The 142,413-nt window shown below is 40.4% G+C and overlaps 3 protein-coding genes across 4 annotated transcripts; 2 read left to right on the top strand and 1 right to left on the bottom strand.

Moving 5' to 3' along the window:
• Positions 1 to 21,946: 21,946 nt before the first annotated feature.
• On the bottom strand, positions 21,947 to 97,460 carry ctnna1 (catenin (cadherin-associated protein), alpha 1). Of its 2 annotated transcripts, none has more exons than XM_053428178.1 (18): positions 97,342 to 97,460; positions 95,129 to 95,238; positions 94,644 to 94,839; positions 89,382 to 89,548; positions 88,972 to 89,091; positions 87,433 to 87,702; positions 83,785 to 83,988; positions 62,129 to 62,209; positions 61,707 to 61,859; positions 54,548 to 54,640; positions 53,207 to 53,363; positions 52,273 to 52,473; positions 49,947 to 50,098; positions 45,105 to 45,215; positions 43,364 to 43,545; positions 35,673 to 35,778; positions 24,937 to 25,071; positions 21,947 to 23,875 (listed from the first exon to the last, which is right to left on the bottom strand). In XM_053428178.1, the coding sequence occupies exons 2-18, from the start codon at positions 95,231 to 95,233 to the stop codon at positions 23,588 to 23,590; spliced, it is 2,721 nt and encodes a 906-aa protein (XP_053284153.1). In that variant the 5' UTR covers positions 95,234 to 95,238; positions 97,342 to 97,460; the 3' UTR covers positions 21,947 to 23,587. The 2 variants fall into 2 exon arrangements, with proteins under 2 accessions (XP_053284153.1, XP_053284154.1); XM_053428179.1 differs by lacking the exon at positions 97,342 to 97,460 and adding an exon at positions 97,131 to 97,313.
• On the top strand, positions 66,683 to 69,066 carry lrrtm2 (leucine rich repeat transmembrane neuronal 2). The gene is made up of 2 exons (XM_053428632.1): positions 66,683 to 66,686; positions 67,328 to 69,066. The coding sequence occupies exons 1-2, from the start codon at positions 66,683 to 66,685 to the stop codon at positions 68,968 to 68,970; spliced, it is 1,647 nt and encodes a 548-aa protein (XP_053284607.1). The 3' UTR covers positions 68,971 to 69,066.
• Positions 97,461 to 129,047: 31,587 nt separating the features above from the next.
• On the top strand, positions 129,048 to 131,877 carry LOC128446410 (melanin-concentrating hormone receptor 2). The gene is made up of 2 exons (XM_053429442.1): positions 129,048 to 129,511; positions 131,238 to 131,877. Exons 1-2 carry the CDS (start codon positions 129,108 to 129,110, stop codon positions 131,875 to 131,877), a joined length of 1,044 nt encoding a protein of 347 aa, XP_053285417.1. The 5' UTR covers positions 129,048 to 129,107.
• Positions 131,878 to 142,413: the final 10,536 nt, after the last annotated feature.

The following is a 142,413-nucleotide window of genomic DNA, read 5'->3' on the forward strand; positions in this document are numbered from 1 at the left end:
AATTTCACACCTGAGTGGATAAAAACATGACCATTCATTTTTGCCGGTGACAGGGAAAAACCTCACGGCTTGAATTCCACCATCGTGTAGGAGACATATGTTCCTCATCATTCATGAGACCATTTTCGGCAGCTGGAGAAGACATCACATTTTTTCCACTAATTACCTGTTCTCATATTTTGTCAAATTACTCGTCTTCGTACCTTCATCTTCCGTGTTTAGATTTCACGGTTCAGTGTTATCATATGACATCATTTTAAGGTTGACTGACTCTTATTGGCCACGTCTGATGTGTGGGATGGTGAAAAACAAAACAACAGCTTTTCAGGGAGATTATTCTTTCATGATTGATGGTAAACACAACAGCGATTGATAAGAAAATGTACATTGCGTGTGGTGTTCTTAAATATGTTGACAGAATGGAGAAAAACAGTTCACGTGAATGGTTTTAATGTTGAACTACACAGTCCACTATACCATGCAACGATTGCTTTAAGTAGTCCAAGCGTCCAAGGTTAAAGGGCACGTCAATTCCAATTGAGTAATTATATGTGATCCACTTGACATGTTTAAACCTTCATTTCTTCTTTTATAGAAATATGTACAATTATTGTTTTCATCCAACTAGTTCCATGCAGTACATTTCATTTTGTCAATGTGATTATTTACAGTGTAAACCTGTCCAGGATATTTATCTACTCAGGAAGAAGAGAGATCTCTTTCCCAGGTTTCTCAAATTTGTCCCAGTTTTTCCTCACGTGATCGAAGAATGTAAGGAACTGTAAGGTGCTGTACAATATCCACATGGAAAAGCCCCTTGAGGCAAATTTTTGATATAAGGTAACATATATTGAATATGGTGTCTCATGTTACAAGTATGAGAGATAACCTTAAAAATGAATTCTAGAAATACTGCTGTAAATGTCAGCTGTAGATATAATGCTGGTTTCAATTTGTTTTATCTTTTCCCAGTTCACAAAATGTTTTGATGCACAGCCCCTATCAAGACCTCAGTGGTGTGAACTTTGAGTCGACACTGCAGGAGAGGAGTTTTTAGATCATTTGATGTGTGATTTCTAGTGAACAAGGGCGAATGGGATGTACATGCGAGAAAAGACGCCAATTAAGGAGGCGCCATGCTCCCAAAGAAATCACACCATTATTTCTTTGGGATCCACTCAAACTCTGACAAAGGGCATGAATCAAACCAAACCCTGAGGCGAGGGCAGGAAAGGAAAAGAGAGAGTGAGTGTGTGTGAGTGTGTGTACAGTACTTGCTCTTCTGGCTTTGTGAGGACCAGTTTTAGCTATAGACCTTAATAGAGAGGGGTCAATTTGGTAAAGTAAGGACATTTGGTCTGTCCTCACAACTTCATAGGGGTTGTGAGAGGTGAGACTACGGCTTGGCAATATGAGCAAAACATTTATCAAAAAAAAAATTATAATTCAAATCAAAAATCATCACGATAATTGTCACGTTATTATTTATATATACATTTATAAATGTTTTGCTCACGAGTGAAGGTTGTGTTTTTTTTAACTTGTCTTTATGAGCAGAGAATGAACAGCAAAACAGATCAGTGAAAACTGATCTGAGGTTGATCAATTATGTGTTTAACCTTGTGTTTGCACAATGCATTAGCATCATATTGATATGTATTGGACTTTGTATATTATTATTGATAAATATTATATTGCAATATATATTCTTTTCGTTTTCGCCACCCAGCCTTAGTTAAGACTTGATTTTAAGGTTAATTTTAGAATTAGGTTTAGGTTAATGTTGGGGTTAGGCATTGAGTTGAGGTGGTTAGGGTTAGGGTACAGGGCTGGGGAATACATACTGTCAATTGGAGTCCTCACAAGGATAGAAGTAGGTGTGTTTATGTGAGTGTGTGGAATAATTGTGGCACTATCCAGCTTTGAGACTCCAGTAAGAAACAAGATAAGACAGCCAGTGAACGAAAAGACTGGATATTTTCAGGGGGGTCTTCATGAAGTGGAAGCTCTTGAGAGGAACAAGGTGGTGCTCTCAGCCCTGAGGCACATGCTCTCAGCAAACTGGGCACTTGGTGGTTGTTTCTTGAATTCTGGAGAGTTGATTACTTTTAATTGGCTGTTTGGGCAGGTGTCACCAAGGCCATTATTTGGTGTGCACCAAGTAGCTGCACTTGGTTAGCCTGAAAATGGGTCTTCTGTGTTGTCAGTCGGAATATAGTCTGAATTAAACCACCTGCACTCAAAGCAACCACAAAATACTTATCTTGACATCAACATAAAAAGATGGGAAATGAAAACTAATGAGGTTAAATTATGTTCACATCATTTCAGTAGCATCAAAGAGCAGTCCGCAATGTTAAACTGTGACGACAGCAGTTCAACAGTTATTAACTTCCACTGTAATTGTCTAGTTGCCCCTGGACCTTAAACATCTCTACTGGTGCGACAGTTGACCATCAGGTCAGTCTGATAAAAAGGAGCTGGACAGACAGCCAGAAGGAACCACCCTGAAGGGCATGTAGGTCTTCTATTCTATGTATCCTTATTAAGTTGCCCTACAATCATGAGATTTGTTTGTTGGTTTGTTTTTATTCATTTATGAAATGTCTCGAGGGCAGATATACAGCTTAGGGACCAGAGGTTTCCTACCCCAGTTCTAAGAAGCAGTTCTTCTGAATGGGACCGAAACAAATAGTTCAACCCAAAGCGACTTCTTGACACTTGTCCTGGGAACCCAACTGAAACTAAAATAAAATGCCTACAAAGGGATTTTTTCTTCTTTCCTCTAGGAATTGTTCTAAGCAACCCACTTTATGTTAAACAGTTGATCTGCAAACCTGCACCCAACTCGCATTTTACACAAATTACAGGACATTTGTTGTTTTTTAGAAAACAATGACCAGTAGTTACACTATAAATAGCTATTGTAAAATTAGAAATGATGAAGGGGGAACTTTACCTGCCAAGTGGTTTAAAAACGCCTGCATCGTGAAAGTCAGCTTGAAAAATAAGAAAAGAAAAAGGCTTTGTAAATGAGCTGTGTCCAGGTTAGCAATGATTGGCTTGTGCAGTGGAAGCGACAGCCCATCAATAACCTCAGCTATGGCAGCTGGGCTGCTATTATCTGTGTGAGCTCAATACTTCAGTGCTACTGAGCAGGTGTTTTTCTTCTGCTCATTCTACTTTAAAAAATAGCTGCAATAGAATAGGAAACAAATAGAGCCACATCTGTACGGTCTCAGATCGGAATGCATTTCTACCAGGTTTGTGAACATCAATAATATTAAACCAAATTCCCATGTGGCAACTTCTGTCTGCTTCAAACAGAGATTTAATTTCACTGAGCAGAGAAGCTGCTTCAACATGGATTCATAGAAAATACACAGATTGTTCATAAAGTCCATTGTGTCCAACTAGGATCGCAGAAACCACGAGTGCTTTTTGTAATTTACTGGAATTCAAACATGACAGACCTCAGATATAAAGGCAGCACAATTAATCGTAATAAAACCGTGGTTACGATTCACACCCCTGTGTGATCTCATTTCTAATCGACAACGATTCTGCTGCATTTTAATTAGGGACTTCAGCTGCATCGAATCAAGGTCTCCTACTTTCTCCCTCAACCGACAACACCCAGTTTTCTTCTCGATTCACATGTGGACAAGCTCAGTGGGTGCTCGTATGTCATTTGTGTTCATAAGAGGACCAAATGATGTTTTAACCCAGTCTGACTTTACAGATGCATCCATGACAATGTTTGTGTTTCTGTGTTGGTGCAGGTGAGAAATGGAGGGAAATGGGCGAGCAGGGTCCAGAGGGGCTGCTCACAGATCTACTCTGAAGTATGATTCTAAAAAATGTAATACAAACTGAAAGTATGTGTTGGTCAGAGTTGATATGTGGTGGTGGCTAAGAGGGAAAAAATCGAGAAGAGTAAAAATACTTTTGATTCCTTCAAAATATGCAAAGTGTCAATTAAAGTCAAAACTATGTGTGCTGCAATCAATGTTTTGCGGTGTCAAATTCACTTTGACCTTAAAAAATGATAAACCATGACTAAACGTATATATTATTCATAGCATTATATATTCATATAACCATTATAATTGCATTATTCCACTACAATAGTAACACCACAAATTTATATCCGCTTAAACACCACAAAATGTAATAAGACAAGTCGAGATGATAAGATGTAAATGTCCAAAAATAATTAAAGACATCAATAAGAGAGAAGACACAACCATCTTCTAGATCAATGAGTGCAAAAAAACCTTTACAATGGAAAATAAATGTGAGTGAGAATCTCGGTTCTGAGCAACAAAATAGTGATTCAAATTTGTTCCGGAATTGTGTAGCCGTACTACCATTACGATACACTCTGTATAAAAACTGTGGTGCTTTCATTAAATGTATGTATTGTTACGGACCAGGGTCCTGTATGTATGACAGCTCTTTGGTATTTACCTACCTTCATAATTCTGGTGTGGCTGGTCACACTAAATGAGTGTCTAATGCCCTGTGCGATTCACAGTTGTGTGTGTCTAAGTGATATAGGACACATCAGGTCAGAGGGAATGTCAGGAGTTGTCAGAGAGCCCAGAATTCATAGTGGCTCTCCTCCAGACAGTGCTGCATGGCTGTGCAGAAAGGACATCGGATATATACAGTAAGTCCCTCACTACATTTTAATAGCCCCCACCTTAATGAAACAAAGTGCTTTCTGTATTTAAAATGGCGTCACAAGTCATTTACGAGTCAGTCAAGTCAATTTTAATTAGTTAACTGAATCTCTATCTACCTTAAATCAGCTTATGATAAGAAAAAAATGTATTTTTTCTGTTAGGGTTCATGGAGCCACAATAGATATTAATTCAAGCTGATGCAGCCACCGTTGGTTTGACTTCAAACTTTCCTGACTTTGAGATGATAAACAGAGAAAAAAAAATAATGACATTTTTTAAAACCTCTCAAATGGAAGAGGTTTAGCAATTGCTAAGCTACGGTTGCTATGGTAGAGAATAATTAGTAAGTGTGCACATGAGAGTGTGACTCAGCACTATCAGTGTACGAATGGGAGCCAGTGAATAAACATTAAGAGGATGTGAAATAAAGCATTGTTTATGCAGCTGCTGCCTCCGTGGAGTAAGTCGCCCATGCCAGCATCTCAATTCTATTCCTGTTCTTCAAGACTGTCCAAGGGAGAGAGAAGCACAAAGAGACGAAACCAGCTTTTATGGCTGCTTATATAAATGCAGATGGGGAGTCCGGAGTCCTTAAATCGGTGAAAAAGTGAGCACACCCTCCAGATAAGATGCAGGGGTTTGTGCTTTGAGCTGTGAGAAAGCAGTGATCTGTTCACAACGTTGGTATATTTAGCAGAGATTAAAGAACCATGTGATGCAACAACAACACATGTGGTTGAAAGATGCACTTTCTGTTTTGTGTTTTTGTGAGGCGCAATGTGTGTAATTCGTTTAAAAAGAGAACAAGTTGATTATAGGCAGTGGCAGGTAACATTACCTTCTCCCTCTCCATTCTACACATTAGGATGAGCGCTGCAGTCTCATAATACATGTCATGTATATAAGGCCAGACCTTCATTTTCTAGGAATCATCCCTTTTCATTTTCCCTTTTCATTTTCAGACGAATATCCTCTCTAACATTAGGCTACATTTCATTTAATGGTATGTGAGAATTTATGTCCCCAAGGATTTTCCACACCAGAGCTATGCAATAACCGCATAGTGAAAAAGCAGCTCCAAACATCCATCATGCCCTCCTCTGCTATGATCCACTTTAAACACTACTGGGCTTTGGCAGCAAAGCTGCAATAAAAGCAACTTGACATTGTACATCGTCACATGATTCCTACAGTCGTCTCTGTGTGAGTTCAACACAAGACTGGGGATTCTGAATATGCTTCTACACAGACAAGTTTTTACACAGTTACACATGTTCTTGCTCTTCAGGCTCTGAGATTCAGCACATTCACTTTGAAATAAAATAATGTGCCAAGTACCTGCCTCAATTTGAGTAGGTGTACAGACACGTTTCCCTGTCAACGATCAAGAGAACACCACATGACCATAACCTCAGAGGATTCACCGCAATATGCTGCGCTCACAAACAGAAAGGCTTCACAACAAAAATAACATTTTGGAGAAGCCTTGATAAAAGTGGACAAAATGATACTATAATTACAGAACATTTGATACTATAATTACAAAATCCCTTTGAAAAGAGCAGAGACAAGTGGGACATGTATACAGAACAGAGGTAAAACTAAAAGCTTGACATTTTGTGTCTGATCCTGTTCATCCCGTTTTAAGAATTTATGAAACTGCCCCCAGGAGGATGCAGGAGGTCCGCCGCACCAGCCTAGAACATTTACAAAAAGTCTTTCATACAAAATGCAATAACCTCGTTGAATTCGTAACCACTGTTCCCCCTAGAACCATGGTCCTTATTGTTGTTTGTACTGTCTATGCTGTGCTATTTATTATTTTCAATTGTCATTTACTGTTATACGCGTTTTCTTTTACTCAAAATATGAAGGCTAAAGCAAATTTCCAATTCCTTTCCAAACCCAAGTATCAAAGTAATGGAAAGGGGAAATTGTGTAGGGGCAGCATGGAGCTGGTTGTGTTATGGCTCAGGAATGTGTGGCTGCCAATGGAACTGGCATTTACTGAAGATTGGCAGACGACCAGAGCAACCAAAGAGCTTGAGGGTGAAGAGGGGAAAGATCTTTGACCGGAGGAGTCAGTTACCTGATCTCAGTCTGACTGAGCAAAAGACGACTTGGTCAGGACCAGACTACAGGCAGAGGGAGCTGAAGGAGGCAGCAGTGAATCACCGGGGATGATGAGTCGGCTGATGTCTGTGGGTCGAAGGCTTCAGACAGTCAATGGCTGCCAATGATTTTCCACAAAATATTAAATTTGATTTTGTTTAACTTAATGAGTCCATCCAATTACATTTGAAGCCCTAAAATGTGGGCACTATGTGTTAAATATATCTCCCACTCAGTTCTTTCCATATCGATGTAAACCTAGTGACATTAAAGCTGTCTTGACACTTTAATGAAATGTCCATTATTTGATTTCAAATTGAATGTGTTGAAGCTCGTAGCCTGAAGAACAAAAATGTGCAACTGCTCAAAAACGTTTTGTACTTAATGTAGACATTGCAGGCGGCCTTCATTTACATTTTGTTGCATCTTTCCTCTGAGTTCTTGTCATGTATAAACTAAAAGGTCTAGTATTTTTTATATCTGTAAATCCTCAGGCTCATCCTCAAGAAAAGCTCCATGCACTTGCAAATAGAATGGGTGCCAACCCGATCGATAAGTGAGACACAGACTCCAGGTTTGGAGTGTTTCAGCTTTCTTTGTGTTTATCCATTTTCTTTGGCCAGCAACAGCAAATGTGTCACTGTTAGTCCGTGAGTGAAAGCCCACAAAAGACTAAGACCCAGCGAGTTCCAGGTCACGTGTGGTGATGCGCTGGCCCTCACAAAACAACGGGCAGGACGAGTTAGAAGTGCCGGGGGCAGTGTGCTGCAAAGCCTCGGACTACACCCTGGTGGGGAAGCTAATTGGTCAGTGGTGTGTTTTAAGTCTGGTCTACACATGATTTAACTCCCTCATCAATTGGTGTTTGTTTTGATCATCTACATTTGCAACAAACTCAAATTAAGGAGTTTATGGAAAAAGATGCACTTGAGCCTCATTTATGAATTACTCAGTGCATTTTGCACTGCAGCAGGACCCAGTCTCTAACTGCCGTCCTCTGAGCAAGCACTAGTGGGAAAATTTGAATCAGCCAAATCCTCAGATGAACAGGTTTTGGTTGCAGCGATGAAACAACCAAACAACAAGCACAGTGAGAAATTTTAACCAGGAGCCCAGGTCCAATTATTCACTGAACAGATGTAGTGTTATTATTTCAGGGCACAGTTGTCATGTCAACCGACAAAATCTCAAAGGGACCCCTCCATTTACCTTATACGGCCGACTTTAATTGAGGGACACACTATTAAGCTTTTGGGATGTGCTGTTCCCCAGTAGAGGCCCTTTTTATCCTGGAACAGAACAAGATCGGGACAATGCATATGTCTATTTATAAATGGCTATGACGGCAGCTGTACAGAGCATATTTGAATTTGTCTAACCATGCAGGGAGGGAAAGATGTGCCACTGACCGCAGTTACTGCAGGTCAATTAACCAGTGATTTTTGCAGTCACGGCCACCGAGTTCAGCACAACATCGGTTATGATGTGCAATGACGGCTGCCAGTGCTGCTGTCACACTGCACACCAGTGCAGTTCGGGTGGCCACGGGCTCACCATGGCTGACTGCTACAAAACATTAGGTTTTACAAACAACGCGATCGCACCTCACTAAAAGGTCATTTAAAATAGATAAAACCAGATGGCATCAAAGTGAATGCATTCAAAGACGAAGCCAAGCGTTCACTGTTATTCGAATTCTGTCACGAAGGCATAACTCTGCTCGATAAAATACACATTTATGCAAATGCTTTGTGTAACATTTAAATCAAATTGGTGACTGTATCCTTATTCATATAGAGACACTTGGCCCGTTATGAAGTATTTACATCAAGGACCTTTGTAAAGGATTCTACATACAGGAGCACTTAAACTTTCTTGCACCGCCTGGGGCATCTGCAGAGGCCTCCTGCCTCTGCAGATGCCCCGGACATGCTGATTACCCGAGTCCAAAAATCACTGCTGCCACTAGAAAGAGTGTGTGCTCTTCATTTTGCTGCACACCTATTACTTTGCACTCTGTCTGTCTGGGCAGAATCTATAGGGCAACAAAAATTACCCGCACGCAGATGTTTGAGTGTTTCTCCGAAGCGTTTAAGGCTTGATGTATGCCATTATAAAAGCAGTGTGACGGCAGCTGCATTGTCAGCACTTTGGTGTTCTACTGGCTGATGGCGGGGCCGGGGTCTGTTTGAGAACAGGCTGACTGGGGATGTGACAAGATAAAGAATATTGAATCAGTCACTTTTAAAAATAATTACATATTAATTTAAGCATGTACGTATTAAGGCCTACTGGCTAATTTAATGATTCTCTTTAGACAACTTGTTTTTTTATATTATTTGACATGCTAATTGCTAAATGTGTTTTTTCAGTTCATAGCTTGGTTCCGACAAGAGAAGCACAGCAGATATTTGCTGATTCTCATTCATGACAGACAGATATCGTGATGTCGGTCATGTTTTGTTTAACGAAATGAGAAATTATTTTAGTGGAATTTAAATTGAAGATATGTCTGCAGTATCATCCACCATGAACCAGAGTGAAATTGTTCTAATGAGGCTGAATCATGTTGTAATATATGACTTCATCCTAAGCCTATTTCTCTGCGACAGAATCAATCTCCAGTAAAAACAGGATAGTGTGTGTGTGTTTGTATGTGTGTGTGTCTGTGTGTGTGTGCGTGTGCATGTACTTGTGCGTGTGTGTGTGTGTGCGATGCCATGACAAGTCCACTCAACCCTGAGACAAATTTAATAGTGCTCCCCTCCTCGTCCATATTACAGAGCCTTCGAGGAACAGTGCAATCAAGTCAAGAAAGCAGATCCTCCTGGGGCACTGTTCCAAAGCCTCATTTTGTGTTGTCCTGCAACCCATTTTATCAGACATGCAATCACTTTGACTCACCATTTACTCAACCTGCAAAGGGTTGGATTTGTAATGTAAGATATACGCTGTTTGATAAATGGAGCTTCTCAAGTGTGCGTGATGGCTGAGATCAGGCATGGAGAAGAGGACCAGGTCGCACCGTGAGGCTGAGTCGAGATCGTGGCACGTTCACCACAGAGAAATTATTTAACATCACTTTTGATTAAGTCAGCCTACACAGCAGCTAATTACGATGGAAGGTTGATTTACTCATGTATTTCGAACTCAGCTCAGTTCAGTGGCGTTTACACCCCTGTCTTTGTCCATTCAAGCTCCCCCCCACCCCCACCCCCACTCACTGTTACTGAAAGCCTACAAACATTACTAGCTGACAGCACTAATGTGGGAAGTGACAGTGGAATAAGAATAGCATTGGTAATTGTGATGCATTAGTCTAAATGACCTCCAAAAGAGATACCAGTCTGGGCATCGTGATGAATGCAATGTTTTTCTGAAGGTTACACCTACCCTTCATGGAGTTACTTCATTCTTAATGCATCAGGCTGGACCTCCGAAATCTTTTGGAATAAAGATAATGTGTGCATTGTGCACAAAACATGAGGAAACCTTTATCAGAATTAGAAGAATAGTGCAGTACTTTGGTGTTATGGTCACTGTTATTAATCACTGTAAGCCTCCATCTTCAGCGTGACATCCATATAATGTCTATAAAGATAGACGACATGGCAGCTCCCCAATCGTGATGCTAAATCATGATGACTGCCCCTGGTGGCAGTCTGCAGTATCGGTCATAAATCCCTGCCTCCTCCTTATCAGTTGATGGGACATGGACCAAACTAAAAAGTCAAAGCACATGTCAAATAAATTCTTCTCGAAGAAGCTTTCGGTCATTTTAGGCAGTTCTCACCACACTGATGTTTGTTCAAGTGTTCATTTGTCTGGAAGGTTTGGTTTCGATTGGTGCTATGCTGTAAAATGATGTAAAAATGGCGTGAAATGTCAGGAGTGAAAGCCGAGAGTGGGACTTTTATACTATCGTTCAACACCACAATCACTAAGGTGTAGATTCTGGCTCCAAACATTGTCAAAAGCTAAATAACGTCCAGAGCACAAGAGGGTGGCACCCGTATCGAGATATTGTACCTTCATTATGTAGAACCGGAGTAGAAGGAGACGCATCATCCATCTTTATTTACAGACGATGGTCACAACCTTGCTTCAACTCCCACCTGGTATTATAAGCCCAAGGCTAGTTTTTCTTTAATTTACTTATTGAATACATAATGAAACCCAAACCTTTACTTTGGGCAAACAGTCATAAAAGTTTTGCCATAGCGGATCGCTCTGAACGCTGTTAACCTTGTCTTATTTAGTCAATATATTTGATGACAGAATATACACATGTCGTTATTTTAGAACAACAAAACAATTAACTGATCCTACCAGCAACTTAGCTTTTGATTGACCAATTTCCTCCGTGCCATAGAGCTCCACCACACTAATGAGCCACGCTGTTGCACTGGGAGACTTGTGTCCTTCTTTCCGATGATCATGAGCAGGATTGATCCCACATTCAAGGTCCTGGTGCCGGAAATGCTCAGCAGTGCAACCAAATCCACAGCTCAAAATAAACGCAGTGTTTATTTATGTTTGTGTAACGTTTGCTAAAAAAGAAACACAGCAACCACCTTCTAAGGAAAATGTTGGCAGAAATAACATTTGTTACCTGAGGACAAGTCAAAGTATAAAGAGTCGGATGAAGACATTGGTTCTCAAGGGATTTCTTAACTAGGAAATTATAGTATTGTCGGGTTAATCTTCCAATAGAATAAGGGAAAAGAGTTTAGTGGCAGAAACCAGTCACAATAGAAACAGTTATTATCATTTCCTACACCTGACCAATTGCTAACTTTTCCACCAGTCACACAGATGGAAATTACTTGCCCAATTTGCATTGTCCCAGTCAGTGGTGGTGGAGCACTTTCTTCATAGAATTGCTGTACACAATAACTAATTTGCATCGCAGGGTTTGTGCACATGTAACTGACGTTTTATGAGACTCTTTTGGAGGTACTGGCATTTAGCTCATTAAATACTGAAATACAGATAAAGCGTTCACTCCCCACCTGAGGGCTGTATTAGCCGCTTGCATTCGGATGCAGATCATTTAGGCCGACGCAGCTAAAATAGCTGTGTGTACAGCTGGCAGACGAGACCCTCCAAGTGAGGAAAAAGACAGAACAAACATTTCCAACAGTGTGAAGGGACAAGTTTCACAGCAGATAAATCTGTGAACTGCGGAGGGATTCATAAGTGAAAAATAAGCTGGATGCGTCGCTGCTGTCACAGGTCTCACTTATGATAATTAATAAGTGACACCAGCAGCATCACAGAAGAAGAAACAGACCAATTAGTGAATTACATTGTCATCATCCCACTCAATCCCTGCCAGTTCTCACTCTGTCATGATCAGGTCCGGACTAATGAATTGGTTATTATGCATGTTCCTGACTGAATGTCACAACTTGCTCAGGTAACCATGGAGACTAAGGCAACTGCCCAATTGGTAAAGCGTCTCTTTCTGAGAGATGCCCCAATGCCTCTCTCCCGTCTGGTTAACTAATAACCCCACTGCATGCTGGTCTTTTCATCTGCACCCTGTACTCTATTAGACTCCGCTGCCCGTCTACAAAGGATATTTGGTCCCACTGTGGATTGTTGCTTTTGTTTCCCCATCAGCCAACTCACTGCCCCCGAGCAAACATACATTTTTGTGGTCTTAACTATCTCGCCCTAATTAGCCACAAATCACTGAGTGCATTTGAAAATCATCACTAACTTTACCTATAAAGAACACCAATAAAAATGAGCAGGTCTTCGATTTAGGCGTTTAAAGCCCATATGTAGAGTGGGGCAGTGGAGTACATTAAGTGATTGTAGTGGATTTCTATTGACATTATGCTATGAAGAGAAAGGAATGCACACGCACACACACCCACACCATATTGCAACCATGACCTGCAGAGGTCCATGGTTTCTCTGCTAAATTACTCTATTATGTAGCGCTGGACTCTGAGCCTCACAAAAACAACTCTCCATCAAAGAAGTCTTTTTCCTTTTCAAGGTCCAGAAATACATTTTTACTCTTCGAGAGCCAGATATTTATCAAAACTCTGACTCTTTAATCCCCCCCAAATAGTTTCACAATGTGGTTTTGATCGGCGTCATATCGTTTTTATGCGTTTTTGTATTGTGTAAACATACTGCAAATATGCCAAACCAAGATAAATTAGAGTAATATTAATGTAATTAATAGGTCACAAGCGTCTCTCCCAGCACCATATATCTGAATAACCTTCACTGGGGCTCATGCACATACAGAGCCCTCCGAAATCCTCTGGCCCATCTGTGTACAGTATTTATGCATGCGAGGGCCTTTCTGAACAAATAAATGCTGCTTCACAGTCTGGCACCACAGGGGAAGACATGTAGGAGACATTCTCTCAATCTCCAAATGCAGAGAATATGTCTGGCTATTTGATTAATGCCGCAGCTGGGAGCGAGATCTAATTGTAAACGCAGGATGAAGACTTACTCAGAGAAGGAAGATAAGGAAACGGTGCAAATCAGACCACTCCCCAGAGAATGGAGGGAGGAAATTGGTTTAAGGATGAGACTCGTACTAGCGTACCAATGCGGAGCCCTGTTACCCCCCCCCCCCCCCCCCCCCCTCATACTCTCTCCATGTACTCTCCTCCACCCCTACTGCGGCACCTTTGAGGAACATTTTCACAAAAAATTGGGAACATGACATGGTTCCTTTTTTTACCCCCTCTCTTTCCCCTCCCATCCGTATTAGCTATGCTCGTCCAGCGGGCACAGAGTCAGATCCTTGGATCTGATTGTAACTGATGACTTGAGAAGATATAAATCACACTTGAATTGCAGCCCTGAGATGTCAGCCATTAAAATACAGTGCAGGCTAAAGTGGGTACCCGGAATACATATGAGATGATTGGTAGTCAGCAATGCCGTATGACTGCTGGATTACCTTATGCAAAGGTGTTCAGCTGAATGTTTAATATTTAGGTCTGTTTAAATAGCTGTCAGGGTGTATTTCAAGTAAAGCACCTGAGCGTATCATTGAAGGAATCTTAACGCCCAGGATGAGGAATACATATATTCAAAGTAGTTCTTCCTTGGGGGTTTAAGAAATCACCTTCATCACTGCACACAAGAGAGAGTTGAGTAAGTGATCGAACGAGTCCGGCTCAACAAACTGGATTTAGGTGTTTGCAAATAATCCACTGGCCTTGACTGGAGACAACACTGTGCCATGAGGGAAAACCTGGTAGCCACAAATCACTTGAGCCAAAAGTCAATTAAAGAGCCAGCTAAAAAGCATTTTACATCTAATTACATCACACAAATCGTCCCAGGCAGCACACACACACATGTTCGCCACACCCCTTTATTTGCAATACAGTGACTGCAGCCCTCACTGCGAGGCTTACAGTATTTAGCTTCTTTATTCATCCCTGCTTGCATTGAGAAAGGAGTTTTAACACAATTACACATTGTATGTCTTTGCCACTACTGATTCTATTAATTTTTACTGGGTTTTTTTTGTGTTTCCTTGGGAGCAGATTATAAAAGTGTCTTTAAATGAAAAGATATTGCTCTCTTTAATGCTGGCCCCGTTTCCCTGGATTACACAACATTCAGCTCCACTCTCGTCTGTTTTCAGACTCACAACTCCAGGGATAAGTACCCTGGGCCTGCACTCGCATTAGAGAGAGCTGATTTTACAATATGGATTTTAGAGTAACTGCTCTCAGAAGCCGTGCCATGAAAAGGTGAAGGTAGGAAATTAGTGAGATAACTACGTGTGGGTTGGTTGTTGTTCGGTGGTTGGGAATTCTTCATAAGAGGGAATGATAATGGGTCTTACAGCTTGATGAGGTATTTCCATCGGTCTTCACTACAAGCAATCTACTGTAAAACTTTGATTTTTAACCCGTAGTCAATATTTGATCGTGTGTAGTATTTCATATCAGAAGTTTCATTCTGTAGTGTTCAGTCCCTGGTTTGCCACCATAACCAGTCCTGACAGGCTGAGTAACAGCGCTGTGTGAAATGCTGAACTCCTCCTCGTCTTTGGCTAACGTGGCCAAACGCCGGCAGAGTCGTGCCTATAAAAAGACCGGCCGTAAGACTCTGCAGTCACAATAAAATCTCTGACCGGCCAACAGGGGAGAAATTCTTGAGTTTATGAGTTGAACGCTGACGAGATTGAAAGCCCGGTACCACATCACTAATTACACTTCTACGAAGAAAAGCTAAATGAAATCCTCCAATGGACAATACTTATATTAAACATGATAAGTGGGTTACTATGCTACTATAAACCTGACACAGGCAGGCCAATATACAATTTAGTACCTTACGATAGTTACCCATTTCTCCTGCTGGCCCTCAGGTAATTAATGTTCTTCCAAATTCCCAGCCCTCAGCCTCTAGCTGAGGCTTTAGGGGAATTCGAGATCTCTTTTTCCTCCAGACAGCTTCAGGCAAAGAATTGTTATTAATGTGAAGATGACATTATCAATGAGGGTCTAGTTGAGGAATATGATGGGAGACCTACAAACTGGAATAAATACTTTCCTGTTCACGTCCAGAACATTTCATTGTCTGTGCTGCGACTGTTGAGTCACTCATCTGAATAATAATCAGACAATGATCCTATATCTCATTTTCATTTAAAACCTTCTCCCGTCAAATTAGTACACAACAAAGTATCTTGACGCAACACGTCACAACGAGCTGCTCTGTGTGGTGCTGGACTCGCTGGACTCTTGGATCCTGTGTAGAGCTCTTGACATTTTAGTAAGGACTACCTTATTTGGCATGATCACACTCCGGTGTGGTTCACTGGTCCTTTCAACCAGTCATATTTAACATTTATACTCCAACAGTCAGAGTCTATCTATCTGAGACGTCCACCCCGACACTGACAGACAGCCAGTCCAGCAGCCTGTGTTTACTGCCAATTCTCAGGGCTAATACTTCAGAAACTTCTCTCTTCCTGTGCTTATGGCTCAGCTCGACAGCCCCTCCCCCCAAACAGCCTCGTCTCCCCATACACTCCCTCCCGCCCCCAGCCCCTTTAATTTTAAAATAATGGAAATCTCTGGGAAAAAACTTACTCCATTGATTAAACTGTCACACTTGGCCACTGTGATTGATAAAACTTTATTCAAGCATGTCATGCGACGACATCAGTTTGAGTGACACAGCAAAACACGAATCGGGGGGGAAACTGGGAGCGGAGGGGTTTTGACGTGAGGGGCTGTTCTGTGCTGTCACCTTTGCATCATATCTGCATTTAAATGCCTTGTGCAGCACCACTGGGTTGTTTCACTCTCCAAGGCCTCGGCGGACTGAGGTCTCCTGTTTCACATCAGACGGAAACGTGTTCTCCTCTTATCTGTCGAGATCACGTCACGTTGGGGAGGCAGCTATTTTCACAGAGATGCATTCATCTGAGGACGAGTGGAGCGGGTTCCATCTTCAACACGAGGTGGGGTGACAGCAATGACACGGTGTCAGCTTAGCCACATCAATATGTTCGGTTTATGCACTTTGCAGTTTGAGTATTAGGGCCACTTAAAAGGGTAAAAATGTGAGATTACAAGAATTAAGTCAAAATATTACGGGGAATAAAGTCATAATTTTAGGCTAAGCATCATGTCTGAGGAGAAATATAAGAAGATCAGCCTATAAGTAGGAATGTGGAGGATCTTCTTAATTTACACTTTGGCAAAACTTTCACAAATAATAAAATAGTTAATCTTTAGGCTCATTAGCAACACATTATCATAAGAATCAAGACTTTTAGAGGTTGTGGAAGAAACTGTGTTAATTTTGATGTTTTTTACATCTTAAATCTCAGAATCGGTTTCTTCAATACGGCCGCAATACTCCGTCTGCTAATGCAGACACTTCAGGGCATAAACAACTTTAACAGTGATCGTGTTTTGTATGACCACACATAATCAAAATGGGGCATGAATTTAACAGAGCAGTTGTGATGAGAAATAAAACAACTAATATATTTTACGAAATGCCCTAAAAATGTATCTTGTTGTTCTATTAATTTAAATCCTGGACAGCACCAGGTTTTTGCCCATATGCCTTTTAAGTCCCACTGGATCGGCGTTCTGACTCTGTATGGTTTACCAGTTGCTCAACGGCATCAGATCATTTCATCAGAAGTTATAGATTTTTTTTTTGTCTTCAATAAACAATCTCTACAGTTTACAGGCCGACATCTGCTGGCCACAGCTGCCAAAAAGTCTGTGGAGAAAAAAGTGGAGCAGCATTGTTTCAGAAATGAGGGGTCAACTACCAGAGCGGAAACCTAGATCTCTTATGGTAGACAGCTGTTTATTATCTCTGTCATTTCTTTTCTACCCAAATAGTAATCAACACGGCAGCGGATTAGTCAACCCCACCTCAGGTTAACCCAGGGTCATAACAGCTATGATGAACCAGAAACTTATATTTATCTGGATTATCTGAATGCCTCATGTTTACATCTGAAATTATTTACAGAATGTAATCTGATATGGAGCTATATTGTAAATTGAACAGCTGTGATTGGACCATGGGGATTTGGGCTGCACTGATAAGGAGTTGCACAGTGATTGCATTATCAGGCGGCTCTGGGGGGAAATGTTTTGCATAAAAATACAATAGTTTTTGAAAGAAACAACAACAAAAAAAAAGTATTACAAGAGAATGCAAAGTTATTTTCACAATTGCCTCCTATAGGCCCAGAGGGACCCCATAAAACACAGAGAGGATTGTAAAGTGGTGTAGGTGTATGCGAACAATATTGCAAGCCAAGTCCAAAAAGATGCCACTGTGGCGTCTTCTGAACTCCACGAGCTGAAAACTTTACTTTATGGAGCTGGGCTCTCGAGTGTGACAGAAAACGATCACATTTCTCGGTGAATTTGCTTTACAACCATTTAGTCTGCATTGTTGTCTGTACACTGTCTCCAGCTTTCAGTTTGCTGCAATTTTAACTGTTGGTTACCTGGATCAGCCTGTGCACAGCTGAGGGAAAGATATTTTCACTTGTTTTGAACAAATGTCATAGTAGCTCATATGACTCTCTGAAACACGGATTACCATTAAATGTGTGAAGCTTTTAACTTTTGGAACTTGACAGCTTCTTTTGACAGGTTGATTGATTCAATCCACCCAAACGAGTGCTATAGGAAAAGGACTCAATATATTCACTCAGAATAGTCATTGCAGGATCCCCTCACGTAAAAATCAAGTGGATCAAGATTTATATTTTAAAACCCTACTCATGTTAATGATTATGAGTCATATTGAACGGGCCATTATGAAACTCCAGTCCTACCATGAATTTAGGGCAAGAGCTCAAAAAGCATAGAGGGATGTGCAGCTCGTGTGGACCAGGTCTGCACAGGCTGCCCCCCCCCCCCCCCCAAACTCTTCTAGACACTGCATGACACCGAGCCGAGCATCCCATTGTTTGTGGCTCTGGCAGCGTTCGCCTACCGTTAGCTAGTAGCCACCTGAAACTCCAGTCAACACAACAACAAATTGAGAATTCCGACACTAGGACGTGAAGAAAATGTTTTCAAGCAAACGCAAAGAGCTTGGTATTATTATTATGTGATGTTGTCATTAACATTTATTAAGAGATTTGCACTTGTTTATCTTTGTACAATTAAGTTAAACGAACTATAAATTGTTAGATTTAAGGTTGTGAAATGTTTGTTTTTTTTAATTTCAACTTTCAATTTGCTTTAGCAATAAAAAAAGCTGTATTTATCGTCAACTGACTGTCACTGGTTTTTGAAAGATGTGGTCATCAGTACTGGCACCGGAACCGTTTTAAAAGAATCGATTTAGCACCTGTATAGGAAGAAAAACCCAAACCATAACCCTCCCTACTGAAAATCAGAGACCAGTTCTCCCAGAGACACAGTCACTGTTTTCAGGGCGAAGGCTGGTCACACCAAACACAAACATTCATTCTAGTTCCTCTCATGCTTACTGCAGGTTTTAAGATGCTCCTCGATAAATACAAAATAATTCCAACAACACATTACTGAAAACATCCTCACTTCGCGTTTCAAAATCAAATGCGTCAACAAAGCATTGTTGTCTCGCATCCGTCCTGAAACTACCCGAGTTTCATAAATGGTCTGGTAAATAGTTGGCTTTCATAAAGTGTTTTTTTCTAATCCTGACCACCACTGATTTGCGGGAACACTTTTTTTTGCCATTCCCACATTCAACAGATCTTGGTATGATTCTGTGCTTAAAATTAAAGCTGAATTGAATACCTTTTATTTTAATTCATTCATTTTTTTGTGAAGTATTTTGTGAAGCACTTTGTAACCGTGTATGGATAAGAGCTGTACAAATAAAGTTGTTATTATTGTTGTTATTATGATTATCATCAGTGCACCTGGCATGCAGAGTGTGTGTGTGTGCGTGTGTGTGTGTGGGGGGGGGGGGGGGGGGGGGGTTGCTGGGGTTGAACCACCAACCTTCTACAAGTACACATTGTCTGTTATTTTCTATTTCTTTAATTTCCTTGTGTTTATAATAATTAATAATTTCACTGATGTGGCTTTAATTGTCTAAAATTGGAAATGGTTACAAAAGTATTTGATATTTACATTACTTGCGAATACCAAAAATCCAAAACTCATTTTAACAAGTCGAGATTCCTTTATAATGAATTGACTGTACTTTTATTTATTTAAAAGGGACAGTGTACATTAATTGTATGAGCTCAATGGTTCATATCAATGTACCAGATTTAGTCTCTTGCACTTATTTCCATCTGCCGTCGCACGCAGGTTGATGTTTAGAAGAGAACAGAGAAACAAAGAAAGAGAGAACAAGCATCAAACAAATGGACATGAAAACTTACTGATAAAAACTTTCAAAAAACATACACACTATGATGCAAAATCCACAAAACACAACAGTTAGACAGTAAAACAATTTGACTGTTAAATGGAGACAAAGAAGGGAATTAGATTAACAATAACAAGACAATTCCAGATGATGACATATTTGAGTATTCAGCAACCATTGTTTTACAGAATAGGAGAAATGAATAGAAAGTTATCTTCCTTAGTTCAGACATCTCATTATACTTAAGCAATACACAATGATTGTATGTGTTAAGTGCTAATTTGTGTGTTGTGCTCGCTTTGTATGATATACATTCATAAAATGAAAATAATACAACACAGTGAGGTGAGGTGAGCTATGGTACAATACAATACGATGGTATAGGATAATCCTTTATTAGTAACACTATGGGGAATCCACAGCAGCAAAGAGGATCGCAAAAATAGACACTTCAGTTAAAGTATTAATTATTATAAACAGAAGGAAATTAAAAAAATTGAAAATAACATAGACAATATAAACTATGACAATTATAATCACACAGTTGAATTAGTAAGACACACTGGATAAATGTTGCCAACTAGAAGCAGCAGTGTTACAGCAACAGGAACACTCTGCGACACCTTAAGACATGTTGGGGGACTCAGTGTGCTGCGGTGGTGGTGTCCTGCAGAGCGTGGGACTTCTTAACTCTCACTCTCCCCTGTCCCTCCACCTCCACTTGGTCAAGGCGGAATCCCAGGACTCAGCTGGCCCTCCCAGTCTGTCCAGTCTCCTCCTGTCTGCTGTCCAGATGCTGCTGCCCCAGCACATCACTCCGAAGAAGATGGGTGATACCACCTCAGAGGCAGAGAGAGCCTCCAGGAGCAACACTCTTCAGGCTTTACACAAATAAAACCACGTGTGTGTGTGTGTGACTGTAATCACTGAACATCTCTTCAGTTGAACAAACCTCAAGTCTTGTTCTTCACCTTTCAGAGATCTTGAAATGCATGGGGCAATGATGTTTTATGGACCTCCTGCATTCTTCCTATTACCTGCTTTATTGTTGTGTATATCTACAGTTAAACTTTCAGTTATTGTTAGATCAAGTATAGTTGTAGTTTAACCATAGCAACGGGTCACGGGTGATGTAAAACCAGATCAAGGAATTCTTTAACATTCCCCCAGAAGAACCTTAATTTTATGCAATCAGACCTCAAGGAAAATGGTGTCACCAATGATCAAGTCAACAGAATACATGTTGTGCAATCTGAGGAGGAATACTTTGTTTATTGAGTTTAAACCTCTCAATTTATATTCAATTTACAGATAAGAATAAAACAATATAATTTTGTTCTCTCCTTGTGAAGAGTTAGAACCACAATATTTGCTTAAGTTATAAGAAATAATATCAGTATCGGCTGATATGAACATTTTATCTATAAGCATATTAATTGGCCATATCATATCATCCTGCCCTATGACTGAGTAAAGTCTATGATAAGTATGGTCTCCACTCTTTCAGATAGATTACACTGTATTTATAAGTGTCTGTGTGTTTGCATCAGATCTGACAAAGCACTCGACAAAATATATCCCGGAGTGATGCAGCTTTCAAGAGAGTTCTCTTCTGTTCCAAGTCAATTCTCTGTGGGGTGTTCAAAGTTATTCTGGGAAACTGAAGAAAGAGGAATCTGATGTAGATGTGGGAAGGTGAGGGGTCTGCCTCTTCAACACAATGAATCAAAATCCTCATTAAACACAGGCATACGTAAACTGACTTGTGGTGGAATATGAAAAGGTGAGCGCGTCTCCTCAGAATCCTCTCTGCGATAACTCAGACTCTGATGTGCATTCACTACGACACTTCAGGGAAAAATAAGACGATTCATTCCAAGTCCTCTGTTTGGTTTGGATACATTTATCTTCCCAACGTGCAGTTAAATCTACCACATTTTCTTTTAGAGACAAAATAACAGAAGAGCAATATAATTACAGGAGTTTCATGAGCACATTGAATATAGCCCTCAAGTCAGTTATGCAGACTATATGGGAAGAAAGTATACATAATATAATGCCTTTAATTATGCACGGCAGCATATTTGAGGCTGTTCTAAAACGTGTTTTACATTTTAGAGCAAAAATGACTCTTAAGGGCTTTCACTTTCAAAGTACTAAACCTGATTAGTACAACACAAATCTGCCGCGATGGCAAAACAAGGCCTATGAGAAAAGCATGGGTTCAAGTGAGGGGAAAAAGCAGTTTTATTCTGCAGTAAAGACAACAAAAAAAATTAAGAAAGTAGTTTAATTTCAATTGTTTATTAGGGTATAAAGCGGGCACATGAATTTGAGAAACGTGTGCAATAATAAGTCAGCTCTCAAGAACAAACAAAAAAAATAAATCCACAGCAAAGTAGTTTGATGTCACTCCAGATTGAAATCTAAACTCTAATACAGCATTAGGAAAACAAACTTTGAGGATAAACATACTGGAAGTTCTACCGTATATAAAAATCAACCCATCGAATCACCATATACCTGCTCACCCTGCTACAGTTCACAGATGTCAAACGAGCCAAACAAAAGATTTGGCCCCACGTCCAAAGCAGCAGGATTCCAGAGCCTCGCTTTTCACCAACGCAGCAGAAATCTGTACGACTGGAGAACAAGCAGCACAGTGACCACCCCACAGCTGCTGCCTGAAGTACAGAAAAACGTCATCCTGGTTTATTTTAAAGCTCCAGCACCTCGCAACTTGTTTCTAGTTTTTTTTTTTTTTTTTAAGATTATGCTCAGCATAACAAAATGTTGATTAGAGTTTAACAGTAAGAATAAGAAGACTAACAAGGAGACTTCAAAGTCACGGAAATCCCATGTTCCTCAAATACCTCCAAACTGTGTAGACAAAACATATTGATCCCTCAAGCTGGTCTCATTCGGCGATTGTGGAAAGTGTTTGGTCTCATTGACATTTAATGAAGCTCATCTGCTGTGGAGAGGACCAGCAGGTGGTCGAGTCCTAGTTTAGTCCACTGGGTTCTCCTTGACTGAGCAGCGTCGAGGCTTCTTTACAAAGTTTGGACTGCGTAGATCTGTGTACCCCAAGTTTACGATAGGGGACATGTACCAGTCCTGTAGCAAAACAGAAGCCTGAGAAGACCTTTGGTTTACTGCATCATGTGAACATAAAAATAACTTTAAAAAAAAAAATGAATGTATGATTAAATAAAAAAAAAATGACATGGTCAGTCCGAATGTTAACAGGCTGTGTATAAATCAGGAGTTTGAAAACAGTGTTTATAAATCTGTTTAAACGTATTTCACTGTTTATAGTAGCATAACAATGTTTACAATTAGAGAAATGTAGGGTTACGTGGAAATAGATTGACTTTGGTTCTTTCAGGCTGAACCATAACATAATTATATCTATTAGTTAACCCAGCACATCCATGTGAACTACAATAAGGCAGTTGAGATTTTGCATAGTTGACATCTGCAGTTCAGAGGGTATTTTTGCCTTTATCAAACATTACATCGTAAAACACCAGAGACCCCATAGTATTACTTTAAAACTGGTTAGAACACAACAATTAAATGCCTCCTGGAATAAATTTGTATAACATCTATGAAATCAACACCCTTTCCTCCTTAACTTGAGAGGAAAAGGAAAAATATAAAAAAAAAAAAATGCTTTTGTCCAGTTGATTTCCCTCTGACTGTATTTTCCAGATAAGAGACAGTTAATACTACAGGCTAGAGCACATCTGAACTTATGGAAGAGAAATTAGGCCGTGTAGGAATATAATTGGTCAAACAAACAAGCCGTCTATAGGAAGATAGAACAAATATGTTGAAACTTTTTTTTTTCTCTTTGAAAGAACGACGAGCTCGATCTCTATATAAACGGTCAATATTTTTCTGTCTGGAATCAAACGCAGACGCGTCTAGATGCTGTCCATGGCTTTGAACTCGCTCAGAGCCTGCACAGGGTTGATGTGCTTCTTTTGCGAGGATCTCTTGACTCTGTTGGACTGGTCATCCTGCTTCTCTCTCTTCACCAGAGGCTTCTTCTCAGGAGCTTTCATCCTCCAGGAGATGGCCGGCATGTTGAGGGACTCCATGCCTTTGCTCTTCTGGTACTTAGTGGATGCCACGTAGGAGGCCTTGACGGTGGACACCACAGTGTTCATCAGGTTCTTTGCAGCCTGGATGAGAGACATGGCGCTGTCCAGCTGTTAACATTGAAGAGACATGAGAGAGAGAGAGAGAGAGAAACAATTAGCCTTGTGCTGTTGTCATCTGGCATCATTATTTTATTCAAGCCAAGTGAAAGTAACCTGCTTCCGTCATTTTGCAAAGGAAAACCAAAATAACAACCTTTCTAAGTTCCCAAGGCATATACAAACAGATGTGAGAAATTGGAGAATATAGAAAAAGGTCACACTAATTTAATCTCTGCAGTTTAATAGCCTCACAGACACTGCTGACACTTGACTGGACGTTTTGGAGCATTCGCAGCCCCACAGAGAGGAGGGAGGAATTCATTATTTCCTGCACACACACAGGCAATGTATCTGAATTAATCTGACTAGCAAGTGAGTGGTTAATTATTGCTTAAAGGGTTTGTAAACAGCGGCCTTGTACAATGTTATCTTACGGTTAGGAAACAATTGGGCAGCATTACTTCTTGGTAGCAGAAAAATCCATTATTTCTGTTATCTGATCATTCGATGTAAATATAAGCTGCAATTTACAGTGCAGCGGATGAAACATTAACTCATGACAAACAGCAGGCCATGCCATTAAGTTTTTTGTATTATTGCTTTCTTTCAGTAACAGCACATAATAAAACTTAAGAAAGAAGCCAATGCGTTATATCGATTTTATAATCTTTATAGTCAGAAATTAAAAAGGTACGATGAGGTAATTTCACCAAAACCTAAAGCAGTTCAGTTTACTTTCATCGTTTCTCAACAAAATACAGCATGTGCTTCAGAAAAGACCATACTGCTTATCTCACTTTAAAATAATTTTTTAGGTGAATGTTTTGAATCCTGCTCTGTCGTCATCATTATTCCTGCTTTTCTCTTAACCAGCAAGTTGCAACCTTTGAAAGTGCATTACTGCCAGCAACTCGTACGGCCCTCTGTAGTCATCAAAACGAGTTTAGTGAATAGTTTGGATTTAAAACCTCTTTTAAACTTCTCAACTACTTTTTAGCTACTGTGGCGCTTTCCTAAAATAAAGATTGTAAATTGACGTGTGATGTTTCTGCGGATGAAGAGGAACTTACCCCCGACACCACCATCTCTCCTCCCAGGTTCTGAACCTCGGCCTTGACTTTGCTGCAGATGTTGAGCTGGTGACAGTACAGGGCGATACGCTGCAGGTAGGCCAGCAGGTCCTGCTTGCAGGTAGAGTCGGGGCACTGCAAGAAAAACAACACAAGTCAACTCCTGTACGTCAATTGGTGTATAGGCATAAACAGGTTGATTCTAATACTACCGGCTCGTAAGTGGTACAATTAATTAATCTAATATTTATGTGATTCTACAGATGCAACCATCCGGCACTTTATCATGATGAGTTAGTACTAGTGTGACAGGTAGACACCCACATAAGGGACGTGCCTTGAGCCAAAATGACAAATGCACACCCACAACCTGCTAGATTGATAAATCATCTTCACAGGGTTAAGCATGATCAACTACTACAGAATGCTAATTCTATTAAGAGGTAAAAACTTATGTCAATCATTTATTTTTCAGCAGGTGGAGATAATCCTGTGTGGAGTCTCTTGGTAACCAAAATTACTTGCTCTCAAAGTAACACAGGCTCCCTGCTCATATTTTAAAATGGTATTTAAACTATTTAAACAGGTGAATGTCTAATTTTTTTTATAATCTTAACCTGAATGAGGTCATACACAGAATAAGCAAAAATCCCATTAAGATAGAGTATTCTGACCTTAGTGTGTTATATGGGTTAGTATATGTTTTAATCACATTAGAACGTGTTATTGGAGTTTTTACACAAATTCCGACAGCGACAAACAGCAGTTACCAACTGCGTGACGATGCATGGCCTGGGTTCAACTGTAAACCATAACAAGGGTTTTTAAACTATTGTTAAATTACCAGCAAAGCACTCAGATGGTTGCAAAATGTAAACGGGAATATAAACGGAAGATTCTCGTTGCACCTCATGTAAATATCATAATTGGATGTGAAATCTCACTCTAACCGGCTTCAATATGTATATGTCTGTGTAAGAACATGTGTTAAAACTATTCTTTAGGACATCAATTAACAACAAAGTTGAAAAGGCCTCTTTGCTATGAGGCATAACAATAGTCAAAAATCATCTAAGAACACAAAACAAAATACATCGGAGCCATAAAAACACCATCAACTTCACAAAATCCAATAAATTCTGATAAAGCCTACTTGAAAGTGGCACTATGTGAAGAGCCACACAAATGCATCTCATTTAGATTTGGCAATCGTTTAGAAATATTTCATCTCATTATAATTAGACTGGGCTCTACTTTGGAACATCACAGCAATCCCTCTACTAGTTTGCTAAACAAGTCCCCTGCCAGGAGAGTAATAAGGCCTCAATATTCTACTTTAAGCAAGGGACGTAAACACCCTGACAGTTAACTACAGCTCGTTACAGTGACCTGACACCCACAACAGGAAGTTCCTGCAATCCTCACGACACAGCTAGACTGAGACTGCTACAGACAACAAGAGGCTGGCAGCTTCACGTCACTAAACCTACTATACCTGTGAAAAGCAACTGAGGGACCAAGTGACGGCGCAAGACGAAAGGAAAAATTGGCGTAGTCACCAGAATTGGCAGGTGCTTGGCTGTGTGAAGGATTTGTCCATTGGCAGTTGTTAATTCTGAGTGCATGGAAAAGGTGAAAGGGAGGTAATAGCAGCCAATATTTAATTGATGGAATCTCTACAGGAAGTAGTTGGCAAGGTCGGTACTGGGGAAGTGAAGTATGCTGCGAGTCAAAAATTAAGAGGCATTTTTTTCTGGCTGTAAGTGAAGAAATGACACGGAGGAAGGACGTCAGTTTTCTTTTTCCATTTGTCAATAATGGCAATTACCACAATTAAAGTGCTCTAATCCACAAACAGAGAAGAAATCCAGCTTTTCTTTTCTCTTTCCAAACACAGGAACAGGAAATGTATTTGGGATCGTAATTTTTGGACACTTCAAACAGACTAGGACTTATGATGCGTCTAATCCTGCCGAGTCCCTGGTGGGAGTGCGGAGCGCTCATCTGAATATAGTACACCCGCTCGCAGACATACAGCCATGCATGCCTGCATTTACACACCACCCCAGCCAGCAGAGCCATGCTTATTCATACACATCATACATCATGACGGTGGGAGACTTCAGCTGAATAAGGACAAAAACACATTTATCAGCAACACATCCTTTTACTATGCTCAATATAGCCCAACTTCATCTATACATGCTAACAAAAATTTGTCACACCTCCAAAGCACGCAACTAACTCCGTTACAAATGTCTTTCTTTACTGAGAGCTCTACAGATGTTTTCGTGATGATGAAATTATTTTTTGGCATTCTATTAAAAGGAGGGATGTATGAGGTGATGAAGGGAAAGGGAGCTGGAGGGGATGATCATCATACAGGAGAGGACTAATACATGGCTGAGGGGCTGGATAAATGGGAGGGAGGGGAGTGAGAGAGAGAGGGGAAAAAAACAGAGAAAGATAAGTAGTTGGAGAAAAGACGAGGAGCCAGAGCCAGAGGGGGAACAGTATGGAGAAGTAAATAAGGGGGCGAAATCCAACTGGGGGGAAAAAAAGGACTCAGACAGGAGGATTCAACTGTAGATGAGAGGGAAGGGGGTATAAGCAAGTTATTCTGTGCGTGTGTGTCTGTGTGCATGTATTCCTGTACTTATATCTTTGTGAGGACCATTTTGAGCATAGAAACTACAGAGTGAGGACACTTGGAAAGTGAGGACATTTTAACTGATTGAGGGTTAAGACTTGGTTTTAAGGTTAGGTTCAAATTGAGTGTAGGTTAGGGTTCTGCATTTATTTTTGATGGTTCATGTTCATGTTAGTATTAGGGGCTAGTGATTATTTCAAGGAGTGTCCTCACTAAGATAGAAGTACAAACATGTGTGTGTGTGCGCACACATGCAGCAGCAGAGACCTGGGATGAGGCTGAATGCAGCAGCCATGCTAATGAGGGCTTGGGGAAGTATTCAGACGGCTGAGAGCAGGGCGCTGTGAAAGCATCACTTGTGCTCATACTCCGCTCAGCTGCTGGCTTTACTCAGCACTCAGGAAACTCTGTAAGGCTGCTCTGACTCTGACACGTGAATACAGAAGTTACACGGGGTACAGATAAGAACACCTTGCATTGTTTTGGTAACACAAACAAAAGCCCTAGTGGGCCGCTAACTCGGGGGTATTCACAATTTGATGAATGTTCCAGAGGCTAATCATGCTACCTTCACAACAGATAACTCACATATTACTGACAATCCTTTTAGATCACTTCTTATACTTGAGGGTATAAATAATTAACAGTGAGGAAAAAAACTGGTAAATGGGGCGTATAACCATGTATTTACTCAACGTATGTGTCTATATACATTCAGGTTGGCAGACACCAACATCCAACAGTTATGATGAAAGTCAGATCTTGCATTACTATCTTAACAACTCATTTCCATTTCAAGGGACTTAATTTACTCATGCGAAAAACATTGAGACCATCACAGTGATTCAAGCTGCTAATCGTGACTTCAACCATTACAGGCTATCGTTGTAATTTTCCTCGTCTTGCCTGAGTGCTGCTCTGGTGATACAGCTTTTCTAAACATGCTGTGTGGCCACTTATGGACTGGGACGGATAACCTTGCATGGTCAGCTTCTATTGAGATATGGCCAAGCAGTAAGAGGACCTCCGGAGACTTCATCACACAACCCTGGGTACCTTTTCAAGGAAAACTGATAAAAAAGGTGAGACATCATCTTTCAAAAAGGAGTCAGGAAGAAATGTCAATGATTCTCGTGTAGTGGTTCTCGTCTCTGCAGCTTTAAGGTCATTCCCGAAAAATAAAAAGGTGAAACATCAAAGTTGTGACAAAAGGTAACAGGTCATTGGTTTAATTTGCTCATTCTCTTTATCTCTTACGCACAGTGGCAAGAGTGTTTGCAGCACAGTAGGGTGTGCATTCCCAACCTGAGCCAGGTCAGGCCAGGATTGGGGAAAATAGAGGTACTGGGGTCGGTCAAGTTAGCTGGGCTCATTTTTATTTATAAACTGCATTAGGGATGCCTCGAAAAAATGTATTAGTCGATACCATGAAATTTCCATGATTCATTAGACCGTATTCGATACCACGGCAAAAAAAAACAAAAAACAAGGAAATCCCATTTACTGTATTTTTTTTTCTTCTAACAAACTCCTTTATGAAAACATTGGAAGACAGAACTTTTTTCAGGTTATAGTCAGGTATGGGCTCGGACGGGTTGGGACAGAATCGTGTTACCCGAGCTACACTGATTATTTTATTAGGTCTTCAGTATGAACAATTACAATACAATGATTAGTTAAAATAAAGGACCATAATTGAAGAGAAATTTATACATAAATGAAGATCAAACAAAAGGATTAAATAACTTTTTCTTCCTGTTTATTCCATATTCGTAGAGTTTCAGTTCATAAGTGAGATTTTTCTTTTGCATCCATAAGTTTAAGCTTTGCTCTAGAGACGGTCCACAGTAGAGTGCTGAAAGGTAAAATCCCTAAAATATGAAGAAATAAATTAGGGAACAAGAATGACACAGCAGGATGCTGAACAGAAGGATTGCGCTGTGCTACGTGTTGGGTAATGTCAATGATATAAATGATGATCAGGAAGGTCAGGTCCCATCATTGGAAATGCCATGCAGTTCCACTGAATTCCATTATACAGACCAGAGACGGCGGCAGAGCCACTGTGCTTCTGACGCCCAGCACTGACCTTTCAGGACGAATCACCCAGAGGAAATGCCAATTTCCAATATTTACTGACACGGCAGCATTCTAATGCGCCACTGCCAGCAACCTGTTGGAGAGGGTCACAGGCGCTAACCAGAATTTGTGCTTTCCCATTTGGTTTGATGAAAGTGACAGTGTTTTTAGATCTGAAAGAGGTCATTTTGAGTATTTTTGCTTAATGTCTTCTTTGGAGCGCCATTTTCTTCTAAACTGAGTAACAGGGTGGAAAAAACTGCTAAGCTAAGCCGAGCTATTGAAATATACAATTTATACTCTTTTTCACTCGCTTCATGAAGCCTACTTTCATTTAAGTTGAGAAACTACAATTAAGAGGGAACACAGATGGCATCATTTCTAAAAGGTATTGTTTACTGAAAACTGTGCCTAAAACCTATTAATCAGCCTATATAATAAAGGAAGTGACAGGGCAATTTGTTTTCCCACTGCAGTTAAATGACAAACCCACAAAAAAACCTTCATTGAGGGAAGCTGATGTGGGCTCTGCGGTATGCTGGGTTTTCATGGGTCAAAGGGAGCGAGACAAATCCCGAACCTTAGACCAGCTAGCAGGTTTCACTATGCAGTCTTACTGCTCCAACATATAAAGCATCCAACAGGGGAGGAGAAGAAAAAAAATCGGACACTTGTGTGTCTGTGTGCGTGTTACAGGGTTGTGGATAATTAACTATGCCTAACCTGAGAAAGAACCTCCAGGACATAATGCCACAGGGCAACTTTATCTACCATTACAACTCAAAACTGCCATGAGGGTTGCAGGCATGGAGAGATATATATTTGTGTTTTCTGTGGGGGAAATACTGTGAGCGAGATCCATGGCAAAGTTTAAGGAGATAGAGGGAACAAAGCAGTGGAAAGACCATTCTGTTACTTTAGGCAGGAGCTGAAGTAGGAGATAAGGCTATGCAGGGGTAGGAAATGATTGATTCCAAGCTGTAGTCCGTAGACACTTGATGTTTAATATATTAAATGCTATTTTAAAAGGTGAAAACAGTGGTGGGGACAAAATAGTGAAAAGTGAAGAAAGAAGTGAGGACATCGAAGGCAGTGACAAATTTAACAAGAGTTTTGTTGGTGGATAAAAGCTTGAGCAGACTTCCTATTCCCCAGACCTCAGATAAAGTTGGTTATGATGGCGTTTTCTGTGTACGACCTAATTATTGGGTTTTATAGTTAATAAGTTCAACACTAGATTTCGACCTTTTGGTGAGAATTATATTACTGTTGACGGTAAAATATAAATCTGCCATGGGTGACCAATATCAATCAAGATGCCTTTCAAACAGAATGACGGCCTGGTGCACCTGCTAAAAAGATTCTGATGCATATTTGGGCGGGGCTAATTGAATCACACTGGAACTCGGGAATGATAATGTGAGATTGAAGCAGACTGAGAGCCTGGCTATGACAGGAGAAAATCAAGCTGAGGGCCAGCCAAAAAACAACTTCAGAGGTAACCACGGGGACCAATTAAATGGCCCTCATCAATATTTAATGTTCAGGCTGCACCTGTCAGTCCGACACTTCACTGTGGTAGTTGTAAACTGATAACTTAACATTGCCTCAACAGAATAGGTATGCACAAACAGCGTCAATAAATCATTTATGCTCTCAACTTTTTCACATTCAGAAACTGACTTTCATTTGACCCTTGACAGCTTTTTGTCAAATTTAACACCTGACTGAGCCAAAACCTCAGATTTGCATTGTGCAGGTTGAGAGACACTGACAAAGGCCCTCGCATCTTTTAAATATGTTTTCAGAAGCTCAACACCATTTAGTCATCCCGAACCATAGTAATCCATTCTCTCCTCAAGTTTTTCAACGTCTCTCCACGGGTAAGGTAACAATGCCTTTATGTGGCAATATCAATGTAGCTGTGTTTCCCATGCTCCTTCCGCTGACTCCTCCACTATCAGGAGCTCTTTGGATATAGTTCGCTTCTTTTAATCACAGACTTATGAACATTAAAAAATTTATCAAAATACTGACTTACTGTGGGTAGATGCACTTCAAACATAAGGTGAGCTACATTTGGTTGGGTTGACTTTGGGCAGCTAGCTCAGAGCTGACCCTTGAACTGCTGAGCTGAGAATTTGTGGGATCTTTGGGTTATTTTGCTTCTCCACTGCAGTGGATAATTTACAACCCTGTCTGCTGTAAAGCGTCCTGGGCCAGAGCTGGGATTAGACTGTGACCAGCAACAGAGCCCATGGATCACCATAAATTCCCACTGATTGAATGCAAATTGGAAAATAACACTATATGTGTCAGTATACATCATGAGAATAAAGCTTGCACAACAAACACGCACACAGCACGTGCATGCCGGTTCTCTAAATATGCAAGCCTTATTTCATGTGTATGTGTACATGGGTTTGCTTAGTTAGAAGGCAAGGAGCAACAATTTATGGACTACATAGTGGCTAACACATTTGCATTATAAATCTCAATTACGTAGCATTATTTGTTTACCAGCCTGCTAAGATGGAATTCTTATAAGGTGCCCTGCAGAGGAGGGTCATAAATTCTTAATAAACTGCAGTGCAGACCTTTGTGTGGCACTGACCTAAATCCTGCAGCTCATCTGAGCACTACACTCATTTCTTTAAACTTTAATAAGGCTCTATTACACATATTTAACAGGTTTTCAGAAACACCAAACTCAACATTGTCCACCTGCATATTTCTGTACCGAAACATGCCTCGACAAGGTCCTGTGGATGAAGACGCGGGTTAAGATGCTGTGCTATCAGTCTAGGACCATCTGCTGATGTGTTTTATATATGGAGTAAACCCGCATAGGCCCTCGAGGGCAAAGGCACAGAGCACAAGTAATTAATATGCCTAGGTTAATGAGCAGTCCCAGCATTGCCTTTGCTCCTCTGACTGTCAGTATGTGTGCATCTTGGTACTCACTGTACTACTGCTGCTGCTGGAGTGTAGACACTATCCCAACATGCCATGCCTTTGCCCAGAGTGGGCCTGTGGCATCTCCTGCTTTGTTAGAGATATGGCCCTAAATATAAACCGATTGTGTAAATAAATAAATTTGAAAAAACTGCCACCTGGCAATTATACTGCTAATTAAAAGGCAAAGCACTCTTAATGGATTCATCTCTCAGGAGGGATGTTGCCATCTTCACACAAATGCACTGCCCACTCTTCCTTGCTCTCCCATCTTTCCATCATTCTCCTCCCCTCTACCCCACCTCCGTCCCTGGGAGCCCTGGCTGATGTGCTACGGGTGTGTGTTGCCTGGTGTGCTAGTGTTTTGGTGTCTGCTGAGAGATAAAGGCTAAGGGGGACAGCTGGATGGGTACAGAGGCTGGAGGGGTCCTCGCTCTTGGCAAAGACTTCTGTTCCAGCAACCAAAGCTCTTAATTTATTCATACTTTGAGTGCTTCAAACCCCCAAATCCCCAAATAGTGTATACACATACAAACGTATACATAGGCAGAGAAAAAGATAAAGAAACAAGTCACTACAAATAGTTGAGGTTGGAAGAATAAAACAGTTAACTAAATCAAACACATCAATACACATGTGCCTGCAGAGACCGAGCCCACTCAACAGTCGTGTTTGCGCACGCACACGCACACACACACACACACACAGTTGCCCATCTGTTTTCTTTAGGGGATTACAGTGTTTTCATTAAAGTGAATAAGCATCTTCAAAAGCGGTAGTGAGGCATAAAAAAAAAGTCACTTTCCAGAACGGCTTATTCCCTGTTCAGAAGATTCAGATGCAATTAGGTCAGTACAGGTAAGACTATGACTTTGTGATAGATGTGGACCTCTAATATTAAAGATCCTAGGGCACCTTAAATAAAATATCATACGCACAGGGCTCTTGGAGGCCAGCAGCTCATTATGTCAGACTGAGGGTGAGATCTATGCTGAAATCTGGATGCAGATGTTTCCAGCATATGTTGGCATAATTGAATCCCCCGCTTGTGCCGAAAATCGGACAAAGGTAATTGATATACCCCTTACGCCTCATTTGAGTACGAGCTAAATTTATGGAGAAGCTCTATGTAAGCTTAGGTCTTTTTTGCCTTATCAGCATATGTGGAATATACTCCTCATGTGCATGCTAAACTCTGGTTAAAAAAAAGCTTTGATGTTAAACTACATGATCCATAAATTTATTATTTACTACTGCCTTGTGTAGGAAACCCTATGTAGAGGCAAATATTCAAATTATAGTGCAAAATAGACAAAATAGACATCATGATTGATGCAAAGCACTTAAATCCACGTGATGGGAGTCGAGAACGAAAACATTCAATTTGAATGAAAACATTATTTAACAAACACACTTTAGGAGGTTATACTGTTTTGATGATATCAGTAGAGATGTTCACAAAACGAGAGGAAAACAAAGATTGATGCCACCAAACAAACCAATGTTATTAAAATCTTACAGCAAACATGTCAAGTCAGCACAAGGCCTGAAGAGCGACCATGTTCCTGGACAAAACTGGAATAAACCAGTAGCTGGTTCATTTCAACCATGGAAGCAAGCAGCATCTTAAGTGGAGAGAAGATCATGTCTTGTTGCAAACATCACAACTAAACTCTTCCACGATTTAACAACAAAGTGTATACATATTTTAGACATGGAGGCAATAAGTCTCTGCCTTAGATATGGCACATGAATAAGTTGGGGGATAAATCATGTACAGTGTTTCCCTGAGGAGTTGTACAGTGCAAGTATTTAAGTGAAATATGAGGCCATGGATAATTGAATGCGTGTTTCCCTATGTCATGGACCATGGTCTCTTGGGAAAAGGATATATGTGGAGGGATGATGGAATAGGGAATTGGGGAGTGGGAGATGGAGATGCAAGGATGAGAGGGAGGGGAGGGGGGGTGTTTGAAAGAAATTGGTAAAGACTGGTAAGGGGTTTCTCATGAATAACACAAATCAAAGCAGTTGTTCACATCGGGAAGACTCTGCCGTCTGAGCCTTTTACTTGGATTTGATCCTTAATGTGCAAATGAGAAATAAAAGAATTTCATATAGGGAAAGTTTAGTTATTTTTTATAGACATGGCTTACAGGAATATTGGCGCAGTATAAATTTTCTGCCATTTGAGTCTTTTAATCCGGCTTACGTGAATCGCGGTTAAAGGACATTTAAAAACAAAAGGAGGGGCTGTCAAGATGTAATCAGTATGAAAGCTTTGCTTTTTCTGACTCTGAGCACTAAAGCACGCAGCAATGTCAGTTTCTCCTGCAACACAGGAGCAGAGAACAAGTTGTGCATTTGGATAATGAAAAAGTTTGCTCGACTCTAGCTCAATAGTGTAAACTTGTGCAATGTAGTCAGAACATCCATGACTTAGAAGATATCTAATTTAATAAAATTAATGTAAATTAATGACCACCGCTATGATGAAATGCAGCCCTTATTGAAATATAACTGAACATTGTGCTGGAGGGAGGCGCCTTAGTGAAAAATGTCCCCCCATCTTAGAACATCTGCATCTGCTGATATCTTCCGACGAGGTGCATTCAAGGACCGTCAGAAATGAGTAGACATTTAGGCTATAAAACAAGTCATAGATGACCATGTTTTGAGTCGAATCTGAATGTCGGGGCGTGTGGACACTTGGATATCTTCCGTTGTATTAGATTTGGCTGCTACACTGGATACCCCTGAATCTCCAGCAGTGTTTTTTGCACTCAACACTTCACCCATCCCTCCAACGGCATAGTGGTGAGTAAGAACAAGGGAATTATCATTTTTGGTTGAATTATTATTTTCAAGTATATGCAACATTTTTCTATATCAGAAAGTGAGTAAATTCCCTTTATCATTTGTGTTGCTGCACTTGATGCTGATTTATCAGAGCCTGACAGTGTCATTACAATTCTGTATTATATTGGGGTTGCAGGAACAAAGTTGTAGTCTAAATCCAAGCCTTGGGGACGGAGGTTCATTAACAACTTACATTGTCAGCAATGGTGCGGCCCAGCTTGTCCATCCTTGATCCTGCCTCCGCGATTTTTTTGGCAGCGCTGATGACATCAGACGTATTCTTCAGTGGCCCTTTTCCTCTGGGGAGAAAAAGTAGAAGGATCAGTCACAGTTTCTGATCTACTGCCGCCTCATTCAATATGCAGGAGGAGCATCTCAGTCATGGAGCAGCGGTTGGTTTTGGATTCTTGTTTTTCAGTCAGCGACAAGTATGGATAGGGTGGCATGACTTATGGGAGTAGTTCAGGAAAACCTCACAAAATATCTGTATATGCCAACAGATAAATGATGCTACAAATGCAAAACAATAGGCACCATACTGTTCAGTCAGAGAAGAGAACGTTTTATAACCCATTATAAAAGTGCAGAGCGGCAGCCTTCCCTTTCAGGGCTTGGACCAGCATGGGACGATGGGGCAGCGGCTTTCTCATACCCTCTTACAAAATAGGGTATTACCCCCATTTTTCAGCAGCTAGGCATATGCTAGAGAATATCTATTGTTTATGGGCTTTTTTTTTTTAAATGGCAGCAAAATCATACTTTCTGGTGAAAACCCTGATTCAAGGGTACATAGTATTTTAACGATCAACCAGCTTTCCCATCACACACAAATTCTCAATTCAATCTAGTTTTCCATTTTATTCAAGCAGCTTTGCAGAGTTTATTATAAGCAAATTGGTCTGGTTTCAGGTCTATTGGTGGAGATAAATTGGCTGCCCCCAAAAACCCTTCACTCTTGCACACACAAACAAGCAATATATTTGCATTGTCATTTTTATCCAGGTTTGGGATTAAGAAGGCGAACCACAGGAAAGAGGGGAGAATTGAGAGTATAGAGATGAGAATATGACTCAACTTTAAGGAGCATTCATTGTTATAACATAATACAGCCGTTCTTGACCCCTCTTAAGACAAACAAACCCGGTCCCAACATGGGTCATCCAGTCTAGTCCAGCCCTGACCTGATCCACTGTAAAGCTTGTCAACCATTTTCCTCTTTTTTTTCTACCCCCACAAGGGACTCTGAGACACAGTTGGCAAGAGGCACAAATTGGATTCAAAGCTGCTCTCTCCAGGCTAAAAAATGAGCCATCCAACCAAGAACAGATGGAATTTTGTGTTCTGTTCTCCCGCTTCCTCTTCCCCCCCCTCGCATCTCCAACCCTTCCCCTCCCTTGCTCTGCTCTAAAGCACGTCGGGGTCCTAGGCCAATGCGTCAGAGCACATACTGGAAGCTCTCTGGGGGCAAGTCAACCCCCGGAGACAGATCTACGGGCACTGTGCGGAGTACTGGGAAAAAAAGACAGCATGAAGTGTTTTTAAATTGAGTGTTGCTAGTATAATGTCCAAATAAAATAAACCCCATCACATTGTGGTGCTTAAGGACAACAACCACTGATTTCGTTCCTATAACCCCACTTATTTTGGCCCTAAGAGATAAATGGCTTGATTCCTCGCCATTTCCAGCCCTGTCTCAGAGACCATGGGACGACTGGGAAAAGCACACTGAGAACATGTCAAGAGACAGGAAAACTCTAGACAAGGACACCAGAGTAAGTTTTTTTTAATAGTGAATTCATACATGTAGAAAGGGCTGGGAACTTCAGGTCTGGTGACAGCTGCAGGCCTCCAGATGGGTGTAAACCACATCGGACTGAGCACTCCACAGCACAGAATGCTCCAAGACAGGTGGCTCCCAAATATGTTGCATGCATCCAAGCCACACATGCCTTATTCATGAAAGCTGCCACACAGCCATAAGCAATGCACGAGTCAACGAGAATCTCTCTCTCTGTGTGCAGCTTTGACAGGGGAGAGGTCCAGATCAATTACCTCATACAGCATTAACCTTGGCAGGGCTTTGTGCCAGCTCAAGGTTGAGGGGGCAATAATTTGGGCAGGGGCTGAATTAGCCAGCGACTGACCTTCCATGTGCCCCTGCCGCATGCAAGAGTGGGGGAATAATATGAAGATATATATTCAGCCCTCAGACACACAGCAGGATATATAGAGTGCAATCCAAAGTCTGAGTGTGCCATATAAAAATTTCCAGTATTAGCCCATAAATTAGCAAACTCTCCAGAGTAACTGCACTGATAACACAAGCAAAAGAAAACCCTTTCCCATGGGTTTATCCTAGAAACTGTGTTTCAATTACCAATAAGCATTCAAGCCATATTGACATCTTTGAGGTCAAAGATATTAAAGCTTATGGTTGTGTACCTCACAGGGTAAATATAACAAATAACTGAAGTGTTGTTTGAGAAATTTAAAACAACTAAAAACAAGCTTCCTTGGAGTGCTTGACAACTCACACAACTAACTATGTCATCTGTTAAAACTAATCAACAGCCCTAAGATGGAAGCAGCATCATTTACATTTCATTTACATCCGTGTCTATAGAGGTTGTAATAAAAAAAGAAGCTATTAATTTTGTATTATTCGGATGAATAGGAAGCAAATTAAAAATTGCCGGGTTCTGTGTAACCTCAGTTAAAGTCTGGCTGTTTTATTATTTTTAACTCTGCTGCCGCTCTCCAGTGTTGTACTGCTTTGGCCTAGGAGACAGGATCTTTGACCGATTCAGAGGATGAAGGCAGAGTGGCAGAATTTCATCCTCATTGCGGATGTGACTCAGAGTCGGGCACAAGATGTCCTCTGAGTAATTCACTTGAAATTTAAAAAAGACACAGTCATACAAATACAGTCAGGCGCTAATATATTCAACCAGTTAAAATGTCTCCTCACATCCTCCACATACACAAACGCATGAGCTGCCCACAGACACATAGAAATGCTGTTCAAACCTAATCAATGTGTCAATCATTCCACACCCAACCAGTTTCAATAAAACAAATCTCAGTAGTCCATAATTCTAATATATTATATTCATATTGTGCTATATATATATATACATATATATATAAAAGTGCTATACAAAGAGTGTGAACTTAAGGTTTTTGAATATGTTTTACCTCTCATCTGAAAACACTGTTACCTGTTCACAAGTGGACAGCTCAAAGTTCTGATCACTCAGACCATATTTGGAGGTCAGGGTAAATAAAAATACTTTGACACCACCGCACATTTATTCAGATATTTTTCAAACGGGTAAAATCTTATTTCATTGAAAAGCTGTGTGACTCACAAAGATTCACTCAGCTGCTCCTTGCTCTGCTTTCTCCCCGTCTCTCACTCAAATTGACACCCACCAACGCACAAACAAACACATCGACAGTGGACCCTTCAGTATATAGTCAGAATAAAGACAGGCTAAATAAACAGCATCATTTGGTCTGAACGGGACTACAGACATTTAACCCACGCAGCTGTATGCACCTGTAGAGTTGTTGGGGTCATGATTTGTGTGTGTTTTATAAAACAGCATCCATGTACACTTAAAGCCCAGTAACACTTTGGCCCTGTTTGGTACCTGGCATGAACATGAGTCATGGGTGATCAGATCACAAGTAGACAGCTCTGAGTAAGTCAGTTCACAAATGGCATTTAAATCAGAGCACCGGTTACTCATTGAAGTCCAGGTGGCTACTTTATCACTGCATGTCCTGAAATAGTGACCCGTACACTATGTCTCCACATGCATCTTGAGTGACAACTTTTGATCAGATCTTGCCTTCCCGCTCTATATGCAAATAAAACGCGTACATCATTGCTGTTTTCAAAGAACAAATGTGTTGTTCTTATTAGCCAGTCTGACAATGATAGACGGGGCCACAGTCAGCGAGAAAGGGAGAGGGAAAGAGAGAGAGTGAGAGAGTAAAAGAGAGAGAGATGCAAGTGAATCAATGTACACAAATCTGCAATGAAATAATATTTTAACCTTTTGAAATAATAATTTAAAAAAAACGATATGTGGCAGTCAATTTTCATATTGTTTTAGTGACCACACATAAATCGATGTATGGGAAAGACTGAGAAGTATAATAAAAATTGGTTGATTCCTGTCGGTTCATTATGAAATCTAGTTGTGAACCAGAGGAAGTCAGCTGACTATATTGTCCTTCAAGGTGGCCCGGGACACATTGGGGTTCATACATGGTCTCTGAACGAGTGCATTGATCTCAAATGTATCCTGTGTTTTTACACTTGTACATAGACCTGTCCACTGGTGATTGGATCACTCGCTAGGCTTCTACATCCTAAAGGCCAGTGTATTATCACAAGAAAAAGAAGAAAAAAAAGTGTAAAAAGGAAATTTAAACGGCACAACATGGCCTAACCCTAACCCTTAATGCCAATATAGTGGGATCTCTTGGATTTGTGACTCCAATGACTCATACTGTATGTGACCTCAACGATTGTTAGACTGTTAATGGCTCCACAAGAGGTGTGACTTCCCTCAAGTCAGTCAACACTGAGGCGCCTTTATGGCCCTGTTAAGACGTGGTATTAACGTCTGCCCTGCGAGATCCAATCACAAATGTTCAGCTCTAAGAACGTCTGTTCACACCTAGCAATAGAATGTGTCCTGAATGAGTCTCCTGTGACCGGATGTCCCCCGTTCTATATGCAAATGAACATGTACACCATTTCTGTTCGCAATAAAATGAGTATTAAAGATGTATGCTGTCTATATCTTTGTGTTTGAGAAGGAAAGATGGAGAGGAGAGAGTGGAGTCAGTCGAGGCTGAGCGAATCAATGCTAGCATCTTCACAATGAAATAAGATATTTCCCATTTGGGGAGGAAAAGAAAAAAAAGGAAATCAAAACTGTCTGTGAGTGGGGCTATCGTGGCCACTAGAGGAGAAAAACAGTAGGATTTTAAAGCTGCTGAACAAAAAGCATGGGGCAGCAGGAAGCCCAATTATGGTAAATGAAGTTCCAAGTGTTGTGGTCTTCGAACATACAGTGCACTTACACAGATGTGTTTCATGCTTGTGTTGCCTGCTTTTTCTTCTTCTTTGCATTACGCAATAGTCTGTGAGAGCTTGAGAATCTAAGTACACTGCATTGTTATATTCTGTTGCGATCTTAATCGGTTTATGAATAGTCCTTAAGAAAATATAGCAATAAGGGTAGAGTAACAATTAATTTTGGTGAGGGTGATAAACCTATGCTGGCATTTTGATCACTCTTTGCTTTAAATGAAAAATGTCCCCATGTTGGGACTAATAAAGGACGTCTTATTCTTATACCCTTGTGATTTTGATTAAAATAGAAACATTTTTAATCTCTTAAATATTTTTTCCCCGGTTACATTATAAATCTTATCTGCAGAAATCAATACTTAAATATGAACGAAGTTTGTGAGTTTCCTAAAAATACTGACAGCTTGAGACTACAGAATCTTTCACACATTCTTCTTTTAGTAGAGGCGTATTTCCAGCAAAGATGTTTCATGTTATAGCAAGATACATTATGATTCTGGAGATGGTTTTCCAACCATTTCTCTGCCATTTTTATTGTCTCAGCAAACCACTGACACGGGCGGATAAGGCCACCCTGTAGCAACTCTGCGTTTAAGATTTACAGTGCTCACCCAGCTGTATTCATGAACCAGAGAGAGGGAGATTTGATGCACTGCTTATGGTTGTGCATATTAAGATTAGGGAAGGATGGAAAAATAATCAAGAAGAAAATCCTACCTACAGTGCTGCTTAAGGAAAATGAAGAGCATTGATGCATGAATAGTTGTATTTTACTGGATGCATAGCTTTGTGCCGATAAGGGCAAATGCTTGGAAACAAAAGTAAGCTTACTGGACGATGTTGGGTGTATTTGACACAGGCTTAACTTAAACATGCGTTCGGTCTTGCAGGCATTTTGCTGGAATTGCACAACTAGAGTAATATTAATGTGAGGAGAAGTTAAGATGGCACATACAGTTGCAATCAGAAATATTCAACCCCTCAAAGATTTTAAGGATTTATCAATTAAAGTTGACAGAATCTTGCTCTTTGAGCAAGATTCTGCTTCGGATGACTTCTTTATGAGTTGAGTGATACAGAAAATCAACACGGAAAAATGCATGATGTAGTATTTGTGTGTAGCAGTATACTTTGTTAAGATAGCCATGTCACAATTATTCAACCCCTATATAATATTGTTTTTGTTTTTTTTAAAGCTGTCTGACAGTTTTTTTTGTCCTAAAGTTATTAAGCCTTTGGGAACTCTATACTGATCCTTCACTTGCTTCAGCTGTGATGCATATATAAACCCCACCCATGAAGGTATTCAATGCGAGTTGCATTCATGTGAAAGACAAAGGAGCTTCCACAAAAGCTGAGAGAGGAGATAATTTCATCACACCTGAAAGGCCTTGGGTAGAAGAAGATTTCCCCCAAAAAATTATATTCCAAGAGACACAATTGGGAACATTATAAGGAAGTTTAAAACTGATGGAGCAGCTTCAAACCTGCCTGGCCATGGAAGAAAGCCCAACATTTCATAAAGGACCCTCAGCAACTTAGTCAGAACAACTCAGATAAACCCCTGTGTGACTGCAAGACACCTAAAGGATGACCTGATGAAGGCTGGTCATCCTGGAGTGCGACAGAGGCAACTACAAGACGTGCACTGAATAAAAAAGGACTTCATGGCCGGCTTCAAGACACACTCAGCTCTTGACCACAAGGAACATCAAAAGTCGACTAGAATATGCCAGGAGGAATTTGGATAAGACTTACTGAGTTTTGGGTGACAGTTCTATGGACTGATGAAACCAAACTGGAACTGTTTGGACGTATGGACCAGCGGTATGTCTGGCATGTGAAAGGCCAGGCTTAGGACCAGAAGAATACCATCCCCACAGTCCAGCATCGCGGTTGGTCAAAGATGATGTTAGGCTGTTTTTCTGCGGCAGGAACTGGCAATCTTTATTGTGTACATGGCATCATGGATTCACAGAAATACCAGGCCATTTTAAAGAGGATTGTGATGCCTTCTGTTGACAAATTAAACCTTGGTGATCATTGGACTTTCCAGCAAGACAATGATCCAAAGCAAAACCTCCAAGTCAAGCAAAGCTTGGTTGAGAAAAAGATCCTGGAACGTCCTGGAGTGGCATTCACAGTCACCAGATTCAAATTTGATTGAAAATCTTTGGTGAGATTTAAAGAAGGCAGTTGCAGCATGGAAGCCATCAAACATCACTGATCTAGAGGCTATTGCACTTGAAAAATGGGCAAAGATTCCAATCGAGAGGTGTAAGAAGCTTGTCCGCACTTACCGTTTTTGTTTTTTTTGAAGTTATAAAAGCTAGAGGATGCGCCACAAAGTACTGAAGCTTGGGGGTTGAATAATACTGCACATGCACATGTGTTGAAAGAGTTACATTTTTTATTTGAACTTCAAAATTAAGTCAACTTCTGTTGTCAAAATAACTAAAATACGCATCAACAAATATCTTTTGTTGTTTGATGAGGTTTTTTTGTCATTTATTGTCATTATCTGTCATCCACATCACTATAATGTCTATTGAGGTGAGGGGGTTGAATATTTCTGATTGCAATTGTGTATATATATATATATATATATTTTTTTTTTTTTTTTTTTTTAAGGCAAATACACTGACAATTTTTGCCGACATCAACTAAAGTGATTATTTAAAATGTATAAATCATTAATTATGATGAATTGTAAGGCCAGGAACATATTGAAACTTTGGCTGTGGGAGGGAACAAGGTTGTCAGTCTGAACTCACCTGGTGAAGTCTGTCATCTCCATCATGATCATGCACATCTGCTTGGCCAACACAATGATGTCATTGCCGCTGTCATCCCACTTGGATACCTCAGCATCCAGCTTGCTCTTCTCTTCTTGGAAGCTAGCCACTTGTTCTGCAATAATCGCCCTCTGCTCCTGGGGCAACTGGGCCATGATAGCCTGAAGGAGGAAATTATGGGAAATGTGGTGGGTTAGCACACTATACATCAACATACTGTGAGTGAGGCCATTTCTGTGTCCCCGGGGCATTTTGTTTTACATCATTCCCTATGGTTTCCATGGATGCACAAGAGTGTTCTTGCCAGTGAAGAACCCGAACCACAGTTGGACTATATAGTCCAACACTGCTGTGTATCTAGTTTGAGCTCTTACTATACTCCCTGGACACTTTGTGTTTACCTGAACTACCATACTAGTCCCTTATGAAGCTTATATTGTTTAGTTCTTATTAAAACATTCCGTTGAATGAAATTTATATTTGTTAAATTACATTGTAACTCTGAGCTTTTGGCCAAAGAACAAGATAAATATAAAGCATTTGTTTATCAGTAATTAATATCATCGGCAAGTGATTGTAGCAGCATTTCTATTCATCCTTGCTGAATATTTCATGGACAGTTTAAAAAAAAAGGAAGTCAAACATTCAGTGAATGAGGTTGTGAGGCTGAGGAGGCCTGAGACACGCGAGAGCATGAAATCAAATATCATAACAGGAGCGTTTATTCCCTTACTGGTTATTCAAGACCCTCAACTAAAAGTCGGTAAAGCTGTTCAGGCCAGAGCAAAAATGAAAACATCCCCATCTAAATTAAAAAAAAAACATCATGGTGGAAATGTACAGAATAATCATTCGTCCATTAGATATTTTCAAGATTAAATTATTACTCTGTTCCATTTAGGATTGTAAATCATTCACAGTTGTCCCCTCCTCACCCGTCAAATACATTCAAACGCCTGGCATCTCATGATCTATTATGAGTCTTCTCAGGTTGCTTTCAACATGTCGCTTACCACTGGTTTACACACAAAACAGAATGTGAGATGAATTCACTGCGGCTACTCGAGAGTGAATGTATGTATTAGACAGGAGAGAGGAGATCATGAGAAGATCATAACTCTGATATCTTTCTAGAGTCTGAAGTATACCAATGTTGTGTTGCCCAACTGACTGAGAGTGTAGGTCAAATTGATAAGCTGTTGCATAAGCTGTAATAATGAATTACTTTATACAAATTTGGGTCTCATATTCTGTGTTGGGAACATGCCAACTGTGGATGATCAATAGCGTAGGAGGGTGGGGCATTTGGAAAGAAAAACTGTGTGGTACATTAACATGAGTGTACTGTTACAATAGCATCATAAATTTATCTGAATTCGAAAAAATCAAAAAATTATATGAGCACTGGACTACAGCCTAATGTATAGGGCATCAAACCATGATGTATTGTATTGTACAGTGATAACATTTTCCACTAACGCATTGTCAAACATGAATTTAATCAAGTTGATCTATCCTTCAACTAAGCTTCAATTAAATGGGAAAATAGTGAAGGAATAACTTAAATACGTACTGTACATTCAATATGAATAAAATATATGTGTATTTCTTTTGCACTTATCTCCCATTTCCCACAAGCTATCATTGATGACATATTAAGAGGCAGGGCATTAGACTCCGATATATCTGTAAATATTACAAGAAGCAATTTACAACTTACCCGTGCACTCTGGCCAGCAATACACTGGTCATCCTCTGTCTGCACGCTGGTCCTGCTGCGAACATCAAAGTCCTCAGTCTCGAAGTCGGAGTCGTCCAACTCCTCTGGAGTCTGTAATGGCACAACAGAGAGGGGGAATGTAGCAAAGGAAGGGTACAGGAGGGGAGACGGATCGAAAGAGCCAAATGTAAAGGGTGGGGAGGGGCAACAAGAGAAAGGATAGAAAAGGGAGAATTGGTCAAAGAAAAGCAGTAAGCTTTGAGTAATGCATATACAATAATGCTGGCATACCATAGCCTTTTGAGCACTATCAAATAAGCAGTCTGTTTATTACCAATGAGAAATGCCTTGGCACTACGAGCAACAGCAGGGTCAGATAAATGTCTTCTTCCCTACAGTACCCCATGGTACTAGAAACTGCAAAGTCTAAATGTATTCGCAAATCAAGTGTAACGTGCTGCCTGTGCATTTTGGGAGGGAAAATGAAGGTACGGGCTGGTATGAAACACATTGGGAGCAAAACACTTCAGAGTTCCATCTGTCGCTGCTCTCTGTAAAAAAGAAAACGGGTAAGGCATGAGTGGCGGTCTTCTAGAGTGTCGCTACTTCATCTCCAATCTTCACCTCTTCCCTTACATCGAATGCAAAACAAGACACAAGCAACTTATTCCCCATAAATATTAATATTAAAAATAATTTCCAGCCCAACAGGTCATGCTTACTGCGAAAATCCAACACTGACTGACGGAAAAATGTATTTCATTGTGATATGGGCACAGAAAAGATGATGTGGACAGATTACTGTGCATTATCACACCTCTGCCGTTACTTGTGCTTATCATGTCGTCTCAATACGTCTCTTCTGTAATGGATTTGGAACCGTCACATCTAAAAATAGCTGAAGGTCTCCGAACAACCTTACACTCTTTTATGCAATGTAGAGATGCTCTTGTTCTCAAGGGAATGGGGATACGGTTTCAGAAAGCTCTAGTGACTCATAGGCATCTCTTTCAACCCAGACAATGCTGTTCAGTGGGGCAGAGATATCACCTGCTGTGGCCATTTCAACAGATAACCTGTGAACGTGGGAGGCTCTGAAATGATAGTTCATGGTGAGCACCCAGTGGTAAATCGCTGTAGAGAAAGAACAGCAGTTATGCTGTTTATTAAAAAGATGTGTTGACAATGTAAATGTTACCACAGTAAATCAAGTCATTTTTTTCATGCTTAAGCAAAGTAACGACCAACAACTCCAGTTTGACTCTGGAAGTACCCAGTTTCACCTGAATCCACCAACCAGAGGGGTTCTTATACCATTTTTCCCTTCACGATACAGACACCTGGACTTTGTGTATCGACCGATAATGACTTAAGATCAGATAAGTACATGTAAAAAAAATTACTCACACAACATGTTTTACCGCTGTATTCTACCAACCCTGTATGGCAGGGATTTATTATTGTCTGGCCTGGGTCAGTTTAAACCTCTTTCAAATGCTTTATGAGGTCATTGGTGTTCTAATCGACAACACAAGTGCAACCCCTCGAAACTGAAGTCTTGGAAATTGCACACATAGCTGCTTTACTTGTGGGAAATTTCCAGTGTGAAATAATGCTGACATTTAAGCTAGCTCTGGCTAACGCTACACTACCGAAAATCTCGTCTCTGCCGTTAAAAAGCAGTGCTTGCCAGTGCCAGTACAGTACAGCAACTTTTGTGGAGCAGTAAAGAAGAATTGACTTCCAGGAAAAGAACATTTCTGTCATAACCAGTTTCAACAAATGCACATTAAACACATGCTATTGGATCAGTACAAGAAATGGCGTACTTGCTGATGCCCAACCAACCCTTTTGTCAATATACGGGACATTTACGATTCTGATATTAGATCATGTCTAATTAACACCAAGTGTAAAACATAACTAGACAGTATCTGTGCAATAATAAAAGAAAACAACAGCATAGTTAAAGTCACAGTTTCATGACTGGAAAATCTTCTCTAGTTTTTCTGCCTGCTGACATACATGGCCAAGGTATAAACCCCCTTTGTTTTTCTTTAACATTCTGCTCTGTGAGCAGAGCACTTTCTTTTTTTGGGGGAACCAGCCGGGAGAAACACCTTGTGATGTAACGTACTTCACAAATCACAAGGTAGCGACAGCTGTCCCCTGTATCTTCCTGTCAGCATCTTGCTGACTTTGAGACAGTTCAATACATTTTCTGTGATGTGACTGTGGGTGAGGGGAGGGTCCTGTCCACCAACGTAGACTATGTGTGCACCACTTAGAGAGGTTAAAGACTTGCCTATCTTAAGTAGCCCAAGCCACACACTTGTCTGTTCTGATTTAATAGTAGGTCACTGTGCAGTGCGAGAAATGAGGGTTTATAGAAAGATGGATAGCGAGTGTGTCCTTGTGCGTTTATGTGGACTTGCCCTGTAGAGAAGTTGTATCATAGTATTTATCCATTTCTCTGATCTCATCCCGGAAAACAGCAATTGACATTAAGCATTAAGAGATTATAGTGTAGATCCTGCTGGGAATTCAATAACCATTTGCCCATTTGCCGCTAAATGATCAGCTAAATATCACCTCAAAACCTGTGATGATTACCTCTCACACATGACCCGAAAATCTCGGGAAAGTGGATCATTTTTCATTTTAGATAATGGATGAAGTCTGAGTTGAGCCTCGTTGCCATCTCCTGCTCTCACTTAATGGCCAACTGAATCTGACAGATTAATTATAAATAAGTAAGATTTTCCATAAATCCTCAGGTTTCTTTAAAAACATATGCACACCTACACACCCACCCACATAGTTCAGCCCATTCAGCCCGCTCCACTAGTCCAGTGTTTTCAGCCTCATCATTCTGGATAACAAGAGCCGAGCAGGGGCAGATAGATATTGAATGTAGTTCTCAGTCCGACTAAAAAATGCTAATTAAAACCTCCATCTTAAATCAATTGCTTATTATAATGCAAATACTGCATAATGGTCTCCCTCTCATTTGGTTTTTGTCTATGTTTGTGCAGCATTATTAATGAGAGCCCATGCTTAGTTTTAGAGCACTACTGTCAACACAGAATTTGCTGTCAAATCCAACGATTCAAATTGAAAAGATTAAAGTGTTCAAAAATAACGGAAGAGGGCATAATACAACCAACCAGCACATTGTAACTCATCGCAGTAAATACATAATTAGGTACTGTTGGACATGAGGAGCAGTTTAGACAAATCTACTTACTTACTAGTAGAGCTGTGAAAAATAACGCGTTAACGCGTTATGATTAAATTACAGGATTAATTCGTTTTTTTTTTTAACGCATTTAACGCATGCGCAGAAGGACCTTCCAATTCCGCGGCCTCTGCACTAGTCGCCGCTCTAATGCAGTCAGACGGCAGCTGCCATTCAAACAAACAAACAACATGGATAATTCTGATGAACCTGAGGACCTTCTGGACGGGAAGATCGTGTTCCAAAAAAACAAAGATCGAACATTCAGTAAAACCAAGGTGATATGCACACTCTGCGAGAAGACGTTATCGTTTCACCGTAGCAATACCCGCCTAACCACCGCAACGCGAAGCATGTGTTGGTTGGCGAGGGGCGTTCAAGTGGAATGCGCCAAACCAGACTCACTCGCAGGACACATTGTGCAAAAGAAGCGGTCAGCTTTACTGTCAGAGAATTTGAACAAGTTAGTTTGCCTCACCAACTGGCTAAAGACCGAGTAGCTAAGAGGGCCTTTAGAGGCATTAGATTGTATCATGGTGTGGTTAATGGTTGTGTGACAAAAAATATAAAAAATGTCAACCATCCTATGGCTAAGAAGCTCAAATAATGTCTGTTTAATTTTTTAAAAAAAGTTTTATTCAACCACACAATGGCTAAGGAACCCGAATTCTGTTTAGGATGAAGATTATATTAATGTTCCATATGGAAAAGCAATGATAACTGCTGAAGAACTGCTGAGTTGCAGCACAAAAGAAAAGTTAAATGTCATAAATCTTGTTTTCACAAAAATATTCCGAAAAAATCGGTAATGTGATTAATCATGATTAATCCATAGAAACCTGTGATTAATTTGATTAAAAATTTTAATCATTTCACAGCCCTACTTACTAGTTAAACTATACCATCTTAAGAACTATCAATTTCCTCGCTACGGTGCATTTTGTTGTCAGTCACTTACATAAGGCTTCAGTGGTACCCATCCACCATCTGTCTCAGTTATACTTCTACTCAAGCAAAGGCCATTAACCCACCGACAACTAAGACTGTTAGACTAGATTGCAAGTCTGGTCAATTAGGTCGGCTCTTGCCTGAGACAAGTTAATCATTGGCTTCTGGGGCTGCACGCATATACAGTTTCTCACATACCATTAAAAACAGCATCTGGTGCTCCAAGACCGAGAGCCATATTATACATTCACACGCACATTAAACCACTATAACCAAGCACTGTTACAATGTTGTGACCTGTGTCGAAACGCTTCAAATTAAACTGCATCAAAATGAATCCTGTCCATGAATAATGAATGTTTATCATTACACAGGGTTTATGTTTATTTTAGGGCGTTGCAGCTTCTAAATGTGATCAAAAGGAAACCTTGATATACATGCAAAAAAAATCTAAAAAAAATAAGAGAATTATTTACTTAACACATTTATAACTCACTCCATGCTCCAGGGACAAGAAGGTATATAATGCAAATGCAACCCGATTAGGGAAGACCAGATGACATCATAAAAGATTGAAAACTGATTTTCACACAGCGATGAGCTCAAGAGTCATGTTTGTAAAATGGAGAGAGGAAAAAAAAAACTGTGCAACTTACTCGGATCATGAGGACAGCCTTGCGGATGTCGCGAATGCCATCATATACCAGACGGGATGCGTCGATGAACTCGTTCTCGTCCACAGGTTGTGAAGGATTTGAACTCAAGGCCTCCACCGCAGACTCCACTTGCTCGGTGAACCGTGGCATGACTGAAGGAGGGTGAGATGAAAGGTTGGAAGAGGAATGGAAAAACAAGAGAGAAAAGAAACACAAATGAAAATCCACTCCATAAACCCTGAGAGGAAAGGTACAGAAGTAAAGAAAGCAGTTTAGAAAACAACCAGTATGAATATACCTTGAGTGAAGCATGGCATGTGTCACATTAATATTTGAAATAAAACTTGAAGACACAGAGAACAATATGTTGCATAAACCTAGTGACAACTACCACGTTATTTTCATACAGGCAATAAAGTGAGAATATACATCTCTTCCACGTCTAATCTTGACAAAATGAAATTTGTCCACTGATCTATTGACTGCCTTATATGGTTGCAGGGCAAATATGGGAAATGCTGAAGGTAATAGATTCTATTTTCCAATGGAATGAATCACAAAGCTGTCCCAGAGGACATGAATTTTAACAACAGATCCAGAGGGGTCTCCAGCAGCACATCTGCAATAATAGTATTTCTGATTGAGGATTAAAATTTAGATTCAGGATTCAGCTGGGCCTTCGTGGGAGAGGAATGGATGTAAGGATGCAGAGAACAGCAGGAGTAAGAAACACAGGGGACCAGGGTTTTGTGCTCACAGGTTGTTCATAACCTGCAGGCTTGTGTGGGAAAATTCAAATAGGTGGAGACCCTGTGAAATGTTCAGTTTTCACTATATTTTATTCTGTCACATAAGGAAGACAAGATTTCATTTTTCATTCTGTTGTCAAATATATTCATGTTTTAAATTAGTCTGTTTTATGAATTTTGCAACTAAATTCATACATGAATATCCAGCCACATATACAACATTCCCTGTTAATTTTAATCAATGATGAATGAAAGGAATAGATACTTGTAAAAACCCACAAGTTTAATAAAACTAAGAATTATATATTTCTATTCATATACTTACTGTACATTTGTTACACAAATGCACGTGCACGTCAGATCAGAAATTCTATAATTAAAAGTTTTAAACTGAATCTCATCACTTAACTGTCGACATGGTGTGAAAGAATCTGACAAGCAGAATGTGTCTCCAGATGTGTTAGGTTAAAATCCAAGTTGAACTACAACAAATACAACTGAACAGTGCCTGCTGTAAAGATACATAGTGTTAGTTGAGTCAGACCTGCTTGGATGTCATGGTGAAGCAATAATAATAATACAATTATAACTGAGCAGTCAACTTCACAGAAGAAAAATACCCTTTTCCATGCAAAGTCAGTGCATATCTGAATTTGTTTTGACAATATAATGTGACTAATATTTCAAGTAACAATAAAGATTGAACTAGCCTTTTAAAAATAGACTTCTGAGAAACACCAAACAGCACTCATTTCAAGGTGAGGCTTAGGCTGTGACAAAAACACTTAAGCAAGCTAGGATAGATGTGTTCAGATAATTTAAAGGAGACATATTCTCAGATTCAGCTTCATCATTTGAATTTGGGTTATTTATTTAAAAGATTAACATGTTCTCGTGTTTTAAAAATACATCAGTTCTTCTTACTGTCCATTGCAGCAGCTCCTCTGATTGGCCAGACAGCCCACTGTACTGCCATTGGTCAATTGCTATATAAGGGGGCATGCCAGAGTAGCCGTTGCTGATACAGACATAAAAACCTATACAATACGCTGGAAAAAATGAAAAAGCAGGTCTCCTTTAGGAGATCCTGCATCCATAATAAGCGAATAAGTACCAAAACATTCAAGGCTGGATACCAGTTTCACTGATAAAGACCATGGAAGGAATTAAGATACGAAATGGGAGGAATGTTCAACCCTGTTCCTCATCACACTGCGACAAAACATGGAATCCCTGCAGGGAAATTTTGATCTGGTTTTATGTGTGTAATCCACAAATATGGACACATCCATTGTTGAAAAGCAAGTTAGGTTTTACCTTTATATAATATTTATAATATCAGTCAATAACCCTACACCATCAGTCAAGTTTAATTGTGCCTGTGCACTATCACTAACACAAATGGCAGATAACATAACAAAAAAAAATTGTGCAATAAATAAAAAAGCTACAATACCACTCCTGGTGAGTCCAAGTCCAAGTCATAAAATCCTTGTCAAATGATTTAAGAAAATGTAAATGCATATGTCTGTTTGGCAGAAGCAGATTTCCAGTTGGATAATATGTGTGTATTGTACCTTGGTTAGTGAGGAGCTTGGTGGCCTCCAACACTTTCTCTGTGTAGATTCCAGGTTCATAATTGTCCATTTCACAAGTGACCACATGGACGACTCTTGCAGCTCGTCCTCGAATCGCCCCGGCAGTGCGATCCAACCCATCAACATCTTTCTCCTGCAGAGCGATGACACACTTGTTCACATCCTCCAGGATGTGGTTCTCTGGGGACAAACAAACAATAATGCTATGAGTGGCATATACGTCTTATTAGTTTAACACTTTGCTCCAAACATGCCATCAGCCTGCCTTAACTTTAAATGTCATTTTTTATTTGCTCATCTGAAACACACTTTAATCAAACCTGGATTATCTTAATATGAGTAAATGAAAAAATACATATATTAACCAAATACCTGGCCTTCATTGTGTGTTTGCAAAGGGATGCAATTAAGAGGAGCATTGGGAATCTTAATTGTATATTGGAGAGGGCTGAAGACAAATTCTCAGACTGCTTATTAATGGGAGCCTGTAAAATGCAAATACCGACTGTGTAAATTACAGTCTGTCCTTGGCTGGAGGTGAGAGAAGTCAGTCTGCTTAATGCTTAATGAGAACTCTTTAAGGGTATGCCTGACAAACAATTTGTGTGCTTTAACGCACGGGACAGGATGTCAATTTCAGACGTAGTTCTGCTGATGCTTCAGTGCTTTCCTCTGTGGAAACCAATCAGCCTTGGTATGTATGGCTCTCATCAGAAAAGACAAATAACAGAGATCCTTTACAGCCGTTTTACCTCCTCTTAAGAATGGTCTTAAAAGCTTTGTGCAAATCCATCTTAATTCTGATCAAAAGTGCTGTCTACCAATAAACAGTGTTCCGCCTGTTTACACATCACTAATCCAAATCATCCCAACAGTACATTTTTATTTGTCCATGCAGAAGAATACCACTTACCAGACACACAAAGGAAGTCGTCAATGGATGTTATGTCATCAACAGCATCAGTGAGGACGCGAACCTGCTTCTCCCACTGCTCCTTGAACAAATCCATATTGTCCTGGGCCACCTTACTGTTTGGCTTCGCAGCAAGGGCTAACGCTGCATTAATCACCTGTAATCACCAAATTACAGCCATTAAAGCTCCATTACAGCATAGCCCTGAGCCACAACATTTGCATAGGTTGATTGCACGAAGCCCCCCCATTCTCCCGCCATAATGTTTGGACTGTAGTATGAAGACAATTCATTCCTGGGAGGGATTATAGACACAGGGTGTTTTGAAGGATTGATTGAAATAAAACTAATAGCTGCTTGTTTTGCGGGTAGAAACATCTGTGGGTATCAAAGCTCAGGATGAATGGGAGTCATTAGATGAGATTAAAAAGAGCAGTGGCTGCATAGTGAAGGGAGCTGGCACAGCTCAAAGGTACAGATGAGGGACTGGTAGTTAGGGTGGCAAGAGGTATAAAAAGATGGGCTCAATGATGAACAAGACTTAGGGTACTGATGTTTTTAGTATTTCCCTTTGCTCTTTCTGACTTGTCCACTTTAGTGAATATAGTATGTATGAAAATTGAAATACAAACTTCAGGTATTTCCACTATCTATGAAATTTCTACTTCATTTAAACTGGCATAAAAATCCGTTTTGGTTTGATAGAGTTGCAACTGGATAGTGCTTGACCACATGAAAATGTTGAAAAAAAACGAACCCGAGATGCATTGAGGGCGGACTAAATGCAATTAAGGTTGTAAGTCCAAATACATTTACTAGATGGGGGCCAATAAAAGAATGCAGTCTGATCTGTGAGGTGGACACTGGAGACATAATAGCAGGTGTAGATGTAAACAGTATCAGATTATATCCAGATACAAAACAGATTTTAATACCAGGTGCAAATCAAGTGGCAAGTTCTGTGCCCTTTTCATTTCAGAATTGGTCAAATTAATTATTTGAGACAAACGCCCACACTGTCTCATGTCCAGCTTGTGATTTTTGTCCTACAATTGATCATTCCATCTAGGTTTGTACATGGCAGATGGAAATGTTTCATTTTTTTAAATCAGGCATTAAAATACTAAACTGCTTGTAAGTGGATCAAAAATGTATTTATATCAAAATGATTTGGTGGAAAAACTGTTAGAGCGACTATGTGCTGCAAAGTGCTGTAGACTCTGTCTATAATCTGCAGTTTTAACATTGACAATGCTGTTTCTAGTAAGAAACAACGAGGACACATCAAAGAGTTGTATTATCAATGAACTGAGGAAAAGTCAGGGGTAAATTGCCTGGTACCTGTGGGCATAGAGTTTCCAGTTGAGATGCTGCCATGCGAACCAGTTTCACTCCTTCCTCATTGTTTGAGATGGAGCATGCCAGGTTGGCAACCTAAAAAGAAGACGAAGAAAAACAATCTACTTTTAAAACACAGACAGGGACACTAACACAAATGTATTTTGAGAAAAGCAAATAGAGCAATACATAATTAAACTTAGATAAGTTCATTATGGTAGCCTGGTTTCTTCTCTATCAGAAATGGAGCAGCTCTGCAACACAACTAATCCCAGTGGAATACAAACACACGGCCAAGGATTAATTTATAGCGATGCTAAAGTGATACAATACGATGCCACAGAGGGGAAAAAAGAGAAGTAGGGGGGTAAACAAAACCAAAGAGTAAATTGATCAAATATAAGTTTTGTATTCGTTTCTGCAAGGAAGGGGTAGTTTTCAGCAAAGAAGGGGCAGTTCTCAACAGCTAAATCACAAGGCTGCCAGATTGCCATTACACTCCTGGAATCAGAGAGGCAAATACTCCTGACACTTTAAAAAAAAACGAGCAGCCGAGTGAGAGCTGGAGTGCTGAAGTAAGCAGGTCTTTGCTTCGCAAGCGCCAACATTTATGGTTTGTGAGTATATTTTCTTGTACTGACCAACAAATCAAGCTCTCCAGCAATTATTTGTAAATGTTCTTGCATCTTGCAGAGTAACAGAATGTTTGTACTCATACTCCAGAATTTAGGTCACAGACGTTGAAGATTCCCATTGGTTGGTCGGGATGGGTTGGCAACCGTTTTGAAACAGAATGCCTGTGTTATGAGGAACTGTGCCAGAGTGGGATTATCCAATAGAAAGAAAATATGCTAAAACATAATCAATTACAAAGGCAAAAACCACCTGCTGATGCTTTAAAACAACAAGGAGTGAAAGGTTATTGTTACAATGTGGGTCTTATTTTTGTAGTTGCAGCAAACCGATTCCCAATTTAAATGCTGAAATCTGGGTCACGCTGGAATTTAAGCAGTGACGATATCCAACATGTAAACGAAACCCTAGTTTTTCCATGGCATCTAACAGTGAACGCAACAAGACTGTTATGACTACATTTGATTTTCACAGCTATAGAAGTCAGATTGGACAAAGCAAAATCAGTTTATTTTTATTTAAATTTTTTTTATAATGGACAGCTTGGTTGTTAATTTCAATATGTGTAATAGTTTACTCTTTAAAAGGAAAAGACGATGATTAGTCAGTTTTATTCAACCCATGTGATCTCATTGCTCATGTTTGCCTGATTTAACTCGACTGGTATAAAGGATCTTAGGAATTAAACAGCTACATCAAAAGCTCAATTTAAGATTGGAAATGTGGGGTAAAACAATTAAAACTAGATACTAGTGGTTAAAAAGTTCGAAAAAATGTATATATATATATATATACACATAAATCAGCTATTTTTCTGATAAGATGCACTTATTCTTGTGCGCTGTTGAAGCACCATAACATAGACACAAAATATTGTATATTACTATGCAAACCCATGTAGAGACCGCAGGGAGAACATTCAGCAACCCCAGAGTGGTGGTTATGAAAAGAAAAACGGGTAATTTATTGATCGACCTGTGTTTTCCACTTTCTTGATCTTTCACGTAACACTTCTTATTCTCACCGTGACACCCCTGGGACTGAAGCCATTTCAACACGAAGAGACCAGAGAGGCGACTGAGGAGACTTGTAAGTAAACTAACACCCTTTCACTTGCTATGCTGTACCACACATTTTGAAGTGTCAAGGAAGTCAGAGTTTAAGTCTGTGCAAACAATTACAAACAAATTGCACCAGCCGGTATTCAATTTATTTATTTTTTCCCCCCAATGGAATTATTTTGTTCATATTAGGCTACACACATTTAACCGTGACTTTGTCAATATTTCTTTCATACAGAGACAATGAATATGATAAATGACATGAAATGATATCTAATGCAGATACTTAATGGGGGACCATCCTATACAAATTATGCTTATGAATTAGTGTGTTGTTTTTGCTGCGTCATCTCTTTTACTGCAATTCTATGCAGACTGGCTTATTAGAAATGTGCGAAACAACATGATGTAGGCTACATAGATTTAAATGAATGAGACAGCACAGGTTGTGATCAGAAATATGTGCTCCTAACGTCTCATCATTCCAAAATTATGCACTTTGAGCACAATTAATGAATTAAATACGTCTCACATATCATACTACACGTTTCTCTATTCTTCTGAATGTAAATGCCTGGAGAATGCAGACAGAAGGCCCAAGACAGTCTAGCCAGACAGGAGTAGATAGCAGATCGTAAATATTTCCCTGTGGTTGCCAGGAGAGGAGAGGATATGAGGAGAGAAGGGGAGAGGAGGAGTGTGTTTTGGAGGCTAAATATGCAATGTCATCATTGTACGAAATAGAATCAGAGGTAAAAATGTGAAGCTGTATTTCTCTTTCAGTAGCCTTCGGTTGGAGACTTGATAACAGGTCAGTCATGCTTAAAACACTGACAAGAACTCAGCCTTTTCCATTTTCTTGTCTCATTTTAACAGAAAAAATGAAATAATGTCTTCTATTCAGCATATGAAAGAGAAAAGCATTCAACTTGATCATGTTGCTCATCATACATCAAATAATTTAAAAGAAAAGAACATCTTAATGCATTCCTGTTTAACTCTCTATATGAGTATATTTCGGTAATTTTAGCTCCTTGCAATTATACTACAAAATAAAAAATCCAGAGTAGGGTTCCATAAGGTAAATTCTGTCTTTCAAAAGGTTCCATTATTCCATAGGATCACTGGCAACTGGTCTACATGTTGGCTTGACATTTTGTAAATCTGCAACTAATGACTTTTTTATCTAAAACTCATCATCAGATCAGAGCATCAACTTATCTAAATAACATAAACCAACCAAACTTATGTCACTACCATCCCTCTGCCTGGTTAAGAGGAGCCTTACACTTGGTGCATGATAAACTGAATATATTTTTTAATTCACACCATTCTACGGCTATCAATCTTCCAATTTCAACTTCTCATTAGGATGGACAAGATACTTCTTTTTAGTTATAAGGAGAGAATTGAAATGGATTTACAGTATCTGATGAGAACATTACAGATTGCGGTATAATCAGTCGCCTTTTGAGTTCAAGTTTTTTCTCTCTTACTGAATTCTCCACACAGCATCCTGAGCAGCCTGGTTAAGAAGATAGCCTTGAGGTTAAAACATTAAGCTAAGTCTATTTTTTCCTCCTGCTCTTAGGATGATGAATTTCTCTGCTTATAAATGTTTACAAACATGGGAAAGAAAACCTTTAAACCAGTGGATTTGGCTATAAATGTCAATACCCATTTTTACTGCCACAGCTTGCTTTACGAAATGACTATAAAAAGGGCTCCGGCCGTGTCAATGCCTTGTCAAGTCAAATAATCATAACTTACTTCCTTCTGAGAAGAGGAAAACGTTGTCAGACATTTACCGACTGTCATTCAATTATTGCAGTTCTCACGAATGAAACTTAAAGTAATACATCTTATTATTTAATGTGATAAACATTAGGTTTCGATTAATTGGTGTTCTGACAAACAAGGGCAGAGAAGCTGCTTGAAGCCTGCCCGAGTGAATGTGGGTCACTCATAATGTTGCTTTTAAATAAATGTGTGTGATCTAATGGATCATTTGCCTTTGGGCAGCCTACAGTGGCATGATGTCATACACACAGAGGCTGGGATGGGTGGCACTTTGCTGTTCGTACCGCTGAATGGGGGACATTACTTTTACTAACATATTTGCTGGTTTATTTGATAATAAACCAAACTATTACTTCTCAATCGGGACATTGCAACACCATTCATTTATATCTGTAGTGTTTGGCCGAGGGTCATTTTCTGAAGTTACTTGCAGTACTGTTCGATACCCACTTCGCACATTACATTGAGGGAAATGTCAACCATTTTCATTCAGAGGTGAAAGCCAAGAGTCCTACTGTGACTAGCCTATTGTACAGCTGAATGCATTAATGTTAGACAGCTCCAAAGGATAGGGATTTCATGAATAATTTGACTCTCATGTTAGCCAGTGCTCTATTATACTAAAATAAAGCTAGGAGTTAACCGAATATTACAAAAATGCGACACTGGCTGCTCTTAAAAAGATTACAATTCTTAGCCACAATTAATCCATTCTGACAACCAACCTCTTCATATATCATTGCAAACTATAAAAATAAGTATGCAAGCAAATGTAACTACTCTATCACATACTCAACTGTATTTAAGTGCAATGTGTAACTGAATCCCCGGGATTTAAATAATTTTTTTGTCAATTTACTGATAACATCATCACTACACTCTTTAAATGCAGACACATGTTTCAATTTATGTCAGCAAGAATGAATGAGCGCCCGGTTGCATCTGCACCTGCCATTATATTGTCTTTGGACGTGATATTGCTTCTTCTAGAATATATTTAGAATAATTTAGCATATTTTTGTGGTTGAACTTATGATTTGCATATTTTTAGTGGTACATTCATGGAATATAATAGTTTCCAATAATCTTTTTGTAAGCGAAACAGACAAGGTCAATTCTACAGGGGATTTTTTACTTAACAACTTACTGCACTTGTAGGGTGTAATAAAAGATTAAGTAGGATTATCATTAGTTACATAAATTAGTGAGCAGTCACTTTTGGATGTAATCATGTCTAATCCATATAGTTATACTTGTGTTTTAGTCAACGTTAAGTATAATGATCAGTTATGTATCTTATTTAGTCATGAGAATTCAGGTTTGGCCAATTCTCCGGACACAGCACAAATATATGCTATTCAATGGGGCTCCTGAGATAGTCAGCTTTAATTCTTAATTTATGTCTAACAAAGATCCTATTGCTGATGAATATTCTATGAAGGATTGGATCAAGCAAGCAGTTTAGAAAGGCTTGGATATTGAGCGAATTAAATATTTTGTCTAAAGGATAAAACAAAACATATCACCCAGAACTATGACTGCATGGGATTCTATCTAACAACTTCTTCTGTTTCAGTGTTGATATTAAATCAGTGTATAGAGGAAAGTTTGTTCCATTTGTTCCTTAAACAGGTGAAAACACTTTTTATCATCTCTACTTTTATGAACAGCGGACAGCACTGCCTCTCAATGCTAATGCAGTGCAGTCCATTTTGAGATTCACTCAATCACATCTAACTGCATGTGGCAACTGGCAAAGTATTTACATCTAATACCATCAGTGTTAATTTCGTTGACGAGAACTATAACGAAAAATATTCGTTAACGACCCTTTTCCCATGACAAAGACGAGACGAAGACGTAACGAAAACGGATCTTTGAAAATAAAAACTATGACTAAATCTATTTTAACTTTCGTTGACGAGACGAGACGAGACGAAAATGTTGGTGGTTGACTAAGTCACAATAATTTTTAAAACATCATCGTATCAGGCCGTCATGAAGTATCAGTAGCGGGCGAGTGAGTCTGTGTGTCTGTGTGTGTGTGTGCCTGTTCGCTCCCAGATAGCGCACCGGTCCATAGCTCCGCCCCCCGCCCCGCGCACTCGCTCAGGGAGACACAGTGAAAGCAGAGCTCGTTCTCGTGGAGCAGCCGCTCAGTGACTGACTGCTTCTTTACTATGGAAACAGTGAAAACACAGATTTTCTCTGGTCTCAGCTGCTCAGAGATCAGCACCGCAGCTTCTTGATCAGAGCAGAAGCTGCAGTTGGTTTGAACCGAGCTGCAGTTTCTGTGTTCGCCTCCGGCCTGACCTGCTCTCACTTTTTGTTTTCACATTTAAAACTAAATATATATTTTTAAGCTATTAGGCTGCAGCTATATGTTTTTATAGAAAAGGAGTTTAATGTGGCTATTAAATGTGACTAAAACTAGACTAAAATGTAATTCGTTTTCGTCGACTAAAACTAGACTAAAATGTAATTCGTTTTCGTTGACTAAAACTAGACTAAAATTAAGAAGGATAAAAAAGACTAAATGTGACAAACTAATTTTCATTTTCGTCAAAAGACTAAGACTAAGACTAAATCAAAAATAGCTGCCAAAATTAACACTGAATACCATTCATCTAAAACAGCCACCAAAGTTTAAGAAGCCGGTGTAGTGACCGAGTGTTTGAGAAGTTCATCAATGTCACAGTCTAATGCAACTCCTGACACTTCAGCCTTCAGGAGCTACTTAGGGCTCTACTCCCCAGTGTGGTCCCCTTTTCCCTTGGATGCCTCAGCGGTAATCCCAGTCAATGCTCACACTGCCCTGCTCTTGCTGGACGAACCGATCCAGCAACACTCATGGTAATTTGCCCATGGGAGAAAAGTCACTTTCAGCATAATGCTCTGACAAAGGCATTCAAGAGATTTAAAAGACCTCTAATTAGGTCAATGGTGATTTTATGAGAATGTTGCTCATCTGAGACGTTGCCCATGCAGCTGCTTTCGAAATACCATGTGACAAGACAATATCTGTTGTTGCTGTTAAGCCATGAGTCCACACCAAAGAAAGGAATAGGAAGCAGGATGAAGTTGGGCAGTACTTATGCAGTAAGTATCACTTAAGCAGACATGTGGACTTGGTCAGTAAGAAATCATACAACAATCTGTTGAGGGAAGGACAACATTTTCCCAGAGGTAGCATTATCCTTGAGTTGTGGTTGTTGCCTCCTTCAGTTGTGCTTAAATATTTGATACGCTGTTATAACCACCAATTGAAATGTTGTTGGTCTGCTGGCTATAGCGTCACAGCATAAGATTACAGTCAGGATTGCCTTTAATTTACAAATAAATGCTGTTGGAACGTTTTCTCTGTGTCTATCTGTGTTTGGGGGAAAGAGTGATAGACAAATACAGTCACCATAGAAAATAATTTCCATATTTTAGGCTTTGTTTTCATTAGGGAAAGAAAATTCCAGATTGCGGTTTTCGGAGGCCTTGTAATCCTAGAGTTGTATCACAAGAGTATCTCTGAGAACAGAGCAACAAACACAGAAGCTAGATGAAGACTGATGTTAACCATAAGCCAGGTTAAAATGTCCACAACCAGCAGTACAACATGTTGGTTATTTGGGTCACATCAGAATTTGACTACGGAGGAACAATAAATTGGACGTTACCTCGATCAGTTTGTTGGCATGCTCGCGGAACACCTGGGCATATTCCTTGACTTCTTTCTCGTTGCCGTTCTTCGCAGCTTCGATCAGGACCAAAAGGGGAACATTAGTCTCCAAAAAGGAGTCGGAGACATGGTCCATTACAGCTTTACGCAGCTGTGAAGAAAAGAAAGGCAGCGTTAAAATAATATATTCCCTTGTGTATATGCATTCACATTTTACAGTAGAGCTTGTTTACCTTACTAAATAGCTTACATTACCTTCATACACAAGATAGACAAAGAAGATAGCTTATCAACTATATTAGCTAAACTACAGCGAAGACATTCCTAAGGTGAAAAAAATATACATGAGCAGTAAACTATATATAAATATATATATGCATGAAATAAATATCGTAGAAGAAATTTAAACGGGGAACAAACCTGTCTGCGAAGGTCTCTGGTTTTCTTTGTCATCCTGTCGATGGCCGTGTTAAGAGCATCACTCCTGTCCTTCCTTCCAGCCTAAAGCATGAATATGGAAAAGTAATTAGTGTGCAGTAATAAAGTACTGTGACAACTGTTTCCAACGTATTTGCTGTGGACGCTTGTATAAACTAGCATTGGGATGAGAGAACAAGGATAACACTGAATTTAATCAATCTATGTCGGCGTCTGAAAAGATGCAACATCTTATAGACTGAAGTGAATGAAGGCAAAAGGGAACAAATCTCTCTGAACTGTAGTCGGACAGTTTAGAGGAATGTTAAAAGTCTGAAGTTGGTTTCTTGTCTGTATTTTCTGCCTGAAATGACAGAATCTGCAGCACTTTGTAGCTGTTTCAAAAGTGTTGTTCTCCCTATAAGCTCTTCAACCTGAGAACAGTGCTTTCACAGATCTCCAGTTGCAGGACTAAAACCCTGTTTGATACGGAAATCCAGAACCAAAATAAAGAAGCAAGTATTTATTTTTCCATAGTGTGGACATGGGCAACAGTTAATAAAAATGTAAAAAAGCACTGCATCCTATGTAATGCAAAGTCAAAATAACATTCTAATCTTGTTTTCCATTTTCACTTACTTATCTCGAATGAGAAATGTGTGACGAATAAGAAGTTCAAATTTGTTCCACATGGGTAAATGTGAAATTATGTACAGTAACACTTAAGGCCAATGTATGCTTCTCCGTTTTGACGGACACGGACAGATAGGACCGCCCTCTCCAACGTGGAACGCCCTCTCCGTGCCTCTCCGAGGCTCCTCGGAGAGCTTTTCGTGCAGCTCTCATTTTTCTAACTACACGTCAAAATGACGGACAGCCCACGGATAGCACTTGGCTGTGATTGGTCCGCTAACGCCAGCATTTCAGAATGGAAACTTCCTGTTCCATTCCCTACATCACAATAAACCCAAATCACAACTACGACTCTATGATTAATGTGACAAGTGTGTTAAGCCAGCGGCGTTGTCCGGCTGACGGTGGCTGGTTAGAGCACTTACAGCATGTGTGTACGGTCACATACGGTTATAACGAACTTTGATAACGGGGGTAGCGGGCTAGCCACCATGCTAACTGCGGTGGGAACAGCGCAAATACCTGCTGACTTTAATCCCACGGCTCTCATGACACTGTTTCTCAAACACCGTCAGGTTAGAAGCAAACACTTGGTAGTAGTTAGTATCGGGTGTCCCTGCTGACTGTGTGTGGAAGCTGGGGGGAGCTAGCTGCCTCCGTGTAGCTTCAAGCTGTTGCAGCTGTTGAATTAGCAACGCAGTTTGGAAACAAGACCGGGGAACCGCTGCGCTAAGACACGATAACAAAAGCATTTTGACCTGCTGGGTGTCACTTTATTCAGCAAAAACTGTCGCGTCATCAACATCCTTTTTCTGTTAGTTGCCATCGTTCACTGTGTGTGAGGAGCCGGGAGGACGTAAATAAACCAGCGTGGACTTCTTCTATATACCTCATGAGGTAGGCTTGTCTAAGCTCGACTACCGTTTCGCCATCTACTGTTCTGGCGGTGAATTGTTTTCACAACAAAAAGGCTCGTAGAACTATAAATCAAAAAGGTCCGTCCGTCATTCCGAAACGGACTCGGAGAAGCATACTGAGGCCTTAACACCATAGGCAGTGGTCATACAGCTAAGCGTGAGGCAGTTGGCCATAACCACTGCCCCCCCCCCCCCCCGCTGAGAGCAGAGCGATGTTCTGCAAACTGCTCAAGCAGTGAATATATATAAAACTTTCAGGAATGATGGAGAGATGCAGCATGTGAGAGATTGAGAGAGACACTGGACTAAAACAAAATTTGAGCAAAATTAGATGAAAAGGTATAGGCTAACTGAGAAAAGGCAAAGAAACAGTTGGACTCTGGGCTGTTAATCCCCCTTATAAAGCTTAAATCAAGTGTGACATAACACATGGATGGTGGTGGCATTGACCTACCCCATCCCCCACTGCCCTTTGCCTATTTAAGGGCTGTGTACATAGTTAGGGGCTGGGGAGCTCCAATGGAACTAATCCCCTTATTTTTACTGCAGGCTGGATGGAATGCTGTGGTAGGGTTTAGTCTGCTTTACCCCTACTCCCTCAATCCTATTTCATTCATGCCTAGCCTATATTTTATTTCCACACCAGAGGGTTCTAAAGCACTTCTTCTTCAGGTGCTTATTATGGAGGCTGTTTCTCTACGGCATCTTTTATGATACTCAAGTGAGTCTCTATCCATCTCCTTCAGGACAGATTTAGGAACATCCCTTTTCTACAAAGCCACTAGTCCGCTGGATTGTGGAAAGATTCAAAAGGAATAGCTTCAAGTGTCAAATGATCACTAAGCTCAATGATATTGCTTTTATCGATATGTCATCAAGTTCTCTCAATTGGTTGTCAATTTATATAATTTTTTCTCTGACAAAATGTTTTTAAACAGCTTGAATTCCAAGTGCAAATGTAACCCTTAAGTAAAAGGAATATCCATCATGCCCCCTGAGATTTAAGCAGGTTTTGCCATGTTTTCCACTCTCACATTCTGCAGGGGAGTCCCAGTGGGACATGTAGTCTACCACAATAACTGTGGAGAATGACAGCAGCATGCTAGTCAGCTGACATGGAAAGTCACAGCCAGATGTTTGTGTTGTCTTAAGATGAACTGAGAATTATGTGATAAGATTTAATAGGACATAAACATTTGGTAACAATGATTTTCTGCTCTCTCCACAGTTCTGTGAATTTGTGACGCAAGTTAGCTTTTAATTATTCAAATTTCAATTATGAAAATAGAACATTGGTTTCAGTTAGTCTTTGACTACAATCTACTGCAAAAGCACAGGGTGAATTGCATTTCATTTCATTAAGTACAACCTATTGTCTGCAACAGGTGAAATAGGTTCAAATAAATTAAGTAAAAGATGCTTGAGTGAGGAATGGGATGACGGGGTAGAAAACAACAGCACATGTCCTTCGGATGTTCTCTGGTATCTAGCCTTTTGCTGCGGTAAATCTAGTTCATTGCAATTACCTTCACATCCATATCCAGCCCCATTAAATAATTAAGAGAAAGTCGTAGTGTTTTCATACACTGAACAACATAAATATAACATTCTAAATGATGCTGGAATATGGCCCTTTTCATATAAAACCACATATCAAATCCATTTGCTCAATACCGGGGGGAAAATGTCATATTAACACAATTTTCGTTTCTTTGATCTCACCTTGTGAATCGAGCAGCAATTCTGCTATTACATTACTGCAACCATTACATGTTCAAAGCCAATCTCATTTAACTGCAGAGCAGCTGGTCATACATCACATGCCAGTGCTCAAAAATTAAAGCACTGCACTCAGGATATGTAAATTATGAATATAAGCCAGACACCCCATGTTAGCTCTGCTATAGCTTACTCCTATGGCAATACAGCACACCTATTATCAATCCTGTACATGATTATTTTGCCTAAAGGCACTTGCTATAAATTCAATTTAGCATTGTTATGCCATTTAGTTTAAGTCTCGGGTATACTTCCATACATAGCCCATGCAGTGCAACGTCAAGGCAACACTCAGATTTACAGCTGTGGTTAATTTCAACAGCAAGCTGCTGCAACACCTTCAAGATATCAATATTCTGATGGTGACGAGCCAGTGGAAGGAGGGGGAGGGGGGATGGGGGGGTCAGCGCGGAGGGTTGGGGGAGGCAGTGGGAGGTGGGGTAGGACTGAGGTACACAAGCAGTGTGTATGAGGCAGAGAGCAAGTGACTGAGCAAGAGAGTGAGAGGGTGTTTGTGTGTGTGGGAGGGAGAAAGAGAGAGAGAAACAGTAGTGATGATCGACGCCAGGCTGCCACCACTCTGTAGCAGTGAGTGGCTGCAACAAAAAGCACAGAATAACATCCCTGACTCCCCGCTCTGGTGTTTTCTCTCTCCCTGCGTCTCAGCTAGCAGACGAGAGCTTCGCGCACAGCTCTGCAGAGGCTATGCCGAGATTGAGCCGGCGTCGGAAGCAGGATCTCTAGCTGCCATCAACAAGTTAGGGTTGGAACAACACAGCCATGAAAGAGGAACACTTGATCTTCAATTAACCATTTAAGCTGACATCATTGCCGTGGAAGGGAAACAAAAGGGTAAAAAAAGAAAGAGGAAAAAAAGGAGAAGGAGGGGGTCTGTTCATCGGAGTCGCTCTGGATGCAACTGATCAACTTAAAAAAATATAAATATTTATTTCAAGGATTTTTGGGATGAAGGACAAGATTCAACACTCTCTTTCAGCTTGGATTTTAACGGACTGAGAAAACCCCCGGAATAAGCATCATCTCGGGACATGGAATTTCAGATTTTGTCTCATTGGGGTGGGCTCCGAATTGCTTTATTTCCAAAGAGGCTGATTCCTTTTGTGCTTACTCAAAAGGGTTTTTTCCCTTTGGATTTTTTTTCCATCTGGTTGCTCCAAGAGTCTGCAGAAAAGGACAGTTGAATGCAGCCTCCGATGTGCACAAAAGAATGGGTAAGTTAGCCCCTTTATACGGCAGGTCGGGACATGAATAGGGAATACAAGTAAGAGAGAGGGAGGCTGAGGACTAAAAGCTCTTCAGCCCAGTCTATTTACTGCAATTGTCTTTCATGTTTCCTTCTTCACTGAATCAGTCTTGTGTATGTATACTTTTCAAATACCATTATTATTCATCAGTGATAACAAAACTCGGAGAAAAAAAAGAAGAAAAAACTAAAGATTAAAAGGATGACAGCATATATCATATATGCTGCTCAGAAATGGGGAAAAAAATCGAAAAATGAATAAATGAATGATGTAAGCAGCAGAAAATGTATATTAACGCCAAATCGCTGAGCACAAATTATGAACAAAATAGATCAAATTAAAAAAAATAAGGGGGTGGAAAGGAGTGCAGCTCCTGTATGCATTTGATAATTAGATGCCTCCGTAAATGATATCTCTACTAAACATAACGTCAAAGATATCATTGTTACACAGATTGTGAAAGTTGTCAATGTAAAATACCTAAACTGGTGCATGTGCATGTGTTAACAAACGAGACCACAATCGCCACCATGAATTAGTAATAAGTGCTCTGCAGAGATTAGCTTTCCCGCCCCATAGTTCATTTTCTTATCTTTGAACCCACCCAGGTTTCCATTCAAGGTGGCCATTGGTGGGACCTGCACCAGCGGCTCTGTGTCTGTGTGTGATCAGCATGCTCCTAGTGTGCCAGCTGCCTCCTGCATCGTGCACAACCTGCCCTCAAAAATGCCGCTGTGAGGACCTGCAGTTCTACTGCGACACCCAGGGGCTTCAGGCACCCCCAGATGGTGTGGACAAGGGGGCCCTGGGGTTGTCACTACGTCACAACAGCATCACTGAGCTCAGCCCTGATCAGTTCTATGGATTCGGCCAGCTGACCTGGCTACACCTTGACCACAACCAGATTACCACTGTACAAGAGGATGCCTTTCAAGGGCTCTACAAGCTGAAGGACCTCAATCTGAGCTCTAATCGTATCACCAAGTTGCCCAACACAACCTTCATCCACCTCATCAACCTCCAGATACTGGACCTGTCCTTCAATCAGATGACTGCATTGGAACCAGAACTATTTCATGGACTGAGGAAGCTCCAGATACTCCACCTTCGTTCAAATTTACTTCGCACCACACCTGTTCGAGCATTCTGGGACTGCCGCAGCCTGGAATATCTGGGCCTGAGCAGCAACCGTCTAAGAAGTATGGCACGGAATGGATTTGCTGGGCTCATTAAGCTTAAAGAGCTCCACTTGGAGCACAATCAGCTGACCAAGATCAACTTAGCCCATTTCCCTCGCCTTGTTGCTCTGCAGTTTTTATATCTGCAATGGAATAAAATCAGCAACCTAACATGTGGCATGGAGTGGAGCTGGACCACTTTAGAGAAGCTCGACCTTACAGGAAATGAAATTCGTGTCCTCACACCTGATGTGTTTCAAACGCTGCCAAATTTAAAGATTTTGCTGTTGGATAACAACAAACTAAGCAGTCTGGATCCCCAAGTCATGGAAATGTGGCAGTCTCTGGGCACTGTTGGGCTGTCTAGCAACCTGTGGGAATGTACCAAAAGGATTTGCTCTCTGGCTACTTGGCTAAGCACCTTTAAGGGAAGGTGGGAACATTCCATTCTCTGCCATAGTCCTGAATACGCCCAAGGGGAGGAGATACTTGATGCCGTCTATGGATTCCAGCTTTGCCAGAATTTTTCAGCGCCAGTTGTTCAGACAATCAGTACAACCACAGACGCTACTACAGCTACAGAGATCACAAGCTCCCTGTTTGGAATTATGCAGCTGACCCCCACGCAGGACTATGCGGAGGATTTTGGGAGCTTTACCACGGTCACTACCACGACAACCACAACACAAACACCACTCACTGCTCAAGCAACTACTGCTGCATTGGAAGAGGCAGCAGTAACGGATGACTTCTCTGCAATGGACAACACTGTTATGACTCATAGGGTTATAATTGGAACTATGGCCCTTCTATTTTCATTCTTTTTCATCATTTTTGTTGTGTATATCTCACGGAAGTGCTGCCCTCCCACCCTGCGCCGGATACGCCACTGTTCGGCCATACAGAACCGCAGACAGATGAGGACCCAGCAGCGGCAGCCTATGGCAGATCTAGCAACACAGGTACCCTATAATGAATATGAGCCCAGCCACGAAGAAGGGGCACTCGTGATCATCAATGGCTATGGGCAGTGCAAGTGTCAGCAACTGCCTTACAAAGAGTGTGAAGTATGAACTCTTATTTATTCCTAGAGCATATGGTTTTCCATTTGACCATTTCAGATGATACAGGGTTTGCTTTTTTGATTTTGTTTTCCAATTTATGTAAAAAGCATAATTTCTACCAGTGAGATTTGAGAATATGTGAGAAATACTGAATGCCACAATGACAGAGGCTGGACGTGACAGTTTAGGGATGAGGTAGGGATAGTCACAAATTTATTTTTCTATGAATGCAAGGTTGTTCATATCAGGCAGGGGGCAATCATTTTAAACAAGAAAATTGTAAACTGTGAGATTTGTCTCTACATTGTCTCTATATTCTGCAGCACAGAGAGAATACTATATAACAGCCAAATGGCCCACTGCGTACAGAATACATTAAGTTTAGAAATGTGATTTACATCTTTTACAGAGTAAATATTTGAAATCATGATTCTAAATGCACCACAGACCCTGTAAGCTAATCACTCTAACACTGAGGCAGATTAATTGGATATTGGAGTGATATATACATGTTTTACAGCTTCATTGTTTTGGGGAGAGGCATGACACATTAAAGGCTACTACGACCAAATTCACATTCTGAATTATAAATTCATGATATTATTATTATGTTATAAATAAAAATAAAAATCCTCTCTAGAGAGGCTGGAATCCTATTCGGTATACGATAATTATATTACTTTTGAAAAATCAGACATGAGCCTATTAAGAAAGTCTATACATTTCCATCAAACCAAAAGGCTCTCAGTGTTTCCTATTTGCAGAATTTATTTGGGCAGCCCACCCCCAAAACAGCTTCCCTTAGCCAAAAGGGGATTTTCGGGTGAAACCCATATCTTGTGTGCGAATGCAACTAAAAGTGAATACTGATTGAAAACACTGCCGGTATGGTGAATTTATGTTCAATTATATAAATTGGGAAAATGAACTCTTTAAATCAGATTTTAGCTTGTAAATGTAATGCTGTTTTGCAGCTGACTCGGATGTTAGAGCACCCACACACAGGGGCCAACTGCGACAAATAAATTCTTAACCTGTGGGAAACACTAAGCATGGTTTGTCTGTGGTTAATCTCCAATACGCTACACTGCTTAGCAAAGCACATGGATGTCTTCCTGACCTTGGACATCAAGAACAAAACTATTAGACCTTTAAATGTACCATAACTTGTACATGGATTTTTGAGCACCCAAATGCCATACACACTGTGACCATAACCATTCCAACAGCTTCACCTAATAAGTACAGTTTACTGATTTGCTCAAATATACAAGGATCAATATACAGACCAGCTAGGGTGACATGAGGGTAGCAAGTGAAACGATAATGAACAGTGCAAATACCAGATAGGAGAGCATTTCACTCTGAAAATTAAACCTTTCCCAGTCACCCAGGATCTTAACTGCTTACACTCTAATCAGGACTGACAGGCTCAAGATTGAACCAATTAAGGCAAGGCAAAAATAATCTAATATTCTGTCACCCACACCAGTGATCCAGCAACATTTGGCTTGTTCAGCCACTCGAAAGTAGTTCCACTAGAATTGTCCTCCACACCACACATAACCTTTTATTTTAAGGAATTGCTCTTGTGAGGGATACTGAGCTGTCATTTACAGTCTAAAAAATGTGGTTAGGGTGAATAATAAATTTGAAAGCAGTTACTTGGTTGGCAGTCACAAGTGTCAAGTTAAACTGTGGTTAATACCCTGAAAGCAAATGGAGATCCGGTAATAAGCAAACAGCAAGCCTGGGTCAGGACACATTTGTATGCAGCAGGGAGAGGATGTGCATTAGCATCAGACTAAAGCTGCTGCCGCAGCTCCGCACTTCTTTGTGTTCAGTTTGGTGGTGGGGGCAGGGTGAAAGAGAGGAATTAAGAGGAATTGATGGGACGATGGAGAGGGGCAACTCTGGGGTAATGTCAAAACCATTAAGCATTTCTCTGGCCAAGTAAAGGTAGTAGAAAATGGAATGACGAATGCTGACTGATTGCACTTGGGCATGAAATGTATACTGATCCCACAGAGGCAGCAGTTTCATTACTGGTTAACTGATGAGCTGTATTGAGCATTTTTACAGTGAAAATCATTTCACTCTGGAAATCAAGATATGGCATTTTGTAGACAGTTAAATGTGTGGCAACGTTTAACAACGTCAGCCATTCAGACAGCAAGAAGTGTCATAGCCTGTTGAAGGGAGATATCTGGTTTTGAGCAAATAGGCTGCTGTGTGTTGGCTGGTGCCCCTAGAGGTAGCCAGGGGTTAGCATTTGTGGCTTTGTCTCTTGGGAGCCTGCAAAATTTGGATTCACACTTTTAAATGAGTGTTTGTGTCAATGTTTCTCTGCACATGCTCATAAAATGCATTCAACAAGTTTGAAGAAAGTGTGTAAACCAAAACTTGTTACACTTCACATGAAAAACTACACTGATCATACCGATTTCCAAAGCCTTGCAGCTCCACTTTGTTTATTTTCTTCCAGCTTTTCTTCCAGCACTGCTTTTACTGTTGCCCTTCTAATCTGTCTTGCATGTTCAAAAGTCGAAATTGAGTTAAATATTCCTAATGTCATTCAGCAAACATTATGGGGGGGACCTCATTTTTATATCACCAAGAACGGGGATGTATGTGGAATTCCTATAAAGGTTTTGTCAATCATTGAAATTAAATTTCACTGACTACAGGTGTACTGAGTGACTGAAAATCCACAGAATTTGTAGAAGTATGCATCCCTTTGCACTGGGTCTTTGTAAACTGTTTTTGTTTCCTCTTGTCATCCTCTAGCCCTGGTCCCCATCCTGCCTAAAAAAAATAAACAAAAAAAGAAAAGAAAAACCAAGTGAACCAATCCCCCTCTCTCTTACCCAACATCTTTGTGCAAAATGAATGCTTTTCTCTTCCCATTTTCCTTTTGTATTGTAAAATGTACAATTTCATATCTGTATAGTGGAAAAGATGTGCCAAACTGGAAAAAAAAACATTTCCCCCCTCAAAACATATATTTTTTAAATAAAATCGTTATGATTTAGACTGTTTGAAATGATGGATGCTCACAACATGGTTTGGTCTTTCAATTTTTTGTTAAATGTATACACCTCACGCTCTTGAAAAAAGCCTTCCAAAAATAAACAACCTTTGATGAAGGTGAAATGCAAGAGTATATTGTGAAAATTCATATGTATTGAACATAAACGCTCTCACATGTTTTTCTAGTAACAGTTTAGGTCCCTAAAGTAAAAAAAAAATACCTTCCAGCAGTGTACGCCAGCACTATTATTAAATTACCTAGATTGCAAATTGATGTGATGAAAAACGAAGCATTAACAGAGGTCAGCATGATGGTCACAACCTGCAATCCCCACTCCTTGGTTTCACAGAGGCAAAGGTCATTTCTGCTCTTTCTGGCCAAACAATAATGGTAAACTCAGAGTTTTTGAATATGTGATAACTAAAATAGAGAAAAGTGATTTACTCAAACATGAAGATTTACTAAAGTAACAAATAATATTTTTACTTGATGAATTACTATATTATCTGCCTCCACTACTTCAATAGCTTCACGCAAAGAAAAAATAATATTCTAAAAATGGCCACAGGCATCAACTTCCAAATAAAATTCCAGATTAGAAATCTTGGCTGACAGTTGGAAGCTAAAAGGTCCACGCTAAATCAAACTAATGTTGTCAGTTATAGAAAAAGACGGTGATAACAAAACTTCTATTTCCTCCCTTGTATAAATGAACTACATTTCAAAGTGTTAAATAATCGTAAAAGTCAAATTTTTTGATTAATTGGCCATTTTACATTGAATCTGGTAAATTCTGGATTTTTTAAATGCTATTTAGCAGACTCGTTATGACAAAAAGACCTTGGACACCCATTGGTTTTTAAGAAGGCTTTTCAAATTGGAGGTTTGGGTTGGGTGTATGTCTATAGAATTGGCATTGCACTGTAGATTTCACAGAATTGTAGTGAGACGTAATGGGGTGAAATCAAAGTGGTGTGGTGTGTGATCTTTATACACTGACAGCAATGTTCTAGAGTGCAAAGACACGATTAGACACATGTGTCGCGTGTCACACATTGCGTGTCACGAATGGCACTTTAAAGGGATAGTGCACTGAACAGTTTAATTCACTCACCACTATGTGAGTATCCTCAGCAAAAACATAATTTGCTCCAAAAAATTATAGGACTTTAATTCAAAGTCTTGAGTTGGATATTTTCAGGTTGACATGTTGTTCGATATGTAAACTTTATCTAAAGGCAACTTATTTATGTCACGCAGTTTGGAGTGCAAACATTGTGAGGAATATAGGCTTACCTGGCTTTCCAGCTGTAAGAGGTACTTCAATTTTACCTTCTCTTTTTTTGATGAGGCCTTCAGAAAGCACATAATTAGCCTACAGAGTGTACCCAGGCGGGGGAGACACTAAACTGACGAGTCTGACTGTGAGGCCTCTGTAGTCTGGAGGGTTCAAGGACTCAGAGCTCATGCATGCTTCAGGTATTATTATGAAACCTCCAATAAATCTAGAAAATGGTTGGGAAGGACATATTGATCTGGGGACTCATCATCCAATACATCGCTAATGTATTTATTACTTAACACATTTAAACCCATTCCTCAACTACATGATTTGGGGATTCAAGGACAACCAATAGAGGGATGACCAACACAAAGGTCAGACTCTGTTTCTATATAGAAAATACTGAGCCTTTTTGCTGATCTTTTTAGAGGGTGGCAACATTAGCTACAACTTAAAGATGAAGTTAAGCTAACACAGTCTTGGTATAAATATAAGAAAGCAAAAACGAATGAGCCATTTGTGAAACAGCATCATTGCTATCACCTATATGGACTAGTACTGAGTCTAAAATTGGATACTTTAGTCAGTGCAGGCACAGTGAGTATGGTAAACTCACTGGCATTGAGCTCAAACTCCAGCCGGATATTGTTGCCCCTAATTAGAACATGACCATTTTTCGCGCACCAAAAATTATGATGGCAAGAACATGACCAAAAAGGTTGCTCACCAAGTTATTTACTGGTTGCGTTGAATTGAAGTACAATTAACATTTTATTTTCTTGTGTGTGGCCCATTTCATATGACAGGAAAATTAGGTAGCCATTGGCTCCAACAACCTGTCCTTCTTGCTCAACTGCAATTTCCACAAATTCAAAATCTAGTAGTGCTCCATCCAATTTCCTCTTCATAGTCAGTACGGCGACCATAGATAAAGAAAAGCGTATTTTTATTTTACACTTTTAGACTACGGTCAGCTGTCAGAGCCACAGACCATGGTTATTTAGCAAAGTTCCAGTCCTCTTTGTGATGTATTGGTTTGGATTAAGTGTCCAAACAATAAAAAAAACAGGCACTCCGTACCGCAGGCCTTCCATTGCTGCCTTCTCTTCCCAGAAGTCAGCGGTGTGTCAAATTGTGACATATGATTTAATACAACGCACTGCTGTAATCATGTTCTCTAAGCAACAGCACTGACAGCTCCACCACGAACCTTGTTTTCTGTGCAGAGTGGACAACTTTCAATAGGTTAGCTGAAATACCACACCATATGACATATTACAAACAGTCTGGTTACAAACTGGAAAGGCCATTTCTTTCTACCTGCTTTACTGTTGTATGCCAGTAAGAAGACAATAAAGTCTGATTTGATAATACGGCTTGAACAAAACATTGTTGCTGTCAATTAGCCAGGTACGCTGATTTCCATGAAAGGCCATGATGCAGGCTTCCAAGGTTTTGAAAATAGATGGATGATAATGATACAAATAGATGCATCTGTTGAACACACAGCTTTTTAGCAAAGGACTCTGTGTAATTTTATGGTTTTTCACTCAACACAAAGATATCCACATTATCCAGTCATTTAATATCTTGTTGCCAAGCTCAGTTGCTTGTTTTATAATGGGACTTGCTATAATATGTAATCTGAGTGAATAAGTCAAAACATGCCTAGATGAGGTTTGCCATTACATTATGTTTAGCTGACACTTTCATCCAAAGCTACTTACAATAAGTGCATTCAACCATGAGGGTAAGATCCCAGAACAACACGAATCAAGAGGGTACTATTTCTTCAAGAAAGCCAAACTACAAAGTGCTATAAGTAAGTGCCATTATAGTGCTACTAAATTGTTAGTTTCAACTTTTATTCAAGGTATAGTCAGAAAAGTTGTGTTTTTAGTTTGCGGCTGAAGATTTATAGACTTTCATCACAGCTTGATTTACTTCAATTCAGTCTGTTACTATCCTGTAACCTCCAACTAATGTAATGCTCTGAGACGACAGCTGAGAAGACAAGATTCTAATTTTGGTTTCCCCTCCCATTTTTAACAATGAATGCAAGTGGACATCTGACTTATCAAGGTAAGAAACAAGGGCTGAATAATGTTCACGATAAGAACATTTTGTTGATTTATTTGTCTGTGATAAATGTAGGGTTCCTATGAGGGTGAAACAAAATGGACACTTCATGTACCGCTATTCCAAATGGCTCAAATCCAAATCGTTATAGCAACAATAGAAAACGTAACTACTCTCTAACTGAAAAGACTATGCAGTTCCCCAAAGTTCTATGGAGGTTTATGAGAGCTTTTCAAAATTTGGTTCACTCTCACTACTGACATCAGCATCAGAAAAGCTGCAACAATACACAACATGCTGTGAGAAAATAATAAACTTTCCTTACATTTTAAACTCCCAAGTGACCAAAACATACATAGGAATTATAACAGGTGTTACCGTAAGCTTGGTGTGGCTTTCATGTTGGTGTAAAAGCAATCAATTCTATGTGGGACATGTGACAGAACTTAAACTTCCATTTCATTTAAAAGGCAAATTAACACCGTTTCATTTAATATAAATCTGTGAAGGGAACATTATAGACAAAATTATAAAACACATTACCCAGTTATAAAACCTAAAACTTGGGATTTATTTTCCTTGGCAAATGCAAAACAACAAAGCAAAGACATATTTATTTTAGCCTCAAATGTACAAAACATTGAGCAAAAATGATAAGACTGAACCACTTACAAGGACATTATCATGCATATTTCATAGAAATAACTGCCATCTCATATAGATACGTAAGCCCTGTTGAAGGCAGATGATTCAACTAAGTACAGTGCATCAACTTTAATGATCACTTTGAGCACAGACCAAGCTGAAACTGAGAGTCTGCTTTCTTTCTCCGTTTGTGTTGACAAGACATCAGCTTGATATCTGGAGACAGCTGTTAGCAAATATTAGCTCTTGCAGGGACAACTGAATGAAGTAAAATACACACACGTTTAGTTGACTCCCGCCCCCCTTACATCTTGTAGCCAAATAAAATGTGTCTTCAACAAACACAAACAGAGCTTGGATCAGTTTGCAGTTTTCTCACTTGTTCCTTTCTGCAGATCCAACATCAAGACTCTCTATGATAGCCAGAGTGGACCATTCAGATTTTTATAAGAGAGTTTTGACTATAGGTTGATATTATAAGAAAACTATCAGTTATGTTTCTTTACATTGCAATTGCTTTTTTGTGCAGAGTGCAATTACTGAATATCAACAAGTTAGCTTTTTTATGTAAAACCCAAGCCATGGTCAATTTCATTTACCCACATAACTAATAATGTCAATGTTTGAATTCTCCAATTATCCAATTGTGAGGGCGTGGCCTTCCGCGCTGTTTGACTACAGTGGAAAAACAAGGTGCATCTACTCTACCTGCAAGCAAAGCCAATCAAAAATCCTAGATCTAACCAGCAGGAGATCAATGGCCAGGTCTGGGAAACGTTGCCTGACGGGCAGTTACTGACAGACTAGTGTTTTATGGAGGCTGTAAATATTCGAAAAGCCTTGGGGACACTAAATCTTTTCCCTGTTACATTGTGCGGAGTGTAATTTGTTTTAATTATGCATTTAGATGAGATTACAACTAGATAAATTGAACTCCTTTCACCCAGGGCTTGCTTTAGGTGTATTCCCATTGGATGTTATTCCACTTTTGTTTTTTCGCAACATGGGGGAAAAGAAAAAACTACTTTGAGCCATTCCACTTAATTCAGTCTATCAGTTCCCGACCATTAGATAGACAAAATATCCTTACCTAACAGTATGCTTTTTTAGCTTATGTCTCATAAACTTGTTAAAGATCCACTGGGAACTCAATTACAGATTACTTGGTGCATACGTGTTTTTAAACTTAAATCAATAATAATTTTCTGTTGGGTAACACATATCTCATTAATATGTCAGGTAGACAGGGTAGATGGTCTGAAATTCATTCAACATAAAATGTGTATAAATGATAGGCCACCATGTTGGCACAGAGTAGCAGGCATAAAGCAAAATTCTGTCACTCACTGCGGATGCCTGAGGCAAAAAGACTGCAAGAGTTGGCTGGGTGAAGTGAGCTGTTGCACGAGAGAGATGGACATAAACGGGGGGGGGCAGAAAGGATTGCAAGGATGGAAAAAACGGGAACGAGAATTCAACCAGGAAAAAGCCACGGGTAAGAGAAATGCTGAGTAGTACAGAGTGGGAGACTATACTGAGATACAAGATGGCAAGAGAAGGGAGAGGCTAGGGTCCCAATGCAGTGGATAAGCATGTCCTTTTAATACAGGTCCAAATGAAAATGTATCATTTCAAGTTGAAGAATTTAAATGTCAGTAGCCTAATATGTCAAAGCGACCTAGCATCATTCTCTTATGTGAAATAAAACCCTGACAGAAACTGGGAACAAGAGATGCATTATTAATAAAAAGTGGCAGAAACAGTTACACTCAACACCCACCATGCCGAACTGTCTTGACAATATGGAGTAATTGAGGTCATACTATGTGGCAGTGCTGGGGCAACATTACCCCCACTCGCCTTTCCCCTTCAATGGCTGAGTCCACAAGCTCTAGTCTTGTTAAATGATAATCACAACACTGTGCAAACGTACATTTCCACTCAGGATTGGAGGAGGGAAAACGGGATCCAACAATAAAACATATTCTGTATATTAAGTCATTTTCCAAATATCTGTTTCCCACAAGCTCAAGTCCACTATTAGTCTAACCCAAGGTTATCAGAGTTTTTCATATCAATGTGCCGCAGCTTCACGTTTTTCTATGTTTTTATAAAAACATAACAAACCAAAGGTGTAAAATGTTTAAAATTCAAACCACATGACATATTAGCCCTGGAATGAAACAGAAGATAATTCCGCACTCAGTCTTCTTAACTCAAATTTAGCTTTAAGGCCATAATGCTAAATGCTTTAAATAGTGTAAAAATAATAGAGGCATTCATTTCAGGCGAATCATATATACTATCTTTAAATAATACATTGATTCTGAAATTTCAAAAGGACAAGACCTACTTGTACATATTATTAGAGGGATCTCTTGTACAATGCAACTTGGGTTGTATAAGTGAGAGTAAGCCTGTTATACTACTACAATTATACAAACCTTGACATGTTCTTGTCTGAGCTTATCTGAAAAAAAATGAATTCAGTGCACAAACAGTAATCATAGCAACAGCTTAATGTGTTTAGAATGTCAAGGGTAAAGCCCTTCAACATTGTCATTTCATTGGTTATGCAAGATTCTCATTCCTTCCATTGAGTCAAAAGTTGTAGAATTCCACCAACATTCTTTAATTTGTCCTCCTTTCTTTGAGAGGCTGTATCAAGCCAGAGTAGGTGTGCGTTTGTGTGAGTTTATTCGCTGTTTAGAACACTGGTCTTCTCTATCTCCATGGTCTTAATATAGCCTTAATTCTAACATGACTATACAAATGAATGTTTTCTTTTGAGAAAACATTCAGCCTGATTATGCTCTAAGACTTTGGGATGCCTGAACAAATACTTTGAAATTGGGATGTGTGGTCACCCTGCTATAAAGGACATTCCTCAATGTCATGGAATACTTAGAATATCTGGAAATTCAGAGTAAAAGCATTGCCTATCCGCATAGGTCAGATCAAAGTAAATGCCGTTGGCAATCTTAGTGAATATTATTTTACCTGTAAAAAATTACAGGCATACTGAGCAGAACTACACAAAAGTACGTGAAATATTCTAAAAGGCTTACGTGTCATCCTTGAAATGTCACTCAAAAAAAATGAGAACGAAAGGATCTCAGACAGAATTTTTTGTCTCAAGAGTGAAATAGGGAGAAGGAAAAAACGTGGATAAAGTGGGGGTAGAGACATCTTGTAGCTTGAGGGAATGAAGGAGCAGAAGGAATGAGAGAGAAAGTGAATAGGAGATAGGAGTCTATCAAGCAGCATCAGCTGTGAGTGTAAACCCATATGCTGTAATGGCAAAATATACTGATAAATAACTTGCACTGCAGTTTCAACACTCAGAATTATATTTGCTAGGTATGACCTTGTAGTGAAAACCGACTAAAAAAAAAGGGAATTGCCTTGCTGCATAAATTACATTTCATTGCAGCTCTACCTTAGAATCATGAAAGAGACATCTCCATTAAGCCAGTGTGATGGTAGGTTATTCTGTCAAGCTCAATCACAGTTATATGTCAACATCTAACATTGGTTTATAGGGATAGTTCTCCCCAAAATTGAAATTCACTCATTATCTACTCAGCACTATGGCGATGGAGGGGTGGGTAAGTATCTGAGCCCACAAAACACTTTTGGAGTTTTAGGGGTGAATAGCGTAGCAGCCATATCCAATAGAATTGAGGTAACTGGTGACCACTTCTTCAAACGTAAAAAACTGACGACAGGAAATGTCTCCATACTGTGCCTGCTGTGTCATCCAAGTGACAGTAAGCCCACCCTTCGAAGTTAACTATGTTTTGAGCCTTAATGTCCACTGTTATCCTCATAGCTCAGAACTGCATTCACAAGGGAATCACGATGAGCTCAGTGAAAACTTGCACGTTCTGCAGCCAGCTCCAGCTCATCTCGACTCTGGCACCTTTGGCGAGAGCTTGTGCAGTGTGTGCGCGTGTTATGTGAACAACCGACATTTAGGCTAAAAAATTTGTAAAGTATGATAAAGGGGCCCCCAGTTTCTTCAATTTTCAAACCCTAATGCTGTTTACTTATGAAACTTCAAAAGTGTTTTCTGGACTTCAACACTTCACCCACCCTTCCATCGGCATAATGCTAAGTAGATAATGATAGCATTTAAATTTTTCAGAGAACTATCCCTTTCAAGGCACCAGAAAAGAAAGCGTTGCACATAGTTGGAAATTACATATTTTGCTCCTCATTCATTTCCTACATCTGGTCAAATGAGAAGCCAAATCTCTGTAATGTCCTCTTGTCAGTGTGGTGATGGATCCCAATTTCTCAGGTCATACAAGAAGATGCTGAGTGAAATGGAGGAGTTCAGTCAAGTAGAAAACTTTGAAGCAAACCAGAGATACTGCATGAATGGACTGAACCTTAAATAATCTGGCAATGTTCTGGATCAACAAAGCAAACAAACTACTGCTGCAATGCCTGTGCAGGGAAAGAAACATTTTAACTGGATCAACATCTGGTCATGATCTTGAAAATGTTTGGTGAGAACACTGAACAGCACAAAATAATTCAGCTATCATTCATTTCATCATTCTATTATTACTGTCTGTGACATGTCAAATAGTCTGCCCTGACAAATGGCCTCTTATCAGGTTACTAATGTCATATCCGCAGGCGTGAGCAATGATTTGAAACTAGTTTTACAACCTGGTTTATTTGAGGATTCTCCTCAACCTTTTTTGTGAATATGTCATTGAAAACCCATTCAAACATAGATACAGCTACATTAATCTATTTATCTTGCTTAATGTATTCTATAAAAGCTGATTACAACAGAACAGAGGTAAAGGATAGAAATGGAGCAAAACAAAAGGCTTTACCATCCTTTTAATATCTAATACTTGCCCCCAAGGACAACCAAAGTGAAGCGAAATACTACTGTAGAATTACAAAGTACTACTTTGTCATACTTAAAACAAAGCTACACGCTCCAAAATGTAAAGTTTCTGCAATTCATCAAATGCCACTTTGCTATGCAGTTATTATCTCTGCCAAAGAGTTACTTTGCAGAATCTCTCAAAACCTCCTCCAACACATTTCAGTGACATTGCATGGTGCATTAGGCCAAGGGCCAGGAAGACAGAGTACATTTGGGTGCAGCAAGAACACCAATTTGCTCACCTTGTTAAGCAGGCAGGCTTAAGCTATTGCCCAGTTCTCTACTGTATTGGCCTTCACAAAAGTGAAGGCCAATGTATGCTTCTCCGTTTTGACGGACACGGACAGATAGGACCGCCCTCTCCAACGTGGAACGCTCTCCGAGGCTCCTCGGAGAGCTTTTCGTGCAGCTCTCATTTTTCTAACTACACGTCGAAATGACGGACAGCCCACGGATAGCACTTGGCTGTGATTGGTCCGCTAACGCCAGCATTTCGGAATGGAAACTTCCTGTTCCATTCCCTACATCACAATAAACCAAAATCACAACTATGACTCTATGATTAATGTGACAAGTGTGTTAAGCCAGCGGCGTTGTCCGGCTGACGGTGGCTGGTTAGAGCACTTACAGCATGTGTGTACGGTCACATACGGTTATAACGAACTTTGATAACGGGGCTAGCGGGCTAGCCACCATGCTAACTGCGATGGGAACAGCGCAAACACCCGCTGACTTTAATCCCACGGCTCTCATGACACTGTTTCTCAAACACTGTCAGGTTAGAAGCAAACACTTGGTAGTAGTTAGTATCGGGTGTCCGTGCTGACTGTGTGTGGAAGCTGGGGGGAAGCTAGCTGCCTCCGTGTAGCTTCAAGCTGTTGCAGCTGTTGAATTAGCAACGCAGTTTGGAAACAAGACCGGGGAACCGCTGCGCTAAGACACGATAACAAAAGCATTTTGACCCGCTGGGTGTCACTTTATTCAGCAAAAACTGTCGCGTCATCAACATCCTTTTTCTGTTAGTTGCCATCGTTCACTGTGTGTGAGGAGCCGGGAGGACGTAAATAAACCAGCGTGGACTTCTTCTATATACCTCATGAGGTAGGCTTCTCTATGCTCGACTTCAGTTGCGCCATCTACTGTTCTGGCGGTGAATTATTTTCACAACAAAAAGGCTCGTAGAACTATAAATCAAAAAGGGTCCGTCCGATCCGTCCGACCGTCAGTCCGCAACGGACTCGGAGAAGCATACTGAGGCCTTGAGTCAGCCGATCTGCCCGTTCTAGATTGGCCTATTTAGAATGTAATACTGTATTTAGATTATGTTAGGTTAGGTTGCCTCTTGGCTTAGGAGGGAAATTACTACAGGTAGTAAACCAGTTAGCGAGACATCCTAAAATTAGCAGTTCATACAAAAAGTCAGAAATTTAACTACAAATCAATTTGCATCGTTAAAATACTTGTGTTGTGGAAAAACTACTAATGTGTGTTGATAACTCTTACAACAAAATAAGCACAGATATGTAAGCTATTGAGACACAGGTTAAAAAGCTGATGGAATTATTTCCGGAAGACAAGTTTGCCTTACTGATTTGTTTGTATGGTTTGCAACTTCAACATTATGAATGTGAGAGAAAGCAGGGTTAGTACACAGTAGAAAGCTACATTGGCCAGTGACTATGTTATAGCAGCTGTTTTTCATTTCTATAACTTCGGTCTCTTCAAACTTGATGCCAGCTGAACAAGATTGGTGCATTGCTTGAATGGAGACAGATGGAGGCGACAAGCCATCACAGAATCGCATCAGAACAGGGGTGAAAATTTGTGTGTCCAGTGTCCACCCAGGCATCATGTTTCCATTAGTGCGCTTGAAGCTGAAGCCGAGAAAATACCTGTTAGGACTCTATAGACATAGGCAGCTAATGGTGGTTTTTTTCTATCCAGTGTGAGAGGGGCTTAAGAGTTAAAATACAGCGATAACAACCTGCCTGACCAGACATCTATCAAAGACACAGGAACACTTAAATTTCACCAAGGAAATAAGGAGGCTGTGCAGTGTATGACATTTCCTCTGAAAGCCAGCAAAAACAGCAGCAAACACAAACATCAGCTTCATAGATTCTAAGACATTACAAAGCAATGATACTCCACACACTGAGATTCTGATGTTACAGAAAGGATCAAGTAAATATTATTTGAGGGCTCCAGACTAACTGTTTACTTTTTACTGAATTGTGTTGTTTATTGTTAGTAGTGTAAACTGACGGGTGGTGAGCAGGAGTGTGGCGGGAGCAAACCAGACTAAAATCCAACCGCTGCTTCTGCTCTGATCCTAAATCGGCGGCACTAATCGTTTATCATTAGCAATCTGTCGCATAGACCATGTACTCGCACTTTTTGACACCACTGTTTGACATTTAGCACCTCGTTCACTGCCTCTCCTCACTTATCTCCGCTCACTGTCCTTGTGTCTGTCTGGTGTCAGTGTATGGGTTAATGTAAACGCCGCAGCGGAGAGATGAAATGAGGAAGTGACATGACTGGATCAAATACACATAGACAGGCCAGCTAAATGTTTGGTGCACCGGTGCGACCAAGGAAAATGTTTAATCGCACTTCACAGATTTTAGGTCGAACTCCTGATTCCTACATTATAAACAGTTTTTTGGGAATCAGATGTTATGTATTATAGAACTATTTGTCAAAGTTAGAAAAAAGGTATAACTTAATATGTCTTTTAATCTCACAAATATATTGTCCAAATTTCCAATGAAGACTAAATGTGAATAAAAAACTAGAGAACTAGTTATGCTTACAGAGTCTAAGATAGTGGCATGGCAAGAACAAGGAAATATCAAAAGCTGAGACACTTACGTTGCCCATATACTCGGACAGAAGGTCCTGAAGAGCCTGGCGCACAGAATTGCATTCGGCCACGATACGCTCTCTGCGGTCATCACGTGTGCAAGATGAGTCGGCCATGAGGGCAGCACCACTGATAATGCTCTCAAGGCGCTCCTCCAGGGAGGGACGGAAACGCTCCTCACTAAACGCCAGAGGGTCCACGATGATTTGTTTCTGTAGGGGAAAGAGCAGAGGGGAAATTACACATGGAGGGATAAAAAAAATGCAAAAAGTTATTATGGCACACTGATGTCTCCTTCTTCAAGACCAGAGAGAGTAAAATGAAGAGCAAGAGGAGGGCGGATTTGAGAGACAGGTCGACATGGAACACCTATGGTGAAGGTAAATATGTATTTTGAGTATTTATTTATATATATGTCTGCCAATAAGAGTACAGTTTCCGAAATAGTTATATAAATGATGGCATCTTTCATAAAATGAAAAAAGCGATAACAGAACATTTCCTGACTAATTCATGATATGGAAAGCAAATAATTAAGACACAGTACCTTGTTAACCACATTAAATGTAATGGTAAAAGTTGAATGTTGGAGGAATTATGTACACAACATGGTAAAAAAAGTTTTGGACAATATCAACATATTTGCAGAGACTTTTCTGTATTAAAGTGCATTGCTGGGGAAAAATGAAAACCTGAAACAGCTGTATTCTTTTCAAATATTTGTCATCCAGGCAACACATCACTATTAATACATCACTGTACAAAAAAGTAACTAAAGCATTTGAAAAGGAAAATGAACATTTCTGAATCGAAAGTCTGGTCAGAATTTCTTTTCGACATTACTGCTGTATATAGATGAAAATTCATATTCAACTGAAAACAATTTGATTTGTTTTTTTTTTCTAAACTGGTCCCGGGACTCTTCTCGATTGTTCTACCAACAGAAAAAGAACAAAGTAAGCATGGGTGAATCTTTTTTTATATAGCCTTTTTAAGCATAAGCCTGTTCTTTTGCTCCACTGATATAGTGTTTTGACTTTTGTTGCTTCAACAGGCAAATTTATGGGCCATGACTGGAGAAAAAGTGTAATAAAAGGATCTTATTGAGGGATAGTGAGAGCATTTTCCAAGGACCCCATGAAAGATTCCACTATGAGTCAAAAAAGGACAGGTGTTGTACTACTGTATGTCTGCAATGTGCATAAGATCCATTTCAGACAACAGATGAGCCTATGAATACCTAATTGTATACATAAATGTATAATCCTTTAGTAAAAGAATTTGATTTGCTACCTTTGATTTGAGTGCTACAGTAGCAGACTCCCCTCTTTTTTTTTTATATCTGCAAGATGAGAGAGAACAGCCAAATGTCTGATTTTACAGGGACAAGCCTGCTCAGAGAGGCAACTAGTTGACATTCTAAAGAGGCGCTGCAGAGGGTTGAGATATCACTGTGACGCCTGTGGCAGCGAATCAAAGAAAGACAACTTCTCCATTGAACTCTGTGCTTCAACAGATGTCTTGTTGCTACAAAATATTCAACAATTCAGTGGATAAAACTGCGGTTGATTAGGCAGCCCGTCCTCTATCACATCCACCTCCAGCTCCCTCCATTCCGTCTCATCTGACCTCATCTGCTTTCGTGTCATATTGCCATGGCAACAGGCACACGAGAGAGACAGAGAGGAGGAAATAGAGAAAGAGGAAATTTGGTGGGGGGGTGAGTCATGCTAATTTTTGCCTTGCTCTTGAAGGAGCTAGTCGGAAAAAGGTATGCAGGTTTTTGGAGTGACTACCTGTAAAATAATAACTGATGCAACAAGTCTCAGATACAGCATTGTTACCACTTGTTGGATGCACAGGGATCACTTGATTTGCCAAAAGTGTAAACATGCAAAAAATGGCAAGGTTTAAGTACTGAGTTCGGAGACTATTTTGAGAAGCAAAGCTTAATAAAGAATACTTCAAAATTAATGTCAAAAGGACTAACTTTGCTACTTAAAAAGCTTAGCAAAAGTACATTTTTAAAAGTCGTGCTAAGTGCTACTGACTCAGGTGGAAAATCTGCAGATGGGCCTAAGAATTTTGATGATTGGGTAAAGCATTGTGGCGTGTGATTTACAAATGTAATAAGACTAAGTGATAGCCAGGTGTTGCATAAAAAAAAAGACAAAGTATTTCAAGGGAGCTCCTGGTTAAATAAAGGCCATATTAAAGTTTTTCTCCAATTGTGTAAGCTGTATCACTTAAAATTTGACAAATTAAAAGGTTTACATAACGGTAGCAATGGTGGTAACAGGGGTACACTGAGAGGATAGGCAGGTAGAAAGAGAGAGGGCCTGTGTAATGCAAAGACCTGCCTGCCAGCTGACAACTGAATGCTTGTCAGGGAAAAGCTCAGAGCTAAACCGAAAACTGCCAATGATATGCCAAGTTCTGAGTTCTAAAATCTGTGGTTCTTTTTGATGGTCCCCCGACAAGGAGAGATATCTCTTAGTGCTCCCAATCACCAGTCTGACTATGATGGACGGGTCAATTGTCAATGACTTTGGGAGAGGGAGAGAGAGCATGACAGCGGGCCAACGAGAGTCAGGCATCGCTCTACAATTAGGCTATGGTGAAAAACACTCCATTATACATATTTTATGTCATTCTGAGAAGTGAAACAAAAATTCAGATCACAATTACACTGTGGCAGTACAAATTAAACTGGTGGGCCCCCAGAGCCATGGTAATTATTGAGAAACACTGCTGTGAGTCTTTAAGGGCATATTATTCCAAACACACACAGCAAATTGTGAAACTAAATAAATGATCAATACAAGAGCAGTACTGCGTCAAGTGAAAGGGAGCACACAATGGACACTTGTAGAGGACAAAATGGTAACTTGTGTTTCTATTGAGCTCATTGAAAGAGAGTTCATGTGTAGCTTTGGATCTTTGTGTCTTTGGGCTGAATATGAACAATCTTCAGTACATTATATCAATATTTATATACTGTCAGAACCAAAAATCTGGTTAAACATCTTTCTATTCTTCACCACAGACTGCATCTGGTTCAATGTTAAATCCAACTGATATTCATAATGTTGTTTCATATATATATATTCCTTTAATAATGTATATTAATTAGATTATCTTGTTTGAATAACATCTTAAAAAACCTGTTAAAGGTTGAATGGGCAGTTTCATAAATCTTAAGAAAAGGGTTCAACTATATTTATGTAAACTCAAGTTGATGACGAGACTTATACGAGAGTTATAAATGCAGCCTCATGTGCGTCTCTCTGTCTGAATGCCAGAGTTGTGCGCATCTCCTTCGTTTGACAGACAGAAGCAAATCAAGGAATGTAGTAGTGACTCACAAATATATTTTGGGGTACCCTGAAGGCATTTCCCAATTTGTCCACATATTCATCCTAATTTCCACCTTGACCCCTAGCCCTCAAGGGTTTCGGTCATTTTATGATTCAGTTGGGTTTGCTCTCACTATATGACCTCACTATATCCTTCAAAAACACGCCTTCATCTAACTCTGTTAATAGACCCTTTTAATTGAAACTGAGCCTTTTTGGTGGTGGAAAAATATGATGTTTTGAATTGATCTGGCAGATACCTGGATGTGATTTGATCTGTGAACTACTCATCTGACTTACATCAAAATTGTTGAGGGCATAGGCAAGTTCTCCTCCCCCTGCTGGATGATTGAGTGCAGAGTCCTCAGATGCGGTGGCCTGGGCGGCGTTGGAGATTCCAGAGACTGCATGCTGCAGCTGTTTGTAGATGAGGTCACGGTTAGCCTTGTAGGCTGCCACGTCGGGGTGCTGGAGGCAGGCACGGGATGCTGTGTACAGCATGGGGATGTTCCTCTGGAGAATCCCACGAGCAGCAGCCATTTGGTCTTTGTGCTGGACATCCTTTAGTTCCTAGCAGAACGGGATTAAAAGGAAAGTGAAAAATATGAAAAATAAAAGGGTTAAACTAGAAGATGGAATACCTAAGGGGGCGGGGTGGTAATGTATTTTAAATTCAAAATGGGCCTGTCATGCCCTTGTGGGGACACTAAGTGTGACAGAGTTTGTTCTGGATGACCCAGATTTATTTCTGTCCCCTGCAGTAACACAACAGTCATAATCAGGCCATTATAATATGCCTTTGCAATTTAATGCGCTGCTCTTCAGACCTCTGCATTATATTGCAATTACAGTTTCATAGGAGGGAGGAGAGGAGATAGTGATCGCTGAAATAGACTTTCAGCTTAAAAAATACATTGAATACACAAAACCTCTCCTCCAAAAGGAACACTACTTCTGCTTGAGAAAAAAGTTGTGCCGCCCTATTACTTCCTGCATTCACTAAAGTTAAACACATTTTGTTAAGTAAAACTAATTTGCTCACAAGATCATCACAGATTACTCTTCCAAGTTTTCAAGGAGATTTAAAAAGGGGTAATATCAGAAACATTATTTACTGATTACATTTTTAGTGCTTGAAGAATGTACATACAGTAATTCAAATATTTTTTCTATATGATGTAATGGCTGTATTAATTTCATGAACCTACAGAATTACTGCCTCATGACTGTATGCCCCCGCTAACCAGTCAAGTTTTATCCTCGTCTTTCTACACTCATGTGTAGTGGGGACATTAAAGAAATCTAATATAAAAGGAACTAAATGTATTTAATGCCATAATTAGCATATTAATTATTGAGTTAACGCATCAAAACACTATTCACTAGGCTTTCTCCATATGCAGTGATTTGCATGTGTGATGGGAAATGTCTTATAAATGTGTCCTTTGTTGAATACCACGAACACCACAGTAGAGAAAAACATTGTAGATGCCATATCTGATCACAAGGAAAAGGCTTTTGTCATTTTGTTTCTCAAGACTGTATGCCCCTGCATTCCCACACCACGTCCTTGCAACTGGTAATTGATTGTTCATACAAACATACATACATACAAACATACATGTAGTAATATATGCATAAGGCACTCTTCCTGTTGTTTACTTTATATTACAACTCTACTTACAATTTGCTATGACATTTGGATAACATGTTTGGTAATGATTGACAGGAGCAGTAATACCCACTCATGTACATGATGACCTTCAGACACGGTCAACTCCATCAATCCCCTTCTCCCCAATCAGAAACTGTCTCCCTTTCATGCTAACTTGCCCGTACCTGTTGTCTCTTGGCAGCCATCATATTCAGCTTGTCCACCTCTGGCTTCAAGGCTTTATATTGAATTCCCAGGTCCTGTTCTGTTCCTGCATTACGCACTTTCACCAGACTGTCCTCCACCTGAAGATGGAAAAGGTGGGAAAATTGAATTAATTTATAAAAAGAAAGATGCAAATTTGGGTTAATATCTATGACCTAAGTTCAAAATCTTGCTTATTCAGTTTTCCCTTATTATTTACACATGTTGGGATGAGCCTCCCCTAGCCCAGAAGATATCGCGCAGCTCCCATCATAACATAAGAATAACTTTATTTGTTTTCAGATTCAAGTTGAGAGGAACTGATATGGCAAAGTCTTACTGATAAGCATGTTTATATAGTGCAATATGGATACAAATCTGACAATCTCACCAGTTTCAGTTGCAGTAGAAGTTTGTAGACATCAGACATGTCAGCCAGCACCAACAGATGTGTGACTGCTGACAGGAGGGCTCTGGCAGCACGAACCATATTACCCCTCTTCACAGAAGAGCAGGGGTCTTCTGCAAATTCTCCAGAAGACTGGCGCATGGAGTCACCTGAGAACAAATGACAAAACATCTGCTGTAACTTCTAAAGTGTAAATTACAAGTTCAAATGAAATACAATTCAAAACAGCAAGAACTCTCCTGGAACACCAGCTGTGATTAATTAGTTTTTAGTGCTAAAAAGTGCACTTAATCCTCAATTGACTGTGACCAGTAAACAGTTTTCCATCAGTTTGCAGTGATTACAGAAGAAATATTTTAACACCAAGCTGTGACCATTTGATTAACTCAGCACTTGCCTCACCAACAGGTTATGATTTAAAAATGTGATGCAAAAAACTTAAATAATGTTTTTGTGTATTTAACCATTAAATAAGACAAAATTCATCACCGATAAAAACATTTCGTTACCATTATTGGCAGTATTTATGATATAAGCCTACAGTAGCTGTAGTAACATCGGTGGTAGTATTAGTAGTGGTGGGAGTACTGCAGCACGTTTCTGTGAGGGGTCACAGTCAAAATCACTAGAAAGGAGGATGGGTGTTCAGGAGCGGACAACTGTTTGGCACATTTTCCCTGACTGACTTGGGTCAGCATGTGTCATCAAGAGGGGCCGTGACACACACAGACACCCACACCATTTCAGTGTCCGGTAATAATTTCTGCTTTCAAATGGACGTGCACACACACAAAAAAAAAAAAGGAGGTCAAAGCCACAACAAAAGGCTCAGTGTCTGGTTTGTCCAGCTCCCTGCTTTGTCCTACATTGGCTGGGCCTGCACAGTTGGCTGGGCACACAAATGGACTTTGTAGGCTCACATTATGAACAAGACAGTAAATCCTAAAACAGTTTACTTCAGAAGAGAAATGGCCAAAATTAAACAAAAAAAAAATGAATGATAGGGTCAAACCAACAAAACGATGAGTACTTATATCGTCCACTTTACTATGATGTTGTACAGCTCCAAAGAAGCTAAGACTATAAAAAAAAGTGGGAAATTGTTTATATTACATTTCATTAACTGACGCTTTTATCCAAAGCGACTTACAATAAGTGCATTCAACCATGAGGGTACAAACCCAGAGCAACAAGAATCAATCATATATACTTCTTTACCTATGTAGTATGATCAGGATTTTTTTTTTTTTATGTATTCAGCAGCAGTTTGTTCTCAGTTGTTACAATCTTGCTAAATACTATTTCTTTGACAGTAGTGTATTTAGAAGGCAGCTATCTTTTTTGGCACCAATGCTTAGAGAGAACTGCTTTCAAACAGGATGTGCTTCCACATTAGCCATAGTGTCCCAGGGCTGACTCAAACAACCTTGAGCGTACACAGGGTTAACAGTTGAGAGAGGGATGACGATACTTTTATTGACAGAACACATCCGACATTTCTTTTGTGTCATATAGCAGCTTCCCAAAATTAAGAAAGGAAGTAAAAAGACCTGCGTTAACATAATAAAATCACAATACGTTAACACAAAGGACAACACTACAAACTTTTAACGGTATGAAACAAAGAAGATGACGCTCAAGGCCCTTTAACCTACATTTGATCTGGGATTAGGTTCAATATTTATTTCCGGTAGGCATGCAACATAAAAGGCAATACTGAAAAAGGACTGCGCAATAAACTAAGTCTTACAAACTGGCTGACTGATCACTCTTGAGTAAGTGCCATAGTGTATTTTATGAAGTCAAAGCATAAGTGTACTCTTGCACTCCTTGATAAGAAATGAGCTGTATTTAGATACGTGAAATTTGGCTTAGACCCCTGGAATGTATTCAAAAACAGATTTTTCAAACTGACTTAACAACAGACGACTGGATGTGTGATGCTTAGACTCATTTCCTCACTCATCAGTGATGCCACTTTCTCTTAAGCCCAATTCATGCTTGTGCGTCAAAGCTATGTTGCAGGTATGCACATAACCTATACAATACAAAAATACAACAAGTCATTTGTTTCATCAATATTCTTGCAAAGAAACAGTTTCAGAAAATGCACATTTAACTTCAGTGAAGCAGTGTGATTGGTAAAGAAAAAAAAGAAAAATATTGCACCATCAAATCTTTAGCACAAAGATCTGAATCAGATTCATGTTACCCCGACAGAGAGCTAAAGCTGTTGTTGCAAATGATTGACAACACAGACCTCAAACACAGTCCACATCTTCAGGCTGTTATTCCCCCCCTGTAAGCAAAATCAATAGGGCCATTTTCAGGGGGCAGATAGTGATCAGGGCTCCTTTAATAAACTTCCATCCATCTAATGCTCACCTGCGGCCCACCAAGTGCACGCTGAAATGATTAAAATGTATATCACGCAAAAAGCCTTCCAAAACAGGACAACAGAGACTCAAGACGGGGAGGAAAGGACAAAAGGGAGAGGAAAAGAACAGAGAGAAAGGGCTTAGTAAAGGAAGTGTTTACAGGATAAGAAATGTCTACTGTAGAAATGTGTATACTGATTTCTATTGTAAATAAAAAATGAATATAATATTCAGAAAATAATTTAACTGGCGCCAAACATCCACTACATTTCAAATCATTTGAAAAACGGAGAAGGGATTGCTGGCATCTTCTACATGAATTTTATGTCATCCTCAATGATCATGTCAGAATTGTTTCTCCCATTTTAAACAGCTGTTAAGCCACAGCTGGTTGGAAAATGTTTTCAGAATCCAGTGGGGGTGGGGGGGTGTTACCCTACTCAATGGCCGTATTATCAGTCTAGGCACGCTCCACTGAGCAGCATGGCATAGCTGACAGCCAGGCCTAGGCACCAGCTCACAACAGTCACTGAATTCCGGCCCAGTGACAGCTTACCACGACAACAGTAACATTCCTGGGCACTGAGCACAGCACAAGCCATCTAGCAACATGTCATCCACCTCCCAACTACTCAGAGCAGTACTCGAGCAAGGGACACAGTATAACTCGCTGGGCATCTGGGGAGAGGAGACAGTGACACAGATGTTGCTTCACAAGGTGATAACAGCCACCCTGAAGTCAAAGCTCCCCGGTCTCAACGGTCTGCTATTGTGTCAAGAGAGAGACACATATTCAGAGAAGAAAGGGATAATTGAGGCTTCCAAGTGTGGTTGCTAGATGATATAACTTGTTATCAAAAGACAAATAGTAATTTCACTGGCAGGTGATTGGATGGTGGATTCCTGTTTTGAGACTTGTGGGAGGTATGCAATTGAATTGGAAATGGACTGTGTGTGGGTTGAGTCCCGCAGGCAAGTGGATATAGTCATTTAAATACATTTGACATCATCAATGACATCTTTCGACATTTTTATCCCTTGATGAAGGACAAGCACATCCTTCTTCTGATCACCATGGAAACAACCAAAAAGGAGGAATTTTCATTATAAAATCGGAACAAAAATGTATGCGTGTTGAGAGATACCTTTTGTGTCACTTCTGCCGCATAATGTGCAGATAACCTTTTATACAGGAATCTAGACAAATCTCAACTACCAACGCACTCCCTACAAAGACAAGACGAGCCTCCTGGTGTTTGATGATTCACTTTTGATTTCGTCATCGTCATTACAGACAAATTCAGCTCCAGAGGCTGCAAACCAATGTGCTCTACAAACTGGCACAAAGGATCCTTTTAACACTAGTCTGAGCAGGATAACACAGGTAAATCAAGCTGAAACTTGTTACTGCTGCTGACAAAGAACCATCAACGGTTTACTGCAATCATACCAGGGCAAACAGGACATGTTTACTCCTTTATTTATTTTTTGCCCTGGTAGCGTAATTTAAAAGTATATAAAAGAAAACTTCACACATTCTCTCCTTCACTGATAGGACCGATTATAAGCCTGAAAGGGGGAGAAAAAGAAGGTGAGGGCTTGCAGCAGTGGGGAACCAAACCTGCAGCTCCTCCTGCAGAGGATTCAAGCCTCATTATATGGGATTCTCACTATACCTACATTCTATGGTGTTAAATACAAGTCAAGAAGTGGCGGTTTGGGTAGAGTTCCTGACATCGGCCCTTGCTCATTTAGGTGCATATTCTCATGATGATCTCTCAGGTTGCTGATGCCGGAATGGTGGGTTTACTGTATTTTACTGGGCTTGCAAATTTATGTTTCGATTCGACAATTCTGCGTTCTAGATCTAGGAGTTTCAGATAGCTTTAAGTGCAAATCACTGCTAATGTTGAATTATTTTCACATTTGATCATGACATACATTTCATTATCAATCAATGACTGTGATGATCTGTGATTCCTGTCTGCCATACAGACATGCGGCTCAGGCTTTTGCCACAGACAGCCCCAGCAGTACCTCTTATTCCAACCCCAACTGAATATTAATTCACACAATAGAATATCTGTTTTTATTCGTTGACAGCCCAACAAAGGTCGTATGCTGCTCAAGCACAGGGATGGGGGAGATTTTCTATTATAATCAGGAGGACTTCAGTGGAATTATATTGCAGGGAATGCAAGGTAAGGGGGGGCTTGGCCATGGCAAAATTAATATCCCACTATATAAATGTCTTTGTTCCTACTGAAAATGTAAAATGAAGATAGATTATTTTGATATTTACTGCACTATACAGCAGGAAGAGACTTGTAATAAACATACTACAAAAACCTAGGACAATTTTTTCTTTGCACCAAAGCGTTATGATAGACAATAACATTGAATTATTGCCCGGCCTTAATTTATGGAGTCTTCTATTAACCTTCTATCGCTTCATCTCAATAGAACACAGACAAGAAACATAAAAGAGGAGAAATACTACAAAACACCTTAGGCTTAAAAGAGTGAGGCTAGTGATGCTGAAGTCCATATAACCTCTGAGCAAACTTACACTGAGCTAAAAGAATCCATGAACGTCTGAATGGACACATAATTGATTAAGATCCTTGTAGGTGGCATTGTAATGCCAGTGTATGGACTGAACAAAATGTGAACCATATAAAGTCTATTAATGGGAGCCCTGAAAACCCAACCGCAAGTGGAAATCTATCAGGCTCAATGCAATGTCTTCCACTGGGGCAGATGACATGTACATAGCTTATGATTTATGTATAATCCCAGCTATCTTAAGAGGTACTCTGTACCAGCTAGAAACCACACGCTACTGCAGTATGCATTTTCAATTTACCTTGCTTGCGGACATCTTCCACAGCTGCAGTCAGCTCATCCTTGAGGAACTGACTTTCCTTTGCAATCTTTTCTCCTTTCTCCAGGAAGTTCTCGGTAGCATTTTCCACTGAAGCAGCCAAAACATGAGCCTTCTTTGAGCGTCCCTTCTTCTTGTTAGATGGACCTTTGTTGCTGGAGTTTACCAAAGTGGTTACCTATGTATGGCAGGAATACAAAATGGCTCAGTGTAACAGGTAATGTCAGAAAACCTATGACCCCGCTGTACTAGCTTTTAGTTTCTTATCAAAATAATTAGCATCCACCAATTGAGTTTGTATGTAGAATACATAATTTTCACCAAATACATCTTTAATGATTAAATAAAACACATTCAAATAATTGCTTGCTTTCAAGCATTTTTTCTCACCAAGATGTCAATTCCCCATATGAACCATCCGACCCTATCCCATCATTATGGATAAAAATACTCTTTGTTCACATTACCTGGGTGACCAGGGGCTCAAGCAGCCTCTCCACTGCAAGAGTGCGGATCTCCAGACTCTTTGGATCCCATTTAAAGTTGATGTTTGCTGTGTTGATGGTCGTCATTGTGTCTGGAATTTGGAGAAAGTAAACAGAAATTTAAAACAGAAGACCAGGACCCAGTCAATTTCCTTCTACATGCAATGATGAAACACAATTCAGAGGGCATCAAACGGCACAAATAAATGACTCTCTTTCAAATAAGACGACTGTGGTTGTATGTTACAAAAGACTGCTTTTTGCTTTTACCAATAAAAAGGAAAACCACTTTAGAAGATGCAGTCAGTAAAAAAAGTTTGCTTCCCAAATCAATATTCCTTTATGAAATTCAGACTACTCTCTAAAGGCTTGTGCAATAGTCAAAATATTAGGTCCCTTGTTAGAGCCAGCACTGCCTCATCTCTCACAGAATGTCTGCCAAAAGCCGAGCACAGTTACACTGTGCCCCAATTTCGATTTGTCTTTTCACTCAGGGGCTGCAGCTCCATTGATTAGCTATCAAACATGGAGGGGCAGGGATAATCAGCCAGCCCTGAGGGCTGAGGGCCTTAAGCTGAAAGGCTGGCCAGTTGTAGTATGAGAACAATATTCTAACTAGCCATTAGCCTATATTGTTGATTATTATACCAAGCTATTAAATACACCACAACATATTTGAAGGACAACTACCCAACATTAAATCCAACTGATTTTTTACTGGGTGGAGGAGCTATGTGTTTTACTGTCATGGATTGCACTAGGATGGGTTATAGTTGCTCTGATCTATGACACCCTTTAAATTTGAACCAATCAGAAAGAAGAAAAAAATGCCAGGCAGTATGAATGGATGCAGATGGTCTGTCGCAGTGTCAACTTGTTTTATCCGTCACATAAATCCCAAGCACAAGCTCGTCATGTTTTTCCACAGTATTCACTGAGGCCTTCATCTGCAATTACTTATCAACCACTGCATGTTTAACGTCACACAAACCAACAGATGCAATATATAATAATGATTTAACCATGACAGCAGCTTTGTTTTGTGGGGGCTTTGAGATCTCCACTGCTGTGACATATGTGCCTTTATAACAAATACTGTAACACGTGAACTGAAAAACTACACCGAGAAACTAGGCCCTGAAGGCTCTACATAAAAACATCACATTCACCAGTAATTCGCACGCACCTAACTGTGGATTATTTACACTGAGACAACCAGTAACTATTTAATTATTGCATTCAAAGCCGGTCTGTTGATTATTCCAGGTAACTGCGACATCACTGGTGAAATTCTGTTGACTTCCTCTATGAGGGTCTGGGTGTGGCGTGAGGAGTTTCAGGGACAGATATCTGCGGATCTGATCAGATGAATCTAAAGGTCTGTGCAGGGCAAAAGGCTCCATAAGGTGATTGCGGAAGTGCCAAGCAAGCGAATACATTAGGGTCCGAGAGAAACCAGAGAAAAAAAACGTTGATGTTGTAGTTTACGAAGAAAGACACAAATGTACATGTTTAGCACGTATTCGAACTGGGCACTGGGGCGGGTCGAGCTCCAGGTGAGCTAGGTGCTAACAGCGATAGGTGGGGTTACACCTGTTGCGGCTAACTTTACTTGGATTTGTGATTGTTTACACCGCTAAAGTTTGCACAGTTCGTTGTAACGGTAACACACAAATGGTGCTGTTAAACCCCGGTCCTGTACCGACTTCCAATGGATGGTTCTTTAATTAGGACACCGGTTACATTTAAGCCAACTTAGCTAACCTAGTAGCTTAGTTGGTTACCTGCTAACGTTCGCCGTATCAGACACGGCACCTTGCTAACGCTAATGCTAGCCTACACAACAACCCTCAGCGGTGGCTCCGTTAGACCGCTTTAAAGCTGCGGGGAACTTGGGCTATGTTCTTAAAGGCCTGTCCCGTCCACTGCCAATAGCTGGAGTATCTTTCCCGGGTGCGGCTGCATTTAAAGTTAGTAAACTTACCGACAACAGTCCGCTACTAAACCCCGGAGTTTAAAAGTTCAAAATGGAGGAAGGAGAACTACGGAATTCCTGGGCTGAAAACTTTTCCTCCCCTCGCCGACTGAAACTCAGCTGCGCCACGAGCCACCGAGCAAACACGGCGCACGTTTGACGACAAGTTGACCCGAGCAGTTGGTCCAAGAAGTAAAAGATTTGCAGCGAGTTACGTTACCTGGGAAGTTTCGGTCACGATTGTTTCGGTGTCGCAGGCTGTTGCCCAACAATGGATGAGGCGGAGGGGTGGGGACGTGCGGGTGGGGGGCGAAGGGGGGAGCTGGAGCCGGGGCGGTGACCGAGTTCCTGAACTTCCTGGCAGCGGGGGCAGGCGCAGGCCCGGGCCGACCACAGGACACAGCAAGCCCGCAGAACGAGGAGGTGTCCCGGGCGTGGCACTGGCTGCGTGTGTCCATATATGGATTAATTACTGCTTCCATGAAACCTAGTGCGGGAGCAGGCTGTAGTTTCTACACAGGCACGTCTGGAAAGGGAACTTACTCTACAGCAAAGACAAAACCATGGAGCCAGATAGATAGTCATCTGGGGATCTGATGTTAAAGACTAAATAATGTTAAATTTTTTTTGACAGTTTAACATAACAGCTCTTTATTTCTGCATCGGTATTGTTTTATCAGTGCAAACAAAAGTGCATATTTAATTTAATCCTGAAAAGCCATTCATAGATGCTATGTAAAAATGGATACATCTCCGCTTCTGTCTATCATGACGTTTCAAGGTAGTGCTTCTGTCATCCAGTAACTATCTTGAATGTCACCAAGTAGACTGTACACCTCCGCCAAGGCCCACCAGTCTCCTCAAATTCAATCCCGCTGCACCAAATTTCACCCATATAGATACCAGCTCCCTAAATGTGCCTCATTGTTTTCATCTAGATTCATGAACTATTCCCTATTTTGCTATGTTAAAGAATGTGAAAAAAAAGTATCCTGTTTCTGTCCGCTGATCCGGATCCACACCCAATTTTTATAGCTTCTTCCCCAACCACATCTTTCCACCAAATTTCATTGAAATCTGTTGAGTTGTTTTTGTGTAATTTTGCTTACAAACAAACATACAAACCAATAAACACTCAGACGGGGTGAAAGCATAAGCTCCTCATCAGAGGCAATTCAAACTAAGATTGCTGGGAAAATTAAGACTCGAACATACATCAATTTGATAAGATCTACTTAAAATGACTGAAATTATGTGCGCTTTGACTTTTTAGCCTTTGTCCCACCAATTAACACACTGGAGGTGGGATTTATGACCTATACTGCAACCAGCCAGCAGGTGGTATTCAAGACACTTTGGCTTCACTTTCAGGGAGCAGTCATGTCATCCATCTTTATGTACAGTCTCCCTATTCCCTGACTTTGCTACAGTAGAAACTGCCAAAAAACCTTGGTGTTTGATTCAGAGCTCACCTTAGATTGTCTTATTATAACAAATCAACACACACTACACCTTATAGCCAACTTGGAAAGCATTTCACGGTGAAGGATTTTAATTATTTACTGCTGAGGTGAAATTTAATGGTGCTCTCATCCCATCTCATGTTTTCTTGTCCAGCTGCACGCTGTCCAACCTCACAACCAACATTACTCAGTAAATCCAATTCAAGCATCTTTGCTCATTAAAAACTGATTCAGGTTAAAGGTTTCATTCTCAAGTGATGTCTTGGGAGAAACCTTACCTTTAATCTATTATTAAATTTTTTCAAGTTATACGTGACTGCAATCTTCAAAGTATTTTTTCTTTCACCTGCAGTTATTTAGCAGCATGTGTGACATATTTTGTCAATGGTAGGTGGATCATTTTAGAATTTGTTCTGAACCCATATTTCTGCCAATGTCAAAGTGTCATACAACGTATATTGAACTAACTATTCAAAGATATAGCGTGAGTTAACTGACACCTGTGGTATAGAAAGTATATAGAAATAATGCTAATGTACATTTGCATATATTGACTCATATGAGGTGTATATATATATATATATATTATATATATATATCCAGTTGACTGGATTAAAAAAAAAAAAAATGTTGTCTTCTTCTTCATTGTTAACATACGGCCTATTCTGGTCCCCGCGGAGGAGCTCGGTTTCCAACCTTCTCAGAAATTATATATGACTGCATTCATTCCATGTATCTTACCTAAGGTTGTGTTTTAAAATGTTAATGAGGCCAAATGTTGGAGGAACAAATTCCAGTATAGCAGACTCCAGAGAAAGACGTGTACTCCAAAGTCAGCTGATGCAGCGTCAGGTTAACACGCAGCGAGCAGGTTTCTCAGGTGAGTTGGTTTCTCATATTTTATTAATATATAATAAACATCCTCCTACAGCAGTGCTGACCTTTCATATGAGACTTTATTCTTGCGCTAGAAAGGGCACGCAGATGTCACGAAGATTTCAAGGTCAAGGAAAAAGTATATAAGCCACTGACAGTATGCAGGAGGGTCACCTTTATGGGTTGTTGCAGCTGTGACTGATAACAATGAGAAGTTTGACAAACATATTCAAGAGGCAGGTATTTTGGTTCAGACATATTGAAGTGCGAGAGCCATAAATAGATTATTTGAAGAGGCCAGAGGCCAGTCCTCCCACTTTACTTTTTCACCTCACACACACGCACACGCACGCACGCACACGCACACACACACACACACACACACACACACACACACACACACACAACCCTAACCCTAACCCTAAATCCAAATCTTAACCCTCGAACAGCTCTTTGAAAAAGTGAGGACCGTTCTAACTCACTCCGCCAGGTCTATGATCAAAATGGTCCTCTCACAAATATAAAGTACAACCCACACACAATGGAAACACTATCTCTTTAAACAGAGGTATCATGTTATATCTTAAGTAGAAAGGCAATGACAAGTGCTAATCTGGTAATTAAGTTTTTACAGCCTGCATCCTTTCCTGTAACCTCCCATTGGTGTGTGCTCATTAAACCTCTTTGGCAAAGGATAAGTCTAATTACAAAACACAATATATAATCTAATATGACAAAGAAGTGCAATCACATGGGTCATAATTCAAATTGTATACACACACGCAGACATACATATACATATATATACGTATATGTATGTGTGTGTTTAGAGAAAGAAAGCAGAAAAAAAACGCTTCAGAAAATAGGAGACGGTCATCTGCAATCCACAGTTGTTACCACAGAGAACATTGCAAGCTACAATGGTGTTTTGTTCTGTGCTCTATTCCAGCTGACACACTTGTGTTGTTTGCCGAAGTAGATGAAGCTCCACCAGTGCAGAATGAATTACAGTCCTGATGAGAATGAGTTTACAAATGTACTATGTACTTACAGAGCTCTTTAATGAAGGCCTCAGAATACAATTATCTCCCAGAAAGACGCCCCTGAATATTCTTCGCGCAATAATAATTAGCAAAGTAATTGTTTTCTCCAAGGAGTTTTGACCATGCCGAAACTGAAGGGCCATGCATTAAAGAGGCATATTAAATTCCCGCAAACTGAGATAAATAAGTGAACTCTCTTGTGTGCAATATTAATTTCAGTCAAGCACAGAGGTGCCTGCCACGTACATCGTGTGGTAGAGTTTTGTTTATCCAATTAATTCTCTGAGGTTGAAAGAAGGATTCTGTGCTTGAATGATGAATGTTTGTCCGAGGAACAGCTTGCTTGGAGGACAAGTTTGGGTGTCCTTGAACTTCAGCTTTCTGTACCTGTTGGGCCCGACAAATGATAAGAGCACAGCATGCTATAAATAATTCCTTCTCATTATGAGAAAGTGCACATGTTTGTCACACGCTGAATCCAAAATTGAGCAAATGCAAATCTGTCCTGTGTGGCATTTGAAAAATAAAGCGTTCTAGTGTATTTTTATCGTGATTTTTATTTGGGGGGGGATTTGTCCAAAATGTAAAATATACATTCAATATACATATTACATTACATGCTTTCTTCTGAGCTTTCTGCTCAGTGAATCTGTAGATTAGATATGCGTTTCTATTCATGGAACACAATGTCTTATCGAATGGCAGTCCTGGCGAGAGAAGCACTCGTGATTGCAGCCATAGGCGAGCGTCAATTTGTTATCATCTGTGGTTTTTTCAGACGTGGAAGTAACTGTACCTTATAGCTTTCTGTCAAATGAGTTACTCATACTTTGATGTTGACTGGACTGGAAGCTCCGTCACTGAAGGAGGGTCTTGTTCCCTGACATAAGGAACACAGCGACTTTCACTCTGCCCACATTCACGTGACTCATCCTTTCCATGGAGCTGCATGATTTCCATCTGCAGGCTCTTCCTTCCTGAGTAAGACCTCTTACCTTCGCAATTAGAAATGAGCACGGTGCAACGTATTAGCATCAGTCATCCACTGCAACACCCAGGGGGTGGAGAGCAAAATCAACATGCTAACAACACTAATGATTCTCCCCAGTAGCAGTGATTCACTGTGACTTTCTCGCCGAGGTGAAAAGAAGCGAAAGAAATGTCCATTGGGAAAACAAATCAAACATGTTTACAGCCTGTTTGTTTTGACAGTGATGTAATGGTTTCATAAGGATGTAATGCCATCTGATTGGGCCGTTGAGATGGGTGCAGTTAACTACTTGTTGGCAGTTTGTTGAGCTCCACCTGCTGGTCTACATATCATCAGACCGCTGCCTTCTGCTCTACTATAGTCAGTCTTTGTTGAACATCTCCTTGGCTCTAGAGTGGGAAGGATATAACTGAATTATATGCATCTGCCCGCCATAAGACCATTAACCAACATTTGATTGTGTATAATTGCATTGATGGTTTGCTAAGATATATGTGTAACACAAAAAACATAAGCATGATTCAGGGAGTAGAGAGGGTCGCCCTCAAACCAGACAGTTGGTAGTTTGATCCCTGGCTCTTTTAGTCTGCATTCCGAAGTGTCCTTGGGTAGGATACTAAACTCCTGACAGCCCTTAGAGCATTGCATGAATGTGTTTGTGAGGTAAAACTGTAAAGCACTTTGAATGCTCGATAAGACTCAAATAAATAGAGCCCACTAACGCCACCAAAAATGTTTTGCATTTAGTTTGAGAGAAGTCTTCAAAGTCAGACAAGTGTTATTGCAGAGAAGGACTAGCACTCAGTGAGGAGTTGTTGATGTTTTGTGGTAACAATGCTACAGACAGTATTCCAACAAGTGCATTTGCTGTTAACGCTCTCCCAGCAGTTCTGCCTCTATTTCTGGATAGGTTCAACGGATGGTAACAACATGTTCATCATCATTTTGAAACAATCAGTGATTACTGAGGGAAACACAATTACCAGCCGACCAGTCTGCACTTGTCTATACATGCACTATATTCCAGAAACCAAAATTCTCCAGGGAGTTAGTGTTCTAATTTCCAGCACCATGTGGGATTCAGGCTCAGAGGAAGGTGAAGAATGTGGAGGAAGCCACAAAAGGAAACATGAGGCATTTCAGATCAGTAATGAGTCACAGGTTCAGACGGCCGTCACAACGTTAGAACCAAACGTATTACCTACATATATCTGCTTCACAAATACAGTGTCTGGCCTACACTTGGTTAGTGTACGCACAAACATGCACAAGGTCACAACATCAGCGGCACTGAAATAGCTCAAGACAGCTTATATAACATCACACTGTACATTATGGGTGGCTTTAATTTTTTAAAAGGAAGCTCTAAGGACATCAACGCGCTGCTGTCTTTTTTTTAAATCTGTGAGTTTTAGTCGCTAAATGAATAAACAAAAGAACTGGTATGGGTCGAAATAAAATTTAATGCATGTTTGGACTTGGGAAGGTAAAGAGGTTTTAAAACTAACAGCTAATTTTGTGAGAACCCCTCACATTCTACGATCAGCCAGGTACAAGAGGTCAGAAACCCCCTTATGAGGCCCCATGTGACTGTCTAATATGATGGGCCTTGGATGGTGATGGGGGTTTGCTCTAACTACTTTATTTAAAGTCTCTTGATGCTCTCCCAGGACCATATTATCAAATCAAACTCAGGTTAGATGTTTATACCTGAATAAATGTGAAGTCAAGCAGGATTAAATATTTAATGCAGAGATAAACGGAGGCAAATCTCAGTTTTCTATTTTTAAAGAAGGTAACATCTTCAATATCAAGACTTTGCGTTCAGTCAGGCTTTAAACACAAGCTTTCCACTGAACATGTCATGGGACTATAGGCGGCAGGCAGTGGGTGATTCAGTATGCTACCGCTTCAAGCCAAGGGCTCTCTGGCAAACAATAAAAGAAGCAGTCAGCTAATTTCCAGAGGAATTTTACAACACGTAGGTAGTCCTTCCCCAGATAAATAGTGTAAATGACCCAGGCAGTCTCGTGGTAAATTGGAAATTGACCCCCCCCCCCCCCCCCCCCCCATGTGATAGACAGGACTTCCAAGTAGGGGAAATGACCTTTCAATATTAATGATGCAGGGAGCCATGACATCATCAGGACCTGATTTGGTCCATGTGATCTATGGGAAAATGAATGGATATGAGCATTTGAGACGACCAGTTAACCCACAGCCAACATTTACACCGTATTTACTTTCAACAAAATGTATCAGTCCAAACCACCGCGCTCTGAGCTCAAGTAGCTCTATTGAGAGCAGTAGCGGTAGTGTCGTAATTCAATGAGCACCATCTCCCCATCTCCACACCATTCAGATGATGTCTTGTTGAAATGCATTTAGGCTTCTTTTTTTTATTTGTCTCCTGCTCAAGCAGAACTGATACCCCCACTAACATCTGTTTGTTTACTGGCCTGCTTAGAAGGTGCCTCACACATTGCACCGTGGAATCAAATTTTCTCCAAATATAACCAATGCAATCACCTTCTCACAACCATTTAAGTCTTCTTCAGGCAGTGAAACAGCAGGAAAGGGGGGGGGGGGTGGGGGGTTGTGTTGTTCTTTTTGTGTGCTGCCTGGTTTTTAATGTACTGCAAAGCATGGGTCATTGAAAACATAAAATTCTCACACATCACAGAAAATGCAGCAAGGGAGAGTGAAGCTCTGCATGTCTGACTTCAATTATTTGTGATATAAGGAGTCCTTGTCGAGAGGATGTCACCAGCATCGTCATTTATTTGTGACTTTCATCTTGAGCTGTTCTACCTGACGCGCTGCTGTGATTTGAATGGATAATCGGTCAGTGAAAAAGTTCTTAGCCGGCAACTGATGGAAGCAAAAGGCATTTTCCCTGTTAAGGCTCTTTAAAATTCAAGAAGCATTTCTCGCAAAAGTAGCTGCAGTTTGAATAATGAATACAAGATTGAAGAAAAGCTGATCCACTCATATGCAAAAATCTTGTACGAAATGAAAAATACACAAACTACAAATGCAACTGAGGTGAATGTTTTATGTGCCTACCGTTCTGCAGTGCCAACACGCTAGACAGCAGTTTTGATTCCTCAAAGAACATTTGCAAATCTGAAGGGAATTCAGCGAAAATGTTGATCGTCAAAGAGCGATGGATAATTACCCATGAATTAACCACTCTCACATTTCTTAGCCTCCTGACACACCTGAGAGTGAGAACATCAGCGGGAAGAGGTGTCAGCTGAGTAGAACCCAGCAGGGCCTCGGCAGTTTAGGCACACACTAGCAATGCGTGCTCGGTTGAGTGGGGTTCGCTGTGAACCTGCTCGCTGGTGTCTCCAAGGAGTGAGCTACAATGTTGAAATACTGCTGGACCAGACAGCAATAAACGCCCAGTCGTTGCCAGGGCCCACCACAGTAAACAATTGTTGGGTATCTGTCAGCTGGATGTCTAATCAATCATGGGGATGTGTCCAGTTTAATGCACTGTCAAGAGAGGTTTATGGATTTCTATTCTGACACGTCAGTTCGGCCAATAACAGGGAATCCCATGTGTCTATTATCAAAACTTCGTGATATTTCATAAGTGGTGATAAATTTTGTTGTAGCAAGAAATCGATGGACAGATATCTTGGACTGTTTATTACCAATTTGCTGATTTTGAATGCTAGATTACCTGGGGCAGTGAGTAAATGGGAGTTTGTTAGATTTGACCCCAATAGACACTTGAAATTAGTTTTATTACTCATTAATCGAATTGTTTTTTAATGAACCGTTGGTCACTAGAAACGCAGAAGGTTAAATGCTCATCACAATTTCCCGAGGCCAACAACGCAAATCGTAAAGCTTTTTCATTTTACACCCAGAGAAGCTGATCTGTTAAGTTCAGCTGTTTTTGCTGGAAAATTACTTTTATAATTTAAATAACAGTAAAAATAAGTGACAACTATTGAGTTATACGCTGAGTATGGCAGTTAACATTTGTCTCTAATGGTTTAAATGTATATTAATGTTTTTGTTTAACTTCTTTTTATGTTAACAATCTTCTATACATCTCTGTTTCGAGTTAACATGCTAACTAAATAGCCTTGGCCTAGCCAACTCGTCATTTTCCCAATAGTGAGTCACTGCATCATCCAGTCTGCCCTGAAGATGCAGCGTTGCCAAGAGAGTGTATTCTCGAATTTTAAATAAAAAAAAGACTGAAGCTGCTCAGCAGCAGAGAAAACGTATTCATATTTCCTTTAAGGCAGATAACAACAGGTCAAACAACCTGGAGAATTAGTAATGAACTTTACATAATCAAAAGTTAAAAATGCAACAAAACAAATCCTAAACGTCAAGATATGTAAGACAAGAAACCCATATTATGAATAACCTTCAATTTTTTTTTTTTTTATAATTGTACTCACTTTGCAAATTTGAATACATTTCAGAAGTGGTGATGGTTAAATGTGAAGGTCCTAACAGTGATAGACTGTGTAAATGAGTCCATTAATGAGGGGAATGACATTTCATTCAGTGGCCTCTCACTCAAAGGTCCTCTAACTACACTTCCACACGAACAAACAACCTAAACCCTATCCCCACAAGGATTCATGTTGAGGAGGAAGATGATCACACTCTGTCAGTTTACGTTTTGTTGTGTCTGAGCTGACATCCATCTGCAGCAGTACATCCACAGTCGGATAAAGTACATGGCAGCGAAAAGTAATCCCAGGGTTAAACTACAGTCAGCTGTAGTGCTGACATGTCTTTGAAGACAGACAAAGACGAGACAAAGTGATAATAAAAGACAGCGTCAAACTGCGGTTTCATCTGGGAGAGAACCATTGTTGCTCCATTTAACAAACCAAGGTTATCGAGTGAAAGGAGGCGAGCCTGGAAAAACCACAGCTAGCCTGTGACAAATATAATGCAGCTTATCCCAAACATTTCTCTTCTCTTAACTATAATGAGACCATCAAGCGTGAAGCATGAAAAGATGAAAATAACAAATGGAACAAAAAGAATGACCCAGCTGTATTTTAACAGAATGGAGAGGAAGTGGAGGAGGAGGAGGAGGAGGAGGGGTAAACGAGCTTTGGAGGGTCAGGATATGATGGAAAAACACAAAGCGAAGAATGGACCTAGTTAAGAAGAGGCAGTGATCAAAGCACAGGAACATGTAGGGAATGTGCTGCCAGCCTCGGTGTTGCAGCATCCATTGCAGGTACACAATGTCAAACAGCTTTGGTCGGCTGTTTTTCTCACTCGCAGGTCTGCACCTTCGACTCATTTCATGCTGATTGCTAAGCTTCATTTCACCAATTGTGGTAAATGTTTCATACACTACTGGGGGGGTGGTATGCCCACGAGGAGGGCTTCCTTATGAAAAATGTATCCCGGCAGATGTCTCTCTCCTGCCACGCAAGACTCATCTAAGCCGGCAGAGAATTGATTAGAAAGCCATCCATACTCAGTGTGAGCACACCTTCTTCAAATGCTGTGTGCATTGGGTTACTCTCAAAGAATTTAACACCAAATGATTGCTTTCACATTCGCACATTATCAAGTGTTTGAGCCCTCAAGTTGAAAACCCCACATGAAACTGGAGGAATGGATTCACGCTATTTGATTAACTTTATTGCCGAATTAATTAATTGTAAAATTTATGTGATTCTTTAGTGGCTTTAAATTCCCGAGACTAAAATTATTTCTTGTATTTATATTCAGTAAGTTATGTGCAATATCAGAGGTGTTGTTCAAGGTGCTAAAATCATGGAGCATTAATTTTCAATCTTCAGGTTTACTAAAACACTTCAGGCTTTAATGTTTTAAGTTTACACCCCAGCGAGAAGTGAAGTAAAAGCTGAACTGAAACAAGAGTAAATATTAGATTTAAATAACAGTAGTTCATTTCTATTCCTTTCAAAACCAGAGTTGCAAGGTGCTCCATAAAATAAAACCTAAATGCAAAGTGAGCAAATCATTAAAAAAGCCAGAACATACTCAGCAATGCAATAAAACGAAACAGATCAAGGAAATTAAAGCAATAAAAGAACCACATTGAGTAAATTAAAGAAAATAAATGTATGAGGAAAATTAAACTTTTTATACTGAGGCACTTCTGCTGATCTGAGGTTGAGGGAGAGTTTGTTCAACAGTGTAGGAGCTAAAGCCATAAAAGCGAGATCCCCTTTGTTTTAAGCCTGGATCTTGAGACTCTTTTACAACATGAATTCTCTGATCTCAGGGGTCTCAGTAGAGTGAGGCGTTAAGAGTTCTGAAACATAAAGCAAAGTCAGACCATGTAGTGATTTGTCTCTAAACTTCTGAATGAATGCTAATGTCGCTCTGTGTCTTCCTGATGTTTATAATCGGCAATCATGTGCTAATGCTTTATACCCACAACAACTTTAAAAAGTCGTAATACAGTTGTGAATGTATCTGTGAACTTGTTAAGATTATTTTCTGCCCCCTACTGGCCATATGTCAGCATTAAAACAGCTTAGATGGATTTATAGAAGTGTAGCCAAGTCCCTTTAACTTAATTTGTGTATTGCTCCCTATCACATTTCATGGAGTATGTGCTCAAAATACTGACGTTTCCTCCCTTATCCCTGAATGACGACAACGGCAATATGTGAATGCGCAGGAGTGTGTGTGGGCGTCTTATGAGCTGCTAGATGAAGACAACACATTTTTCATAATAAGTGCCCTTCACTCGGCAGCAGATGCTATTCTATACGGAGGGATGAGCCTCTTCCTAATCTCTTAATGTAAGAAAGTAGGAGGATGGTTAATACTCTTGACAGCCTTATTTAATTGTTTTTGTCCTTCTGCTATGACTAAACTCAAAACATGACATCAAGCACGGGAATTGTTCCAGACACTGTGTGTATGTTGCTGCTTAAACGTTATGAACCTGTAACCCAGAACTGTGGGTGCTGCGGCACACTTAGTGTCACACACTCCCACACGCTCACCCTGTTTTACACAAGGTGACACGAGGTAGAGACTGCTAACAAAAACCAAGACCTGATCAAAATGCCAACTTGTAACATCCACTCAGCACTTTCTCATCTTTTTTTCACTGAAACAGTTTTTGTGTTAACATCAGGGTCAAATCCATATCCCAGAGAGGGAAAGTGTTCATGTTTTAAACACCACCTTTCTCATTTTAATGTACGACTGACAAGCCGTGTAAAAGCCTCTGGATGATGCTGGGGTTCACATCCCCACTCCCGTCACTAGGCAACAAATGCATTTTTGAAGGATTATGTTTTTGAACACATTAACACATTGTGTCTCCAGTCACTATGTAAACTTTTTCTGTTTTGATCTACAACAATAACTAGAACAGCACTCAGAGAGCAGCACATTTACCTTCGCAAAGGCCCAACTTTTTCCTTTATGAAACCACATTAAATTCACTGGATCCAGATTTTTGGTTGATCAGCACCGAATTGCACACACTCATAAATATCAGTCCCCTGCTCCCACCCCCCCAAGAATTAAGAGGTTCTTCTCTGACCCAGACAACATCCTTCCACCAAGTTCCGTGGAAATCCGTCTAGTTTTGCTCTAGTTTAATCTTGCTTATAAACCAACCTTACAACAAAACATGCACAGGGACAGGGGTTAAAACATAACTACTTTGGGCGGAGATATAACAGATTATTAAAGTAGATATTCAACTTTAAGATGTTTTTTCTGTTTCTTAATTTGATATATCATTTAAATTTGGATTTCCTTTACGTTGGTGACACTCAGCTTAAACAACGTTCAATAGAATAACCTGTTTGCAACCCCTCGTCCTCATTGACTCACTGAATTCAAACTACAGGTGTTTGTAACTCTGCTGCTCCCCAGTAACAACCAAACACACATTTACTGGAGAGAATTCTAAAAATAGCAGAACTTTTGCGACAACCTGTTAATTTCACATTCAGCCCTGATCCTTTCTGCATAGAGGTTTTGTGTTGCCCCGTTGTTTGTGTTGGTTTTCTCATTGCACTCTGCTTCACTTTCAATGTCCAAAAAACTGTCCAGGCTACTAATGTTCAATCTTTTATTTGGAGGTGACCTCGATGTACAGCTATTACGATAAGATCTTATATTTGGACTAGCATCATCTCTTTATATGGGATGTTGTTGAATCATACACACAATACAACTGCAAAGGGAATGAACTCATACCACGATTTTCTCTTTCATTGCTTTTCCTGCAGAGACTGGGGAGGAAAACTCTGTAGCTCTCTTTAAAGAGCCGAGCTGAAACTGTTTATTTTCTCTGTAATGTGGTCAGCCCCGGCTCTACACAGTTACTGCAAGTGACTCAGTAGCTCATAGTTAGCATTAGGTCAGGCTCCTGCTGATTGGAATTGATTTTGTCCTCTCAGTTTTCCAATTCTGCGTCTTTCTGCTGATTAAAATGTATACATGTCTTTTAGTGTGAGTGAGAGAGAAGCAAAAGGCTAAATGGACCTGCTGTGTGTGTGTGTGTGTGTGTACGTGTGTGTGTGTGTGTGTGTGTGTGTGTGTGTGGCTGTCTGCAAACCCGCCGCGTATTAATTATGGTGCAGTGCTATTAACTTGGCTGGTGCAGTTGGAAACAAGGCATAATTAAAAATACATGTAGTAATGATTGAGTAAAGTGAGGTCATAAACATCCAGCCTGGTCAGAAGCAGTGGAACATTATATATACAGTAAAATAAAACTCCTACAAAACATGCTATCTATATAATTTCCAAATAGGGATTATGGAGCTTTGCCATCTATCCATCTGTACATCTATACACCTGTCCACCCATCCATTATCTTTACTGCTTATTCTTTGAAGGTCATGGGGCGAGCTGGGGGCCAATCCCAGTTGACCTTGGGCAAGAGGTGGCATACACCTTGGACAGATTGCTAACACACAGAGACATACAGCCATTCACTCACACGGTCGATTAAGAATCTCCATTTAATCTATATCTCCAATCTGCACGGCTTTGTCTTTGGACTGCGGGAGGACGTCGGAATACCTGAGGACAACCTATGCAAACGCAGGCAGAACACGCAAGCTGCACACAGAGAGACTCCGGTCCAACCCTGAATCAAAGCAGGAGCCATCTTGCTGTGAGGAGAAAGTGCTACATTGAATCAGTTGTCCATGGCAGATGAGCGGGGGGTTAATGGGCTGAGCAGACAGTGGTTTGCTCATTGACAGGCTTACAGTATCCTCTGTGCTCTGAAGTGCAGAGTGGCTCCTTGTAGAGAGAACAGGAGGCAACTAACAGCACGTGTCAGTTAATGGCATTAAAACACCAGTTTCCGCTGTCGCAAATGAGAAGAGAAAAAGAGTGACAGCCTGGTGACCGGGGAGTGTGTGAAACTTTTCTGATTGCAGATAAACAAATTAATGAGGTGGAGTATTTTTAAAATGATATCCATGTTGTGCGTGTCTTCAATAAATGGGAAAATATATCACTGGGTTTTCAGTCAACAGTTGACGTTGTGTTGTGAGACGTGTCTGGAGCCGGGTATGCATGTGCTATATTAAACCTGAGAATGTGGCATGAAAGTGCTGCTGTTTGTGTTGGTGCGTCTTTGTGTATGTCTGTCTCTGTGCATCGTGAAGAAAAAGAGGATCTTTGAGCAAGCATGACTTCAATCCCCCCTTCTTTTTCTTTTGGGGTCTCCATACGCTCATCCGCACACCTGATGAAACTGCACTTCTAAGACAGCAAATTGTCCTACATCTGCAGCGCTGGTGGGAATCTCATTATCCAATCTAAAAATAATTGTGGGCTAAGCCGAAAACTTTTCACAGCTGAAAATGAAATTCCACATCAGCGTATACAAGACACTGGCTCTGAGCGGAAGCATGTCAGTGGCAGATTGAACACTGTTTTAAGAAAGGAAGAAGAAAAAGTGAACCGAGACACGACTGCGCCTGGTGCAATGCTGATGCTTACTTCTTTTTTTTTGGTCCTGTCTCCCTCTCAACACTGTCAAAGCCACGGCACAGTCAGAGCAAACTGTTGGAGCAAATCTGTCATCAGAAAGAGTTTTGATGGCATAGCATCCATCATACTCTGATGCAGGGCTACCGTGCTGCAATCATGAATGTGTTTACCGTGGTCCATTTGCGGCGGTAGTGGGTTTACGTGAGTTCTATACCTATGTGTGCTCGACCTGGAGGCGGTGCACAAAAGGCTGTGATCATTCTGTAAAGTAGCAGGGGACATCAGAACTGGTCTCGTGTCATTTACAGTAATGTTCAGGGTTATTGTAAATATATGATGTTGGTGCAGTTACAAAAGCAATGGAACCAAAAAGTGTTTCACAAAGAGTGTTTTATTCTTCTCTTCTCCTTCCCTGTTCCCAAATGCCGACCTTACAAAATTGAGATGTGGATTTCTTTTCTTTTCCATTATCTACCCCTTGATAACGACGAGGTAAATTATTAGGGTGATTATATGTCGGACGGGGAGGCACAGAGTCAATCAGCTTCCAAATGGAAACTGGATGGAACAAATACAATGTGAACTTGGAGAATCTTTCTCCAGGGGGCAAAGCGGATAGATAGACGCCCGGCCAGGTTCTCGGCCAGCTTAACAACTTCTGGATGGTTCTAATGGACAGCGAGCAGCCAATTGAGCTGAGAGTATAACTGGCGAAGGTTGCGGCTATACTGAGACCCTGTGAACCAAGATGGCTGGGGAGAATTTTCATTAAAAAACAAGAGAAAACTAACAACTTTGCATGGACCCTGGCTATAGTAATGGTTGAAATTCCCTCACAAAGCTTTCATCACAATGCTCCACTGACTTTGATGAATTTCATTCCGCATAGCTTCAACCCATTGATGCCCCAGCACAATCCCCCCCCCCAACCCCCCACACACACACACACACACATACACACACAAACAGGAGCGCGGCATGCACGATCACAGGAGTACAAAGAGGCAGGAAGGAGAGAATAAAGGAGCGGCATGAACCCGGTGCCTTCAGGAAGATAAAGGAGAGTGAATCCAGGTCTCCTCGCTCGCCATTTCATCGCCATGAGAAAACACGCCCCGAGGGGCCCAAATCCCCCGATGGGCCAAAAGCTCCCCTGTCTGTCCCATAAAAACACGTTTTTTCTTATCTGCTAAGTATCTGGGAGGACCTTTCCCGCTCTGCACAGCGATGTGATAAGTCTTCACTATTAGCGTGTTCTTGGGTGAAATCCTCTATTTCACCCATTCTTCTAAAACCCTCCTGAAGAGCTGGCATGCCATAACTCACACAGCCACCCATGCTTTGCAGCCAAGCCCAGGAGCTTCTTTGGAGGAGATTAAAGAAGCACATTCTGAATGCATGGAGGAACATTCGCAATGTGAACACTTGTCTCCACTGTCAAAAGAAAACACATGCACAGTAACACATGAGGGTAGGGGGAATTGTTCACATGCAAACAAATGCAAACAAAGCAAAGTCGCGTCATCTGTCGTCGTGTTTTCTGCAACAGTGACCGCTGAGGTCGCAAACTGCTGTTTTTTTTAATGAATTTAGAAAAGAAAGATAGCAGCCAGCTCGCTATATGATCTGTCTACTCCTACGTGGTGAGCACACTCCCTCACATCAGCCATCGCTGTGGAGAGGCAGGCCCGCTAAATTAAATCGTGCCTGTTGAGAATAAGGCTATTTTTACCAGCATCATGAGACTGAGAACTAATCCAGGCTGGAGCTGCCTATAAAGAGGAGAGGCAATCTGGGTTCTGAATGGGTCTGAACGCTCAATCAGCAACATAGTGCACTCTAAAGGACAGACAGAAAGGCAGCCACTTCAACCCTGACAATGATTTCTTTCTCTTTCCTCTTAGACATTATCCTCCGGATCACAGTAAGTCACATAAGTCATACATTGCACTCACAGGTCTCTGAGTGTCTGTGATATTTGTTGGGCTGATGAAACATTATTGCGGTCCACGCACTTCCTTCTTTTCCCCCTATGAAAGATGCTGAAGCACTGGCACAGCTTCACTTTCAGCCTCAGCCGTGGTTCTGAAAAGCTGTAATGTCTGAGTACAGTCAAGAACGGCAATCGCAGACCTATGTAATATTGCGCCAAACCACAAGAGGGGGAGGCACCACCTATTATACAGTATTCCCAGTGTCTGAGCATCAGCGCAGGTTTGGATGAAAGGCTTAATGTAGAATGCACCGCAGGGAATTGCTCGCATGCTGTGTCGACCTGTCTGAGAGAGAATTTGCAGTGTAGATCAGAAAAGGACGTGTTTGGCAAATTACATGCAGGAACACCTGAGCAGAGAGACACAAATCAACACAGGTCTGAACCAGGCCGTTTTTATAACAGCTATAAACCTCAGAGGCTGCCTGTGATACGCTCGACTGACTGCGGTCCATTATATATGTATGCTGACATTTTATATGCATGTCTACAATCTGCTCAAATCTCTATTTTGCATCAGTAATTTAGAATTGTATCATAAACTGGAAAAGAGAAAGGACGAGGACGACGTGCAGTGTCATTGTTTGTCCAGTAGGTGGAAATACATGCATATTAAGTGGCTGAGTCAGTGCCAAAGAGGTTTTACTGCAGTGGCAGCTGCAGACAGGAATATTTTTAAGTTTTGCACCAAACTCATATTTATTAATTTAAACTTATTTAAAAACAAGAAAATAGAGATTGCCTTGAATGCTGTATAGTAAACTGTTCATGGATTCTTAACATGAACATTATAGTATAGTCTATACTCTACTATACCATTGAAATATATATAAACTACGGTTTCTGTTAGAGTTTCTTGGGGAAAACACTTTCAACTTTCTCGGCTCATCGTCCACTTACTGGACCCTTGTTTTGAAGACATGTGATTTTGCGTGTTTTATTGACAGTCATTAAAAGAATATGTGCCTTTTCTATTTACTCAAAATCAAATCAAAAAATCGAATGTATGCTTTATACATTATCTACAGCTTATCCTTCGAGGATCGCTGGAGAGCTGGAGCAAACCCTCAGCTGACATTGGGTGAGAGGTGGGATACACCCTGGACATTCACATTCACACTCACACCTATGTTCATTTCAGAGTCTCCAATTGACCTAACCTCAACCAATGTCTTTGGACTGTGGGCTGAATTTAGAGAACCTGGAGAAAACCATCGCAGACACAGACACAGACGCACACACACGCACACACACACACTGACAACACACACGCACACACACACACACACACACCCTTACCCTGTAAAAACTTTAGAACACCAGCTCTCAACAGGAGACTTTAATTCAGAGTTGTTAAACACATCATATGGATTTCTGATCGATATGCTATAATCATGTTATGTTCAGTGGACCTGAAGCGTCTCTCCCTGTCTGATCTTACATCTGCTTTGCCTCACATGAAAAGAAATGGAGTCACATTTTGAGGTGGACGAGCGTCTCGCAGAACAAAGATTGTCACTTGTCAGGTATAAACCATTACCTGCGTGCTGTAAAAATCTATTATTGATTCACTCCCGCTCTATAAGCTCGGAGCTTGTCCTTATCTCTGCTGTGAAATCATTGGAGTCCACAGAGGATTGTGTTTGAGGTTGGCTGCTGGTCGATCTGCTTGTGACCATTTGCACTGATGCAGTTTCTTCCCCTGTTAAGAAAGGCGGGAGAGAGATGCTATCTCGGACATGTTCATTTTTGATCTTGAGAGCTCGCAGGTAAGGTTGGCGGCAGCGAGCGGCATGATTTTATCCCGTGTTAATAAGATTCAAGTGTTTTATCTGTCCCCGTATCACTTGAGCACAGTATATTTAAAAACCAATCAGATAAACCGACCTGACCAACAGCTCCATCTGCATCAGCACCTATTCAAATTATTCATTAAATTTTATGGCTAGTGGGGAAAAAGTTGCACAGCCCCTCGTTGATTGGAACGACTGTGCTGGAACCTGTATATTACTCATAAATATAGCAATAAAATATATCAACAAAGGGGCGGGATGGGTGGGTGGGGGTTACGCCACAGACTTACTTGCGGACCTGCAGGCGCGCGTGCTGCATACTGATAATGCTGGAACGCCACAGACACTGCATGAATCCTCAGATGCTACACAGAGGTGTGAGCTCTTGCTGTGGAGATGGCGAGCAGTAATTCAAAAGCCTACTGGGCCCAGCAGGATCAATACTGAATACAGATTCTTTTTTTTTTTTTTACATCTCAGAGGTGAAAATAAGCTGTTTGACTTTTGCTTATTGCTGACTGATATGCACTTATACGTTTGACCAAATCTTCAAAAGATGTGCCTAGGATAAACTGCCCTGAGGTATTTGATACTTTTTAACACTTTGGTGGCTGTGAGGAAAAAAACAAAAAGCCTGAAAAAATAAGACAACATCCCTCTATCCATCCTGGAGCCTATCATTGACATCGGGCAAGAGAAGGGGTAAAGGGACAGGTCAACACTATTCGTCAGAGCCAACACACAGAGACAGACAAACAATCGCACGTACAATCACACCTATGGTCAATTTAGAATCTCCAAACAACCTAACCCTCAATCTGAGGAGAACATGCAAACTCGTTTTGTCGGTTCAACAATGCAGCATTTGGCACTGTGTAGTGAAATAGCCCAGACAGGAGATGATTAAAGAAGAAGTGATCAATGAATGTCCTTCACAGAACAAATGTCAAGTGTCGTAGAGGAAGTAAATCATGGTAGTCTGCCTGATCTCCACTGTGCTTTTTAAACAACACATTTTTCTTTAATTAACTACTTCTTTTGTTTAAACCTTTTTCCTTTAACTTGAAATACTCTAATAGATGCTATAGAAAATACAAAAACACATGTCAGTCATTATCCATACATATATACATACTCATTTCAATCAAATCATGGATAACAATGTTTAGTTTGGCCTTTCACAGGCTGAGATTGGTCATAAATTGTCCTAATTGGGCAACCGTAGGATCAGGTGCAGATTCACAGTCGGGGTTTCTTTCTTATTCTATGTGCTGCAGTCGGAGGAAAAGGGCAACAGTAAGAATATCTTTGGGATTTTAGTGGCTCCTTGCAACTTCAGTGTGAAAGATTTATTTTGCTACAGTGTATGAGGTGAGAACTGTCTATGGGGAGTTATACTGGTATTTATATGTACATATAAGAGCATCTATTAGTTCACAAAAAGAAACAGAATATGGTTCGTTTTAAGAAGCTAAGGTCTCAAGAAGTTATGGTTTATACTGTTAACTCTTATACATCTAAAATCGTTCTCAATTTGGGGCACAGCAGGATGTCCGGTGACAATGCAGCCATAATGTCTGACGAGGAAGGAGGTGCGGGTTGATGAATGGTTCAATACATTTTCAACATGGGGGAGATCATTACCACGATTGTTTCCCACAGTGGTCATCACTGTAAACATGATGTAAAAATACCCCTGCCCTTAATTAAGTAGTAACCTCAATAACATTGGCTGACTATGTTTGAAATCTATCATTGGCTAATGTCATAGGGTGTATATAAAAATGGATGATATGACGGCTACTCAAAAATTATGATGAAGCATCTTCATCACCCTTCTGGCTAGCTACAGTATGTTATCATCATAAAAACACTGTCTCCGCCATGCTAGTGGATGGGAAGTGGATCAAACTACAGTACAGGTTTTCTGTCATTTTAGGTAGTTCTTATCACACTAATGTGCAATATGACAGTGTTGGTTACCTGGTAATTTTGGCTTCATATCTGGATAGAGGAAGGAGGTGGAGACGGGTTGTCCTTCTTTATGGTGAATGTGCTCTCACAGTTTTGGAATGTAACTTATCACTTAGATAATGACACCATAGCTCACAGTCATATCTTCAGGTGACTCCCTTTTACATGGAATAGTCTGCCTGCTTAAAACAGGTCCACAGTGAACCACGCTATTTGCACTATTCTGTGCTATTTTTATCCCTTCAGTAGGCAGAAACAAATGTGCATGGACCTCTCGCAGCTCATTGTATAATTATGCATATTTTGTTCGCTTATTTGACTTTTAAATCACTAAGTAAACACACAAAATACGAGAAAATAATCATGTTTGGTTCAGATTATATCCATAATGACAGTAATGCCCACTATACAGTAGCTTTACGTCTAATTCTGCATCTCCTCAAATGCCTACATAGTGCGCCGGCTTTCCCTTTTGGTTAATCAACTCTCTATTCAAGCAAATGAAGGTGGAGGGTCCATGTTCAAATCACAGCAGGATTATGCATGCTACATCCATAGTGGCTCCTTGATTAAACCTCGACCTCCAGTATGTGGCCACACAGATTTGTATGCTTATCTGCACAACACGATGGTTGGTTATGAATCAATCTTCTTCATGGTTTTTCCACTTTATGCAGTGGGTATTTGAATAAAAAAAACACGCTTCTGCATGCAATAGAGCGTGTCATCATGGAGACGTGTCAGTTCATGCAGACTTAAAGAGAAAACTGCGGTTGTTTCCACAATTTGTTCCTAGTGACACTATTGTTACATGCAGACACAACCAAAAATAACTGAACACATTCCTGGACAATCAAGACAAAGTTCGCAGGCTGAGAAAAACACCCGAGATGCTCCACTCTGCAGCCACATCCTCCTGCTCTCATGGGGTCCTGAGGCTTTCCTCGGCTAGGTGGGATATATCACCTCTCCAATATTATCTAGCTTCCAGTTGCATGCCTCTAGAATACCTTTTACTGGAAGGTGTCCAGGAGAATCCCGATCAGAGGTCAGCTGGCTCTTTTCGGCGTGAGGGAGAGCTGTGTGCCAGTTAGAGTCGAGATAGAGAAGATTTGCTCAGGCAGGTTTCCTAAAGCACCTCAGTTACCGTCCGAGCCTTTTCCCCGGAAGAACGTTGGTCTTTTTGTGTCAAATAAAACCATTAATTACATTCAGATTTGGAATATTCCACAGATTCTGTACCGTGCCAGTGTTCAGTTGTAGTGCAGGACGTGTCATTCCCTTAGTGAAGTAGAAACTATGGCTGTGGAGTACAGGGTAGTAGATGGGCACGCAGCAGCACCGACTTTCATGGAGTAGACACCAGAAACTAAATTAGACAAGTTAAGAGAAGCGATATCTATGAGTTTAAGCAATTTAATGCAGTTTCAAGTGATATCCACACCGAGTGGATTTAAATGTGCTTTTATGCGAGGACTAGTGGGCCTTGGTGGAGATGTTCACTCAACTGAGATCTCTTCTCAGAGATGATCGTATGTCTTCAGCCTTTAAAACAGGCCTTTTCTGTTAATCTTTGATCTGGGTCTACACAGCTTACATCAGCTTGTGCTGCTCGTATACATCTGAAGAACCAGCTGTATTTTCCATATAGGAGTCATTAGGGGCATTCTGGAGTGCTGTACCTCAAGTTGTAACAAAATTCTTCAGAGGTTTTTATCAATGGCTATTGAAACAGTTGACAGATCAATAGGGAAGCACTAACCCTCTCTAGGTATATTCGTCTTGATGTTCAAAAGAACTAAAGGCCAAGTGACACCGGGCAGAAGGACAAGGAGCAACATGAAACATTGAAGGGTCATAGAAAAACACTGGCAATAACGATGGGATACCACTGATCAGATACAGGAGGTACAACAAGAATCTAGTCGTGACTTTGTAGCATTTCTTTTATGAAAGGTGCTATACAAATAAAGTTTATTAATAGTATTACAATCATTATTATTATTACTTTTATTATTGCTGTTGGTATTATTATAAAAATGTCAACAAATAATTCCAAAGTAATGCACTTTTGACAACGCAAAGCAGATTTGAATGAAAAGTGATTCTCGTGCTTTCACAGTGAGATTCAGGGTCGGCACAACCTCACTCACAGTCTCTTTAAATAAGACCTCTTCCTCACTGATCCCTGCTCAGCTACACTGCCACCCACGCCCTACTGCCGGCAACCTGCCTCCGCCACTCCAGCCTGCACCTTTTAGCACTGAGTCCAAACATGGCTTTGGTAAATGGTATCCATCTTGAACAAATGTATTTTGGCCCATTATGGGATTTTTCATGTGTTCCCTGTTTTATCTTAGCATGCTAATCCAGAGCTAATCCAGGGCACATCCAAAGAATGGAGTCATCTGTGCCAAGCATGACTGTCCCATTTGTGAGATACATGGTTAAATCATGACATTCGTGTTCTTGACTGAATTGGTTCTTTCTGTCATGATAAACAAAGATCGCCTTCAAAGATAGTCATGGTTCTGCCCTTCTCATAATATCACAACACTTAACTGTCAAGGCACAACACTTACTGTCTACTGTCATTTCAATCTCATGAAATAAGACAAATGGTTAAAAAGAAAAAGAAAAACATATTTTCCAAATTTCTATAATACATTGGTCCAAATCCCCCAATAGGCTATTGAGTTATTGATATAAGGATGTAAGCTATTGAGCTAATATCAAGGGACATTAAAGCTAAATGTTTGGGCTTACGGACACCCTGAAACTCCGAAAGTGTTTTTGGACTCAGACACTTCACCCACCCATCCATCGGCATAGTGGTGAGTAAATAATGAGTGAATTTTCATTTTTCTGTGAACTATCCCTTTAAACGTAGAGGCTATTATATATATATATATAAAAACAGCTTAATCCTAACTTTCTGAGGTGCTTGGAGGAGAATGTAATGTTTTTATTATCAGGATGAAACAAGTGAAAATAGATATTTCTACATTGGAGCATCTCTCAGACTGGTGTTATAAAGTGGCTAGTTTATAAAGTGATGGGTTCACCGCAGTATGTGAATTTGTCTTGCTCGATCCCCCAGAGGAGCTGCAGCAGGAGATCATATGACCATCTGAAGGCCCTCAACAAGATCTGTGTCATCCAGCAGCCGAGAGAATAAGAACAAGCAAATCAGCACAAACGGACTCATTTGAAAGACTCGCCTGTCGAAGCTCGTTCGGTGTTGAATTCCAGCAAACATAAAGTGATCTAACGTGATTACTTTAAGTTTGTTTGAGTGTACATTTTACAACTCTACAATCTGATGATATGTGTGAATGCATGAAGAGGCTTTTAGAACATGTGTTGGCCTGTTGCCCGTTCACATTGACAGACAGCCCCCCTGGGAACGAGACATAATCTGATCAACCTTTCACCCAGGATAACATGTAACGTGAAAGAAAGATAACATCATCAGAGCCATGGTGTCGTTCAGGAGTTCAACTTTTTTTTATCATAGTTTCAGGACTTCTCTTTATATTTTGAATCAACATCTTTTCCTTTTGAAGCGTGACATTTTCATGACTATTTCATTTGAGGAATCTGAACAGATAACGTCCTCATACACAGCTCGCATGTGATGCACATGTGAGGAACTAAACACGTTCTGTGCATTCACGAATGAAACTGATAAAAAAAAAAGAAACATAAACTCCACAGTAACATTTATAGCCAGAGGATATATGTAAATACCAATGGGAATCTCCCAAATATATAAAAAAAACAGTAGTAATAAATGACATTGAACCTAGCCTGACTCCTCCTATTCGATAAACCTTTCCAACTGTGTTTATCACATGTCTTAACCTTTGGAAGACACTATTTCCTATTGTCTTTCCTGGTGTCAAATATAAACTTAACACTGACCAGAGCATGCAATTAACATTAACAAGGGCCCAGAGCATTTACTGAGATGTGTATCTTATCTCGACAAAAACTCATAAGACATCTGAGCCATGTGATATCCCACTATCAACTGTGAACCAGACAGGGGAGGCTACTGTTTCACTTGTGTTGCTTCATGTTTTTCCCCCTGGATTCGTGCTCCGCTGTGACAACAGCCGCTTTGAGTCCGCCTCGCTTGAACATGCAGTACAGGAGAATATCTGTGAATCTGTGACCCACAAACGAACAGACGAATTACAGGATGTCTGGTGTGACGATTGCGATAAATGAGACAAATATACCTCATATACTTATACTAATAAACACAATATATTGATCATATCGTATTTAATATCGGTATGCCGTATTATCCCTGTGGCATTGCAGTTCACATGTCCTACTCATTTTTACTACTCCCTGTTGGCGGTGCTGTTTTCAGTCTATAGTGCGCATACACTGAAAACAGACCATAGAGTGGACTTGTGAATACAGAGCACAGGATGTTATCCAGTCAGTGTTTACTGATGTGATCGAAAATCATTTGCTGTGGCAAGTCATGGCTCAGTCTTCTATTCTCTCTATTTAAAGTAAAGTGTTGTTAAATCTGTATTGATCCTTAAGGGAGTTTGCAGTGTTGCAGCAGCTACTTGACATAAATCACGAAGAATCAAGAGGGTTAGATTTAAAAAAAAAAAAGGCTCAATTATATGCAATCAGAGTGTGAGGAATAAATATAAATGTAGACTATGGCTACACTGTGTGCTGAATATTCACAGTGCAATGGTGGTAATGAATTAACAAACATCAACTGAAGCTCCTGCAACCGGCTGCTGCTAGAGCAGGAACATGTCGACAAAAATGAATGAAAAAATGGATGTAGCTGGCAGTGATACACAGCCCACTGAATGTTATTCCAGCAGCTAACCAAGTGCAAAATGCTAATGTAGACCACAAGTTCTCTATTATGCCTTCATCCTTAAAGGGATACAACAAACACAAGTCAGTGAAAAACCCACCAGCTCTATCTGTGCTCTCCTGATATCCGGGGATGGAGGCAGGGAGCATCACCATTAACATAGAAACACTTTGAACTAAATGCTACCTCCCGGGGATGCACGGGGAGCAGCGCCGCTCTCCCTCTGTACCTGAGCAGCAGCAGGTTAATTCTCTCTCAAAGAGAGGAGTGATGATATCACTAGAAATCAGCGCAAACTCCTTAATGCTGCCGTCAAATAACTCAATGTGACAGGCAATTATACCCCTCACTTTAATGAGTCCTCATCAGGCCTGATGGGAGAAAATGTGTGAAGAGGAGACGGGTTCTGTCAGCATGGTGACATCAGAGCATTCCAAGCCTTTTGACCTGGAGTCGAGAGAGAACATGTCGTCTGTGAAGAAATTGACTATTTCTACCTTTATAAAAAAGAAAGAAACGTGTTACTGAATAATTTCTGTATCACTTAGTGGGCCGCGCCATTGGGGTTCCAAGGAGAAATTAGATTTCCAGCACATGTGGCACCTAATATCTCTGGAAAACTGCAAATGAACATTGAGCTGAGCGAGAGTCAGTCCTCTCATTTCAGTGAAAAAATATACTCACAAAAAAGTCAAACTATGCAGTAGATGCATGTATTTGAAAATATGCACTATTTAAACCCAATGGTAATTATAGTTACGGTGGGTTTTGTCTTTGTGACATTCACTGCCAAAGGCATAACTACAACAATCCAAAGAATTCCAACCCCCAGCAGGAATTGGAAGGTTCTAAATCATTTGTGACACAATTTGCACCAGGCTTGTGCACATGTTTCTTTCCGACGGTGCGTCCCTACTGTGCGATTTCAAAATAGTTTATAACACATGGTTCAACATTGTTATGAAACGTTCCCTGTGAGTTTCGCAACGATGGGTCAAATATTTTCTGTTTTACAGTCTTATTTGCGTTGTGACACCAATTTTTTGTGGTATAATTGAAACAAACCTTCACAGTGTGTTTCAGATATGTATATGGTCGCATAAATAGACCAAACACATCCTGCAACTTCTTTGAGTTGCAGGATGTGTTTGGTCTATTTATGCGACCTCATCAACAACTTTTAATAAGCACAGACGAATAATGCGGGATATATGTCAGAACAATTCTAAGCAGCGGAAAATTAATTATAGTGGTTCTTCATGAAGTTGTATTGTAAAGCACATTGAGCTGGATGTATTCCAAAATTTCAAGTTAATATGGCTGTTGCAGCATTGCTTTTTGGGACCATAATTTCCCACCATCTGGCCTTTTTTTTTCTCTTCACCGTCATCTATATTTAATGGCCCAGGTTTGGTGTTTTTATCTCATTCCAGCTTGCAGCAATTTGATCCACACAGCAATATAACAAATTAAATAAAGCAAGATAGGTTGAATCCTCCAGGTTAAGAAATCTATAGAAAACTCCCCGAGTGCTTTAGTTATAAGTGTAGTATAGTAGCAAAAATCCTTTCTAAGTTGCTTCCTCTTAGACACGGTTTTACTGCAGGAAGTTAAAATGTTCTCCTCATCTAAATGATGGATTAATTTAAAACTGAAATTAAACCTCACAGAACCAGAAACCACTTCAGAATAACACTGTTTGTCACATGGTCGAACATGAACATTACTTGGTCCATATCAGTGAACAAATTACCATTCGCAGAAAGGACCTTTGTAATCATTTTCAGGAAATCATTTTCCAGCTCAATTTTCCATACACATACAAATTGTGATTGCGATTGGGCCTGCATTATTATCACACATAACAAAACCAATACTCCCTCTCAATGTGCTGATCACTTTAAGGACTTTGTTTTTGTGTGAGTTAACTTTTTTGTGTATGTGGTTGTGTCTGTTTTTACTCCTCTGAAACCAGCATACTGTGATCTGCTCTAGCTTTTATGATCTGCCCGAGGCCAGTGTTGTGTTCACATAATCACATTTATGAGCTCTAACATATTGTGGGTTGTTACAATTAAGTAGTCCAGGACTCTGTTGTCAAAAAGTAACCAATCCATATTTAAGATCTCTATTAAAAAGCAAGTTTTTGAACCAGGATTAACTATTCACCATTCAGACCTTATTTGAGTTTGATTTAAATCCTGAAACTGCCCATAAACGTCTGTAGCTGTTATTTACTCATGTTTATTCCTCACTCGATGGAATAACTTGCTGCAGGTTAGAGTTTTATTGAATCATCGTGCTCTTTTTCAACTGATTCCAGCTTCACATTTCAACAAGTGCACAACTTTATACCCGGGAGGTGGTGAGGGCACTGCCGTCCTCCCATGTTGGCCACTGAGCAGATGGAGGGCGTGACCTCACTAACCCTGTATCGCCCCAGTACAGTTGGCACTCACTGAAGGAAGGAAACAAGCAGATCTGTAGCAGCCACCAGCCAAATTCTTCCAGGTTGGGATTACGGCGGCTCACTGATGCCAACAATCTGATGAAGAAAGTCCAACTGTTTGTTTAGTGTAGCCCACTGCACTGATGTTTTCAGACACACTTGGTCTGTTAGCACCAACTGTAGCTTTAAGTAACTGATATACTGCATGATGTAATCATGTTAAGATTGGACAGACGGAGAGTAGGCCTACTTTATCTCTCAGAAGAACAAACAACACACACACACACACACACAGGTTTTTGCAGCTAGGACTTTGCATCGATAGCCTAACCAAAACCTTATTCCTAACCTTAACCGTGACCAGTTCATGTCTAACCTTAACCTAACCATTATTCACATCTTACCCCTAACCTTAACCAGGGGTCTTGACTAGAGGTCCTTAGGGGGGTGGACTTTGGTTCCCATGAGGTCTACTGGTCTTGACAAGGTCAGTGTTTATGCTGTCCTAAAGAGGAAAAAAAATGCACCACACACACACACACACACATAACAGTGTTAATGAAGGTACTATAAATGGTTGTATAATGAAACCGTTTTAAACTAATCATTAGAAGCTGTTCAGTTTACCAAATATCCAGAAGGCTTATAGCAAAAATGTGACTTTAGTGTCTAATGCAATTATTTCACATTTTCTAGACCATCGGTTGTTGTAGATGAAGATTTTAATAAAGGTGAATCTGAATATACTGTACACCAGAGAACATTCTGCTGTCAGTCAAATTAAACATTTCATGACTTGGGCAGCCGGGTCATGAGTTTTGCATCATTACTCCATCCCAATCACTGCTGTCCATCAGCTAATCGGTGTTACCTCGTCCATGACGTGACTGAAAGAACGCAGGACCGACTGATGGATGCTGACTTTCAGAATGACAACACCTGGAGCTGCTCTGGAAAAGAATGTCATCATTTGAATCCTGCAGCACAATCAGGTTGAATAGTTTGATGTTGGTACAGCAGCAGCTGACAAACAAAATACTTTTCTGTTTGATGAAAAATAATTCATGCGGCCCGATAGCTATTCTATATTTGATAGAAATTAAATTGTATTTTAAATGTATTAAATATTTATGCCAGCAGCTCTGTGGTTGTATTTAGATATGCTTTAAGTTAAATATTCAGAAGCTAGCATGCAGATGTTCAATTATTCAAAGGTTGTATTGTCACATGCAGGAATAACAAGATAATAATTCAATAAAATACTTATTTTCCAATGTCTCTATCTGTTTTCATAAATCTAAAGAAACAATAAATAAATGCACATTCATATGCACTCACAAACACACCACATAGAGACATCCGTACATACTGATGTAGACAGTTGAAATAGTGCTAAAGACAGGTATGTGTGCTGATTGATGCTCACCATGTCAACACGAGCCAGTAGTATTTGGCCATAAAGCCAGCAGGTTACAGAACAGTCGTATGCTGGAGCAGATGACAGCACTGGATGAAAGGATCCCAAAAGTTATGACAATTCATCCTGAGGGGACATGAATGTTTGTACCAACTGTCAGAGCAATTCTTGTAATAACTTCTGAGGAAATCAAGCAGCACTAGATGCAGACATAGAACAGGATTAGCCCCGGGTCGAATGTTTTTTCTTTTTCCTCCAATGGATGGATTAGGAGAAAATCGTCTGGTGGGAACAAGTTAAAGACCCCCACCACCTACTTACTTTAACCACGCAAATGTCCCGGGGGTGGGACAAATTAATGATTATCTTATCAACAACTCAGCAATTTTCACATTTTATTGTTATGTGAATTACTTTCAATTAACTAATTGTAATTTAAGGCCGATTATCTGGGCAAAAAAATCTACTTAAATATAAAAAACTGGAAATTCCTATTTACAAATGTATTCAGACTCCACAGTGTCCAAAATCACATTGGCTTTCATCATCCATGAGATGTGTCCTGAGTCCACCTGTAGCAAACGGAATTGAATGGCCAAAGTATAAACAGGCACACTCCTCTATATACTGTATTGTCCCACAACATACAGCAAAAACCAAGTCACGGAATTCAAGGAGCTCTCCAATATAACATTGTGGTGAAGTTGGCACCAGGACAAAGCTATGAAAGCATTTCTAAAGTTCTGAGTGTTTCCAAGAGCACAGTGGCTTCAACAATAGTGAAATGGAAAAAGTTAGGAACCACCAGGACTTTTCCTAAAGTTGCATGTCAGGTCAGACTCAGTAAATGGGCAAGGAGGGGGTTGGTCAGCTATACCCAGCGGTTACTGTAACAGAGCTTCAGACGCCCTCTGCAGAGACTGTAGAACCTGCAGGAAGGACAGTCATCTCAGCAGCGCTCCATCAATCACAGCTTTATGGGCGAGAGGCTGGACGGACGCCACACTGAGTAAAAGATGGATGACGTGAGTTTCCCTGACAGCTCTGAAAGGATTTTGAGCGGATGAAGGGAAAAGATGCTCTGGTGTAATGAGACAAAACTTTTTGAGCAGAACTCTAAACATTGTATCTGGCAAACATCATGTACTACATCACTTGGCTAATATCGTCCCTACTTTAGAGGCATGGTGGCAACATCATGATAGAGGCCGTGGTTTTCAGCTGCAGGGACATGATAGAGTGATCAGGATTGAGGGAATGATGAATGCAGCCAAAAACAGAGAGAGAGCCTTGAAGAAATCATACTCCAGAGTGCACGTGAGCGGCACTGTCTCTTTATACTCATATTTTCTTTGGTCATTTTGTGGCTATTGATGGTTGTTCTTAATCCCTTTTATAGTTTTTCTGTCAGGGACATTTTCTAGGTGAAGCCCTGATACCTGGGACCTCCATCCATGGTCCACACCACAGACTGTAAATAAAGATGGACAACATGGCGGTTCTCCAAAAGTAAAGCCAAAGTGTCTCTATTGCCACCTGTCGCCCGGCTGCTTGACCATTTCCAAGTGCTCATTTTCCCAGTGCTGCAAAGACTCTGGCTCCATATGCGGTGGCGTCTGTATCCAGGTTAGCTCGGTTTCATCGCTGGACAGTGGGAGGAAGTGGAGACGCGTCATCCGTCTTTCTATTCAGTATATGGCTGTAACACATTGGACTTACGGTTCAAGTCTTACAGATATTTTGACACTCAACATGTTTTTGACCAAGGACACTCTTGTTCTTGTCTCTAGGGACGAGGGGTTCATGGTGGAAAATGTCTTTTGCTGTCAGGAACTGGCAGAGCTGAGCTTAAAGAGCTGATTGAAGCAGGCCTCCTGTGCAGACTTACCGTCTGGACCAGCTACATAAGTCATAAAGTGCATTCTTTATGAGGACTAGTGTGAAAAGCTTGAATACATTGTCTGTGTCCTGATCAGATCCCAGCAGAATACTCTCTGCAGAGGTGATTCATTCTCTGGATCAAGACAGTCCTTTAAAGCCGCTCCTTCTGATTTCAGATCAAAGCTGCTAAGAAAATCTTTTTTTGGTGTGAGCATTAAGCAGCCGCCTCAAGGGCTAAATCATCACTGAAAGCGTAAATGCAAGTGATGGCTCAAATTTTTAATAAGCTGAAGCTAATCATTATTTGGAGAAAACAAAAAGGGAGCTTCATTAACGGCTCACAGGGAATGTGCGTTTTAATCGCGACGCAAAAAAGAACACTGCGTCTTTTTGTATTAAAGTGACTGAAACGTCCCAATTGGACAGATGCTGCTGGGGTGAATGTCTCTAACATTTGTATCCATTTCATCTTACCAGCATTTATTAAAGAAGCCTTAAGGAGACACTATTCAGTCTAATTGATTCTGAGATTTTGGGCCAAATTGTCATCTTTTCTTTGTTTTCTGTGTTTTTATCACACAACATAATGGACCAATGGATTACTTTTTTTGCTCTTACTTTAATGTTTCTTTTATTCTTTTCTCATTCTTTTGAATGGTGTTCTATCAATTTATCTTTGTCTTTCGTATCATTTTTGGTGTTTGATTTTAGATTTTATGTTACATGATTTGCATGATCTGAATTTGAATGCCTTTGCATTATTTTGCTTTTGCTGTCGATGTTTTTGTTGTAGCTGTTTTAAGGAAAGCTACACTAATAAAGTTGTTTTTATAAAGTTAGTAATACTTATTAAAGTGTAAAACAGTAGATTGTAAATATGGCGTAGGGATCCAACTACAGGGCTTTGATAAACTGCCCTGTCCTCATTATGACACATCAAATTATCTATGAAGGGAGGGAACTAGTGTCCGCTGAGGCGCACAGTGTTTGGTAAAGAGCGCAGCAGAGGCGCACGGTGAAGAGTCAGCTGTAGTTTGGTTCAAGAGACATCATTCCAACAGACTGTCCCTGCTCGTACACATTTCGATTTAATGCCAGCCTGTGAACGTCTCCTTGTTTTAAAACATCTCCGTGAAGGCAAAGCGCACTGAGAAGAAGTCCAGGAGGGAGGATGCGCTCCTGCGTCTTTGGATAGTGCGTAAGTTTGCTGCCTGAAACTTTTGGAGAGCAAGCACCGGCAGGAGAGCGTCCGCTTCAAATCCGTCCATCCACGGGCTGTTTCTGAGAGGAGCCGAAGATGAACGACACGGGCATATTCTGCAGGAACAACCAAACAGCCAACCTGACCGACCCGGCGTGTCTGAACTCAACCCGCCCGTCCTACAACCACATAGACATCACCACGTTCATGCACACATTCCCCACCATCTACGGCATCCTTTGCTCGGTTGGAGTTATTGCCAACGGACTGGTCATCTACGCGGTGGCGGCATGCAAGAAGAAGATGGTCTCCGACATCTACGTGCTGAACTTGGCCATAGCGGACATGCTGTTCCTGCTGGTGATGCCCTTCAACATCCACCAGCTGGTCAGAGACCGACAGTGGGTGTTCGGAAACTTTATGTGCAAAGCGGTGGTGGTGGTGGACGTGAGCAACCAGTTCACCACAGTGGGGATTGTTACTGTGCTCTGCATTGACCGGTAAGTCCATCAATACATGAAGATAAGAGTCAGATAGGGGTTATTATAAAGGTGGTGAAAAATAACAACATTTATGTATGTGCAAATCAATATTAAAAGGCTAATTATACTAATAATACTACTAGCAACAACAGCAGCAGCAATAATAATAATAATGATGATAATAAACATATTCACTGTTGCATAATACTGAAGAAATCGTCCCTCTATAGTGTTAACAGGTTTTCCTAGATGATCGATCATCTGCAGGATCCCATGACGACATAATGTTATATACATAAACCATCAATTAGTCATGTGTATGATCTGGAACAGATTAGTACTAGACAAAACTAAAATAACTTTTCGTAAAACAGCCCAGCATCCATTCCTCCGTTAATGCTAGAAAATAATATAATTGCCGATCACTGATCAATAAGCGTCCAAGCAGGTTTGGGGTCCTCGGGCACGTGCGGATTTTGTGTTAGAGCGGGAGAGGGAGAAAGAAAGACAGACAACACGGGTGAAGGTCTACAGGGCTTGTCATAATTGCTGGCATCTGGTGGGAGCCAGTAAACTAAATCAGTGAAGTACGACTTGAAGGATATAAGGGACTTTTCAAAAAGAAGAAGGGATGAAGGCAACAAGGAGCATGAGAGGAGGAAGAGGAAGAGGAGAAGGGGTTATACCTCCTGTTGCTGCAGCAGCAGAGCAGCTCAGATTGATGAAGAAGAGGGGATCTTCATCTGGAGAGTCTGATTCAGTGGTTCTCAAGCACCGTTTACATATTGCTTTGGTAAATCATCACAAATATAGGACTGATCTCACGGTCTGATCAAATCTCAATTGGTCACATACACAGATGCCCAGATCATTTCCTTACAGCACATTATGTACGGTATTCATGTCATAACTAGAAAGGTGCAGTTACTTGTGAGAAATGCGAAGCTATTTCAGCTGCCCCCGCTGTTTCCATATCATCGCAGCGCCTTATTTGAAAAAAATCGATCAGAGATACAAATAATCAGGATGAACAATCACTTGTATGAACCAATCACATGGTTCATAAAACGGATTCTCTGTGTAGGCCTTAAAGGACGTGCATGTAGCATAGAGTTCTCCTGTCGGTGTGGGGTAAGTGTGAATTTTGGATCATATCAATATTCAACTTGGCTGACATGGGGGAAACACATCAGTGGGTCAGAGGCCGAATATGGATCTGCACTCATCGATTCTACTGTCAGACTAAAGGTACATTTATTGGACGTCAGCTCGGAACAGCAGCGTCTGTTCATGAACATGATGTCAAAACTGTTATGAACTGAGATAATTGCTGCTAGCAGGAGGTCCGGGAGAAAAACGCAGTCATTTGTACCACAGCGTCATTTTCTCCACTTAAGTGTCACTTGCTGTAAGTAGTGACAAAATAGTCATTCATTTCCTGCGAATGCCCTAAAGCCTGAGATCCATTGTGACTAAACCACCTGAGTTGCTCCTCAAATTGAAATACAACCAAATGGAAATGTGTGAATTTTCACTACTTGATTAAACTAATTTATTGCGGCATTCATCACTTTGCAAAGCATGTAATATATTGAGATTGTATCTTTTACATGGTATTTACTTTTATCATCCCTTGTCAAGGACCTTGTCAATGACCTCTTTACACGCACTTTAGCAAAGTTGCTTTTATAGTCTGAGTGTTGAGTCTTCAGTCTGACTCTAAACAGTGACTTCTTCCTTCTAGGTACATAGCCATCGTCCACCCCACCTCAGAGAGAAGGACCATCAGCTGGACCATCATGATCAACATACTAGTGTGGCTTGGAAGCTTCCTCCTCACCGTGCCCGTCATGATGTTCGCCAAGGTGGAGCGTAGGCAGCATTTGGAGGTCTGCATGATGAACCTGGACGGGCCTGAGGACATGTACTGGTACACGTTCTACCAGTCCATCCTTGGCTACATCATCCCCCTCATCATCATCAGCACCTTTTACTCGCTCACCCTCTACCACGTCTTCAGCTCCATCCGCCGGGTTAAACGCAAGCAGTCCGTCTGGGCTAAAAGAGCCACCAAGATGGTGCTGATGGTCATCGCGTTGTTCCTGATCTGCTGGTCGCCCTACCACGTCATCCAGGTGATCAACCTGAGCAACAACACGCCGACCATCACCTTCATCTACGCCTACCACATCAGCATCTGCCTCAGCTACTCTCACAGCTGCATCAACCCACTCATGCTGCTCATCTTCGCCCAGAACTACCGTGACCGCCTTTGCCGCAGAAACATGCTCAACAGCTCCCAGCATTCTTCCAAGCTCACAGTCGTCAAACAAGATGGTTCCAGTTCAACCAATAACCCTAACTACCGCTTAACTGTCGTATAATCCCAAAGTGTGTGTCCTTTTGTAGATACACAATGTTCTGCTGCTCACCTCAACAGGAAGTAGCTCGATGAATGGTGTTGTCCGTGAAATAACCTTCCCCAGCATTTTCACAACTGGAAATGGATACCGTACGAATGAGCCTGGGTATAAAGCATGAGCAGCAACTTCAGCCCTGAGTGAAAGAAGTGAAATACAGGTCATATCAAATGTTTTCAACAGAGAGTGCAAGAGAAAAAAAGACACAGATCTGCAGAGGAGAGCAACCCCCGCTAAAATAAAAATAAAAAAGGAACTAAGTGTCTCTGAGCCAGGGGGGACTTCCGCACTGACTTCACAGATGCACAGATGAGAAGGGACGCTGAGGAGCAACTCAGGTGTGGCTCTGTTTTTTTCTTCTGGACTGGGAGCTTTTTCATCAAAACCTTTGTCGACCACAGGCTACCTCCAGTGTAATGCTGGTCAGTCACTACACTGAGGGGCAGCTTGTGAGATCTGTCCCCGACAAACATTCAACAACACTTTCACGTCTGTATTATTGTGAGGTTCACCAGTCGGAGTACGACACAGTGCCTGGAGAGCTCGTGATGAAATCTGCTACCAGTTCATAGCTGTATGAGTTGTTTGATGGAAAAAGAAAAAAAATCTGAACATGTGACCTCTGTCAAAAACAATCACTGGTCTCACTTTCTAATAAGGAGAGACTTATACGATGTAACAAACGGCTTTATTGTGGTTAACATGTGATGTCTTTATTTTTTTTAGAGCAGTTATCAGCGAGTGATAATAATAAGTGAGGACCTTTAAATGGTGCAAAATCGAAATAGTCGATTTTTATCTCGTCTATTTTAGAATAATGCCATTATACATGCTGGTAAACCCCAGCCAGTTATGAATGGTATAAGTCATTAAGTTTGATTTTCAAGGTTTAAGTCAATAAATAGATTTAGGTCCAGATCATCCACCACATTTTTGATATAGTTTTCACAACATGGCAGCCCAAGATGTGTATTCATCATTGGATTATACAGAATTATAACTCATTGGTCTATTACAATTTAACTGTTAATAAAGCTAAGACATTCATGGCACATACTCTACAGTGGTTTCCAGTTTGCATAATCAATCTATATTTTACAGCTGATCCACACAACCACAAATACACCAGTTTTACTGAGTCTTGTTGGTCCCATGACAAAAGCCGGTTACCAACAACACACATTTATGACTGCTACTAGTGTAAGTACTGCTTCTCATGAACTCCTGCTAATGACTCACACATTCTTTACTCAATAATGAGTTGAACGGACACGTGTGCTTTCGTTTGTCATCAACACAGAATTCACAGTGTGTCATTATGCTATTTAAAGACGAATCAGAACGGCCCATTTCCATCAATTTTAGACTCTAATCACTGGAAAACGCAGCGTTAAACACCATAAACTGCCTGAAACCCAATGTCTCACCAGAGAAAATCAAGAATCTCTCAGACTTAGACAAATACTGTATCAGACGTATGTTTTTTTTTTTTTTTATCTTTGCAGCCACAGCATCACCATCACTGTGGATTACAAAAATAAACAGAGCAATGGACAACTAGACACTGACGCGATGTTATGTGGGAGGGAACTTGATGAAACTGATAATAAAACTCATTAAATCTGAGTTGCCTTAATTTGTAGAAGACTGCTATGTATAATGTCCCATGGATTGCCACTGTTTGTATTTCAACGTGAGACCAATCATTAATCACTTAAACTGTACAAGATGGCTGTGACTAGAAGTTGTATATTTGTCATAACGGACTCAGGAGACAAATATATATACATATATATACAGATAATACAGAGACAAAAAATACATCATGGAGGACAGGTAATGCTCTCGCATTGATATCATGTAATTTGCCTAAGTGTTAATTTGCATAATGATTGCATAGGTAGAGGCAATGTACAGGAGAATTACATTTGCATTATCTTCTCGTCATTACGGTTGTGTGTTTACAGTGGATCACTAAATGTGATATACAGTGTGTCCTGTGCACTAATCACTTGTCCGTACGCTACAGCAGATGTGCACCACTCTGTCAAACTGTATCTGGCTCTTCTGTGTGTTAAATGTGCTGTAGGCGTTCTTTCACTTCCATGGAGGCTGGAAGGTCAGCAGGGCAAAGCTGGGCTGCAGGGTTGGAGGTTCACTCTGAGGAAATTAGTTTGCGGGGATTTTTTTATATGTTAATTTGGTTGTTAATATTTGCCACTAGTGTACGTTATAAACTTATCTGGTAAGGGTCTAATACTGGAAAAGCTAGCAAGCGCAGGCTGCTCTTTAAAAGTATGCAACCTATATACCCCACCCAGTCCCATCGCTGCTCTCATCAAAGCTGTTTTTTGTGAAAAAAGGTAGGCAGGTTGGTTAGTAACAGACAGACAGCAAATTATTTTGTTCAGTCCAAATGACATGAATTGGCGTGTATATCACAGTCCTGCGAGGGCCAAAGACTCCAGCTCTTCTCTTTCTTTAGACAACTTTATTGATTGATGGTTATCCGGAAGTGAAGATTTCAACAAATAAGATCTAAAGTGTTTCAGAAAAAATTGACCAATTCCACCTTTAAAGTGACTCCACCTTATCTTGAGGTCTGTATTCCAGGATTAATACCTTGAAAGTGGCAACCCAGTGATGCAGTATCACTCGTCAATAGGATTTAGAAGAGAGGCCTCTGTTGATTCTGAGAATTTCCTTCAATAACTGATGCTATAATCTTTTCTTTGTGTGAGGGACTACCCTTATTAATAAAATTATGTCAACATGTAAAATTGTTGCAATTCCATTCTAATATTTCAGCTGATATTATGCTAATGTGATCAATTATATATGTATTCAGTTTATCACAAGCTAACTTGGGGACATGGGTTTGGCCCATAGCAGGTTTTTGCTCTGGGGGCCTCACTCTGGGTAAATGCAGCCTGAACTTTAATGAGGTGGTGTACAGTCACTGTTTGGTATTGTTGGGTATAGTTGACAACCTTTTTTTGATGTGGTTGTTGTAGTCTGTACTATAACATACTTATAACCTACCAATATATGATATATTATCTGAATGTTGTTGTTTGTCGTGATTCATACTGATATTGTGCAGTGTACTTATGTACTTTGAATGGTTTCCCAGTCAATGTCAATGGAAGAACTGCAGTCTGTGTTTTGACAATCACTATTTTAAAGAAGTGTAACACAACCTATTGTCCAGAGGCTCCTTTCATTTTGATTTAATCCAATACTTTAACAACCATAACGGATACCTGGATGGGATTCAGGCTTTAAATCAGCGATTGGTGCAGTGGTGATATTCAAGATTTATCTTTGATTGCCATAACCCACATCAAACAACTTGACATGGCTATTTACAGTGTTTCTCATAAGCTCTTGGTTATTTACGACTGCAGGAGGCTTCTCGGGGATGCCAAGCGAAGTGGGAGAAAGTGCTTCGCGAAAATAATAGGTACTGTCATATATGGTGCGAAAGCTTATTTGCCTCAGGTTTCTCTGATGTTGTGGGACATAATGGGGAGAAGTCAGAGGGTTGATGGCCGAGGCAGATTTAGAGTCACGACCAACACCACTTCAGTGACCCCTGACGAGACCTCGACCCTTAACCTAGATTCTGTTTTTAATTCTCATTTTAACAGCTGCAGACGATTCCATAAACTGAATTAAATTCCCACTGAAGCAACTATGTGTCATGGCGACATTTTTATGAGTGATGTTTACTTTATCATTTCTATCATGAAGCCAAAAAATGCTTTAGGGAAATGGATTCCTGGTGTCATTTGATTTTAAAGTTGTGGACACAGTGGAGCAAAACGATTATGGCCGCATAAAATGTAGTTTCGCAAATTGTTTTCCCCCCAATAGGAAGATTGCCATGAGTAATCTTCTGACACCCTTTGGTTTCAGCCAGAATAAGACTGACAGCAAATATGTGATGCTCGTGGGCAGTCGTCCCTTCCTGACAAACAAAACAATAACGTATTTGTATTTTTTATGGAGCAAGTGTGACTTTAAAGGACTTTCACTGCAACGGAGCATATGGGTTAGCGTAGCATGAAGACCAGGGGGGAAACAGCCAGGCTTTGTCCATGGGTTGTAAATAATAATTATATATGGTAAAAGAATATCATTAAATATCTGGATGTGGATTTTACTTTTGGTCGATCTGTAATCGCCTAGCACAAATTCACGCTGGCACTTTCTTGCTGTCAAGCCAACTGGCTGCTGGCCAAGCTGCAGAGACACTGTATCAATCTCTTCATCCATCTCTGTTGGAAAGTGTTACATAAGATAAATTATTGAAATTTGTCAACTTTTCTCAACAAAGTTACAAAGTGCTTAAAATAAGAGAAAAATGGAGATTAAAAGAACGGCAATCATAACAAGAAATAGGGCAATCTCCGAGCCCATTGGCTATCGTTCATTAGCCTCTGAGGGCAACGGCCAATGTTTAGGGTCTAGAGACTCTAGACTAAGGGTCCTGAAAGTGGAGTCCAGGGACGACAAAGAGACCTTGTGGGGTTCAGGGGCCCCTGGCAAAAAGGGAAATCATTTATTGGCATCGTTATGTAACACACTGACAGAATGATGGACTAATTTGACCCTGAATTTCACACACTGCCTGTAATAAAACACCAAAAAGCAAAAGATCTTGTCAAATGGGAGTGCTTTGTCTAGTTTGTGTCAGTTGAGAGGCTCTGTATTTTAACATGTAGAATCTGTTTAAAGAAATTAAAATAAGTAACCTAACCCTGTGAAAGTTTTGAAACTGGAGGGGAATAATATGAAATCACACACACACAAAAAACTGAGAATATGCCAAATATTAAGAAAAGCTTTGCGATAGAAAAGTTAAAAGAAAAAGATTTTAAAGAAAAGGATGTTGCCTTTCTGATCTTAACATGTCGACTGCTCCACAGCTGCAGGGCTCACACAGTAAAGACCCACTCACCCATATTCATCAACCAAGATCTGGGAATAACAAGTAGATTCAACTGTTCAAACATGGTTATGGATATATCAGAGCAGTAGCTGTAAGAGGATGAAATAATAATACTTTTTTCTATAGCACTAATCTAAACAAGATTACAAATAAAAGGAATAGATAGATAGATAGATGGATACTCTATTAATCCCGTGGGAAATTCAGAATAAAGCAGCATTGAGCAAAACAAGACAAAACTAGAAGAAATCTGAGCACAAAATAAATTATTAAAAACAACATTCCTTAAAACGGCTTAATAACCAGGCCTTATAAACTACTCCTATTAAAGCATTGAGAGTTTAAGTGCTGGCAAGTCTCACCTCCTCAGGTTAAGAGTTACCAGCCTTGACCAAGGAAGTTCAACTAGCAAGTGTTAGTAGGAAGATCTTTGATCACGTCTGTGAGCATAGAGAGTCAGTGGCTCTGTAATATAACTGGGCGCCAGACTGTGCTGAGTTTGAAAAGTTATTGAAAGAATCTTAAAATCAATCCTAAATTGAAGTGGCAGCCAATGAAGGGAGCTAATTGTTGGAGAGATATGAGCCCTTTACGCTTGGTGCAGTCCAGACACTGAGGATTGACTGGTGCATGTAAATAGTGCATTGCAGTAGTTTATAATTATTTCTAGGTCAGGAAAAGACAACGTTGATCAGATTTTTTGTTATTTAGTAGGTCAAAGCAACAGATTTTAATAAGGTTATTGACATGAGCTTCAAATTTAGTTGTGAATTAGATGTGATACAGAGTTTTCTGGCTGATGATTTAATATTGCTCGCTATTGTAACTAAACAGTAGTCAGTCAATTCACTGTATAAACCTTAATGTCTAAAATTCACTGTATAAACATTCATTTGTACAACTCACTATATATGCACAAATGTTTACAACTCATTGTATCTACATTAATTTGTGCAAACTCACTATATATACACACATGTTTACAGCACACTGTATAAACATACATTTGTACAACTCACTGTTAATATATTAATGTGTATAATTCCCTTTGAATCAATACTACTTTTATTCCAAAATAAAGGTGTTTTAATTCAACCGTATGTCGTGTCCCCGTCAACCTTTTTAAATATGATGTATTCAAAGTGAGACCTGACCCCCTTGTGTGTGGACACTTCAACATGTCATTTTGTCCTCCCCTTCTCATCCACTGGGACACACAGCACCTGCTCTGCACCAAAAAACACATTCCATCCCTGATTCAATAAATGGTCAGACAGCAGTCCTTTTATGATCTGGGCAAACACATAAATCACATGGTTCTGTCCTCATTTTTCCTCACGCACCGACTTCTCCTTCCTATCTCAGTGAAGCAGATCCCTCCGAGACCAAATAAATCAAATTATGGATTCTTAACACTCATGTCTCAGGCCTGGAGAGCAGAAGCCCCCCCCCCCCCCCCCCCCCCCCCCCACGTTTCAGGGGGATGCTGAGAGCATAAAAGATGCACCTCTGACAAATGGTCCACTCAGCTGCTGAAACATTAAAGATCACTGCATGTGGACAAAGTGGGAATTTCACTCCAACACAACTTTTTGATACAACTGCTTCCAGACCTGTTACATATTCGTCCACTTTGTTCTGCTGGGAGGAAATAAGAATGCAACAAAACCAGTTAAGGGGGTTGATCAAGGAATGTTTCACTACTTTAAAATGAGTGAGATTGGGCATTTTCAGTGATTTCCCAAGGAACAATTCATGAATCTTGCTGAAGTTATCTGCGAGTGTGTGGAATGTGGTGCTGCTGGTTTGAATATAAGGGGACTGCTGGGCCATCATGTCATTATTTGAATATAAATCGTTTATAAACCCAGGCTGACTTAAAAAAAAACGCTGAAATGTTGAAGAAGCACATTGGTTGATATGACAATTGAAAATACCTCCCTGTGTAAGTGGAGCTATGAGCTTCCTCTGAATTCTGGAGTGTTGTAAATGAAGGACATTTCATCATATATATTTGAATTCATCCAACGGCCAGCCCCAAGCATCACTGCCACTTCTATGCTGGCAGACTGCGGAGCTGCAGACGACTAACAGGCCATAATAACCATTATGGGATGAGTTCTGTCAGTCCCACGTGAACCATCCTGCTGTAAATACTCTTAATTAATCCACCGCTGAAATTGGGCCCTTGAAAAGCGCAGCTCAGTCCCGTCAGAGACCTTATTTTCTAAAAGCTAAAGCAGCAGCTGTTTTTCAGATTTTTTGAAAGTCAAACTTCATATTTGAAGCAAATTTTTTAAGATTTACAGCTTCCGTAGATAAGCCAATGGACTAAAGGCTGATTTCCACATATGGGGCTGAGAAATCTGTACTTATTGAGAGAAAGATCAACACAAAGTCGGTTTCAGTCATTTCATGGGAATTTTTTGAGAATCAGAAAAGTATGGAAGGACCAAAGCTGTTAATGTGATCAGTGATCGTCTAGCTTGACTGAAACAGTGCTCATCACTACTCAGTAAAATCAGAAATCCTGACAGTGCACCTCAAGAAACCGATAGGGTTCAGCTCCATTCACCAGAAGAATGAACGGCAAAATCGCGTCTTCCACTTTTGCCTTTCAGTCAGCCTCGTCAAAAAGAACAGATCATTATGTGAACGTAGAATTTGTACTGTAACTTTTCTCCCATGGGCAAAGAGCCGGGGGTGGATGTTGGGATAGAGTTGGAGCTTTTGAGCAGCGTAGTTTCCAGGTGAGCAGTGTGAGGAGAGAGAGCACAGCATCATGATAAAAAAACACTTTTGGGATTTATCGCAGTGACGCAAGTTGTGAACAAGCTCCTAGACCTGCTGATTTCTGTGGCTGCAAGTGCAAAGTTGACATTTTCTCTGCAGGTTCAAGTTGCCACGCATCCTATGTGGTGCTGACTACTGACCACTCTAATACAAATCAAACAGAAGGGCTCTCTGAGGCCTGAAGAGCGTGAACTTGATGTGTAAAACAATATTTTGATAAAAGGTTCTTTTCATGGTTTGTCTCCAATCTGTGTGGACACATCTTTAAAACCCAGACTACCAGCAATTGGTCACTTGTTAGATCTGCTCTTTATGCCTCGCCTGATTCTCCACGAAGCCCGGACAGGTTTGTCTTTATCAGAGCTAACACTCAAACACATTTGAGTCTTCAGAATTTGAAAACCCACATTCCAGCTCGATTTCAGAAGACTGTCTTGTGATGTTGTTTGAATTTTTTCCTCCACAAATGTTCCCAGAGACGTTCACTGGGTTTGAGGTCTTGTGACTCGCTGATGAAGAGCTCTGCGAGTGAACACTTGTTGCTATTACTTTGACTTTCAATAGGACTATTTTTCAGTCAGGAGGTATTTTACTGCATGGTCTCTGCAGGAAAGAAGGGTTCCTCTCTTTAATCGGTGCAGAGAAGATCTTTTCAGGAAAGCATTTGACTGTGGGTCACGAGCACTGCTGCATTAATGTGGCTGATTCTTCACGTGCACTAACTGCATCCTTGTCTTGCATTCCTTTAGTTACTTAAAAGACCAGGGTGTTCTTTTACCGGCTGGCTTCACGTCTCTTTATGTCTTTGACACAGATGTTCTTTGAGCTCATAAAGACGTCATATTTATATTATTCTAAAATGGTGCAGTGACGTAAGCTCCTCTTACATTTCTTTGGGTGAACTCAAGCTCGATTAGTCAGAAAGTACAGCCCTTTTTAAAATGTTCATCTGGGAGTTTAGTGTTTTCTTTAGCACGCAGGAGGACTACTTCGGCTCAGGCATATTACATTTTCTTGACAGTGTTACAGCCAACAGGACACAGTAGCTGCAGTGGAAATCCCCAATCAAATTAAAGCGCCCAAAGTAGCACCAATAATGTGGATCAAAACTGGAATTTTCTCTCTTGCCTTCAATCCTCCCACATCTCCCTACCTTATTTTGTTCACGTCATTGCATATATCCATTAGATTATATTAGATTGAATTAGTCAACTTTATTAATCCTCGGACCTGAAAGTAGTTTTGTCACAAGTCAAACAAGCGGACAAAACCGCGCTGCCTCTGCTGACACACAGACGAACACACACTCCCATTCCAAGACATGAGAGCAGCTCAGGAGCCTGCCAGCCTTTAAATTCAATTAGAGTTAATCAATCAACAGAAGGTCAATCACATCTGTTTCCCCTGAAAAACAAGGCCATTCAAAATTGAAATATAAAACAGGCATCAAACTAATGTAGACATGGAACCGTCCTTTTCAATAGCCGGGGTGATATTCAGCCACTGAGGAAGTCCACATCTGTCCTCAAAACAGAACACCCCGGCAGAAAAGGAGAAGATCATTTTCAGCTACAGTACATCTGAATTTTTGACTCTCTCTCCTGATTTTCATGTAACAGGTTGGAATGACTTGGTGTTGAACTTGAGTTCCTCACTCATACACAGCTGTCATGGTGAACGTATGAAGGCTTGATGTGCCAAGCACTTAAAACTATCTCCCATTTTTGCTCTAAAGACTCAGAGAGAAAGTGAGATAGAAACCCTTTGTCACTGTGTCCTCGAGGGAAAAACGCCCTCAGAGGAAATGTGTGATCACGTCTTTGTAGTCAACAGAAAAACATTAGTGTTAAATTAGAACAGTCGGAAAGTCTTGACCGACTGTCGCAGAGAAAACAAAAAAAAACTGAAACAGTTTTTCACAGATAACTACAGTACATACATTAAATATCGTAAAACGCCTGTGAGAGTGGGTTGGGTTGATAGTGTTGGAAGCCACTAGTGCAATGAGCTGAGCTCATACACTTGAAAGTCATGCCCCCTGTTCATGGCATAATGAGAAGCATTGTGCTGGTAAACACCTTTCTCCAGGCCTGGCCCAAGATGAATCTGCAGTCACAAAGCGGGGCCTGTATAGAGTCTTCATGATCCCTGAAATAAGAAGAAAATGTCTGTCTTGAAAGAATGTTTTGTTTTCTTCCTGCATGACGAACTGGCTCATGTAAAGTGTATTGTGGTCTCATGGGGGCTTGTAGCATGCTGCACCCTTGTGCATCCTCACCGCCTTTTACAAAACAGCGAGGAGTCAGCCAATGTCAACAGCGAGCGGCTTAGTTGTGTCTTCAGCAAGGTCAAGTAAACAAAGTCATTAGATTCATTATGGCCCGACACTATAAACATAGGAGTATATGTAACATGGCGGTATTTTTCTTTGACTCTATAGGCGGCTTCCTGTGAACTAAATTAATCACTTGTTTCCTCTTCCCACTGCTTGGAGCTTTCTAAAGATACCTCTTATCTTTTGATGAAGTATGTTCTCTATATTTTGATAAGGCTCACTGTAAAAAATGTTTAAGTTCCTTCAACTTAGATGAGTGAGTTCCCGGCTTAAGTGTTGGCTCAAAAATGTGATTTAATGGAACTAAATGGCTTTTGAATTTCAATTTATCAGATAAAAAAAAAACAATAAGAAAATAAGAACCTCCACGAGGAAGATTTTGTTTGTCTGTATTTATGTACTTGTTTGTCTCTTTGCT

Source organism: Pleuronectes platessa, chromosome 8, assembly GCF_947347685.1.
Source record: "Pleuronectes platessa chromosome 8, fPlePla1.1, whole genome shotgun sequence".
Taxonomy (NCBI): Eukaryota; Metazoa; Chordata; class Actinopteri; order Pleuronectiformes; family Pleuronectidae; genus Pleuronectes; species Pleuronectes platessa.

Coding starts and splice junctions, on each gene's coding strand:
- ctnna1 (XM_053428178.1), bottom strand. CDS start 95,233: ATGACGACCATCAACACAGCAAACATCAACTTTAAATGGGATCCAAAG. Junction 54,641..61,706: donor ATGCCAACAAACTGATCGAG/GTAACGTCCAAT, acceptor TCTTCTTTTTAG/GTTGCCAACCTGGCATGCTC. Junction 35,779..43,363: donor GAGATGACAGACTTCACCAG/GTGAGTTCAGAC, acceptor TTTTCTCCCCAG/AGGAAAAGGGCCACTGAAGA.
- LOC128446410 (XM_053429442.1), top strand. CDS start 129,108: ATGAACGACACGGGCATATTCTGCAGGAACAACCAAACAGCCAACCTG. Junction 129,512..131,237: donor ACTGTGCTCTGCATTGACCG/GTAAGTCCATCA, acceptor TCTTCCTTCTAG/GTACATAGCCATCGTCCACC.